The 143,634-nt window shown below is 36.1% G+C and overlaps 11 protein-coding genes, 4 long non-coding RNA genes and 1 pseudogene across 20 annotated transcripts in view; 8 read left to right on the top strand and 8 right to left on the bottom strand.

The window, feature by feature from the left end:
• The window catches only part of LOC135790784 (A disintegrin and metalloproteinase with thrombospondin motifs 7-like), a 5,744-nt gene extending 2,395 nt beyond the window's left edge, over positions 1-3,349 (top strand). The window contains exons 6-16 of the mRNA XM_065301059.1: positions 352-510; positions 567-711; positions 1,167-1,259; positions 1,350-1,559; positions 1,615-1,729; positions 1,790-1,914; positions 1,991-2,244; positions 2,306-2,420; positions 2,476-2,890; positions 2,983-3,134; positions 3,191-3,349. Coding sequence (XP_065157131.1) covers positions 352-510; positions 567-711; positions 1,167-1,259; positions 1,350-1,559; positions 1,615-1,729; positions 1,790-1,914; positions 1,991-2,244; positions 2,306-2,420; positions 2,476-2,890; positions 2,983-3,134; positions 3,191-3,349 — 1,942 coding nt within the window. The remainder of the gene's footprint in view (positions 1-351; positions 511-566; positions 712-1,166; positions 1,260-1,349; positions 1,560-1,614; positions 1,730-1,789; positions 1,915-1,990; positions 2,245-2,305; positions 2,421-2,475; positions 2,891-2,982; positions 3,135-3,190) is intronic.
• Positions 3,350-3,356: 7 nt separating this feature from the next.
• On the bottom strand, positions 3,357-10,479 carry LOC135790428 (A disintegrin and metalloproteinase with thrombospondin motifs 12-like). 2 transcript variants are annotated; one of them, XM_065300636.1, is made up of 16 exons: positions 10,342-10,479; positions 9,814-10,180; positions 9,239-9,568; positions 8,953-9,167; positions 7,853-8,002; positions 7,645-7,800; positions 7,332-7,572; positions 7,028-7,237; positions 6,819-6,924; positions 6,401-6,525; positions 6,227-6,347; positions 6,045-6,171; positions 5,773-5,893; positions 4,314-4,573; positions 3,868-4,150; positions 3,357-3,811 (listed from the first exon to the last, which is right to left on the bottom strand). In XM_065300636.1, the coding sequence occupies exons 2-16, from the start codon at positions 10,069-10,071 to the stop codon at positions 3,422-3,424; spliced, it is 3,093 nt and encodes a 1,030-aa protein (XP_065156708.1). In that variant the 5' UTR covers positions 10,072-10,180; positions 10,342-10,479; the 3' UTR covers positions 3,357-3,421. The 2 variants fall into 2 exon arrangements, with proteins under 2 accessions (XP_065156708.1, XP_065156707.1); XM_065300635.1 differs by having other exon boundaries at positions 7,645-7,791; positions 9,814-10,184; positions 10,342-10,421.
• Positions 10,480-10,545: 66 nt separating this feature from the next.
• On the top strand, positions 10,546-12,964 carry LOC135790431 (uncharacterized). The gene is made up of 2 exons (XR_010547767.1): positions 10,546-10,678; positions 12,402-12,964. It is a non-coding gene; the product is annotated as an uncharacterized lncRNA (long non-coding RNA).
• A 1,965-nt stretch (positions 12,965-14,929) lies between these two features.
• On the top strand, positions 14,930-23,366 carry LOC135790429 (A disintegrin and metalloproteinase with thrombospondin motifs 12-like; annotated as a pseudogene).
• On the bottom strand, positions 22,994-24,691 carry LOC135790430 (uncharacterized). 2 transcript variants are annotated; one of them, XR_010547766.1, is made up of 4 exons: positions 24,443-24,691; positions 23,782-23,960; positions 23,616-23,726; positions 22,994-23,486 (listed from the first exon to the last, which is right to left on the bottom strand). It is a non-coding gene; the product is annotated as an uncharacterized lncRNA (long non-coding RNA). The 2 variants fall into 2 exon arrangements; XR_010547765.1 differs by lacking the exon at positions 24,443-24,691 and having other exon boundaries at positions 23,782-24,146.
• A 994-nt stretch (positions 24,692-25,685) lies between these two features.
• LOC135790782 (uncharacterized) lies at positions 25,686-26,620 on the top strand. Its single transcript, XM_065301056.1, has 5 exons — positions 25,686-25,690; positions 25,769-25,880; positions 25,946-26,148; positions 26,202-26,315; positions 26,467-26,620. Exons 1-5 carry the CDS (start codon positions 25,686-25,688, stop codon positions 26,618-26,620), a joined length of 588 nt encoding a protein of 195 aa, XP_065157128.1.
• A 24-nt stretch (positions 26,621-26,644) lies between these two features.
• Positions 26,645-27,308, bottom strand: LOC135790779 (uncharacterized). Its single transcript, XM_065301052.1, has 2 exons — positions 27,183-27,308; positions 26,645-27,118 (listed from the first exon to the last, which is right to left on the bottom strand). The coding sequence occupies exons 1-2, from the start codon at positions 27,306-27,308 to the stop codon at positions 26,645-26,647; spliced, it is 600 nt and encodes a 199-aa protein (XP_065157124.1).
• A 5,952-nt stretch (positions 27,309-33,260) lies between these two features.
• Positions 33,261-37,624, top strand: LOC135790547 (acetylcholine receptor subunit alpha-like 1). The gene is given in 6 exon segments (XM_065300781.1): positions 33,261-33,425; positions 34,509-34,707; positions 35,563-35,717; positions 35,782-35,962; positions 36,022-37,083; positions 37,086-37,624. Coding segments are annotated over 5 exon segments (1,623 nt in total). The 5' UTR covers positions 33,261-33,425; positions 34,509-34,515; the 3' UTR covers positions 37,119-37,624.
• Positions 37,625-46,736: 9,112 nt separating this feature from the next.
• Positions 46,737-53,168, bottom strand: Crag (DENN domain-containing protein Crag). Of its 4 annotated transcripts, XM_065300568.1 has the most exons (13): positions 52,850-53,168; positions 52,426-52,779; positions 51,843-52,170; positions 51,432-51,774; positions 51,023-51,380; positions 50,665-50,966; positions 50,226-50,610; positions 49,135-50,170; positions 48,801-49,079; positions 48,629-48,727; positions 47,671-48,539; positions 47,582-47,599; positions 46,737-47,497 (listed from the first exon to the last, which is right to left on the bottom strand). In XM_065300568.1, exons 2-13 carry the CDS (start codon positions 52,724-52,726, stop codon positions 47,040-47,042), a joined length of 4,776 nt encoding a protein of 1,591 aa, XP_065156640.1. In that variant the 5' UTR covers positions 52,727-52,779; positions 52,850-53,168; the 3' UTR covers positions 46,737-47,039. The 4 variants fall into 4 exon arrangements, with proteins under 4 accessions (XP_065156640.1, XP_065156641.1, XP_065156643.1 ...); XM_065300569.1 differs by lacking the exon at positions 47,582-47,599; XM_065300571.1 differs by lacking the exon at positions 48,629-48,727.
• Positions 53,169-58,346: 5,178 nt separating this feature from the next.
• Positions 58,347-121,620, bottom strand: LOC135790326 (lachesin-like). The gene is made up of 10 exons (XM_065300519.1): positions 121,102-121,620; positions 104,909-104,968; positions 101,494-101,621; positions 90,564-90,771; positions 75,349-75,519; positions 73,537-73,665; positions 72,247-72,385; positions 67,591-67,739; positions 61,452-61,505; positions 58,347-59,702 (listed from the first exon to the last, which is right to left on the bottom strand). Exons 1-10 carry the CDS (start codon positions 121,211-121,213, stop codon positions 59,575-59,577), a joined length of 1,278 nt encoding a protein of 425 aa, XP_065156591.1. The 5' UTR covers positions 121,214-121,620; the 3' UTR covers positions 58,347-59,574.
• LOC135791165 (uncharacterized) lies at positions 63,246-65,232 on the top strand. Its single transcript, XM_065301474.1, has 2 exons — positions 63,246-63,461; positions 63,594-65,232. The coding sequence occupies exons 1-2, from the start codon at positions 63,396-63,398 to the stop codon at positions 65,169-65,171; spliced, it is 1,644 nt and encodes a 547-aa protein (XP_065157546.1). The 5' UTR covers positions 63,246-63,395; the 3' UTR covers positions 65,172-65,232.
• A 2,560-nt stretch (positions 121,621-124,180) lies between the features above and the next one.
• On the top strand, positions 124,181-124,621 carry LOC135791156 (uncharacterized). The gene is made up of 2 exons (XR_010547948.1): positions 124,181-124,233; positions 124,332-124,621. It is a non-coding gene; the product is annotated as an uncharacterized lncRNA (long non-coding RNA).
• A 1,513-nt stretch (positions 124,622-126,134) lies between these two features.
• LOC135791266 (uncharacterized) lies at positions 126,135-126,527 on the top strand. Its single transcript, XR_010547988.1, has 2 exons — positions 126,135-126,181; positions 126,237-126,527. It is a non-coding gene; the product is annotated as an uncharacterized lncRNA (long non-coding RNA).
• A 4,567-nt stretch (positions 126,528-131,094) lies between these two features.
• On the bottom strand, positions 131,095-133,062 carry LOC135790624 (uncharacterized). The gene has a single exon (XM_065300899.1). The coding sequence runs from the start codon at positions 132,927-132,929 to the stop codon at positions 131,481-131,483; it is 1,449 nt and encodes a 482-aa protein (XP_065156971.1). The 5' UTR covers positions 132,930-133,062; the 3' UTR covers positions 131,095-131,480.
• A 6,293-nt stretch (positions 133,063-139,355) lies between these two features.
• On the bottom strand, positions 139,356-141,494 carry LOC135790626 (chitotriosidase-1-like). Its single transcript, XM_065300901.1, has 8 exons — positions 141,336-141,494; positions 141,102-141,275; positions 140,935-141,035; positions 140,609-140,868; positions 140,044-140,135; positions 139,799-139,983; positions 139,626-139,745; positions 139,356-139,572 (listed from the first exon to the last, which is right to left on the bottom strand). Exons 1-8 carry the CDS (start codon positions 141,406-141,408, stop codon positions 139,420-139,422), a joined length of 1,158 nt encoding a protein of 385 aa, XP_065156973.1. The 5' UTR covers positions 141,409-141,494; the 3' UTR covers positions 139,356-139,419.
• Positions 141,495-141,539: 45 nt separating this feature from the next.
• Positions 141,540-143,121, bottom strand: LOC135790625 (phenoloxidase-activating factor 2-like). The gene is made up of 2 exons (XM_065300900.1): positions 142,743-143,121; positions 141,540-142,689 (listed from the first exon to the last, which is right to left on the bottom strand). The coding sequence occupies exons 1-2, from the start codon at positions 142,958-142,960 to the stop codon at positions 141,756-141,758; spliced, it is 1,152 nt and encodes a 383-aa protein (XP_065156972.1). The 5' UTR covers positions 142,961-143,121; the 3' UTR covers positions 141,540-141,755.
• Positions 143,122-143,634: the final 513 nt, after the last annotated feature.

Here is a 143,634-nt window from a genome sequence, read left to right as displayed (position 1 = left end):
ATGTGCGCACGGCTGCACTGTTTGTTCGTTTCAATGCGTTCTGCATTCACGTGAAATTACCCAAAATTTTCAAAAATTACAAAAAACATCTCATATAACAAAAACCACTACCTTAATTAGTAAATACAATTTTTAATTAAATTATAACAAAATTTTATCTTTAGAAAAATAATTTTTCGCAAAAATAGAAAAATTTTGTAAAAAAAAGTTTTTTGCAAAATTTTTAGCGAAAAAAAAAGTTTCAAAATTTAAATCAAAATTATTCTAAAACTTAAGAAATTCTGAATCTAGTAACCAAAAAATCATAAAAATCGGTCCAATAGGTCCTGAATTATTAATGTTTTTACTTAGTTTAAGTCTGATACATGACGAAAGCTCAGCAAAAATCGACCTTTCCGATCTGCACCACCTCGATGACGAAATGAGATCAACAGTAATGAGTCCACATATAACCGACGCCATTGTAGAATGGTCCAACTGCAGTCATGAGCGACTTAAGCACTTTATTGAGTAAGAGTATATTCTTCGAAATTGCCATCAAACTTGAGTAAACTGTTTCAGTTTAGTAATGGTCTTGGTTCGTGTTTATTCGACGCGCCCACCGAGCACAGTTTTGTCATGGCCGACGAACTTCCGGGCGTCATGTATGATGGCGACCATCAATGCCGGGAAATTTTTGGTCCTAATGCTGCTCTCTGCATGACAGGCGTTGTAAGTAATTTTATTTAAAAGATTTCCGAATGAATTCGAATCGATTTTAAATCTTTACGAAACGAGGTTTAAGAAACGGAAGTAAAAGACAGTGGGGCGATGGCGATGGCGGCGTTTCTATTTCCGGAAGAGTAATGCAATAAAATGGACGACGCCTTTATTCAGTTTTAACGATGCACATTAAACTAAATGCCACTTAAATTATCCGCGTCGCTTTGCGCGTTCCCACAAATGCAGGCCGACATGCGGCTGTGGAGGCGGCTGGGGCGGCAAATTGAAACTTTGCAGTACAAGATAAATTCAACCGAAAATTTCAACCCCTCGGATGAAATTGAAGCAAATTAGTTTATATTTTCTTGCGGATTTATGCGACTGCGGCAAAAATTTCAATTGAGACCCTTGACTGACACATCAAAAGCATTTTTACTCTAACCTCACCACTTTGTTATTCACAGGAATGCGATAACTTGATATGCTACGTAGAGGACAAAGGGTGTATCGAGACGCACACACGTCCGGCGGAAGGCACGTCATGCGGCGAGAAACGGGTACAACCACTTCATCTTACACATCCTATACCCGCTTTTGCCCTCTTTTAGCATAATCTCAAATAAACCGGTATTTTTTTTTTGCTTCAGTGGTGTTTTCACAGTGACTGCGTTGAAGTAGGCGAACGTCCTAATGCAATCCATGGTCAATGGAGCAACTGGTCCGACTGGAGTGAATGCACTCGGACCTGCGGATCGGGGGTTGCTAGTCAAATGAGGTTCTGTAACAACCCAGCACCGAAATACGGAGGGAAGTTTTGCGATGGGGATAATATCCGATATAAAATTTGCACCACAGAAGTATTTTTCTATTTTTAAATTTTTTGAAAAATTTTTGAAAAAAAAAAATTTTTAGCCCTGTGATCCTGATGCCCCAAACTTTAGAGACATCCAATGTTCGGAATTTAATTCCTGGTTATACCCAGGTGACGGAAAGGTTCATCAGTGGAAAAGTTATCCCATACACGACGGTACTGATTATTTTTTTTATTTTTTCATAAATTTTTAAAAATATTTTGTTTCCGGTTTAGAAAACCCTTGCGCCTTGTACTGCGTGAGCGAGGATGGTAATATAGCATCCCTTAGGCCTCGCGTGATTGATGGGACAACGTGTTATCGCGGAATTCGTGACATATGCATCAACGGATTATGTAAAGTATGAGTCCTGTTTCTGCAACACTCTGTATATCCTCAGCGCGTTAAGTATATTCATACATCTAATAAATGTCAAGGAAATCCCATGCGATCTTGATTTGCAATCCAACGCCGTGGAGGACAGATGCGGGGTGTGCAGGGGTGACGGCACCTCGTGCGATGTCGTACGTGGGGAGAAGGCGATGTTTTGTGTCGGGATGGTGGCGGCGGCTGAGAAGCAAATCATGACGATCCCCGCCGGCGCCGTCAACGTCAAGATCGAGGAGATGCTGCCGTCGGAAACGCGCATCCAGGTGCGCGACAACTCGGGCAGGAGTATCTACATCGACGGGTAAAAATAACAACCCCTTAAAAAAACATCCCTTAAGTTTACAGAATATATTTTTTCTTAGGGATATGTTAGGGATGTATAATGTACATGGTTCCAATGCTTGGGTAGGGATGATCCGGACCAAACAGGAAGCAATCAGTATAATGGGACCTTTGAATGAGGTCATATCAATATGGGTATAAGACTAGAACCCAAGTTTGATAGTTTTTAATTTTTTTTTCAAATTTTTAGGCAAATGTGCAACAAAATTCCACTTTAAGATACACTTATGGTCTTCCAAGTGCAAAAAACCGTTCTACCTCTTTTAGTTGGGATTATCTCGATTGGTCCTCTTGTTCCACAGAATGTGGTCCTGGGTTGCAAACAAGTGTTCCTAAATGTGTTGAAAAAATATCAGGATTGGTAGATGAAAGTTTTTGTAAAAACCAACTAAGGTTAAAGGACCAGACGAGACCTTGTGAAATAGCTCCTTGTATCCCAAGATGGTTTGTAGGCGAATTCGGGGATTGTGAACACTGTCCAACTGGTACCCGCACCCGGATAGTAAAATGCTACAGACCTGTTGGGACTGGTGAAGGGGAACTTGATATCATCGCTGACAGTTTTTGTGCTAACAACAAACCCAAAACATCTGAGAGTTGTTCTTGTAAAGGGATAAACGAGATGATAATAGTACTACTAGTACTAATGATACATCTACTTCTACCCCCACCACTACTATTACTACTAACACTCCAGTAGATGGATCTGGTAACACTGGTAATACAACTCAAAGTACAACTTGTATAACAGAAAGTAACACTACCACTATTAATCCTAACACAACCATCACCGAAGAGTATGACCCATTTGGAATGGACGTTTCCACAACCTCCACTCCAATGCCCACTGTGACCACACCCAAAATAAAACAGTTGTCGATTTTATCAATTTTAAACATGCCAAGTTAACAATACACACCGAACTGGAAAATGGGAAGTACCCGCAGGGTTTATCACATCCCAAGAACTCCAATGAGACTAGATATGAATATACCGGAAAAGATGCTTTGAAGTTCCTGAATACCATGCAGCATGACTTCTCGAACAACAAGACAAAGATTTGATCAGGGTTTACTTATAATAAGATATACAAAGTTATAAATAAATATACTAGATTAAGGGTCATCAAAGGGTCATCAGGTGCTTTCTTCATGGGTGACATTACAGTGTTCCAGATTGGTCAGGAAATTGACAGCTTCCTCTCCTTTTAGGATTTTTGCATGTTGTTCATCAAGGGTATCAGGCAATTTATCACCCATTTCCTCAAAGGCTTCATCTGTTAGGTTGATATCATTATGGGACTGTCTCAAGGGTATTTGGATGAGGTTAGCTTGTTCAGGGTCTCTGGGATCTTTAGCTATGGTTCCCACTTTGAGTTTGTCTTTGGCTTCTTGTTTCTTGTTACCGTCTTTAGTGTTTTTATCAAAGTTGGGGTCAATGCAGGTGTTTTTGTCTATTTTGGGATATTTTTTCATTTCCCGACGGAGTTTATTAGGGTTTTTGATGTTGGACAGGAAATCTGGTAACTTTAAGGGTGGGGAGTTAAGATTTAATTGTTTTTTAGAAAAAATAAGAAAAATACTTTTGGGTCAACTATCGGGGCATCCCATGACTGCAACCAAACCTGCCTCATCATTTCCGGTGTGAGATCTTGATCAATTTTGGAATTTTGACGTTTTTGACAGGGATTCGGCGCATTGCACAACTCCTTCGTCCCGGGTTTCTTCTCGCTGCATGCCGAATCCTCTTCGAGCGTATCGTCGGCCCCCGCTTTGTGCGCCTCGCTGACACATTCCACCTCCCTCGTCCGGATGCCGGAAACATTCTTGCACGCCATGCACTTGCCCCATTTACCCACTCGCCATCTGCATTAAATTTTTGTTGTGAGCACTCCAAGTAAATAAAAAGAGGAGAAAATAAAGGGAATAAAAAAGCAGCGACTTTTTCATTAAAATGTCAAGGGTTGGAGGAAATGCTCCTGCTCATGGATAATGGATACGAGTGTAAATGAATATACTTCGAGCGTACTTGGTTCGACAGGGTTGCTCGTTGCATTTGCGCGTCTTTGCCGGCGGCTTGTCAGTCGCCTGGCAGAACGACGACGCTACCAAACCAGACTTTTCCTCGATGCACTTTGCTTCCGAGGTTTCTACACCACCCGCACATCGTGCGGAACATTCACCCCAATCGACAAACTCCCAATGATAGCTTGGTTGGTAGTTGGACTTGGCGGAAGGCTCGGCGTACTTGTACCGATATCCAACGTTTTCATTCGCATAAAATGTCACCTAAAGTAAAGAAAAATATTTAGAAAAAAAAAATCTGTAAATTTTCAAAAACCCCAAAAATTTTAGAAAAAAATTTTTTTTGAATTTTTTTAATCTCCACTAATTTTTTTGAGAAAAAGTTTTTAAGTTTAAAAATTTTTTTTTGCAAATTTTCAAAAATTCCTAAAATTTTTTGTAAAAATAAAGTGTTTTAAGTTAACGCTTCAAAGACGTAAATTTAAACAACAGATTCCATTAAAAAGTCAACAATAGAAAGCCATGTGTCTTCCAGCAGAACGTTTTAAACCCAAAGTAGTTTAGATTTGTTTCGCCAACATCACGATTCAACAACTTCTACTTACACCAACTACTTTTTACCTCTTTTCTATTCTAGTTTTAAACTTGTGCTTGTGTTGCAGAATCTCGTGATAACTTGATCGCATTTGATTTTGATTTTATGTGATCGAAGCGAAAAAGAAAAAAGAATCGCGGAAATCAAATTGCCATTTGATATGCAGACCAAGTAAAAAGAGAGAGAGTGTGAGTGTGAGTGTAAGTATTCCTGCTTCCCGGATGTAGGTATTAAAGCCAAGCGCGCGCGCGATGCTCATGCACCTTCGGTTGTGCGGGTGCCGGAAAAATTTATTTTCCCCAGGCTCATCCCTTCTTTGTCTTGTTTAGTTTTTGTATATTTTGCTTACAATCGCGTATACTGTGTGTTTCAATGCTAAAATTTTGGTGTTTTATATTCATTTCCGGTTTTTTCTGTTTGTGGACATGGTGTATTGTAGTTTTTTACACACTTTTTGAACATTTCCGAGTTGTATGCAACGTCTTATTCATCGCAGCTTTGCATTTTCGGTACGAACCAAAACGTTCATACATAATTTATCCAGCGGGCGCTTTGTTGCGCTCATATTCCGACATTTTCCCGTACGCCATTGCTAAACGCATTAAATTACCGCAGATGCGTCCAGCTCCACTATTCGCCAAAAACCGGAAAACCGGAAAACCACGCGTAGTGATTAAAATCACCCAGATTCGTAAAAATATTTCAAACCGGAAGTGTCCAAGTTTTTGTGCTGATTTTGTAATTACAATTGCGATGTAGCAGTGGTTGTAACCGGAAACCAAACACACAACTGGCGCGCTGTTCCGCTGTTCGCAATGAATTCAAAGCGGCGACGCGCGTCGGAATTGTAACCGAGAGAGGAACTTACAAAGAACACAATGTTCTCCTTGAGCGGGCCGTGAATGATCAGCATCTCCTGGTTGGGCGCCGGATGTGAGTAGATGCCTTCGACGCCGCCCATTTCGCGTACGCCGTCCGGTTGTTCAGTGCTGAAACATATCGATTTGCCATCGAGACGAATCAATTATGCTTGCCGCAGAAAGCGCTTTTCGATGATGTCGTAAAATTTAAGCAAACACTACAAGCACACACAGAGGGAAAACAGAAAAAACCGGAAGCAATGAGTTTGCTGTGTCTTACAAGTCGCCATTGAGGTAATAGTGTTTCTCATCCGGTCCGGTGATGGCTATCGTGTTCGCTGAGGGTTTTAACTCTTCGATGAGGACGTTTCGTGAGCCACGAAAGATTTCAGCTACTTTTACATAACCTACAAAGGAGATAATGTAGTAAAAAATTAAAAATAGAAAAAAATTGATGGGTACCTTGTCCAGTAGTGCCTTGGAAGGTGTGTTCGGTAATTTTACACTCGGTACCATCACCTTTACAGACTCCACACTCATCTTCAACTGCATCTGAGTCTACTATAAAATCACAACCTACAACCTAAGAAGATTTAATGGAGGTTTATAAGTTTTGAGGTTATGAAGAAGGAATACCTTGCATGTACCAGAAATGCACATGTTTTTGGTTCCTGCTTTACAGGGTGTACCATCTGTGACTCTGGGAGCTAATTTTACATAAGTGTTATCATCATTTATGCAATATAAACTACAAGTGTCATCTGCAATTTAAAAAAAATGGATTTAGATTTTTTTTCTAAATTTTTGTGTTTTTTCAATTTTTTTCCAATTTTTTTTGAATTTTTTCAATTTTTTTTTCTAAATTTTACAGTTTCTAAACATTTTTTGCCAAATTTTGGTATTTTTTGAACATTTTTTTCATATTTTTATATTTTCAGAACATTTTTTAAAGTTTTTCCTATTTTATAATTTTTTTTCCAATTTTTTTGAATTTTTAAAACTTTTTTTCGCAAATTTTTAATTTTTCCAACATTTTTTGAATTATTTTTGTTACCTTCTTTTAAATATGGCTTCCAATGATACAACTTTTCCTGAAAGGGTTTGTCGTTGTAGCTTGCACACTGAACGGCCCGGAAAGGCGTTGATCCTTCGGGACATAACTACAACAGAAATTCCAAGATATGACAAAAAAAACTTTTTTTTTCTCCCGTTTTTGTTTTCTGCTGCTAAGTGGAAAAAGTATAAAAGTAGGTTATTCCATGCCTGCGTGTTGCATATTTTTGTTTTCTTTCGTTCACCGAGACAATAGCGTCCCCGATGCTGCGGCCGAGGGTTGTTGCACTCCCGCGCTGAGATCTGTACGCCCCCGCCGCAGGTGCGCGAACATTCGCTGAATTTACCCCAATCGCCCCAGCCGCCATTGACCGCTTGCGGTCGTTCCCCAATTTCGACACACTTGAGGTTATAACACCACTAAATAATTCCATATAAAATTAGATTGAGGTTATTTTAGGTTATTTTTACGCAAAAAAAAAACACCGAGGAGTATAAATGTGTGGGTGTTCACTTTGTTTTCGCCGCATTTCGTTCCGTCGACGGGTGGCTCTCCATTCGACATGCACGTGCCGGGCTCGGTGCGGCACAGCAGGCGATCGCAGAACTTTTCCGGGCTCACTTTGCAGACTGATGAGCCAGGGAATTCCATCTGACATTGATACTTCGCATCGTATATCGTCCCCGGCAGCATGTTATTGTCCTTATATAGAGATATTTCCGGCTCGTCATTGAGGCATTCACCTAAATCATTACTAACACCCACAAAAAATAGTATCCCGCAAAAAAATCGAAAACCGGAAAACCGGAAGTAAAATTAAACTTACTCAAAAAATGTCGTAATGAACGTTTTGCTACAGGTGGACCACACGTTGGTGTGCAGATGCACGTACGGCGACATCACGTAGTAGGACTGATCGTCCGCTTGCGCTTTACAACCGGAAATCTCCTCCGTATCGTGCGAACATCCCATCCTGCAATCACTACGGCAAATAAAAATACGAAAATGTATTATTAATGACACGCAGGACTAACACGTGTCCGATTTCGTGCGCGACGACAATGCCCAGAATAAGACCCGCATCCTCGTTGATCGCACAAGGTTTATCCGAAGTGCAAGCTGCAGCAACATACGCCAGTCCCATCAATCCACAGTTCGCCATGTTGTCCGCACACAGATCATACCTGTTGGAGAATTGGGTCACGTGTGAATGCAAATTAACTAATTGTTTTATCAAGGTTAGGTAAATAAGTGATTTATTACCTTTTTTGCATTTGATGCAAAGAAATGTGTGTGAGGCGTGTGCGCATGCGCGTTTCACGTTTGTTGTTATTGCTGGCAATCGGATCGGATGCCGGAGCGCTGATTATTATTAAGCTCCTTATCTCGACTGCGTTCGAGCACGTACCGCCATTCCCCAAGTCTAATGCCTCGGCGCATTACAACATTTACAACACAATAGCGTCGAGAGTACTATTGCGTTAAATTAAACTATATATGCACACACTCTCGAGACACTCGCAGAGTCATAATCATTGAGCTGAGCTACTTGTAATATAAGCTATCCGTGCACTTAGTCAAAACTTTTGTGTTTGTGTTTGCGTAATCAATACGCATGTTATCTACGTTATTTATACGTGTGCAACTATTAATGATTGTTTATTATATTGTCGGGAATGTTGGCGAGTTGTTGTTTAAGTTCACTGTTTGACTTTGTGCAGTGTATTTCATTTGTGCAAGATCAATATTTAATTGTAGGTATATGAGTAAAACTTGTTTTTGTGAAAACTGACGAAATTTTGGTTCTTGTTTTGTGGATAACTTAAAAACGGCTGGTCCGATTTTTACCATTCTTCGTAATTTAGGCTTTTCTTTCTTGTATGTATCGAAATACATTTTAAAATTTTTAAAATTTCCAAAATTCAGTTTTCAAAATTTGGAACTTTTTGGAAAAATTTGAATAACTCAAAAACTACTCATCCGATTTTTATGATTTTTAATAATTTCATGTTTTCTCTTTCGTAAATATTAGAATTGTTATTTATATCATAAAAAATCTCAAAAAAAAATTTTCAAAAATAAGAATTTTTTGCAAAAAAAATTTTTTTCTGAAAAAATAATTCGATTTGCTTACCGAGTTAAAAGCACAGCTATATCATGATGATTTGGATTCTTGACATCTTTCGGATTCACCGTCTGCTGCCACTTGCAGAAACTCTCGAGAGTTTTATCCGAGTCCTGGTTGATTATCAGATCAATTTCGTCCTCCTCTTTCTCTAAATACATTATCCGTACAACCACAACATCCATCTGATTACCAGCGCTTGCATCATGATAATAATCAGATACCTAAACGTAATCCCTGATTTAACAAACGTTTTTATCTGTGATTTATTTAAATTTTAAATGTTTACACTTACCATATTCATAATCGTGAGTATATAAGTCTCGAAATCGGAGTTTTTGTGATGTTGTAAAAACTTTTTATCAACTACGATGAGCGTCTCGAGATATCGATGCACCGAGTCGAGCGCGCGTTTCTCTTGATCATGTTCGGTTATTTCCTGCTCTCGCAGTCGTTTTTTCCACGCTTCCGTCCAATCTTCATTGGTGCCGCATCGCGGGCCGTTGAAATGCGATGGTAATCTCTCTGTGTAGATCATGTGCAAATGTTGACCGCGCTTATTCGGCGTGTGCTCACTTAATGGCTCAATGAAGTATCTTTTACCATTTATGCTAATATAACCAGCCTAAAAATTTTGCATATTTTGAATAATTTTGCTAAAATTTTAAATTTTTTGAAAAAAAATTCAAAATTTTATCGTTTTTTGAATATTTTTTAACAAAATTTTATGATTTACATATTTTTAAAAATTTTTTCCAAAATTTTGAAATTATGGACCATTTTTTAAATATTTTTTCACTTTTTGCAATTTTTTACAAATTTTTTTACTTTTTTTCAAAAAAATTTAGAAAAAAATTATTTTATACTTACTAATCCATCACAAGTAGAAATAGCAACTTTAGACTCATCAATACCTCTAATTTTACCAACAAAATGACATAAATCTCTACGAATCCTCTGAAATGTTGTTTGACGCACGTTTGCCGCTCGTTTTTCAACAATGGCCGCCGGTGAAAGGAACGCATGATTCGGCCATAAATCCATTTGGTGTTTTTTCCCATCAAAAGTAACTCCGTATGACACCAGCGGTGATTCATCAATTTGCCGCTTTTTTCTCCTCTTCAACATATTCGGCTGATGCGCATAGAAATGCACCAGCGAAAACGTCAAAAAATTCCCATCTTGAGTCAACTTCCTCGGCACAATCAATTGATAATCACTGACGTCACGTGTGTACCTGCCTTTCAAAAGACAAATAATTGAATCAGTGTATCGGAAAAGAATTCACCGCCTTCGGGCAAAGGGAATACATTAACCATCGTGCTGAGCAACACGCATGAATAATGCATCAATTTGATTCGTCGCGCATTGCATCGTGCCGGCCCTCGTCAATTTTACCTTCTAATAAAACCACCGGCGACAACGTCTCCAAGAGCACAGCCAGTAGCAGCGAGCGCGTTGCTGCGCTCATCACTAATTGAATAATTCACGACGTCGCGCACAAATGATTGAATCACCAATTACATCCGAAATCATTAAAGTACTTGGATGCGGTCGGGGCGTACGACAAGACTTCCCCGATTTCAAGACTTCGTTAGCGTGAATTTGTACAAATCTGATATAAATACGTCAAACATTACATCTGACGTGATGTGTGATGTGAGATGTGTCAAACTACCGCAAGATTGCGGTTTGCTCCCCAGGGGCGGTGGGAAATTTTGACGTACGCACGGAGGTAAACTTAATTCAAACTAATTACACCAGTTTCCAAACCCCATCGTTAGTTATGATCAAAGTTTGGAATAATAATATCATTAAATTACACACATATTAAAATACGGCCCTGGAAGATATTTTTAGGACATTTTTTGAGAAATTTTGACGATTTTGGATTTTTTTTACAAAAATTTTGTTTTTTTTTTTGATGAAATTTCCAAAAATTTCTAAATTTTTGTTTGAAATTTATATCTAAATATTATAATACGGCCCTGGAATATATTTTTAGGACTTTTTTTGCTAAACTTAGACGTTTTTGGAATTTTTTTGCAAAAATTTTGGTTTTCTTGATCAAAATTTAAAAAATTTCCAAATTTTTGTTTAAAATTTGTATCGAAATATCATAATACGGCCCTGAAAAATATTTTTATAATTTTTTTCATAATTCTGCAGTTTTAAGAGGTTTTTCCATTTTTTTTTCTAATTTTTTGTTTTTTTCCAAAAATTTTTCTTTTTTGTAAAAAAAAATTTCTAAAAATAAAAAAAAACCTATATATAGATTTGAATAAAAAATAGTAAATTCACTATTGAGCTGGATTTGTGTTTTTACACGCATATGAATAATTTTGAAAGCGGATGTTAAAAAGTAAAAAATAAACCGTTCGATCGATTTGTCCGGCTGACAGCGGCGGTGCGCTTTGATATTCTAATACGAGTTGGAATCATTTATGCGTCCATCACAACCGCGCTTAAGTTACACAAGTGGTGTATAATCTGGCGTGCACTCGGCCAAAAACGGAATTTACATCCAAAAAAATGCAAACCGAAAATATTATGACTCAAAACAACTTTTTTGCGCGAAAAGTGTGTAAATTATGTGCCGGGCCGAAGATTATTTATGTTGAGATCTTTTGTTTTGCTCTGAGTCATCGACTTTTGGTATAATTGATTGAAATCGCGTTATTTATCGCTGTGTTGTGTCACAGAAACAGTCGAAATTCGACGATTGAGTCATACACAGACTTCTTTGTCAAGAGACATTTTTTTAGATTTGTAAATTTTTAAATTATACAATTATAGTAAAGTAATGGGAGCGGTATGTCCATGACCTTCTAGAAATAATACCATGTCAATCAAATTTTTTGATAGCATTAACAACAATTGGAAACATGTTTATTTTGAGTTATATTTGCAAAATTATTTAATTTTTTGAAAAGAATTCAATTTTATAGTTTTTGCTATTTTTCCGATTGTAACCAAGAAAAATTTGTAATTTTGAAATTCATGAACAGATGGCGCTGATTATACGGCAAATGGCGCTTTATTTTAGGTTGAATTTTAAATTTTTGATTTTTTGCACAAAATTGCAATTTTACATTTTTCCCATTTTTTCAATTTAAACAAAGAAAATTTAATAATTTATTAATTCTAGGACAGATGGCGCTGAGTATAGTATAAATGGCGCGTTACTATAAAATTTATAGCATTAGAAGTACTAAATAGCTCTTATTTTGAGTAAAATTACTAAATTATTTGAGTTTTTGCAAAAATTGCAAATTTTTCCTAATTTTTAATTAAATCTAACAAAAAATAATATTTTAAAAATTCTCTAACAGATGGCGCTGATAATATGACAAATGGCGCTTTATTTCTTAATTATTTCATTTTTGCAAAAATTTTAACTTTTGCAGTTTTTCCAATTGCACCAAACAAAATGTAATAATCCAGAAATTCCCGAACAGATGGCGTTGATGATGCAACAAATGGCGCGTCCATTCCCACGTCGCAACAAATCGATCGTATGACTTCCGGCAAAAACGGAAATAGTGCACGAGTACATTACATCCACCTGCTACAGCAAAGTATTGACAGAATTCACAATCTAATAACAAAATTAAAATAAATAATAGTTGCATGTTAATGATAGAAAAAATAAATGTCGGTCGTGAATGTAAATGTAAATGTAAACGTGTAAACGACACAAACTATGTGCGATGTAGCACGGACATGAAAACGTTGTGGAAAATTGTTTAGCCACGGCAATAATGATCGCCATTTATAGAATTTACGCCGTCGTCGATGGCGGCGCGCGGCGAATGGGCGCAGTGCGCGCACGCCTGAATGGCGAATGAAGTAATACAGGAGTTTTACGAGCGCAATTAACATTTATTATATAGAATTATCATTATTGGTGTTTGCCGTGCAATAGGTAGTCAAGACTCAGTAGGAGGGCTCCAGACACGTTTGAATGTTGTTAATTATTGTGTAAATACTTTGTTTATCAATAAAATGCGATAAAATATTATAGTGATTAATATTGTAATTTTTTTTTATTTGCAGGATGATTAATCCGGATTTTTTTATGATTTTATTTCAGTCACGATTGTTAAAAGTTGAAACATTAGCATTGGCAATGCGTACGACGTGCATTACTTGCAGCCGCAAAGTTGTGTAAACTCTTTTCGACGTTTTCTGCTCCTTGCTCCTTAATATTAAAATAATGCGCTTCAAATTGAGGCCCATTTAAAGACGCGTCATGAATATGCATGAGACGTCCGGCGAAATCCAGCGCAAGTTTTTTCAACCCTAAAAATTCTAAATATACACTGCTACAATGAACGAAGAATGAAAAAATTAGTATTAACTCAGTCGATTTCCTTCGTATTTTTGGAATTTACATAGAAAAATGAGAAAATTAAAAAAACGAAAAAACATAGATTTACATTTTTTTCCAAAAAAAATTTTGTTTTTTGCAAAATTTTTATTAACTCAATAGTTTTTCGGTAAAATTTTTGTTAATTAGTATAAGAAAGTGTACATTTTAATTGCAAAAGATAAAATTTTATATAAAACGAAATTTTTTCAACTTTTTTTGGAAAAAAATTCAATTTTTTGCAAAATTTGCATTTATTCAATCATTTTTGGCTAAATTTTTGTGAATTTATGTAAAAAATTGTCAATTTAAACCAAAAAACATATAATATTACGAAAAGCAAAAAATATGTAACCTTTTTTCCAAAAAAATTGATTTTTTGCAAAATTTATATTTATTCAATCATTTTTTGGTAAAATTTTTCTAAATTTGTATAAGAAAGTGTAAATTTTAATTGCAAAAGATAAAATATTATATAAAACGAAAAATTTTCAACTTTTTGGGAAAAAAATTGAATTTTTTGCCAAATTTGCATTTATTCAATCATTTTTGGCTAAATTTTTGTGAATTTTTATAAAAAAGTTTTGCAAAACACCAATAATCATAAAATATTTTGTAAAATTAATTAAACTGTCAATTTAAACCAAAAAACATATAATATTACCAAAAACAAAAAATATGTAACCTTTTTTCCAAAAAAAAATTGATTTTTTGCAAAATTTGTATCAACTCAGTCATTTATTGCCAAATTTTTGTAAATTTTTATAAAAAAGTTTTGCAAAATCCCAAAAAGACATAAAATAAATTTGATCCACATTATTTTTTCAAACTACAACCAAAAAACAAAAATCTAATTTTTTTGTCGAAACACAATTATTTAATATTTATCTCTCCGCCTATACTTTTCAACATATCAAAGTTTCAAGGATGAGATCAGATCGAATCCCCGAAGCGTGAAATCAAACTGCATGGTTCATCAAGCGCGGCGAAATATCACATATTGGATGTGTAATTTATTCAAAAACTAAATTTGCCACAAAAAAAAAATCCCACTTCAATCCACCCAACGCACTGTATAAAATATGTGTTAATTTACGCGTAGACTAATTTGTTTCTCTTTTTTTCCGCCGTCGTCGTTGTCTACATCTCTGATTTAATTTATTTGTACAGTTGTAGTTGTTAAAACACACCTTGATGTTAAACGGGCCCGAAACAGGAAACGCTCAATTACGAGTGTGTTCGGTGCGCGTCTTTCATCTCCGCGCAGCGTTCACATTATGTCATGTCGTCGATAAATTTTAATTAATGCACACACATCGACTGCAGCACGCATATCGCGCAGACGTGTAAAATAAAATCAAATAAAACTCGCGGCGCCAAAGAAGAAGATTCTTGTCTTGTCTGCATGAGACTTTCATCTACAGGTTGTTGAAATTCAAAAAAATTAAAAACTTTTATAATAAAATTTTTAAAATTAAATTAATTAATTGTAAGATTATAATAAAATATTTACTAGTATTGATTTGTTGTAAGTGCGTAATTTACGTGAAGGAAAGCCAAGGTTTTACATTTACACTGTTATAAAATAAACACTTTTGCTGAGCGTTTCTTAGTCATCAGACAAGTCGCGGGGTCGGGTGTTGGAACTACTACAACTCGTGTGTCAGTCTGGACCCGAAACAGAACACACGCTAGACGCGTTCGCGACACCGCAAGTTCCACACGCGAAAATCACTGCAGTGCCAATCCGCATAACCAAGTTAACCGACTAGTAACGCACGCGCGTCATGTGCCACCTAGCGAGTAGAAGTGATGTTAAGTCTACGTGTGGTGCTACAGTGCGCGTATGATGACGCTATTCAACCGCTACGCATGGCCGCTATGGCTAGGAACCCTCACAATACTACTACAGATATTCACATGCGTCGCGTTTGAAAACCAACATCAATACAAAGGTAGAATAAAAACCAACATAATTGTAATTATATGTTGACGTATTAATTGATCACGAACATGAAATAATTATCTACGTGTACTTGAATCGAATGAAAATATGTTTCATGTTTGGATTTTTATTGAATAAGTTGAAGTTGTTTGTTGTTTGCCCACGATTTATGTAGAAATTGTTCTGCAATCGAAGTGAATATGTTTAATATAAACGTTTACATTTCGACAACACAAACAAGCGCTTGATGGACGCTGTTTGCAACAGCATCCGATCGAAAATCGCTGTGCATTTATAGACAAGAGATCAAATTTAACGTCGTACACATTCAAGCATTACGTCAACAGACATAATGCACAAAACCATTGATATTGCACACAATCTGTTTCAAATCATTCCGCTCACAACGCAATTTAATGTGTTACTGATTCCAAACACTCGAAACCGATCCGAATTATCAAATATTACATACAGACGATTTAATTTCGTGAAGGACACTTCATGCTTTGATTATTTTTGACCTAATAATTATGAATTTAATGCGCGATGTGAATTCTCATTCTTGGAAGTGTTTGATTAAGTGGAAAAATAAAAATGCTTTCCGACTGACAGCCCGAATGATTTGTTGCAAACCTTGAGCGATCATTTCATATAAATTTTTTTGTCTGTGTCGCGTTTTAAATTAAAACTCTCTCATTGTGCACTTGTTTTATTTATGCTGCGTTCGGCGAATGATTAATTGCATATCGACTTGAGGTATTTTAATAATTCACTTATTTCCGTTTTCGTGCGAATAACATTTTGCGAGCGCGCAAACGTCTCAAGTGGCTCGCGCTCGACATTTAACGCTTCTTATTTTTATGTGAGATAAATGTTATAGTCGGGCGCACTGGCGGCCAACTGGCATCGCATAACCATCGCATAACCCAGAACGAGAATTGCGAATGCGACTTTGTCTTGGAATTACACTGGCATTTCTTACTCGAGATATTAATAACTTAAATTTACTTTTTGCACAAAAAACACAAAAAATAAAAATACTTAACGTACGTATCCGGTTACAATAATGACAGTGTAAAGATTTATGTATCTCGTGCGTAGCTATTATTAAATATGAAGGCGTTTCCGATTTTGATCTTGATCGTGCGGCGATTACATCCCTACTAATATTATAAATGCGAAAGTCCTGATGTTTGTTACACTTTCACGCAAAAACTACTTAACCGATCATCATGAAAATTTCTACACATATTCTTAGTGGTCCCCGAATGGTTATAGGCTACTTTTTATTTAATAAAAAAAATTATTTTTTAAATAAAATAAAGAAATAGTTTAGCCAATAATACCTCTGCATCTGGCTATTTGACTACTTTAACGCCATCTAGCATTCCAGCAATGAAGCTCAAACCTAAGTACTATAGTACCATCACACTGTATTATCACACTGTATTACCGACAGCTACGTCAACATCAAATCCAATTGACTTCACTATGGAGACTGTACACTATACTTCCATAGACTATACTTTCAGCCATTTTAAACTTCCCGCCATTCTACTTCATTGTTACTTCTTCTGTGACTACAGACGCGTACGGATGCAACTTCATTATTTTAGATATTCGCAAGCGAAGCAGCGGGTTAAAGCTAGTCGTAAATACTTGACTAACACACCTATAATTACATATATTACATAAATTTGTTTATAGACAAACATTTTCCGGTTTTCCGGTTTTGTTTTGGGTTTTAAATGATCAAATTACGCATCTATTACATGATTGATTGATTGATTGATCTTTTTGTTGAAAACTGCGCTCATTTTCGCAAAATGAAACAAAAAGCCAATAGAGATAACGACGACGTGCATCATGATTGATGGATTGATTGAGTGCCGATTAATAACATACTCTTCTGATAGTTTTCGAGTGTATTATTATTTTATCAACATGTTTACATTTATACATTTTTGTTTTTGTTTTTGTTTTTTTCTGTGCTTTTAAAGCGGATATGAGCGCGCTTAATTTGCATCCGAAATTAAAAATAATTCAACTCCGGCGGGCATTATAATATTATGTTTGCGTAACTCGCGAAAGGGGTGCGAAAGCGTTTAAATTATACGGCGGAAATTCGAAGCTGCGTGGAAGCTCTTGCGCCCTCCACACAGCGATGTAAAATAAATTAGGTAATAGCTTTTTGCTAATTGTGCTTGCGGGGGAGTGCGAGTGCCATGCACTATCTCGATCGTGGAATTTCCACCTGGAAAACTCCCGAAAAGGGTTGGTAAAAGCTCGTAATTATAATATTGAGTTTTTGGCGACTTTACATTTAAATTTCACTAAAATTTATCCATGAAAAAAAAGCTCCATTGAATTTTGATTGAATTAAACTCGTCTAATAACCGGAAAACTTTAAGGCCAAGAAATCCGATCGCTAGTTAATCATCCAATTATGTTCAGCCCGAAAAAGCTCGCGAGCTGCGAGCTTAACTACACGCATAAACTTTGCAAATTGTTTTTTAATAAAGCTCGCCACTGCATTGTTTTCAACGCGGTTAGGAGATTAATGAACACTTAAAATCGCTAAAAATCTTTTTTCTTTTTCATTCACAAAGCTTTTGATCTTTTGATATTTTAACTGGGAGCTTTTGAAGTGTTTGAACCTTAGATGAATCTTGTATATAGCTCGCATGCATCTTGAATGAAGTGTTTTCGTTTGTGTTTGCACACAGGAAATGTCTCTTGAATCTTGAAGCTTACAGCTTAAAGCTTTCGCTTTGTGCCATCTTGCCGCCTAGCCCCAGCTAAATGGGCAATAGTTTTCTGTGGAGACGAAAACGAAGTCTGGAAAACTCGGCACAGACAAAAGAACTACATTTAAGATTATCGTTTTATAAAACTTTTAATTATAACAGAAATAAATTTCAACACGAAACAAAGGAAACATTTCGAGGCGAGTTTTAAGAAGATTTATTAAACGTAAACAAGTTCGACAAGTAATTTTTAATTAAGCAGATTGTTTTCTTATTCCCCCGAGAATGTTTAATTTGTATAATGTAAACGAGCGCCATCTGTGACACAAGGAAAAAAATAAAAGTGTTTTTAGGTTAAATTAGGTTAAATCGAAAACAGTCTTAATACTAAGAGAATATCCGTGTATAAACTTGTTTCGTGAGTATTTATTAGCTGCTGGTTGTGTGTAGATGTAGACCCTGAAGGCCTGATCGAATCCGAGTGCAAGATCTCGAAGAGCGGACAGGTTGGCTATAGATTTATGGCTTTTAATTAGATGGTTAAAAAGCGCGCGCGTCGGCCGGAAAGATTTGTTGCCGATTCGTTCGACTGCAATTAATTAATGCTGTTTCGATACGCGCCGCGCTAATTATAATGAACATTATATCATGGACTACATAGACGACTTCGATATCTACTCGTAAATAATATTTATCCAAACTATAATTTTGCGTAAAATATGATAAATTTTATTTTTATTCCTCTTTTTTTAGACATTAAATTTGTTCTATATTAAATTAGCGTGTTGTAATCGGTCGTTAAATTTAATAGTTGTTTACTGTTTGAGGCGGATTAAGTCATGGGAAAGTTTCAAAAATTTTTAACCGACTTAAGCCAAGGTTAAGATGATCTCAAGAATGTTGGCGCCAGAGATTTTTATTTCTTTCTTTTACTACTTAATAAAAACATTTTTTTAATTTATAATTATTTTTTAAGGACTTTATTCAAAATCTTTACATCCTGATGATTATATCCTGAATTGGACAATACCAAGACGTGTGTCTGAGTTTGGTCAACATGTCACACACAAATTGGAGACTTTTCATGATGGTCCAGTGCATTTTAATGTTACCATCGATGAACGTGAACACATGTTGGTTCTACAACCGTATAAGAGCTTTATTGCTCCGAATTTAATTATAGAACGCATGCGTGCTAAAAATTTACACACTCGTAATCGACTTAAGAGGAGTTTGGATTGTTATTATCATGGACATGTTTATAATGATGAAAAATCACGTGTTGCAGTTTCAACTTGTAATGGTTTGGTATGAAAATAATTTTTTTTAAAGTTTGGAGCTTTTTAATTTTTTTTAAATAATTTTTAGACTGGATTTATTCATACAGAAACAGGAAGATATTTTATTGAACCTGCGTTAATTTCTAGCAAAGAAAATGAACATAAACATTTGATATTTAAACGTGCAATTTCTGATGGGGGTAGAAACCGGAAGCGGAAAAAACGACGTCGGAGAGGTTCCAAAAACTGTGGGACACGTGAACCTAAACGAATGACAGAGTAAAAAATATAATTTATTTTTGGTTATTTTATGTTTTTATTTTTTTTATATGTAGATTAGAGTGGTATCAACATACCGGAAGTGGAAAAATAAACGTACAGGAAAAACGCCACAAGATGCGTGAAAAGATCCGATTTGCTTCGATGAACAACTTGAAAAAACTCAAATACAAAAGCGTGCATCACAAGCGACATCAGAGGCACAGAATTAAGCGATCCATCAGCAGCCCACGGTATGTGGAGGCCCTTTTAGTAGCTGATTCGTCCATGGTTGAGTTTCACGAAGATGGCGATGTGGAAACGTATCTTTTGACAATCATGAATATGGTCTGTGATTTTTTCCCTCTTTTTTTTTCTCTTGCCAATTTCCTTATTTTTATTTTTTAGGTTTCTTCTTTATATCTAGATCCCAGTATAGGAAACCTTATCAATATTGTAGTGGTCAAGATAATCCTCATTGATGATCCTTCCGCAGCTCCCGATTTGAATATAACTGTAAACGCGGATTTGACTTTGAAAAACTTCTGTAAATGGCAGAAGGAGTTGAATCCCAAAAATGATTCACATCCACATCATCATGATGTCGCCATTTTGATAACCCGGAAGGATATTTGTGTTAAACAGAATACTCCTTGTAATACTCTTGGTGTGGCTAATGTTGGAGGGATGTGTAAAAGTGGAAGGAGTTGTAGTGTCAATGAAGATAATGGGATATCACTAGCACATACCATTGCTCATGAAATGGGTCACAAGTAAACATAACCCTCTTTTTTTTCTTCTACTGATTTCTTAAAATTTTATAATTTTAGTTTTGGGATGTATCATGATACAGATAAAATAGGTTGTAAGGGACGTGAGGGTTCCATGCTCCACATAATGACACCTTCCTTTGAAGCGGATACTGTAGAGGTATCCTGGTCATCTTGCAGTCGTAGATATGTCACCACTTTCCTTGAGTAAGAATTTTAAATTTAAAAGTGTTTAATATAACTTCTTGTAATAAATGATTCATCAGTAAGGGATATGGTGAATGTCTCCAGGACTCACCATCTGAAGAAATCGCAGAGTATGAATACCCGCAACTCCCAGCTGGGGCTATCTACAACGCAGAGTATCAATGTCGTCTGCAGTTTGGTAATAATGCAACTGTATGCGTTCAATTGGATGAAATCTGTACCAGGTTATGGTGTGAGGTGAATGGGTCCTGTACAACTCAGCTAAGACCAGCTGCTCCGGGGACTCATTGTGGGAAACACATGGTGAGGATATTACAGGTTCCTTAAGTGTAGGTCTTAATTGATGGTGTTATTTAGTGGTGTCAAGAACAAAAATGTGTTCCTATGATGGATCCACCAATTGCCATCGATGGAGGTTGGGGAGAATGGTCCCCGTGGAGTGACTGCTCTAGAACCTGCGATGCAGGTGTTTCCATCATGGAAAGGGAGTGTGACCATCCTAGACCCAGTGGTGGGGGTAGGTTCTGTGTAGGAGAACGTCGCAGGTACAAAATTTGCAATTCAGATCCCTGTAGGCAGAAGACACCTACATTCAGGGCACAGCAGTGTAGTGCTTTTGATAATGAGACCTATGAGGGTCAACTTAATACATGGGTACCATTTTTGATAAAAGTAGGTTATGACCCACATTATTTAAGACTTCTCTAAAAGAGTATCTTACAGATGAACCTTGTAAGCTTTACTGTTCTGATGCCAATGATACAGTGATAGTTCCATGGAAAGAAAGGGCAGCTGATGGTACACCTTGTAATGTAGGGACAAGGGACCTCTGTATTGCTGGTATTTGCAGGGTTGGTACCTAAATATTAAAATAAACTAAAAATTAACTAAAATTTTATTATGGGTTAGAAAGTAGGTTGTGATTGGACAGTTGACTCCATAGCAGTTGAAGACGCCTGTGGGTATGCCAGGAGATGGTACCACATGCGACACCATCAAAGGAATCTACCACAAACAAAGTGGAGGAGCTGGATACAAAGAAATGTTTGTTGTTCCAAGTAAGCACAAAAAAATTCAATCACCTCATTATACAGAGTGTCCCAAAAACAAGAAACAAACAAAAATACTAACAATGCAAGGAATTTAACGATTTTGCGGCTTCATCACCACAATCCGGGGTGTTGTGCGCGTGTGGTTAAAATACCGCCTAACCGCCCATTCATTAATTCCACTTCCTACGCCATGCACATCCGGGCGCATCCGTTTCACACTTTAATTTTAATCCGATTTACAGTTACATAATGCGTATGATAATTACCTGTAATCTTCGTTTGCGTCACAGCGACTAGAATAAAACTGTTTTTGTAGGTGGTTCACGAAATATTCGCATTGAGGAAATTGATTATTCAGCGAATTACATTAGCATTGCGAGCGCAGTCTCACAGCGCACGTACTTGAACGGAAAAGGGTAAGTCACCCCTCAAGGCGTACACCTGTGTACTAGTACTAGTTTTCTTGAAAGACGACGTCCGCACATACTAGTCGAGTAATGAAGTACCCGTTTTCCTACAGGCACATCACCCTCCCGGGCGAGTACACCGTGGCAGGTGTGCAAGCGCTCTACGAACGGGATAATGAATTGGAAAAGATACGCATTCCAGGACCCATTCAGGAATCCATCTTGTTCTATGTACGTATGAAATAAAAATTTCTTCATTTTTTTTTTGTTTTAAATTCTGCATCATTATTTTTTTACGATTGAAAACGGCAAAAAGTTATTCTAATCGTTCACGCTCGATTCGGCACGCTTCGGCAAATCGTTAATTAAAATACGCCCATCCGCGGAGGCTGCTTTTGAGCACTCTCGTCATTAAAACGCAAGCAAGGGATGAATAAAAAACCCAACGATCCTACCTATCGAGTGTATCTTCCGGTCGATTGAAGCTCACTTCAAGCCTCACTCATTTTTTCCATTTTTATTCAAGTGTTGAAAATTAAACTTTTTTTTTTCTTCTGCCTCTGACTGAATTTAATTTTATAGATATTCTTCCATGGTAATACATACAACCCAGGAGTCAAATATGAGTTTACAATGTCCAAGAAGAAACCCCCGAAAGAAGTTAAATATGACTGGGTGCTTGACGAATGGACGCAATGTTCGGCAACATGCGGGGGTGGCACACAGACCCAACTGGCACTATGTCAAGAGTCCATAATAGGTTTCAATACACTTTTAGCTGAAGGATCTGCTACTATTGTCGATGAATCGTACTGCGAGGAGTCTGAAAGACCGCCTCCGGCGTTAAGGGTGTGTAATGAAGAAAACTGCCCTTATCATTGGTGGATAGGTCCATGGCAATCATGTCCTGTTAGTTGTATACCACAGGTAAGCAAAAAAGAAGAAATCTGTAAATTTTATAAATTAGGTTAGTGATTCACAACTATTGATTTTATTTTTTCTTCTGTGAGTAGCAAGGGGAGAAAGCTGTACGTCGCAGGAGTGTAATGTGTGTAGATGGACTAGAGATGGCGTTGCCTGATCATTTCTGCGCGGCGGATACCCGCCCCAAGGAGCGGGAACCCTGCAAAGGCGTGCCGAAGTGTGTCGAGGACAATGGGGATGAAAACGAGACCTAAATTTCGTCAGTTTGCACCAAGGCCATTGTATTTTACACCACAAACACGATAATTTATTTTATTACAATATCAGTTTAGAGTTAAGGGTTGACCCTTTTTTAATTGCACGAATACATAAATATTTAAATATTTAACAATAAATTAATGATTAACAACAATTGTATTATTTAACGTTTAACTGAAAGACTGATTAAAATTATTTTTAATTTAGGGGTGGTTTTATGTTATTCAGTTCTTATCAACCCTTCTATATAGTTTAAAAGGGGTAGGTCACAGTAGAAATTAATGTCTTCGTTGCATTTTGTTGAATATTCATGGTCGGAATCGAATCTAAAATGAAATATGTGAGTAAAACGAGTGGAAAAGTTGAATAAAAAACGCTGGAGATATTATTATAGCAAATTTGCAATTTGCAGCCGGCGGACGATGGTGAGATTCGTTATCAAAGACGACACTTACTTGAATAGAGTCATCAAAAGGTCTTTCACTAACGACGTGCCTCTCAGGGGCACATAGGCGCGAGCATCGCAAATTGCACGGGTTATACAGGCTGTTCCATTAAAACCCAAACTGAAAAATTTTATTTTTTGGCTTTTTAAAAATTTTTTTTAATAAAAAAAATTACCCTTGGAATGCTATTGATATCTGCTCAAAAACTTCTCTTTTCTGACGTCTGTGAACGTCTTTTCGCCGTTTTAACCATCGCGTATCACTGGGCAAACTAAAAGGCACATCACACTCCGCTGCCAGACGTAAACCAGTTGGTGTTTTGATCATCAACGACTTGATTAATGATAGTGTCATCTGAAACAAAAATTTTTAAATTTTTTTTAAACTTAAAATTTATGTAAGTGAATAATTTCATAAACAAATATGGATCATGTATATCCGTCCGCCTGCGGTCCATCCATCCATCCATCGCCGATTTCCGTAATTAGCTGATGTTGCCTTTCCGCAACTTTAAATGAATTTCCCGACCTCATATCCGGCGATCGGCGATAGACGCGACTGCCGTTTACCACCCGCTGACAAGCGCACACCTTACACATTGGCAGCGCATCGATTTTCAAGTGACAGCCGTTTACTCTCGTCCTGCGATTTCTATACGGCTATACAACATCGACGATACTCGTTTCAAGTGCTCGTTCACATCCGATATTCGATAGGTATGCTAAGGGGTAAGTTAACCGTTAAAGTCTACTTCAGGAAAGTGCAAAAGTGCAAAATTAATACATTATAACATAAAATTTATCAAAAAATGTGAATATAAAGATTGATTTACTTACAATAAAACTAGCTCCCTTTGGAAATGTCAAATAACGCTTCTTTCGATTGAGTAATTTATTTTCTCGCTTTGTGACTCCGTTTGCACCCCAATTCGCAACACTGTCATCGATTCTAGGTCGAATTTCTCCATTGAGACACAAAATAAATTCACAAAAAACTATCATTAAAAATATATCAACTAAAAATTTAATATTCATTTTCATTCTTTGTGATAATATAAATTTACACTTTGATGACGCCTGTGCAACGGTTTTCAAAGCACTAAAATTTATCCAAAGTGACTTAAGTCACATTGTCGTTAATTATCACGTCAATGTGCGAAGAATAAACTTCTTAAGGAAAAAAGTGTCTTAAGTATGCGCAGTGTGTACTTAAGTAGTATTGACTTAAGTCAAAACCGTTAACTTGTCTACGTTACTACCATTAATCACATTAATACACAACCAACGTAATCGTAAACATGCGCTGTTGTACTACACGTAGTATTATCATCTGTTTAGTGTTCTTATCAATGTTATCAACTGTGCAATTAATCACGAATCAAACCATTGAGTATTCTGATCATCGACGTGTGAAAAGAAAAGTGATTTTTACGAAAAACAGTAAAATATTTGTAAGAAATTATTTTATTATGAAAAAAAATTAATTGTTAATAATTTATTATTTTGTTTATAGTTTCGTGTGAATGGTAAACTAAACGTAGTGCCCTATGTACAAATTTTTGCTTATGGTTATGCCGTTCGTGTCAATTGGGACTTACCAGAGAGTTTATACAGAAGACATAAATTTTTCAAGAGAGATTTACACTCGGAATTAGAAAATATAAAATTTGATCAAAGGTAAAATTTTTTTAATCTTTAAAAACATATTTTATACTAAAAATTAAATTTTAGTGAACATTTTCAAACATACGCATGTTTATTCACATACGTGTGTAATCAAATAAGTAGAATATCAACATCGAAAGAAAATGGCCGTAAATGTGGGGTTATGTGTTCCATCGGACGGATTATCAAAGAATCCAGTGGGATGGAAGCAGATTTTTTTAAATCCATCGTTAATAAATGTAATTATTATATAGATACATGTATGAATCGAAGTAGTAATGACTTAAGCAATAAAAATGTGTTTATGTAATTTTCTGCCACACTCTGTATATTTTTTTCTACTCCCAGTGTTAATTTTTAACTGTTCACTTTCAGTGGTAATTTATGTTAAACTCTTTGTAAATATCATTGACCTATGCAGTAAAATATTACCTCAAAGTTATTCTGCGTGTAGTCAGCTAATTGTAAACATGAATATTTTGTTAATAACAATTTTAGTTATGGTAACTTTTGGGATTTTGCTGAAGCAGTGCTTGATACCAGCCGAACTGTGAAAGAACGTCAGAAAAGAGCATTTTTGGTCTATCAACCAGGTTTAAATTGGGTGCAAGTATGAATTTTTTTAAATTTTTTGCTCAAATTTTACAAAAAAAAATTTTTTTTCGAAAAAAAAAGATGGTGATGGGTATTGGTCTACCTATTGAAGTCCAAGATAACAGTATCACAATGGGAGCGGTGGTAAAGTCCTATTATGAACTCCCAAACAATGTCACGCAGTATACCAACCCTACTATTGATATAGAGCGCAAAAAGCGGAGGCGCCGGGCAACACCGTCCAGATGGGATATTTACAACACTTTACAGGATTTTATCAAAAGGTAAATTTTTAAATATTCATCTCAAACAAAAATTTATAACAAAAAACGAATAGTTTTGGGTTTTCCGATGGAAAGTCATGTTTGTTGAATTCTGTTTGTGAGTCCTCGAAACACAACTTCGATCCAAACGCCGGGGTGCTTGCCGAACTGCTCCACCTGCTTTTGACGTAAGTAAACGGACAAAATCCTCGGCTTTTCACATCTTCACATCAAAAATGTATCAGTCACTTCGCCGTGCGTTCAATCATCCCTCGAAGTTAAGCTTCGGGATGTCGAACGTTACGAAAGCATGAAATTTCAGCATGTGTCTATTTCCAGACCTTCAACTACCTCGGAAGATGTGGAAAACGCATTGGATAGAGACTTTTACGTTGCGGAAATGACCGGAAAAAGGACCACGAATATAGATTGTCAACGGCTGTATCCATGCGAAAGTAATCTCGTGCAGAAATTTACTCGCTTATTTTCATAATGCGCGCAAAACATGCTTTTGTATTTATTTTGTGACGGTGAATAAATCAACATAACTTTTGGTACAATCACGATAATATTTGGCACATTGTCCTGGCAGTGCTTTGGCACCGAGCATTTGCGCCGCATAATAATCGTTGTCGGAGTTTTCGCTGGGTGTTTCACGGGTTGTCGTTGGCCGGAAGAGGACGTGCAGAATCTCGTCCATTATGCCACGTGATTTATCGATGGGCACGTCGGCTAATTCGCATATGGTACGCAGGAGGCATTCTTTCCCGCCGAAGCCGTAAACCTGTGCATATTGTTCAAGGATTTTATAAACATCCCAACGGCTTGTGCTCAGCTCCGCGGAGCGTCTTTGGCGGTTTCTTGCGTAATAAATATTCGGATTGGTGTAATCGCTCGAGTTTCGAGGCAACAAGTATAATGCCTTTATGACTACACCTACAACTACGGATTCATCTTGCAGATCAACTGGAAAACCAGCACCCATAATAGCCTAAAATATTTTTTTTGTTTCAAAATTTTTATTTTTTTAATTTTTTGGAGAAAAAATTACTTACTTGAACTTTAGATACAGGACTAGGATAAACCAGACTCCGCTTACTCCTGAGTCTATTATCCGTGCTGGGGAATTCACAAAGGACAACGCACACAAGCGTAACGAGCGCCAGGACGAGTCTAGTCATCTTTAATCACGTCCTCGCTGCGGTGACGGCAGAGATGTCAAACGAAGAACAAAGCCGAGCAGATGCCTCGCTTCAGTTGGTGTGGAACACCGAGCAGAGACTAATCGACAACTGGCCGACAGGACTCATCAGGGATAACACCGCATACATTTTAATTAGTGCTAATTAAACTAATCCCAACTAGAAATAACTGTAAAATAATTAGAACATTGTTTCAGTAACAGTAAAGTATTTATTTTTTAATTTTAGAAATAATTATACAGTTTAGATGAATTTTAAGATGGAGGCATCACAAGATGGATACATTTCTTTGCAGTTATGAGTTTTGTTAGCTGATTGGTCATAGATGTCTTCGTTTTCATAATCATCAGTTGGTTTTACTCTAAAAAATTAAAAAATTCAAAAAAAAAATTCAAAAAAAATTTAAAAAAAATTTTTTTTACCTAAAAATAGCTTTCAATATTTCCTCCATAAAACTACCCTTCTCTGATCCCTTCTGATGAACCTCACAAATAGCCCTCAATAAACAAGCCTTCCCATCTTTACTTTGTCTAAAAATAACCACAAATAAATTATCCTTCCATTGACACTTTAGATAAACTCACGTAGATAAAAACTTTTCAATTTTTCCGTACAGATCCCTCCGAGTCCGACGATGTACTTGATGATAAATCGATGCGGGTGAACTTGGTGTTGACTTATAATACACCTCACCCCTGCTTCCCGCAGACGTAACCCGATCACCTTTCGTGAGTTGTATCGGCTGTGAGAAGCGATAATGCACCGGTTGCTGCTGGGGAAACTGCTGACGACGGCGGTTTTGATAGTTCTGATATCGATACCTGTTGTAAGCAGGCGAGTAGTTGATGGAGATCGGATTTTGATATCCGCTGTATCCGAACTGATCGTTGAACGCCCCCAGAAGGTTTATAGCCGATTGTGACACTTTGGTAGTTGCTGGAGGTGATTGTTTCTTGTTTGCAATCGGATCGAGAATTGTGTACTTCCCGGGCGGGTCTTTGCGATGTAGGAGCTCGGCTTTTTTTCGATAGGGTTGAAATGGGTCGTGGGGTAACTCCCAGGCCAAAGCTGCTGTTCCTCCAATTGTGAAAATTGTACTTTTACCAATTACAGGCATAGTTAAACAATAAACTATAAAATATTATTATTTTAGGTTAGAAAATGGTTAATTACAGAATTTTTACTAACCTAATTGTAGAGAACTTCCTTCCGGGAAAATTAAATATCTTTTACGTCTTGATAAAATCTTCATAGAATCTTCATCAGAATTTTTATTTTGAGTTGAATTTTGGGAATAGATTATGCTGATGTTGAAGCATAGAATCGCAAATATAATACGTCGCATTTTACGTCTCAGAATTCTTTTTCTTTTCGCTCGGTTTTTCTTTTCCGGTTGCTTGACTTTCTTTCGCTTGAGTCGGCTTTGTGCGCTGAAATGAACCCAATAATCACGGGAACACGAGGCGTAAATAAATCAAAAAAGAAACGCAGAAACCCAACGGTAACTCATATTTACACCGACAATTAGCAACTTCAGAATTGAATTAAATTGTTTCAGTTCTAATTCTAACTCATATAAAAACACATAACTGTAATATTTACTGTAAAACTTTATTAAGAATAATTATTATAATAAGAGTACATTCCTAGAGCCATATCAACCAAAGAAAAAGTACACTTAGAATATTTTACTGAACATTCTTGAGACTCAGAATTTTTTCCATGAAGATGTGCTTCTTGATATAATCTATGTTCTTCTGGTTCGTGATTAAGTATTTCCTGTATTGGAAATCTGTAATTTTATATTTTTTGTAGTTTTATTTGAGACTTAGAATTTATTACCTACCCAAACACGGTCATGATGCTTTTTTCTAATAGGCCTATCTCTTCATGATTCGATATAAACATAGCACCGGCTTCACATAAAGCTCTAAGCACACATTGTTTGCCGTTATAGCCCATTCTGTAACACAAAATAAGCGGTCATTTCAGAGACCCAAGTTATCAAATAATACGCCTACTCACGAGTCCATGATGAGTTCCATTTTCTGATACAAATCACGTCTGCTACGCCTTCTGCGGACAAATCCCCCGGGGGTTTTGTAGTCTTCTAAAATTGCACTGCTGTTGGGAAGGTCGTAAGAAATGCCCCAGTTAAGGCCTTCGGTGATGAATTCTGAAGGTCGTATGATTGCCTGTGACGTCATACAAATCGCAATCTGGAATACAATGATAGATATTTAAAGTAATATTTAGGTGTAGAATTTTAATTTACTTACTGATAGGGAAGCTCCTTCAGGAAATGCAATATATCTTTTATGGCGAGTTGGAGTTTTAGAAATTATAGGTGATATTATTACTAACATTAGAATTGATTGTAGAATTATTTTTGTATACATCTTTCAACGTTGTTTTTGACAGAATAAGAATGGAATTGGTTAGAATGCACAAAGGAGACTTTGTTTATTTGTGTAGTGCTAATTAAGTTAAGTTTACTTAAGGTTAATTAGAGAATTACGAATACAGTCCTAGTGCCATATCTACCAATGAAAATGTACACTTAGAATAAAGTTCTGAACACTTTTCTATATCAAATAATTGTTGTCCTTTAATATGGGCATCTCTGTAACTCCTGTGGTCATTTGGTTCATGACTTAGAATTTCCTGGGTTGGAAATCTATAAAATTTAAATTAAACAAAATCACTTTTAGAAATAGTTATTGGTTTACCCAAAAATGATTCCCAAAACTTCTTCCAGAAAACTTCTTTTTCTTTGATTGAATATAGTGGCAGTTTCACAGAGGGCTTTCAAGATGCAATCTTTACCATTGTAGCCCATTCTGTAATAAGAAGTGATTTAGAATGTAAAAAATTGAAAGAAAACAAATAGGAAATAATTACGAATCCATAATAAGTTCCATTTTTTTATATAAATCACGTCTGCTGCGTCTTTTACGAACAAATCCACCTGGTGTTCTGAAATCTTCTATAATTGAAGTGGCATTTGGTAAATCATAAGATATTCCCCAGTTTATGGCCTCTGTGAAGAATTCAGTAGGAAATAGAAAGGTCTGAGCAGTCATACAAAGAGCAATCTACAAATAAATTATTTTAAGTAAAAAATGTAAAATATTCAGATACAGAATTTAGCTTACTGATAAAGTTGCACCTTCGGGAAAAGCTAAATATCTTTTTTGTCGTTTTAGGTTAGATCCCACAGTCTTAGAATTTATTTTATATATAAACAACTCCAATATTAACAAATAAAAACAAAAATTGGCAAAACGCATATCGACAAAATTATTTACGAGTTATATAAACCGTAACTGTAAGAAAACTGAACAGTACGCAGAATTCAAGCAGTAATCTTGAGCTTGGTGCTAATTAAGGGACACATAAGCAGTTTACTTTAAATCTTAACACTATACAAACAAAAATTAATATAAGTTGACACTTTAAAATGTAAACTATAACAAGTGATACAAAAATCTTATTTTTAAACTGGAATATTTTGAATATCAGAATAAAGATGGGATATTCTGAGTGTAGAATCCAAGTGCCAGGTCGATCAATGAAAATGTACATTTGGAGTACCTATCGGAACACTCATCCGGATCAGATAATCCTCTCCCTAAAAGATGAGCATCTTGATAGTGGCAATGTTCCTCTGGTTCCAGATTCAGAATTGGTCTTATAGGAATTCTGTAGAATACAAAAATATAATGTAGATTTTATTTTATATGATGTTATTAAAAATATTTAAAATACAATACCGAAATATTATTCTGATGATTTTTTCTACAAAACTTTCACATTTTTGATTAAACAAAACTCCTGTTTCACATAAAGCTTTTAGAATACATTCTTTTCCATGGTAGCCCATTCTGAAACATTCATATTTTAATTTATTATGTTTTTTAAAGGAAAAGATTTTTCTTTTGTTTACGAATCCATAATAAGTTCCATTTTTTGATATATGTCTCTTCTGTTGCGATTTCTACGTCTAAATCCTCCTAGAGTTTTGTAGTTTTTGAGAACTACTGTATTGTTTGGTAAATCAAAAGCCATGCCCCAGTTTATGCCTTGTGAGAATATTTCATGAGGGTTTATAATGGCTTGTTCTGTCATACAAAACGCTACCTAAATAAAATTATTCAAACTTTTTATTTATTATGCATTAATTCTAAAGTTGAATCTCACCGAGAACGTGGCACCGGCTGGAAATGCTACATATCTTTTACGACGACTACGAATCAATTCTGAATTAATTTCTAAGACTAATAAAACCAAAAACAATAATGAAAGTCTTAGACTCATTTCTAAGACAACTGAATGCAACTCTAAGGCTGTAAAGATAAACTTAGAATGACAAGAAATATATTATGACATGTCACATAATTAGTTGGCTTTAGCAATTAACACTTTTGCAAAAACAAGAAGAGGATAATTTACAAATGCTCCAGATTCTAACATAACGTAACAAAATTATGCAGTTTTGTTATTTGCAAATTTTATAGTTTCCCGAAATTAAACAATTTATGAAAACAATTATAATAATAGATCTAATTAAATTAACGATGGAATATTCTGAGTGTAGAGTCCAAGTGCCATGTCAATTAAAGAAAACGTACATTCTGAGTATCTAACGGCACATTCATCGAGGTCAGAGACATTTTGTCCAGAAATCCTGGCATCTCTATAGTCTTTATGGTCATTTGGTTCATGTTTCATAATTTCTTCTATTGGAAAGCTATAAAGTTCAATAAATACAAATAAAATTCTACATCTAAATAAATTTGTTTACCCAAATACAATTCTTAGGATTTTCTGCACAAGACCATTACTTCCTTGATTAAACAACCCGCCAGCTTCACATAGGGCTTTCAGAATACAATCCCTACCATTATAACCCATTCTGTAATTACCCAAAGTTACAGAATTTTATTTAATCTTAGAATTTATAACTGTAACTTACGAATCCATCATAACTTCCATCTTTTGATACAAATCACGCCTACGTCTTCTCCTGGCAACAAACCCAGGTGATTTAAAATCATCTAAAATCGCAGTGTTGTTAGGAAGGTCAAACGATAAACCCCAATTGAGACCTTCGCTGAAAATCTGCATGGGATGCGCGATTGTGTTTGTCGTCATACAAACCGCGACCTGTTTGTGTGATCCAAGCGGAATATTTTATTTATACGGTCAGATTTTGTGAAGTGGAAAAGACGAAAAATAAAATTTGTAAAATTGCTTACAGACATCGTGGCACCCTCGGGGAAAGCAACGTATCTCTTGCGGCGCAGCGAATTTATTTGCGACATTAACAAAGCGAGCAGCAGCAATAAAACCACAAAACGCATATTGGGAATCACAAACAAACACAAAAAGAAACTAACTTAGACTATGAGTAAACGAAAAGAAAAAAAAAAAGTTAAGACGACTTAACTTAAGTCAAGTAAAGTGTTAATTAATTTACTTATGATATTAACACCGGTTAAAACTGTGAAAAAATAACTGAAACAAATGATTAGTTGGTGTAATTTGTGTAATTCAATTTCGCAAGTATGGTTAATGATAAAATTGATAAAAACCATGGTCGGGATGACACTGGAGTGATATGAATTAATGAGGATGCCATCAAAAAAGGCGAGTCAGCCGCAGCGGAACGATTTGGTGTAACCAACGGGAAATATTAGTTTCATTCATCTGGCTGCTGTCGCATAGCCGCCGCCGTTGCTTCTGGGAGATGTGAAACCCACTGCCCCCGGCCTCCACCCCCAAACACACACAAAGTGTGGCAGAGTGCGTTCTCGTTGCTCGTCGGCGTTATTGACTCGCTGCGTTCGTCCGCCCTCGGCGGGCATCGGGCGGCGGCACGAGTGGCGGCGTCGGCGGGCGCCGCGGATGCTGCACCCCAGTAGTAGCCAGGGATGCTGAAGCGTCCCCGGCCCGTCCGCCCCAGCCAGCCCGCTCGCGTCCGTTGTTTCTAAACTTTTCGCACACGCACCACTTTTACCAAGATTATGGTGTCGATAGTGGAGTTATGTGAAGACCTAGACCATGGTTCTACCAGCTTAATAAGCATGTAAAAAGGTAACACATATTTATCTTTAATTCTGATTTTCCGGTCGCGCTGGTATCAGTTGCGGAAAAGTGGGCGTTCACTGCGTTAGGCCTTCTACTCGTACATAAAAGACATTATAATACAAACAGGATTATATTTTTTCTAAAACGCGTTTTATTCTCATTTTAAACTAAAAAGGATGAAAAAAAAATCATCAAAAGCTTGGAAAAAATTAGCCTTTTAAAAATATGCTAATTTTTCGCGACTAAAACTCACATCAAAAGACTTTTTGCACTCAGAAAAAAATCCTGAAAAGAGACAAAGGAGGAGTGGTGAAACTGATGAATCCTGGTGAGTGTTTCAAGGACCTGCCCCCTTTTTACAGCGCGCGGCCGCAAGCAACAAAAACGAATAAATATTGAACGAGTATTGAATGTTTCGCCCTCCGTCAGCCGAATTCAAGTGGATTAGCTACATACTATCTGCATATTTATTTCGGAAACTTTTAAGTGCTCACTTTTAAGATGTAACAACCAAAAAAAAATATCCATCTGAAATGTGACAAACGTTTCGGGACAAAAACCATTTAGAAGTTTTAATTAATTTATCGAGGCGCGCTTAATAAACGAAGACAAAGTTTCCGAGGTCCTGAAAGGCACACAACACAAACTTTTCAACAAACTTTTTGTCCTTTTGCCTTTTCTTCTCTAGATACAACCGAAAATAGATTATGACTTGTTATTATTAATGTTTATGTACTTGTGAAGTAGTGAAGTAGTAAAATTGAAATCGGAAAACGTTTTACCTCTAGCGACGGTGATGGCGGAAGCATCAATCAAAACCCGATTGCCGGTTCGTGTATTAATCACTTCCGCTGTTGATAAAACGGCGTTGCACCCCTGTGGGGGGAAACTATAACATCCCCTATTTCCAAATAACTAAAAGATGCTCTTTTGGTGTCTCTTGAGATTCGTGAATTAATTAAATCACACCTCGAATGCGGAGTGGCTTGTATTGTTTGCTAAGGCATTTCATAAATCATTCAATGAACAAGCGCGTCATTTGTCATCTAATGCTTTTGTGTGATCCATGTGATTTGCATATATTCGCAGGACATAAATGATGGAGCTACTGCTCACGTGGTTCATACTCGGTTTGGGGAGCATCCCATCGATCAACTGCAATCCGGACGCGAAGCGGCTCTACGATGATCTCCTGTCGAACTACAATCGTCTCATCCGGCCCGTGGGCAACAACTCTGACCGGCTCACGGTCAAGATGGGTCTTAAGTTGTCGCAACTCATCGATGTGGTAAGGAAAGCATTTTTAAACATTTTGTTAAAATATAACGCGCCCTATTGATTTCTTAACGGTTCAATGGACCAGTCGGTGAGATGTGAGTTGACAAGGTCGTTTATCGGCTTCTCGCCTCGAATTAAAATTTATAAATTTGTCGTTCGCTGTCGAAGCTCACAGAGTAACGTTGTGAAAGTCATGATGACGGCGTGTTATTAAATTAAGTTGTCATTCTTTCACCTTTGTGTATTTTTTTTGTTTTTTTGTATTTTGTTGGTTTGTCAATTATGAATTATTGAATGCAGAGCAAGTCAAGTCAATTTCGATTAGGTACGCACCCAAGCGGAATCATTTCATCATCTGGTTGCTGTGCTCTGGTTGCTTTGTGTCGAATGTGAGGCAGACGACGAAATTAGACTTCCTCCTTTGGCGATGTTAATCTGGAAGTCGCCGATTCGCCAGCATAATGAGTTGTCTTTGAGGCGAAGCCAAATTACGCAAAATGCCTCACCCTAATTATGGCGGCGTCGCTCAAAACCGCTTATACCTGTTGTATTCAGACCTTTGACTGCGACCCAGTTCAAATATTGCATCAACCTCAAATTCAAACCTTAAATATTTTCGCTTCTGATTTTACGAAATTAATGAATACACAACTTTGCCACGACTTGAAGGAATTCCATTAGTAGGACAAAGTTTAAATTGAAATTCGGAAAGTTGGCGAGTTTGTTTTATCGATTCGGGTTCTGGTTTTGTTTGATTGCTATGAAGGGCATGAATGAATGATGAACAATTGAAAATTTCCAGAATCACCAGAATCTGAGTCAAAGGTCAGTTATTCTAAAATACATGCTGCGTTTGGCTTTTCAGAATTTAAAGAATCAAATCATGACGACGAATGTCTGGGTGGAGCAGGAATGGAACGACTACAAACTCAAATGGAATCCCGAAGATTACGGCGGGGTTGAAACCCTGCATGTGCCATCCGAACACATTTGGCTTCCGGATATTGTCCTTTACAATAAGTAAACATCTTTGCTTGTTTTCTAAGTCATCTTGATCTGATTCTGTAACTTTTTCTGTGTTTAGCGCTGATGGTAATTACGAAGTCACAATAATGACCAAAGCAATACTACATCATACCGGAAAAGTGATGTGGAAACCTCCGGCCATCTACAAGTCTTTCTGCGAAATTGACGTAGAATATTTCCCGTTTGATGAGCAAACGTGTTTCATGAAGTTCGGGTCCTGGACCTATGATGGTTACATGGTAAGTATTTTCCTCCTCAAATTTTGAGGTTAAAAGGTAACCAATTTGTTGTTTTAAAGGTTGATCTGCGACATCTATCACAAACAAAAGATTCAAACGACATAGACGTAGGCATAGACTTACAGGACTACTACATATCAGTAGAATGGGACATCATGCGGGTACCAGCAGTACGCAACGAGAAGTTCTACAGTTGCTGTGAGGAACCCTATCCGGACATCATCTTCAACATAACCCTACGAAGAAAGACACTCTTCTACACGGTGAATCTAATAATTCCTTGTGTGGGTATCTCCTTTCTTTCTATTCTGGTATTCTACCTACCCTCTGACTCCGGCGAGAAGGTGTCACTCTCCATTTCCATTCTTCTTTCACTAACCGTGTTCTTCTTGCTTCTCGTTGAGATTATCCCACCTACTTCAATCACTGTACCATTATTAGGGAAGTACCTTCTCTTCACCATGCTGCTGTGCACCCTCTCAGTAGTAATCACCATTGCTGTGCTCAACGTCAACTTCCGGTCACCAGTCACCCATAAACTAGCACCTTGGGTAAAGGTAATCTTCATTGGTTTTCTACCAAAGTTTCTCTTCATTGAAAGACCTGAAAAGGATGAAGAAGAAGACAAACAAACAGAAAGCGTGCTCACTGATGTTATCCATGTGCCGTCAATGTTGGATAAATGTAAATCCTTTGATGCGTTTGATCTTGGCCTGCCTCCACCTGGAGATGTAATGAGGCCTTGTTTTGGTGAGGCACCATTCCCACCGCTGCCATTGTCCGGCGCCGATGAAGATCTCTACAGTCCTGCCACCTGCCGCACCAATACAATGGAAGGCATCAGTGATGTGAGCCCAACCTTCGATAAATTTGGGCTGCAGGATATGGAGAAGACCCTTGCGGACGCCAAGTTCATTGCTCAACACGTCAAGAACAAAGACAAGTTCGAGAATGTCGAGGAAGACTGGAAGTACGTCGCGATGGTGCTGGATCGACTCTTCTTGTGGATATTCGCGCTTGCATGCGTTATCGGAACGGGGATGATTATCTTCAAAGCGCCCTCGCTCTACGACACGGCAAAACCAATCGATATTCAAATCTCAAAAGTGGCCAAGAAAAATTGGCATTGCTCAGAATGGTACCGGAAGAATTGTAAGAATTAATAAACTGAATGGATAATAAGCGTATTGAAACGTACACGACGGATAATTGAGTACTTCCAAAATGTTAATAATAAATGTTAATTGTTAACGAAGATGTTGCTGGCGTAATTGATGATTAAACACGAATGGTACGAACAAAGTTCGCGGCGAGGCGCAGATGGACATTATAAAGGAACAATACTCCATATTGTAATGCGATAACGATGATAATCATTATTACATAGAACTTGTTTTTGTTATGGATAAACTATTGGAAAAATAACGAAATGGACAAAATGGACACTATTGATTATAACTATAATTGTGAGTTGTGTTTACTCTCAAATATTATTATTATGATTATTACTGTGAGGATGATGATGATAAGCTGTTTTCATTTGATCGAAATATTAATTGAATAATAAGTACTGACTGTAGAATTGTTGCTATTAGTAACGTACTTTTATCGAACGAACGAACGAAATAAATTTTTTGCATTTAACATTAATTTTATCGCTAACTTGGTGTTTTTATTTCATATCCAAGCCTCATACTGTTAATTTATCATTAAAATAATAACATTGTTAAAGTATACTATACTTTTATTTGTTTTTAATTGATTCACGTGACATTTCCAACGTGAAATGAGATACAATGGACGTGAGTTGATAACATTCGCTGCTGCGATAGCTAATGTTTACAAAACATTGCAACAATGATATGAGAAACTTGCGGGAATATTTTTAGTTGAAACGGACATTTTAGCGACATCTCAGAATGATTTTAAGAGTTCCGTTTGAATCTTGTTATTGAATCGTGTATTTGATAAGTGAGCATATAAAGAATTGAATGGCGATTCTGCCGTCTACCTGTAATCGCTCGCAAGGACACGGATTTCATTGAACAACATTATTAAATTGAACATCTATAAATTAATTAAAAAAAACTAGATGATTTATTTAAATATTTAGTACAAGCGTAAAATAAGATAAAATCAATGTAAATTGATAAAAGCTACTATTGGGATAGTGACAGAGCGCAAATCACATATAATGAATTAATTTATGATATAATAGTAGATTCGTTTACATATTCTTTACTTTTATTATTTAGAATTGATTCACGTGACATCTCAAGCGTGAGTTGATAAAATCCGCTGTTGCGATAGCCAGTGTTTACAAAACATTGCCACAACAATATGATAAAGATTTTAAGACTTCTGTTTGAAATCGTCTGCTTATGTTATTGAATCGGGTCTACCTGTAATTGCTCGCAAGGACACGGATTTCAATGAGCAGCATTATTAAATTGAACTCGATATATCAAGCGTGGATAGTTATAGATTATATTATTTACATTATATATTTTATAAAGTCAATATAAATTGATAAAATTGCTATTTGGTTAGTGACACAGCGCAAATCACATATAATGAGTTTAATTATGATATAATAGTAGATTCGTTTACATATTCTTTACTTTTATTATTTAGAATTGATTCACGTGACATCTCAAGCGTGAGTTGATAAAATCCGCTGTTGCGATAGCCAGTGTTTACAAAACATTGCAACAACAATATGATAAACTCGCACGAATATTTTTGTTGAAATGAACATTCTAGCGACATCTCGGAAAGATTTAAAGACTTCAGTTTAAAGTCGTCTGCTTATGTTATTGAATCGGGTATTTGATAAGCGAGTGTACCTAGAATTGAATGGTAAGGCAGCCGTCTACCTGTAATCGCTCCCAATGACAGGGATTTCAGTAAACTGCATTATTAAATTGAACTCGAGAAATCAAACATACATACTACATAGTAATGAATTATATATTACATTATATTTGTTAATTTATCATAAGATTAAACAAATTATTTAAATATTTTCTACTTTTATGATTTAATTTCAGGCGTAAAATAAGATAAAGTGAATATAAATTGATAAAAACTGCTCTTTGGTTAGTGACAAAGCGCAAATCACATATAATGTGTTTAATTATAATAAAATAGTAGATTCATTCACATACTCTTTACTTTTATAAGTTTAAACAGATTTGCATGAAATTTCAAGCGTGAAATGAGATACAGTGGACGTGAGTTGATAAAATCCGCTGCTGCGATAGCCAATGCTTACAAAACATTACAACAACGATATGAGAAACCCGCGGGAATATTTTTAGTTAAAACGGACATTCTAGCGACATCTCGGAATGGCCTTAAAAGTACTATTTAAATTCTACCATTTGTTTATTCAATCGTGCATGTTTGTGATGTGTGAGTGAACGTACTGAATGAGAGATACTATAATTCTGTTATTATGTTAATAGATCAATAACTACTTACTTAATTTGAAATTTTTATTCCCATATTATAGTTTATTATTATGATACTTTATTTAGACGATTTTTGATAATTAATATCTCTTAAACTAACAGAGATAGCAACCAACGAATCGCTGATTCTGAAAGATTGGAAAATTCTCTATCAGATAAAAATATAAAATAATTATATTTCCTACAGTACAAGGTCGAAAAACGCGACTAAAAGTGCTAAAAGTGACATTTATCAATTTTTGCCCATTTTATTCAATCGCGAATATCTCGTAAACTAAAAGAGATAATTAAGATCCGATCGCAGCGTCTTAATCTACATACTCTTCTCTATAAGATAGGCTATTTAAAACGGAAATCTGAGAGATGAAATTTTCATTCTTAAGAAAAAATTGCCAAGGGGGGGGTGCTTGATACTTTTTTTCGACCATTTTTGATAATTAATATCTCTTAAACTAACAGAGATAGCAACCAACGAATCGCTGATTCTGAAAGATTGGAAAATTCTCTATCAGATAAAAATATAAAATAATTATATCTCCTACAGTACAAGGTCGAAAAACGCGACTAAAAGTGCTAAAAACTGACATTTATCAATTTTTTCCCATTTTATTCAATCGCGAATATCTCGTAAACTAAAAGAGATAATTAAGATCCGATCGCAGCATCTTAATCTACGGACTCTTCTCTATAAGATAGGCTATTTAAAACGGAAATCTGAGAGATGAAATTTTAATTTTTAAGAAAAAAATTGCCAAGGGGGGGTGCTTGATACTTTTTTTTGACGATTTTTGATAATTAATATCTTTTAAACTAAAAGAGATAGCAACCAACGAACTGCTGATTCTGAAAGATTTGAAAATTCTCTATCAGATAAAGGTATAAAATAATTATATTTCCTACAGTAAAAGGTCGAAAAACGCGACTAAAAGTGCTAAAAAGTGACATTTATCAATTTTTTCCCATTTTATTCAATCGCGAATATCTCGTAAACTAAAAGAGATAATTAAGATCCGATCGCAGCATCTTAATCTACGGACTCTTCTCTATAAGATAGGCTAGTTTAAACGGAAATCTGAGAGATAAAATTTTAATTCTTAAGAAAAAAATTGCCAAGGGGGGGTGCTTGATACTTTTTTTTTGACGATTTTTGATAATTAAGATCTCTTAAACTAAAAGCGATAGCTACCAACGAATCGTTGATTATGAAAGATTGGAAGATTCTCTTTCAGATAAAAATATAAAATAATTATATTACCTACAGTAAAGGTCGAAAAACGCGACTAAAAGTGCTAAAAAGTGACATTTATCAATTTTTGCCCATTTTGTTCAATCGCGAATATCTCGTAAACTAAAAGAGATAATTAAGATCCGATCGCAGCGTCTTAATCTACGGACTCTTCTCTATAAGATGGGATAGTTAAAATGAAAATCTGAGAGATAAAATTGTGCTTGATAATTTTTTTCAACGATTTGAAAGTGATAGGAACTAGAAAAACGTTAGTATAGTATATTTAAAAGATATTCAGAATCAAATGGCTTGTGGCAAGCTACGAAGCATCGCACAAGGAGAAGACGAAGATAATAGGAAACACTCTATATTTGTGTCCTGTTATTCTCTCGCAGGTTAAACCATATAAACGAATACGTTTGTTTCTTTTTAGTGTTGTTTCATTAATTTTGAAATCACAACGATTCGAAAGAAGTTTTCACTTCAATAATAGATGTTAATTGTTAACGAAGATGTGGCTGGCGTAATTGATGATTAAACACGAATGGTACGAACAAAGTTCGACCTTATAAAGGAACAATACTCCATGTAGTAATGCGATAGCGATGATACTCATTATTAAATAGAACTTGTTTTTGTTATGGATAAACTATTGGAAAAATAACGAAATGGACAAAATGGACACTATTGATTATAACTATAATTGTGAGTTGAGTTTACTCTCAAATATTATAAATATTATAAATATTATTATTATTAATGTGAGGATGAGGATGATAAGCTGTTTTCATTTGATTGAAATATTAATTGAATAATAAGTACTGACTGTAGAATTGTTGCTATTAGTAACGTACTTTTATCGAACGAACGAACGAAATAAATTTTTTGCATTTAACATTAATTTTATCGCTAACTTGGTGTTTTTATTTATTATCCAAGCCACATACTGTTAATTTATTAATAAAATAATAACAGTGTTAAAGTATACTATTCTTTTATTTGTTTTTAATTGATTCACGTGACATTTCAAGCGTGAAATGAGATAAAGTGGACGTGAGTTGATAAAATTCGCCGCTGCGATAGCCAATGCTTACAAAACATTACAACAACGATATGAGAAACCCGCGGGAATATTTTTAGTTAAAACGGACATTCTAGCGACATCTCGGAATGGCCTTAAAAGTACTATTTAAATTCTACTATTTGTTTATTCAGTCGTGCATGTTTGTGATGTGTGAGTGAAAGAACTGAATAGCAGAACCTATAAAAATTCTGTTATTCTGTTTATAGATTGATTAAACCCTCAAAACCCCTTGGAAGTGCCCTAAAATGACTTTTAAAAGTTGACATTTCTTAAATAATTTAAAAGCATGCTGTACCATTCTGCCATCCTGTATCACTCCAAAATAATTCGACTGTCTTTGATTTAAAATGTATTTTTGAATTAGAAATTTTTTATTTGTATAAAAACAATGATTTGTCTAGTACAATTGCAATAATAGTTTGTCAATAAGCCAAAATAGCTCAGTTGGTTCAATCCCTGGTTTCGGCAGGTTACTTTTGCCAGAAATTTATCGTACTATGGAAAAATGTCGTTTTGTTTATGGTTTGCAAAATAACACCCGGTATCTTGCGAACTAATTGACTTTTTAAGTTTTCTACCTCTATGTTAGAGTTAGAGAGCTTCCCTACACGATGCATACATTTGCAACCCCTTGCCATTCTAAAAATGCTCTAAAATGATTTTTAGAAAGTAACATTTTCACAAAATTTGTAAATATGGCGTGGAAAACACCCTGTATCTCGTGAACTAATTAAGTTTTTGGATTTTATATTGCAATGTGAATGTAAAATGCTTTCTACACAAAGCCTATTTTTCAACCATCTAGCACTTCTGTAAATTTTCAGAAAAATTAAAAACAAAGTGTAGAAAACACCCTGCATCTCGTGAACTATTTGACTTTTTAGAGTTTCTTACCGCCATTTTAAGTTCGAGAGTTCCTCTACACGATGCATATCTTTCCAATATCCTAACCCTTCCAGAAGTGCTCTAAACTATACTTCAAAAGTTGGCAATTCTATGAAAATTTAAAAACACGGTGTGGAAACACCCTGTATCTTCTAATCTAATATACTTTTCCAGGTTTTTAAAGCCATTTTATGACCCAGGAGACGCTCTTTGCGACGAATTTTATTTCAATCCTCTAAGTCTTTTAGAAGTGCCCTAAAATACCCTTTAAAAGTTGACAATTCTATGAAAATTTAAAAACATGGCGTGGAAAACACCCTGTATCTACTAAACTAATATACTTTTTCCAGGTTTTTAACGCCATATTATAGTCCAAGAGACGCTCTTTACGATGCATTTTATTTTAATCCTCTAAACTTATTAGAAGTGCCCTAAAGGCCCTTCAAAAGTTGGCAATTCTATGAAAATTTAAAAACATGGTGTGTAAAACACCCTGTATCTCCTAAACTACTATACTTTCTCCAGGTTTCTTGACGCCAAATTATAGCTCAAGAAACACTCTTTACGATGCACTTTATTTCAATCCTCTAAACCTATCAGAAGTGCAATAAAATGCCCTTCAAAAGTTGGCAATTCTATGAAAATGTAAAAACATGGTGTGCAAAACACCCTGTATCTCTTAAACTAATACACTTTTTCCAGGTTTTTGACGCCATTTTATAGTTCAAGAGACGCTCTTTACGATGTATTTTATTTCAATCCTCTAAACCCTTTAGAAGTGCCTAAAATGTCCTTCAAAAGTTGGCAATTTTGTGAAAATTAAAAAACATGGTGTGGAAAACACCCTGTATCTCCTAAACTAATATACTTTCTCCAGGTTTTTGACGCCATTTTATAGTTCAAGAGACGCTCTTTACGATGTATTTTATTTCAATCCTCTAAACCCTTTAGAAGTGCCCTAAAATGTCCTTCAAAAGTTGGCAATTTTTTCATAAAATCTGAAAATTTTCGTCGTAATTCATAGAATTGGAATAAAATTAACCGAAAAATTCGGCCCTGTTTTTAACCAAAAATATTTTAGCGCAAAAGTTTGACCCTGCTCTTCAAGCAAAAATTATTTTTGTACATTATTTCAACTTTGAATTTTTGTTGAAAAAATTTGTAAAAAAGTTTGGCCCTGTATTTCAACAAAAAATAAAGTTAAAATACAATTTGCAGTTCCAATTCAGAATTTAATCTACTTTCAGAATCTGAAAACAAAATTTAAAAATTTCAATTACACTCGCAAAGAAACTCGGGAAGCAATTATCTCGGGAACTAGAAGAGATAAATAAAAACCAAAAACATTATTAGGCTCAGTATGAAATCCTAGGTAAGATAACATTCTAATAATTTGAAATATAACATGTGCCTAAAAAGTTTTCCGCCGCAATTTTCTCGGAAAGTAATAAAGTTAGAAAAGAACTTTCTTCATTTTGTTCATGCCGTAGTAAGGATCTATAAAATGGCAGATTTAGTTTTTCCATTTTCCAAAGTTGACCAAAGGCCACTCAAAAACATCAAGAGGTTACACTTGACTCTTTTTGGAGTCAAAATTTTTTTTTAAAGCTAGAAGAAAATGGAAAACGCTAATCGATTGAGTTTTCCAAGGGGATGAAAGGTATCAAGTCTGTTTTCCGATAACATCATTATTTCGGAAAATTAGTGGTAAATTAAAAACTGATCAAATAAAACCACCTCCCCAATATTTCCCAAACTTTCCAAACTGATGAAAAACAATGCACGGAATCTACTAATCCAGGTTTGGTTGCCCTATCTTAATTAGTTTACAAGTTACAGACCATTTTTAATTATTACATAAGTGTTGCTAACTGTAAATTTTAACATGCAATATAATGTAAAATTTAATTCTACATACGAATATGAAAACCGTTTTTCATTATCTCTAATGGTTTTCAAGATAAGTATGAAAAACTGGTTTATTCGTTTTCTCCATCATTCCCCAAGCAAAAAATAAAAATTGAAAATTTGACTTGTTTATTACAGAATATTGAAGAACATGGGTAGAATCACACTTTATCTTAATAAAATTTTGTTCTAAAGCAAAGCGTTTTGATATCTTGAAATCCATTATAGATTGAGAAAAACGGTTTTCATATTCGTATGTAAAATTGCATTTTACATTATATAGCATGTTAAAATTTACAGTTAGCAACACTTATGTAATAATTAAAAATGGTCTGTAACTTGAAAACTAATTAAGATAGCGCAACCAAACCTGGATTAGGGGATTCCTAGCATTGTTTTTCATCAGCTTGGAAAGTTTGGGGAAAATTGGAGAGGTGGTTTTATTTGATCAGTTTTTAATTTACCACTAATTTTCCGAAATAATGATGTTATCGGAAAACTGACTTGATATCTTTCATCCCCTTGGAAAACTCAATCGATTAGAGTTTTCCATTTTCTTCTAGCTTTAAAAAAAATTTTTGACTCCAAAAAGAGTCAAGTGTAACCTCTTGATGTTTTTGAGTGGCCTTTGGTCAACTTTGGAAAATGGAAAAACTAAATCTGCCATTTTATAGATCCTTACCACGGCATGAACAAAATGAAGAAAGTTTTTTTCTAACTTTATTACTTTTCGAGAAAATCGCGGCGGAAAACTTTTTAGACACATGTTATATTTGAAATTATTAGAATGTTATCTTACCTAGGATTTCATACTGAGCATAATAATGTTTTTGGTTTTTATTTATCTCTTCTAGTTCCTGAGGTAATTGATTCTTAAGTTTCTATGCGAGTGTAATTGAAATTTTTAAATTTTGTTTTCAGATTCTGAAAGTAGATTAAATTCTGAATTGGAAATGCAAATTGTATTTTAACATTATTTTTTGTTGAAATACAGGGCCAAACTTTTTACAAATTTTTTTCAACCAAAATTCAAAGTTGAAATAATGTATTAAAATAATTTTTGCTTGAAGAGCAGGGTCAAACTTTTTGCGTTAAAATATTTTTGGTTGAAAAACAGGGCCGAATTTTTCGGTTAATTTTTATTCCAATTTTATGAATTGCGACGAAAATTTTCAGATTTTAATGAAAAAATTGCCAACTTTTGAAGGACATTTTGTGGCACTTCTGAAGGGTTTAGAGGATTGAAATAAAAAACATCGGAAAGAGCGTCTCTTGAACTATAAAATGGCGTCAAAAAACCTGGAGAAAGTATATTAGTTTAGGAGATACAGGGTGTTTTCCACACCATGTTTTGAAATTTTCATAGAATTACCAACTTTTGAAGGGCATTTTAGGGCACTTCTGGTAGGTTTAGAGAATTGAAATAAAGTACACCGTAAAGAGCGTTTCTCGAACTATAAAATGTCGTCAAAACACCTGGAAAAAGTGTATTAGTTTAGGAGATACATGGTGTTTTCCACACCTTGTTTTTAAATTTTCATAGAATTGCCAACTTTTGAAGGGCATTTTAGGGCACTTCTAAAGGGTTTAGAGGATTGAAATAAAGTACACCGTAAAGAGCGTTTCTCGAACTATAACTTAGCGTCAAAAAAACCTAGAGAAAGTATATTAGTTTAGGAGATACAGGGTATTTTCCACACCATGTTTTTAAATTTTCATAGAATTGCCAACTTTTGAAGGGCATTTTAGGGCACTTCTTATAGGTTTAGAAGATTGAAATAAAGGACATCAGAAAGAGCGTCTCTTGTACTATAAAATGGCGTCAAAAAACCTTGAAAAAGCATATTAGTTTAGAAGATACAGGGTGTTTTAAACACCATATTTTTAAATTTCCACAAAATTATCAACTTTTGGAGGACATTTTAGGGCACTTTTAAAAGGTTTAGAGGATTGAAATAAAATTCATCGTAAAGAGCGTCTCTTGAGCTATAATATGGCGCCAAAACACCTGAAGAAAGTATATTAGTTTAGGAGATACAGGGTGTTTTCCGCACCATGTTTTCAATTTTTTATAAAGTTTGTAATAACGCTAATTTTGATAGGCACTTTAGGGCACTGCTAGTAGTGATTTGGAGAGTGAGGAAATTACTCAAGTTGTAAAGGTAATCATTCCGTTAATAACAAACAACCATAATCTTATCCATTAAACCAACGTTGTCAAATTTATTTCTTTATAATCATAATCCAACTAAATAAAAACATTAACATAAACTTAAGTAGAAACGCAGAGCAAGAAATCTCTCAAGAAATAGTTTCGTGCCGGTGTCTTTTAAATCTAAAATCGTCAATTAAACATGATAAAATCTTTAAACGACGTGAGCGTCCCACGATATCGAAAGGCCACAAAATCACTTCGTAAATCATCACCACGAATGAATAAACAACAAACGTAATATTAATCGATGTTTCTCTCACAAATTTTAGTGCGGTGTGTTTTGTCTAAGGTAACATGAGTGGTTTGAAGTACTGACGGCAATACAACGACTTGGCATTGATCGGACAATCCTGTGGGCCGAACATCTTCAAGTTGCCATCGGGCATACGGGAAAACGCAACCGAATATTCCCTATCGAACGCATTGATATTAATATGCGTCCTGCCGAGAGCTTGGCACGAAAGGAACAGAATCTCGCGATAAATGGACCGATTGCCTGGCATCGAAATGTTGCGCTCCTTTTGCTCCTGCGTCTTCTGACGTTCCGACGCCAGTTTCTTCATTGGATCCATCAATTCAGTACAGTGCACTGAACTTATGACGCCCTGCATGAATCGAGTCGAGTTGTTTTGTTCGAATGCAGTATCCCGTTGCTGATAGAGCAGGTACAACGGGAGTTTATCGCCGTGTAGACGTGGATCATCCCACATACAATACACTTTGACTGAGGCAGCTAAATGTTCTAAACGTACAAAAATCGAATCAGTAAACAAGTTGAACTCATTAATTAGAGGGATAAAAGGATTACGAATCAGGAAACACTTACGTGGCTCATCCTTGACAGCTTAAAAGGATGAAATCATTGGTACAGGATAATAAGATGGCGGTGAATCTAATAATCAATTCATCACTTACCAAGTATAGCTAGTTCCTGTGTGAGCGGATCAGTTCCTTCCTCGACTGGTTGCATGTTCCCAGAGTCTTCCGCTAATGCGCTTGCTGAAATCTCATCCCTCTTATCAACATTAACGCTCGTTTTGCTCTCGCTGCGACTCTTCAAACACAAATTCGGCAGGTGTGTCTGCACGTTAATACGCTCAAACACCCAAACCAAATTCCAGTAGATAATCGGATGCTCTTCGACAAACTTTGCCTCGGATAGACTTAAGTCACCCTCACGCGCAAACAAATTCTCCAGTTCTTTGCGCAACACCAGCGGGTTAAGATAAGGAATACTAAACGTTTCCAATGCATCCGCATCTTTCGGTTTGATTCTAATCGATAGGAAAGGAACCGTAGAGCCACGACATACTTGACATATTGAATTCAAATTTGAATCATCCGAAGTCCAATTCGCCATTATTTCTTCATCATAGAGTAGTGATGAACAATTGTGGCAGGTTGAGCATGATGCAATTACAATATCCATTTCGCTATCATTTGATGATGTTGATTCGGTGGGTATTGGAAATAGTGACTCTGGCATATCTTCAAAGTCGCGAAGATTTGCGTAACTTCCTCGATAGCTACCAAACTCAGCGGATATTTTCCTCTGACGGTCCCCACCTTCACTACCATCTGTGGATTCACCTTCCGGTTCGATAACATCACCGGCTGCTAAACGATCGGTGGAATGCACCTTGATGGGCGTGGATGTCGTCGACGTTGAAATCGCTTCTTTAATCTCGTCGAGTTTCTTCGCCATTGTATTCGCAGCGGATTTCAGCGAGCTTAAACCACCTTGGATGAGCTCATTGGACTTTTTTCCAGTTATACTACTTGGACTATATTGTGTAAAACATGCAGCAAACAAAATAAAACATTAATAAATAAAAATAAGCGTTTGTTATAATCATGTGCTAATAGTGCTTACCTAAAATTATTCGAAACATAATCCATGATATTTTGCGGCACATATTTTGAAGCGTTCAGTTCGGATTTGCGCAAAGAAATTCTAGCTGGTGAATAACGACTAAAATAAAAACAAAAGACGTGCAAAACAAGCGCCATGCAAACTATGTTATTAAAAACAAAATGTTAAGTACCCGAAACTCATTTTGATGCTGGATCCCAAACTTGCCAAACTAGAAGCGACTGTTGCAGCAGGTACAGTTTCAGAGCGATGCAGTTTGTTCTGCGCTGGTGGACTTCCTTCAAAAGTCGCAGATCTGTGCACAGAACTCCGGAATAGAATTGGCTCATCCGTCAATGGATTACTCTGTGCTAAATTGATGGTTTCAGGGGGTGGTGTAATGGGTGGAGGTGTTGGTGGATCGTCAAATGCACCCAAAGGATCGTTTTCCGTGATTAACATTCGAGAAATCCTAAAAAAACAAAAGTTAATCATAAAAATATGAAATATCATTGGCTTTTGCTTACTTTGTAATTGAAATCTTATCGTTTTCTTCATCTTGATTCTCCCCATCATCTTCTTCTTCAAATTGTAGCAAGCGTGAACACTTCTTGTTACTTTGTTGTAATTTATCAAGGATCAACGCATCTCCTGCACTTTCACTCCTCGATAATACCCGCACGTATTCCGCGGGACTTTCTGGCGGAGTGAAAGTTATATGGATATCTTCAATGGGTTCCTGAAAATCTCCTTCATCTCCTTCGGTGTCTCTTGAACTAACACCCGAATCTGTTTGTTCGGAACCATTACTAGCACTACCTTTAACAATGCTCACAACTCGCGTGCAGATTTTATCAAACACACCATCAGTGACAGGTACTGCTTCATGTGAATCCAAAGAAGATCTCGAAGCAACCCGATCGCCTGGATCTAACAAATTTAAAGTGCTATCCATTGTGACAGATTGCCGTTTTGCCTGTCGACGTTTCGCAGCTCTACGAAACCTCGCCGCACCCAAAACAACATAACGCAATTTGTTCCACAGCAAAAGACTTGAACTACTCTGTGCGGGCCATTCGGCTTCCAAAACACAACGATTATATAACCCGTATGTAAGCGCATTCGGTTGAAGCCCATTCCGCTTCATCAAGAGCAATAATTTAACAGCAAGCAGCGGTTTTGAATATTCACCGCAAAGTTGCATCATTAATCGATAACAGACTTCATCACACGCCAGTTTTTGTTGTGTGGCTCTCACTAACAATTCGTACGCCTGTTGTAACACAGCACGTTCCCTGCCGACATTCAATGATAACAAACTGGGCAGCGCCATGAAGTATAAAGTATGACAGGTGCCGCTTAAACATCTCGCCCATAACGCTGGTTGATTCACGTACTTCTGCGCGAGTTTCTGTGCAGATTTTATCTCGTGCTTTGTTCGGCGAGCCATTGGTGAACCAGGGATTGAGTTTTGATACAGTGAAGATAAATGATCACGTTTTTTACCCGTGGTTTTCAGTAGGAGCGGATTCAAAGTGAATTCGGTGTAAATTTGTGAATTTTCTACAATAAAACAATTTATATTTATAAAATGTAAATATAAAAATGTAATAAATACCTTTTGTGGGTTCAGGAGGTAATAAAAATACAGTCCTCTCACTTTTATGCACCATATCAGGTTCAAGAAAACGAATATCTTCATCATCCTGAGCTAATCTCTCAGTGCATTCATCAAAGAACGCTAGGCCTTGATCACCATCAGCTACGAAACTTCTCTCTTCAATAAACCTAATAAACATCTGTGTGTGCATCAATAAAGTGAAAAACTTATGATAGTTTTTATCCCGGGATTTTAAAAAGTCCGTGAGTTGAAACAGCGCCTGCGGGTCGGTTGTGCCCACTGTGGGCGCTCTGGTAATAGGCAACAGGAAATTTCTGTACCCTTTCAACGTCAGCGCCATAAACTTGAGGAAAGCTTCCTGAATTTCCAACTCTTGAGCTTGCTACAAATAAAAATACAATAAATCATTTGCATTGTAACAAAATAGTTGTTATACTTCTCGTCGTCGTCTTTGGAATTCTATTTCCAAGTCCAATTCCGGGTCAGGAGGAGGGTCTACAATCTTTTTACTTTGACACAAACTCTCATAGAGTCGTTCAAGGGTAGTTTTGAGGATCTTCGCTGGTTTTTTCGGTAATAATCGCACGTTTAAAATATGCCGCTGTGTTTCGCTGACTGTAATAATATTGGTATCCAAATCCACACAGCTTACATCCGGAGGCGGGTCATACAGATCGAAAAAACGTGAATCCACACCAATCATAAACGGTAAAGGTGCGTGAAGTACTTCTACTAAACCTACAATTCAAAAATAAAATTATTTATAGGTTAGAATAGGTTATGTTGAATATAACCTAGTGGACAAAGTGGAATGTATGGACACTGCCATTTGAAAGGAAATAATAACGATGACAGAGCTTCAGCGACGGCGGTGAGCGTGTCCGGACGCAGTGAATGAATCAAAATCTTTTGTTCGGTGAGTGCCAGTAATAAAATGAGCAAACAATTGTCCGCGCCGAGATTGAAGAGTAAATCCTTGAAACCAGCCGCACTGCGCGGCAGAGGCAAATCTTCAGGTTGTGTCATAATCACACGTTCTGCACTTGATAGTTGCAGTAATGTCCTTGGAGCAGGGAAAGGTACTTCATCAAGAAGTTGAACAATATATCTCTCGATAGATATTTCTTGTTCTTCACCTTTTGCAACCATATTCTACAACATAAAGAAATAAATTTTGTTCTGGGATTAATTTTAGTTACTTACATAAAGAAAATATAACCACTGTCTGAATGTGTCTGCAAATGGCCAGTGGGAAAGCACACAAATACTTTTCGACGCATGTAAGTTAAATCCTTTTCCTTTTTCATAGTTAAGTTTGGTGGTTTGTTCATCACTCAACTCATCATCGGCGAATTTCTCGTAGAAAGTCACAGCTGACCCGTAGACTTTGTGTTTCGCATCGGAAACTGTAAGCACAAACGTGCTGAAAATAGGCTTGGGTTGTGTTGCTTCTTCAGGCCACACTTCTAATGTAGCACCCATTGGCAAACAGAATAATGGAACGGAGTCTGGGAATGGGAAATGTTCCAAATTACCCATTGGATACCTAAAACAAACACCAAGTAATCAGATTAATCGGTTTTATTTGTTTGAATTAAAGGTGATATCACTTACCTGGAAATAACGGATGGATTGTATGTGATTAATCGCGAACGATTCATGGACTTTTTGTAGCAGAGGAACACGTCACTGCCGACGATTCCCTTGTTGAGGTTTTTGTTAATGCAGCAGAACGCATGCGGCGGGGATTCGCCTTTGCTGGCGATGACGACGCAAATGTCCGTCACGACAAGTGCGTTGCATGGCATCGTTGGTGAACCTCTTCGATATGTGATGAATGTCAATGCAGCCGAATTATTTACATTGGCTACTCTACCACCGACACTTTCTTCAACTTTTCCAGCATCTTTCATTAGGAACTCTTTTCCCTCGTACATAACACCTAAAAAAGCGCAGAAACTAGGTTATGTTCATGTTTTTTAAGGTTATTACATGAAATAATTGTGTAAAACTACTTAAAACTAATAAATATACATAAATATACACGGAATAAAACACTATAGCAATAAAATATGATTATTTGTTAATTTTACATCAAATAAAACCAAATTTGAGTAAAATTTAACTTAAAATGGTTATAAATCATTTATTTTTATCCATTTTTTAATTTTTTGAATAAAAATGCTTCAATACTTACCAATATCAACTAAAGGTGGTTTATCCCTGCCTCTCCGAAAGCACAAATAACACTCAATGCTTCGTAGACTTCCATGATTCAAATCAGCACTCAACCCACTTGGTGTCCTCTCAATCACCTCATACCCTTGTGGCACAACCTCATTCAAAGATGGAAAAACAATCCCAATATCTGTAATTGGGTCCTGATCATACCCGCTCTTAAAATGTGCTGAATCTGACAATGATGTGTCATCGAGAATGTCTGGTTCTTCTGATAGACCAACTACCACAAAGTAGTCGGCCACACGACGCTCATCCATGCTTAAGTACTGAATTACTTCTGTTTAAGGCACATCTTGTACATAATAGTAATCTGCAACACAATTATTCCCATCTGTTCGCTGAACAAGTTTGTATACATTTGCTGTTTGATTATGACTTACCTGAGCAAAGATATTGAAGTAGTTGATAGCAAATGATAGAAGTAGATGAGTCATCAGCCGAACAGAAAGTTTATCCGAGTGTTTTTCGTATTCTCTTTCTTAGAACCGTGTGTTTTGTTTTTTTATATAATACATTTGCAGCGGTTGATGTGATCCAAGGTGCTTTCGAGCGCTCGCTTTCTACGTAATTACGCATCGGGCGGACGGCATATTCGGTTTGTTGTGTTTTTACGCTGCAGGTGTAATGTTCACTTGGTGTAATTATAATTCAACATGTAACATTAACTATACAAATGCCAGTGAGTTATTTATTGTTTGTGTGTGGTAGTGACAGTAATGACAATTGTTGACATTTTGAGCGCTTAGATGCGAAATTGCGCCGGTAGATGGCGCTAGCAGTTTCAAAATCGAAATAAATTTTTGTTATCCGGTTCTTGGTTATCAGAAGGCCGAGAAATCTTATCTCTGGTCGCTGTGTTTGCGATTGCACACGCTGGTTTGTTTATTTTTGTGTATTGTATCGAAATACGTTTGGATTTTATGAATAAATGTAAATAAAAATCGGTTTTCTTCTTAATTTTGATTCTTTGGATGTGTAAATCAAAATAATTGAGTTTAATATTAGTTTTTTTTTAATTAAATCAACCCTAAATAATTAAAAATAACATCAATTAGTGTTTTTCATTTATAAAAACAACATTTTCCAGTTGTATTTTAATTAATTATGTGTTTTTCTAGTAAAAATATAAAACTGCGCATTTCTTGTTTGTTTTTTTAGTTTATTGCGAAACCTACATGTTTATTGCGAAACCTACATGTTTAAATCGCGTAATTAATATTGTTTTACAGGCGAAAATAATAAATAGTTAATTTAGTTGAAGCTTGAGCCTTTTTTCACGTCACACACCAACAATTGCGTTATCCTACTTAGTTGCATTACCATCAAAGGAAATTTCCAACTGACGGCGCTGTAAATGCACGCCGAGGTCGAATCCTGCTGAAGGAAACAGCGCATTAGGATAAAGCAACTTAAAACAAAGAAAAAAAACCTCGACAGCAGCGTACGTAGCTGCAGGAAAAGCATACTCGCAGCGTTAATGCAACGTAATGCAATGTAATACAACGAGGAACGTCACCGGTCCTGGTCGTAATCATATATTTTTTTATTTCCGCTGAAAAATTTTGCTCAGAATGGCAGGATGGCAGGATTTTCGCCCGCGCGTGTATGGAAATGTGAAATGAACTGCGCTCATGAATTTTAAAGCGCAGCCGCTTGTAAAGTTTGTGGGACTTGTGGGGAAAAATGAACAGATTCTTAAAATTGAAAGCGCATAACCGCCACATAACGGGGGGCGGCAAGCCCATAAAGAAAATGATGTATGGCGTTTACTTATGCACTGCCGGAATTTTAAGCTGTGGCAAACTTTCCAGGATGCGTAATAGTTCCCCGAAGGACCAAGATTTCAACTAGGAACCATAAAACCGCAAGCAAAACAAATTGAAACCCCCAAAGCTCATAACCTTAACCTCACAAACTTTCAAACAATACAAAATGGCGTATTGCTAAAAATATACACACAAAAACGATTCGTATCATATAGAAATTTAATTAATTCACTTCAGGAGCTTTAAAAGCTTTCAATTTGTTTTTATTTTTTTATCCACGTGAATTATGATGACATAAATAAATAAAAACAAAACTTTCAGGGTCAGCAATTACCTGCGCGCGTTTTTTTTCTCTCTGTGTGTTTGTGTTTCACGAAAAGCTCAGACATGTTTTTCTGGTTAGAAAGATCTCTCATACGTTTCAGGCATTTCAGTGTTTCAGGCACAATAAGCCGTCCGCTTTTGAGGCCATAAATTTTAATCTAAAATACTGATTAATGCCCGAGGGTGAAAGATTTCGTCGACAAATTTTTACGTGAACGCGCGCGCCAGCTTAAAAACTTCACTTTGGCCCGCCCCCGGAGTGAAAGCTTTGCGTGTGAAGCTTTCGCTCAACACAAGCTTTATCTTTTCACTCGGTAATCCTATTTCCACTGTTGACACGCTGAATTAACACCGACAAATTATTTAGATGTGAATTTAGTATTTTGTTGATATTTTAGTGTAAATTGGAGAGATAGAAGTGTGAAACACAGAGGGCGTTGGTAATAATTAACGCTCAACGCCAATGCGGATAATTTATTTCGTAAAGCACGTCAATGGCGTCAATGGCGCATTCCGAAGCAACGATTTTGCGATTTTCATGAACCTGCTGATCATTCCAGCACACACCCTCTCCGCATTCAGTATGTATGTGATGACATTTGTCTTTCCCGTCGAGCACGAATTCAGAGTAAGCTCATTCATCAATTTGGTGAGCCCGAAACAGCACTCGATAATTTACGAGAGAAATGCAAATTAATTGATATCTCATTTCGTGAACTAAGCGTGTTCTGTTTGTTTGGCCAGCGCGGACGTGTGATTCAATCCGAATCTGGAATTTCGCTTACATGTGATAAATCGCTTAAATTGTGTAAAAATACAAAAAAAGTGTTTCAGTGTTGTACATTTTTGTATTCCAGCACGTCTCGTGTTTATTTTAGCAGATTATTATTGTAATGAGGTGGTGCGCGCCTTGCGAATTCTTCGTGCCGCAAAACCCGAGAGATGCTGCGGCAGCGGAGGCGGCGAGATGAAACTCGTAATGAAAAATCTTATTCATAAACCAGCGCACTAAATATGTTCGCCTTTTTTTCTCGCTCATTGTCCCGGCGCCTGCACCAAATATACATTCGAAAATTCTCATTTCACTCCTGTCTTTTTCCTCTTGAAAAAAGCGCATAATAAGAGTGGTCATGAATATAATTAAACCAACCGGAATATTCTTTTGAAAAAATTATATTTAAACACAAAATAAATAAAAATTCTCCAGTGAAAGGTTATGTCCAGTAACATAACCTCAATTGAAGATGTATGCAACCCAAATAACACATGTGTATGGTGTAATTCGCACTCAATTATAAAAGCTGGGGAAAAAAAGGAAATGAGATTGAACTGGAAAGCTGCGAACAGTAAATCACATTTATTGGTTAGGTATTGTTCGCGTTTTTCGATTGGTTTGCTTGTTGTGCGTTGTTTAAGCCGCGTGTTTGATTTTTGTTGTGTGTCGGCGTTGTTTTTGCGCGCGGCGTACACTCATCGGGTGTAGTAGTGATTTATGCGATGGTGTTTTGAATCGAGCCGGGAGGTGGCTGAGGACGAGATTCCGATGGCGGTTTATCACGGATAACGCAATTAGAACGTCAGTGCGCGCATGATGAATGTGTGCACGCAGAAGGCGGACGCCGTTTTGGCATTAATTTCTGAATTTGTACTGAATTATGTTCACATTCGCCCCTCGAATACGATTCGGGAATTCGCACATGTCGCACAGACAGCATATGTGCGCCAAAACAAGCGCGAAAGTATGATAACAAGCACCAAATCATCATTTTCCCTCCCGCCACGAATCGGTGACATCTTCATTTGGTAAATTTATCTAATTAAGTTGACAAAATTATAATTCCTACTAATATTATAAATGCGAAAGTCCTAATGTTTGTTACACTTTCACGCAAAAACTACTTAACCGATCATCATGAAAATTTCTACACATATTCTTAGTGGTCCCCGAATGGTTATAGGCTACTTTTTATTTAATAAAAAAAATTATTTTTTAAATAAAATAAAGAAATTGTTTAGCCAATAATACCTCTGCATCTGGCTATTTGACTACTTTAACGCCATCTAGCATTCCAGCAATGAAGCTCAAACCTAAGTACTATAGTAAAATCACAATGTTTTATCACACTGTATTACCGACACCTACGTCAACATCAAATCCAATTGACTACACTATGGAGACTGTACACTATACTTCCATAGACTATACTTTCAGCCATTTTAAACTTCCCGCCATTCTACTTCATTGTTACTTCTTCTGTGACTACAGACGCGTACGGCAGCAACTTCATTATTTTAGATATTCGCGAGCGAAGACGCGGGTTAAAGCTAGTTTTACTATAAACTAGTGAATTAAAGTGAAGTGGAACATTTTATATTTTGATTGTTTTTTTTTTGTTTTGATGAAATGTTATAGCGAATAGACCGTGCGTGTTATTTGAGAACATGGCGGCTCATAAAAACATAACGGTTGGTTTCGGACAGGGGAAAAAAAGTTCGTTAGTTACGCAGTATTCCGTTCGGTTCGTTTTGATTCGTTTTGTTGTTGCTGCGTGTGTTTCTCTGATTTTTTCCACCGCCGCTCGCTGGCTCGGGGGCAAACTGCCGGAAAATATTTAAAACGAGCAGCCAGGAATGACGCGCGTCGCTGCACACAATAAACAAACCGAATGGGGCACGCGCCTAGCGCCTGAAACGCGAAAACGGTCAACGTAAATGCGAAATGGAAATCTCTTATATAAAATATGGCACTTAAAACAAAAAATCACACAAAAAACGAATGAAAAACACCATTTTTTCTGTCGGAATAGTGCGTAAAATGACATTTTTACTCTTGAAGGTGTAAAAAAAGTTTTAAACTCTTGCAGTAAAACGCAATATGAAAAAAAAGAAGTGTTAATATACGTCATAAAAAGGAATTTGTTTTAAATAAATATCAATTTAATATAATTTTATAGAAATTAAATATATGTATATATTATGTTAAAATATAACCACCTATCATACATTTTCTGGGGTAAAAGTTTAGAAATCGATAAAAGTACAAATTTGAGTTTTTTAATTTTTTGTCAGTTTTTCAATTGCAAATATCTCGTAAACTAAACGCGATAGAGAGGAACGAATTTCAGATCCTTAATCTATGGATAATTTTCTATAAGATGAGAATATGAAATAATTATATTTCCTTGAGTAAAAGGTCCAAAAACGCAACTAAAAATTCTGAAAAATGAAAATTTTCGATTATTTTACATTTTTTCAATTGCGAATATCTTGTAAACTAAAAGCGATAGAGAGAAACGGATTTCAAATTCTTAATCTACGGAAAATTTTCTATAAGATGAGACTGAGAAATACTTATATTTCCTGGTGAAAAATGTCCTAAAATGCAAGTAAAAGTTCTAAAAAATGAAAATTTTTAATTTTTTCACATTTTTTTAAATTGCTAATATCTCGAAAATTAAAAGCGATAGAGGGAAACGGATTTCATATCCTTAGTCTACGACAAGTTTTCTATAAGATGAGAATGAGAAATAGTAATATTTCCTGGTGTAAAATGTCCAAAATCGCAACTATAAATTCATAAAAATAAATTTTTTAAATTTTTCACATTTTTTTCAATTGCGAATATCTCCTAAACTAAAAAAGATAAAAAGGAACAGATTGAAGATTCTTAATCTACATCAAATTCTCTATCAAGTAAGCTTGTTAAATTAAAAAATTTAAAGTTAAAAAATGAAATAATTAAAAACAAAAAAGGAATTTGTTCAGTAGAGGTAAATAGAAACACAGATTACACTTTAATATTATCTTATATTGCATACATTGAAATAATAACATACCCATTAATCAGTATCGTTATAATTGTAGATTATTTCGTTTACAATTGTAATATTTGTTGTTATTTTACTCTGCTATGTGATTAGTTAATGCTTAATCTTTGGCACCAATTGAGATTTTGAGAATAAAGATATGACAGTTTTTGATATCTTTTACTTTCAACTAGGTCATCGCTCATTCATCGCTCTCAATCCACACAATAATTTAATTATCTCATAGATTAATTAATTATTGTAAATTTTACATAGTTACATGTTTTTCCTTTCGCTAAATTTTAACCTCTAATCAGCGTTTTAGTAAGTTCTATGTACAAGTGTAGTGTTGAAATCGACAAATCGACATTTAATTGATTTGTTCAATGATTATGTACAAAAATGGCGTACAAAACGTTCAATTTCGTGGAAATGTACACGTGCAAATGTTCAATTTCATTACTCGGTTAATTATAGGTCAATTACATTGATAGTTTTGGTAATTTAATAATAATAAACTATGCATTTAGTTATTTTAGAGTTTTACCAACCAAATCAACACTTTTATTAAAACTCGTTGTCTTGTCACGGAATTTCGTGCGCGTCGTCATGAGCAGCGTTTATTAAAGAGAATTCCGGACGCGAAATTTTACGCGGACGTGCTCGTAATATAGGAGAAATCTCGCGTTATTCTCGCGCAATAATAACAATAATAACGCGCCGGCAATATTGTCGGAGACGGCGGCGGCGGCGGCGGTGGCGGCACGGAGCTTTCCTCAGAAGCACGTCGTGTACACTGCTGCTGGGACGTGGATATAAGAATTAGCATTTTATTAGAACTATGCGCGCTATGCTCTCCAAACTAAGAGAGCTACATACAAATGTGCGCCCGGCGCCTTCACCATGAATTTACCGCTAAAACTAGAATTATTTTTCGCGTGGTTTTCCTTTTGGGTTGAGCTTGTATCAGTCGCACAAATCATTAGTATTTACACATATTTTTTAATATTTTATTTATGTTAGAGAGTTTACTGAATACGAATGGGAATGTGAATGTGAATGTGAATCTGATAGTGATTTTTTGTTTTCTTGTTGCTGTTTGTGATGGATGGATGAGTTCTTATATTTGCGATCGATATTTCGGTGCGACTTGTTTTTATGTTTTTTTCGTGGGTCGTAATCAATCTTGTCGCGCGTTTATGCAATGCGTCACCGATGCGTGAGGACGAGGCAGGCGGCCAGAAACAGCTGCAGGAGATTTGAGCTGGATAAAGATGGCGACGATGAGAATACTTCGCTTTCTCTTGAGCGGTGACCTCGTGCGGGTTCTGCCAAGCCTAGAAAATCAAAAAAATATATTTTTATGTCAAAAATGTTAAAATAAAAAATAATTTCAAGTTTTTTTGAATTTTTTTTCTGAAGTTAAAGTTTGTTCGAGTAAAGCACACAGGCTTCGCATACGAAAAGGAAATTTATTCAATCCGAAGAACAAATAAAGCTCGCGCCAAGCCAGGAACTGCTAGTTTCCAAAACGGGCTTCGAACGTTTTACACCGTATTTTATTCGTGTAATACCCGTCTGCTTTTGCGAACATATTAAACTTAGCAGATTTACGATATCGTGCTCGGCGAATTTCAATACAAAAAGCTCGAATTATGATTATTGCAGTGTAAACATTACTTATTATGTACAGAAAAAAAAGAAAAAAATATTTTTACTTCTCTGAAGCTGTAAAAATAAAATAAATTACAATTTTTAATTTTTTAACACAAAAAAATAGAAAAAAATTGATTTAAAACAGAAAATACTTAAATATTCTACATTTCTTGGCTTGTAGACATAGAAGTAAGAAAGAATCGTTGTATTTTTTAAGTTTTATTTGTTTTAGTCGACACGCCATCGCAGACCTATTTTTTCCATCGTATTTTTTGTTTGTTTTTTCTGCTTTTCTGCTTCCAGCGCTCGAATACAGACCGAGAAAACCGATACATTCCTCGCAGTATTCAATTACATCATTTGTTGCTGTATTTACGATTATTACGCTTGGGAATCCACAAATGCTCCCCGGCAAATATCCGCCGACGCAAACAAAGTCACAATAACTATACTCCAATTATTATAATTTTTTCCTCGTTAGACTATCTCTTAAAGTATCATCAATATTCTAAGCCAAGTAAAATTTGCCGATTTAACAGCATATGTAATCTGCATGGATTAATCACATACGTATGCGTATGTGAGGAAAATTAAAGATGAAAAAAAGGATAAACGTCGAAAACGTGTAATGCATAATGGGCGAATATGTTACGCTCGTTATGCGCACCCCCGCGTTCGATAATTATCCTTATAATGCTGATGGATTGTAATGCAAACACGTTTTTGCATTTTGCACATTTTTCTACTCCGAGGTTAATTACCAGCAATTATTCATTTCGATAAAATATTTTTTTTTATTTTTTTTGTAAAATTTTCATGAAAAATCAAAAATTTTGTTTTGAACAATTCAGAAACATTTTTAAAAAATTACTGTTGGTTTCGTTTGAGTGAATTTTACAATTTTGGGTTACGTTTCGCATCATTACAACAGAAGCGCACAATTTACAATAAAAAAACGCGTTGAAAAATCCGCTTTTTGTAGCAAAAGAAGAGAATTAGGCTGGGCGAGAGCAAAACCTGTTGATTTAAAAAAGTTTTGCATTCATAGCGTGTTCGGCGTGGCATTTTTGATGCCCAGCACCAAAAAGTGCTCTCTCGACAATAACTCCGAACGCATATTAATTTTTTTCTTCTGGTATTTTGGGTAAAAACGACAATTTTGCAATATTTTATCAGATGGAACAAGCTGAAAGTTTTATATTGCGCCATTTCTGTTTATTCAATTACTGACATAAAAGCGCGTTTTAGTGGTGAAGTAATGGTCGACGCGAACGCGTCATTAGGTATATGCCAGCAATAATTATGATTTAAATTTGCAGCAAATGCAAGCGCAAATGGAACGCACGCGAACGCAATTTGCACTTTCAAAGCTTTCAAGTAAAAATAATTACGTAAATAAATAAATGTGTTTGCGCTACTTATAGAATTACCTCCAACTATACTGATATGATTATCCTGTGGTCCACCGGGTCCAACTTTGATTTCTGCAACAAGAGAGGAAACATTTTATATATTTTCAGTAAAAAAATCCAAAATTTAGGTAAAATTGTGTTTATAACACAAAATGTCTCCAAAAATGTAAAAATTATCAAATTCTTTTCGATTTTTCTTATAATCAAACAAAAGTCAATTTTTGACGATTTTATTCAATCGCGAATATCTCGTAAACTAAAAGAGATAATTAAGATCCGATCACAGCGTTTTAATCTACGGACTCTTCTCTATAAGATAGGATAGTTAAAACGGAAATCTGAGAAATGAAATTTCAAGTCTTCAGAAAAAATTGCCAAGGGGGGGTGCTTGATACTTTTTTTCGACGATTTTTGAAAATTCATATCTCTTAAACTAACAGCGATAGCAACCAACAAATTATTGATTATGATAGATTGGAAAATTCTCAATCAGATAAAAATATAAAATAATTATATTTCCAATAGTAAAAGGTCGAAAAACGCGACTAAAAGTGCTAAAAAGTGACATTTTTCAATTTTTGACAATTTTATTCAATCGCGAATATCTCGTAAACTAAAAGAGATAATTAAGATCCGATCGCAGCGTCTTAATCTACGGACTCTTCTCTATAAGATAGGCTAGTTAAAGCGGAAATATGAGAGATGAAATTTTACTTCTTAAGAAAAAATTGCCAAGGGGGGGTGCTTGATACTTTTTTTCGACGATTTTTGAAAATTCATATCTCTTAAACTAACAGCGATAGCAACCAACGAATTGCTGATTATGAAAGATTGGAAAATTCTCTATCAGATAAAAATATAAAATAATTATATTTCCTATAGTAAACGGTCGAAAAACGCGACTAAAAGTGCTAAAAAGTGACATTTTTCAATTTTTGACGATTTTATTCAATCGCGAATATCTCGTAAACTAAAAGAGATAATTAAGATCCGATCGCAGCGTCTTAATCTACGGACTTTTCTCTATAAGATAGGCTAGTTAAATCGGGAATCTGGGAGATGAAATTTTAATTCTTAAGAAAAAATTGCCAAGGGGGGGTGCTTGATACTTTTTTTCGACGATTTTTGAAAATTCATATCTCTTAAACTAACAGCGATATCAACCATCGAATTGCTGATTATGAAAGATTGGAAGATTCTCTATCAGATAAAAATATAAAATAATTATTTTTCCGAAAGTAAAAGGTCGAAAAACGCGACTAAAAGTGCTAAAAAGTGACATTTTTCAATTTTTGACGATTTTATTCAATCGCGAATATCTCGTAAACTAAAAGAGATAATTAAGATCCGATCGCAGCGTTTTAATCTACGGACTCTTCTATATAAGATAGGCCTGTTAAAACCGGAATCTGGGAGATGAAATTTAAATTTTTAAGGGGGGGTGCTTAATTACTCTTTTCGACGATTTTCGATACCGAATATCTTCTAAACTTAAGTAGGTAGAGGCCAGCGGATTATTGATTATGAAAGATTGGATCATTCTCTATTAGATAAGAATTTATAAGTACTTAATTTCAAAGAGTAAAAGGTTGAAAAATACGACTAGAAGTGCTAAAAAGTGAAAATTATCCCACACCTGATACTACTTTCGTCTCATTTTATCGCAGTGCAGTGTTCCGAAGGTTTCACTTCTACTGCGTGTGAACTGCATACATGATTTTTATTTTGCTAAGATCAAGCAAAATTATACTAACATTTACCAAAAAACAGAAAGAAATGTCAAAAAGTTTTATAAAACTTCAACAGGTTTGCAAAAAAAAAACATCAAAATGACAATTTATTGACGTTTTTCGCAATTTTTAAACCCCTACACTTTGAAAATTCACCGAAAACAAATTATTGTAAAATATGTAATTATTATGATAATTCTACAATAACTATCGCCATAATAATTAATTTATTATGTGCGAGAATCAATCTTGGTGCTACTACGATGAAGAATTCGAAATTCGTCATTTTACCGAAAAGGTTTGTACATTTTAATCCAAAACGATATTTATTGACACTGACAGTCAATTTATTCCTATACTGTCAATAGTTTTTTTATTTCCACACACACGTAACACATTTACTGATTTTTATAAAATGTATAATCACAAGATAAGAGGACGTCCAGATGATCCCAAAAACAAAGCTATCGCCGCGGCGAAGTCATCCTTAGCGAAAACCATCACCGTAAACCCGCTGAGTCCATTCGCGCAAATCCCAGAACCATCGGAATTGGAAGCCGCCAAAAGCCGTCAGCATTATAATGAATTCAAGAAATCTTATCAGCTGAGACACAGTGCGTTATCACTACGCACACCATCGACTAAATTCCGCATGCCAATTATACGAGAATCACAGCATTGTGAAATGTATAAATTATCCACACCAACACCAAGTCTGAAATTGGTCGAAAAGAAATCATTTTCGCAGAGGCCAAACACCCAGGATAAACTTGTCAATGTCCCATCTTGGACACAAGACTCCGAGGCTGAATATAATCGGTATACTGATGATACACAAGCGATGATGTTGTTGGAGAAATTGAAACAATTAGAGATTAATTATACAAAATCTCAGAATTCAAAAATTTCACAATTTTCACAACACTCGCAAGAATCTCAAAATGCAGGCACGCAGAGTGTTTTAGAACAAGCTGAGAAGGAAGCCGAAGTAGGCCAAGAACAACTCGACACTATCCGGAAATTATTACAAGTGGATAAATCTACATCTAAACCAGGCGTAAGTTTACCATTTATAGAAGAAGAAGAAGAAGAAGAAAAAGAAGAAGATCATCCAAAGTTAAAACAAAAGAAATTAGTCGAAAATGTCAAAGAAAAAATATCGAAATGCAAGAAAAAGAATATGGTAATCACTTTAAACACACTCAACCAACGGATACAGAAAATGCATGAGAAATATTTTAATGAACCAAGAGTACAGTATAAATCACTGAAAGATATCGAAAAACGTTTGAAATTAGAAAAAAGCATCGAAGTTTTATACGCCAATGAAGGATTCGATCCGGATAAAGAAATCAGTCAGATTTTATTAGAAAACACCCCTGAAAAACAAGATTCTAATACATCCCTTAACTCAGACTTAGAATCTAAGACTAAATCTGTGAATATCATCCGGAAAGCAATGAGTATTCCTCTGGAAAGACATGAATTCACCACAGATGTCAGCTCGGATAATTATCTCCTGAATAAAAAGATAAAAAACGTTCATTTTCATGGTGATGAAATAATCGAACCAGAATCTGATTCAGACTTAGATATTTTAACATCTAGGACTGAGACTGAGAATACAGTAAAATCTAATGATACAAATTGTACGACTAAATATCAATCAGCAAAGGTTGATGTATTGCTTTCACCGCAACCCTCCGCTGAATCTACCTCATCGAAATCAGCGAGTACTCTGCATTCGATTCAAGATTCTATTCTGAAGTCGGAATATCTCATGAAAGAGTTTGATCTGTCCTCGAGCGACCTCACGACTGGTTTGTCTAACTATGCGACTAGTATGTCAACGTCGAAGAAAAGTTCTGATTCACTCGCTGGTTTGCCGAGTTTGCAAAGATTTTTCTCGGCGACTAGTCGGGGTAATTCCAGGAATAACATGCAGGATGCTTTTATGGAGGACTCAATACGTACGCAATTGAAAAATTCGCTATATGATATTTTCTAATATTTTGTCTGTGCTGTGATTGTTGTTTTTTTGCGAAATGAATAAAGTTTTTGGAGTTTTTTGATGAAATTAAATTAAAGTGATAAATGGATTTTCATTTATCCGTATTAAAGTGACCAGTATTAAAGAGTTGAGTGTTTGGGTGAGGTGGACCGGAATGAGCGATACATTTGTTGCTGTATAGGGCAGAGGGTGTGGAAAAGGGGATGATGGAGGGATGTGCACGTGTGAAGGAAAAAAAGAAAAATATGCTGGTCATTTTGACGGTGCAAAATTAAAGGGTTTTACTATTTTAGGAAAAAAGTTTAATTTTTGCTAAAATGTGTTTTTTGCAACAAAAAAATTGTAATGTTTATAATTTTTATTGTTGTTTATTAAATTTAATATACTGTAGTTAACAATTAAGTAAAATTCGAGAATATGTTGGATTTTAGCAATTTTTTCTCAAAATTTTATGTTTTTTGCAAAAAAATGCGAAAAAACTGAAAATTTTTGTAAAAAGTCTCAAAAAATCATATTTCTTGTAAGAATATGTACCAAATTTATAATACACTAGCTTTAACCCGCGGCTTCGCTCGCGAATATCTAAAATAATGAAGTTGCTTTCGTTCGCGTCTGTAGTCACAGAAGAAGTAACAATGAAGTAGAATGGCGGGAAGTTTAAAATGGCTGAAAGTATAGTCTATGGAAGTATAGTGTACAGTCTCCATAGTGTAGTCAATTGGATTTGATGTTGACGTAGCTGTCGGTAATACAGTGTGATAATACAGTGTGATGGTACCATAGTACTTAGGTTTGAGCTTCATTGCTGGAATGCTAGATGGCGTTAAAGTAGTCAAATAGCCAGATGCAGAGGTATTATTGGCTAAACTATTTCTTTATTTTATTTAAAAAATATTTTTTTTATTAAATGAAAAGTAGCCTATAACCATTCGGGGACCACTAAGAATATGTGTACAAATTTTCATGATGATCGGTTAAGTAGTTTTTGCGTGAAAGTGTAACAAACATCAGGACTTTCGCATTTATAATATTAGCAGGGATTTTAGGAACCACGAAAAAAGTCATTGATTCACGCAGAAAGTAGCAAAAAAATATTGAATTTTGTCAAAAAAAAGCAAAATTTTGCTAAATTTTTGCAAAAAAACGCAAAAAAACGTTTTTTTCTTCAAATCTAACCCAAAACTTCCATAAAACTAAAAAACCCTTCCAAGATATTATACCCTAAATGTCTTAAACGTGTTGTGGCAGCGGAAATTGCCCCCGTTCACAAATTTTTAATCGACATTTGAGTTTCACAACTGCGCAAACAGCAAAAGACGGCGACGTGATTCGAATGTTTTAACATTTCCGCAATGCAAATACAAAATGCATTACCCGATTCAGATTTACATGAACAATGCAGTTATTGCGCGCGCAAGCAACACACATAAAAGTAAAACTTTAAAAACTTCATTAATTCTTATCGCGATGGTTTTCTCGCGCTTGCAGTATACCCACTTTTATTGCGCTTTTTTGCATCGTCGATTGCTTTTTTAAATATATTTTCCTTTTTTGCCAATTGTATGTATTCAGGACACTCGTAACGGTAAGTTTAGTCATGGTTCAATATTGAATCGGCTTGCTCGACTGATTCGCTTTCTTTATATTGGCTTCCAGTGTGTTTGCCAGCCGGAAAAATAAAAATAAAGCAAGAGGACAAAACAAGTCGTTTGGTATCGCGCTCACGAATAGCAAATAACGCAAGCGCAAGACGAGACCTTCTTAATCGTTCTAATTCCTGAGTCCGGAGCTAAAGAAAACCACAGAAGCACAGGAGTTTTGCTGACGTGCGTTTGTTTATGTGTATGTACTGGTTGGAAAGGGTGGAAACAATCAATGTGCGGTCGAGAGCTTAAAATTCCGGACGGCGTTTCGTTGATTTTCGCCTAAATGGATCTTAATTAAAATCGCTGATGGCAACGTGACGTGACTCAACTCACATAAATCACTAGTGATTTATTTTCGCGCGGAAAAAAATTAAATTTATTTGATTTCATTATGTTTGCAAATATAATTTACAAAGTGTAACTTTTGCGGCTTGATTTGAAAGTTGGTAAAACGTCGAAAATCGTAAGCAAATGGAAAATAAGGTAGCCCAAAATTTAATTACAGAAACCGACGTGAATTTCTGTTTAACTTTGCGGAACTTAATTTTGCGGGAAGCCATTAATACTTTAATAACTTATAAATGCCTAAAACGTATGTCAAACAAAAGATTTTTTATATTAATAATTATATGCCACAAAGTTTCATACAAAAAAATATATTTCTAGTAATTTCCCGGCGCTTCCACATAATGTTCTCTATGTTATTTTTATAAAAAAGTAATTTCACTACTTTCCGAGTTATTATAATAAATAAAACTATTTCTACTTACCATATAGTCTTAATGTGCCTTCTGCTTTCCCCAGAGAATTAGTAGAGACACAATTGTACGTTCCGATGTCCTGCGTAGCAAATGATCGAATAATGAGCCACATCAGCACTTTATATCCACTTCGCTCCTCTCTAATAGTATATTTACTTCTGAAACACATAAAAATATCCAAAATATAATATTATTATATGTATAGAAAGTTTTTATTAGTTTAATACATTTATACGTGTCAAAATCCCGGCGCCTCCACCGTATTAAACGCTTTAAAACGTTCGGCGTGTTTAGTTTAAACTTTTTATTAAATTATATTTATTTTACTATTCCCAGACGGGCAACCTGCGCCGAAATTTGTTTCTATGCGCGCGGCCATTTTGGTTGCACGTAATCCGTAAATTAATTTTTAAACTAACTTTGAAAAACATAATAAAAGAAGATTAAATTTCGTTTTAACTCACATACCATTAAACGAACACCAGGCCCCCAATGGAGGGAAGAAAAAGTTTCGCACGCCAAGTTGTGATGAGCGCCGACGGAAAAGTTTCGCGATGAAAACGAAAATGTGAAATTCCAATATAATAAACGACAATTAATAATTTCGACTGGGTTATTATGCGCGTGGCAAAAGTTATAAATCATCAGCGCGCGGATTTGAGCGACGCTGGATCTGATGCTGTCGTCGCCTTTTCAGTCGGGATGTTTTCTGCGAGGGGAAAAAGCTTACAGCTCGTTGTGCGTAACGAAGCGCGCCGACGACTCATAAATTATTTATTCGATAATGATCAGTCGCACGCTCATCTCGCTCAACTCATCAACACTAATTAACTCTACACTTGTTTAAATTTAGAATAAATAATAAAATACAAAAAATATATTGATTTGCTAAAAACGTGAATAAATTGATAATTAGATGATTTTTTTGCAAAAATTTTGCTTTTTTTGAAATTTTTGTAATTTTTTTTTCGGGTTTTTGATAAAATTAATTAAAATTTTGCTTGTTTTGGTCAAAAATAAATTTTTGTGTGTATATTTTGGTTAAAATTTATAACATTTTAAAATATTTTTATGTTTTGTAATAAATTTTAATTGATTTTGCAAAAAAAGCAATTTTTGCCAAAAAACCATTTTTTTTCTGTATTTTCTGCCAAAATCCATATTTTAAAAAAATATCATTAAGTTTATCACTAAATATAACAATAATTTGCAAAACATGTAATATTAATGTTTGTTTTGAAAAATTATTTGCAATTTTGCTAAATTTGAGCAAAAATCTAAAATTTTTTCGCAAAAATTTGCCAAAACTCACAATTTTTTCATTTATATGTTTCTATATATTCTATAATATATAATTCTATACAATATTCTTTAATATACACTTTTTATTCTTTATGTGCTAAATTTAAGCACATTATTTAATTAATTATTGAATTAAAATTGGCATTCGGGGTGCGAAGCCGCAAATAATCAAATAATGTAACCGCTTTCGGTGATTTATCAAATTACGTGTGCATAAAATATGAAAATAGCAATATATCTATATATTATGTGTTACGTTTGAGTTCACATTTACAATCGGCGGCGGCTGATCGTGATTGCAAAATATAAAACATTCGATTTACGATTAGAGGGCTGAAAAGCGGGTGGAACATGCCGGGCGCCGGCTGTAAAACCATAAAACGCGCGAGAATGATTAATGCCAGTCGATATTTTCCTACTTGCATTAGCGGCGCACGGGCGTTATGCGATTTATTCATTGGCACGCAAAATATCATAATTAATTGACACTAATTAGTCAGTTTTAGTGCCAACGCAATTTGCCGAGCGAAATTTGCGAAAACCAATGGCTTTTCCTACTTACATTCGTAATTATCTGTAATTTAATTATAATGCGTTATTTTTGTCGCGCATGCGCGTTAAAAAGAACCACAATGCATTCTGCTGGATGACTCAATTTTTTTTTCGATTTTGAATTGTGTCGATATCGAGTACGTGTTGCTTTTAAGTTGGATGTATTGTCAACGCGCAGAATAAATGTCTCGGCACACGCCGGCGTATAAAAACATAATCCGGAAGTTGATTGATGTGTACACTTGTATTTAGAAACAGCCCGGTGCCGACTCCATCAATCAATCGGCAATAAAACAAAAAAGTCGGACGTGTAGAAAACGTAAAACGTAAAATGTAAAACGCAAAACGTGAAACGTAAAACTCGATGACAAATCCATTTGCACTTCGGACACACTGTATTTTAATCGTCGAGTTTAAAATTTGTCGATTCATCGAATTTTATTGTGTTTTTAAGCTTTGAATTTATACATGTAATTTTTTCGATGACAAGTAGTTTTTTTTGTTGCGCATGCGCGAGAAAAATATCACCCGCTGTGTTTTTTTGAATACATTGTCACATTATACACTACAATTGTTCGTAATGCATGCACATTTCTCTAGTTTTTGCGCGTGTGTACCTTTCGTTTAGGAAACAGTCGTGCAGAAAGCAATTTCGTTGGGGGATGCTCCTGGCATAATATTAGAAACACCCACATATATATACGCAGAGTCTCTCGGCAGGCAGTGCGCGTTGTTGTTTAGGGCTCGTTGATGGTGTCTATAAATTTCGGGCGCGCAACAATAGACTGACACGTTTGTGCGCGCAAGGAACAACACAAACTCTAAGGGTTGCTTTCTGTTTTGCACGACAGCGACACGCAGACTTGTCTCGCGTCGCCCTCCAAAGATGTATAACCCTGCGACGTTTAATTCTCCGTCTTCCTTTTAGCAGGATTTTTTTCCAGCGCGAGGGTTGCGGCGTCTTTAAGGGTGAGTCTGGTGCGTAATCAACCGCGGAGACACATTATTTACAGACTAATGTCCGAGAATGACCTCAATGTGTTTAACCGCTATTTGTTCACAAATAAAACGTTTTACAAAAAAAATGCCCGGCGCATCCACACTATAAAAACCTATGTTAATTTTTGAAAAATTCATATAAATTATTTTAAACATCACAATTGTGGTTAGAAATATTCTAGTTAAAGTTAAGTATGCAAACAATGTCTTGTTTCAACTTAAACTATTACCCCGGTCGTTTCAACCCTTGTAAAGTGCATCGTGTGCAAGGTTAAACTGCACTCGGAAGAAAATTTGACTTCGCGCGGACGCGTCACGAGCTTTCCCTTAAAATAACACACATAAACACTGAAGCACTACGTCGCATGCTTGATGAGTAAACATCCCTTGGTGGAGTCGAGTAGAGGACAGTAAGAACAACGAGCATCACGGTGATGCACACGGAAAGCTCGCAAAGCTCGCCGGGCTGAGAAAGCACGGAATCTTGGCCGAAGTTGCCTTAACCGAGATTGCATTTTGCCATGCACCACTATTTTCCAGGAGGAGCGTTGCAAGAAAGACCGGATGTGGTTTTGCTACGAAACGATACGAGGTCGAGCCGTGTCTTTATTTTACATTCATCCAGGGTGCTGCATGTTTAGCCTGGTGGTGCAAGCATCAAAAAAAGCTTCTAATGTACACATACAATGTGTCTAAAATTAGAAACTTGTATTTTTTATCGTTTAAAATTAACTACTCAATAATGACGTCACCAACATAACCTAGTTTTTAAATTTAGTGCATAAAAAATTTAAAAAAATGTTTTTTTAGCAAATTAACAAGAAATATTAGCAAAAAAATGTTTTACTTTTTTTTTTTATTGTATAAGGTGTTCTACTCAACAATGACGTCATTAACATAACCATGTTTCTATGCTTTGAGTGCAAAAATTTAAAAAAAGTTTTTTTTCCAACCTAACACACAATTTTAGCCAAAAAATATGTTATTCTATAAAAAAAATAATTCCTACTGTCAACATACAATGTGTTTAAAGAGCTACTCAATAATGACGTCACTAACATAACCAAGTTTTTATGTTTTAAGTGTAAAATTTGCAAAAAATCGTGTTTTTTCCAACTTAACGAATAATTTGAGCAAAAAATATGTTATTATATGTAATAAAAGTTTTCTAATTTATTCAAGCAGTGTCATATGTCAAAGTCATAAATATGTAGTGGTGGTAATGGCAGTGGTAGTGGTTGTGTTCAATTACCTGCCTGAATAAACATAAATGCAAGCTCGCCGGCTCTCGGCGCGGCACATCATGAAAGTTCTTCATTTACTCGCATATTCATGCTTTTAGTGAACGCACAGGCAGCCCACCGCACAGCATCGCAATGGCCGCCGATGATGAACGAGCGCACATAAATTTTTACGATTTTATTATGCTCTCGGCGGCGCATTTAGCCTCCGCGCGAGATTTTTCATCCGCACAACTTCATTCCGTAATTAAATACTCCATCCGTTCGCTAATCCAATGAATAATTATCTATCACAATATTTTTTTAGATACGCAGCGTGGGCGCGCAATTTAGGTTATGTGAGGTTATTTTTACGCGGCAAAGTTTTCAAATTAATTTGCGCAGCAATTTGAATTGTTGTTCTTGAACAAACACTTCCGGCTTGCCGGTTTAAATAATAAATGAATTGCTTTCCCATCGAGTGTTTGCTGAATAAGCAGCGTCGGGGTACAGGTGGAGCAACAACAAACAAACAAAATGAATATGTTTGCAGTTTCAGTGGGAAAATAAGAATCAAACAACATAGACTTACCCGTTGAGCAACATCTCGCCACGGTTCTTCACCCAGTAGTTGATAGTGTTCGGGAAGGCTTCCACGTAACACTCCAGCATGACATCCGTGTTCAAAGGAGCGCCCAGTAACTGATTGGGCACTTTAATTACAGGAGCAACTAAAACAGAAAAAACACAATTTACAAACAGTAATGTTTTTATTTTATGTTTGTAACATGATCCTTGACCCACTTCCGGTTTTATGTTCGCTGGGAATTAACACATGGCGATAAACTAATTAGAAACTTATCTGGAACAGAAGTTGGTCGTGTACTTAATTCCGCATTCAAAAGGCCTAACCCGGAAAACCGGAAAAAACTCCAATATAAGTCCGGTTGAGTCACAAAACAAAACAAAGACTAGTCACTGCGCGCAGTACTAGTTTGACGTTGCAAACAAAAGACCTAACCTCCAAAATGGAAGAGTTCCACTCACGCGACCGATAACGAGTTCCTGGAAACTTGCCCGGCTGCAGATTGCGAACTCCGATACACAACAAGTAGTAGGACGGCAAACGTCTGCACTCCATAGTCCTTTAAGGGAGTGGAATGGGGGCGGTTTGAAGGGTTTAGCAATGGGTGCCTCGAGCGGAACCAAATCGAACCGAACCAAATCTTGGACGTTTATCGAGAAACTTGCGAATTTTACTTATCTAACCACCACCCCTGCGAGAAACTACCCTTAAACCCCAACCACTCCTAAATACCAACACACCAACATCAACTTATTGTATTATCTTCTTCTATGTAGTGTTAGTTAGCTATTATTTGAGAACCGTCGACACTTATAACCGGAAGTATAGAATAACCGGAAGTACGGTGCGGAATACAACGAATACAAAACCGAAAGTTTCAGTTGGAGTTAAGTTGGATGTAATTAGATAGTGAATTAAACTTTGTGGAGTAAAATAATCCTCATTATACACACGAGTGTATAAAGTATAGTATTTTGTGTTATATGTTATAAATTGCAGTTTGATCACTCTATGAACTTTCTGCAGTGTGTATGTGTATGGAGAGTAGCGTAATTAGAAACCCTCGGAAGACGTTGTGTGTTGGCTGCGAGCTTCCGCAATTTGCATAAAATATCGGCGCGCAAATGTAGCCAGCTGCGTTTGGTGGCGTTGCACCCCGCGTGTATTTATTTACACGCGTAACAAGCCGGCTGTCTTAATGCGCAAACAGGCGCGTATATCATCGACAAAGGAGGCAGTTACAACTCACAACTCATCCCCTGCTGTGTGGGAGCATGGCTAAGGGTGTGTACTTACAATTCACGTTCAATAAGATGCGCTTGCTGACGGCGGGCGGCACGTCGTTGCTGGCGATGCACAAGTACGCGCCCATCTGCTTGCGATCCAATCTCCAAAAGTACAAATTGCTGCCGTTGTACGTATCAACTGCAACAGACACACATACATGAGGGGAGTATTAGTCTAAAGTCGGGCGGCGTTTGTTGCAGCCTGTTGAAATACGTGTTTTGGTACGTTTTGAGTTTAATTGTGTCGCAAAACGGCACGATGGCTAAATATCACAATGGAATAATAGAGGAATTGTGAAGCGGACAAACGGAATGTTTGTTTTGCTTGTTATTGAACGTTAAATTTTACTAAAATAATATTTACTAAAAAAATTTGTTTTGAAAAAGTTTTTTTTAACTTAGAATTTTTTTGGGTAAATATTTTTGAAATTTTAAAAGATATTTTGATTCATGAGATAAAAAGGAGTCTAATAAATTAAGAATCATAAAAATCGGACATGGCGTTCTTGAATTCTAAATATAAATTTAATTGCAGATTTTTTTTTCAGTATTTTGCGTATAACTTTTTTCTTTGAATATTATTTAATTTTTTAAAGTTATTCTGATAGTTAAGACCAAGGCGCACCTAGTAATTAAAAAAATCATGAAAATCGGTCAAGGCGTTCTCGAATTCTAAATATAAATTTAATTGCAGAATTTTCTTATTTGAGTATTTTGCTCATAACTTTTTTTTCTTTGAATATTTTTAAAATTTTTAAAGTTATTCTGATATTTATGACCAAAATAAACCTAATTATTCAAAAATCATGAAAATCGGACAAGGCGTTCTTGAATTCGGAATATAAATTTAATTGCAGAATTTTTATTTGAGTATTTTGCTTATAACTTTTTCTTCTTTGAATATTATTTAATTTTTTAAAGTTATTCTAATAGCTAAGACCAAGGCGCACGTAGTAATTGAAAAATCTTGAAATTCGGACAAACCGTTCTTGAATTCTAAATATAAATTTAGACTTAGAAAAATTTTTTTGCAAAAAAATGATTTTTTGCAAAACTCAATTAAAAAGAATATAAAATGTGGTTTAATAAATAAAAAATCATTAAAATCAAACTCATGCTTCTCCAATTCTAAAAATAAATTTAATTGTAGAAAAAATTATTTGAAAAAATCTATTAAAAACATTAAAAATTATCCTTTATTTTGACATTTTCATTGATACTAATAATTTTCCCCATTCTCACATCCTGTTTCCAAGCTTTTTGCAAAACAACCTCACGACAGGATGAGAATGTAGATTGTCGCATTCAAAAAACGTAAAAATGTGTACGATGGCAAAGTGTGTGTATAAAAATATGGTTGGCCCCGGTGTGACGTGATGGTAAATGCATAAGGAACCGGGGACAATTTTTAAAAACGTGCCGCCCGCCACGACAGACAGACACGTGATATGTTACTTTAGGTGCAGGCCATGCGGAATACTCAATGACAGAATTGCCTGCCGACGGTGAAAAATATTCTACACTCTTTCCCCTATTCTACATTCATCCTTCGCGTACCTTTTATACACAATATACAGTGTATTACATCGATATAATTTATATCCAACACATGCACTAAACAAAAACGTATTTTTAGTTTCTCCTGTATGCAAATATGAAATTTTATATAAATGACAACCTGTGACAATGGAAATGTCGCAGATATTGCATAGGTATTATTATCATCATCAAAAAGACAAGAATGAATTTTTATATTAATGTTTTTACTAAAAATAAAATGTGTGGGTTTGTATTGTGTGGAGGCGCCGGGCAAAAATGTTACCTTTAACAGCATCGCGATTTCCACGACGTAGAATAATCGGATGGCCATCTTCACGCCTCCAAGTGATTCTAGGGGTTGGATGACCAGTTGCCCGACACCATAGGGTGGCATTTTCACCCTCTGAGACTGAAAGATCACCACTTGTATCGTCGTAGATAATATCCGGCGGTACTGCAATAGAAAAAAAGACACTAATAAGACAAAATTACGAAATGATTGCATATTATTTATTCGCTTTGTGTATTTTATGCTCTTTGAGTACGTTTTGGTGGAGGCGCCTGGCAATGACCGCCACAAACGCGGAAATAAAAGAATTTTGCACTGCGTGTTCAAAGGACCCGAGAATATGCTACAACATAATTAAACAAATGAATTATTTGTTTGACTTGCTTTGTGAATACTTGCACAAGGGGTGAATTAACAAATATGTCAAATATGTAATTCAAAATGTAAATATTCATCCACACACTGAAAAAAATTCACTTTTCATGTATTTGAGTTAAAATGATAAATATTCATTTATCACATCCGGAATCCGGTTAGTTGGTAATGGTAACGTACCACCGTGAGTCCAGTGCTTGGGATGAAGGGGTTAGAAAGGGTGGAGGGCGTAATTTGCACATTATTTATTAATGGCGCAATTCAGGACGTTTAAATACTTAGCGCTTGCCGGTATTAAATTTAACAACTTTGCAGGTGCTCGCAGGACGCGTGCGGAATGTTAACAATACTCAAATGAGGGTGGTTTATCTAAGGACACAAAATGTCTGCGTAAATTACCTATAAACCACTAAACAACATCAGGAAACATAAAAATAACTTAGATATAAATACAACATAATATTTCTAATTTTATAGTGAAGACGAGTTGAATTTTGAGGTTATATTATTTATTTCTGTATTTTAAGGGCGGTTTTAGGTCAGATTTGTGCGGATCGAACACGGGATGCAGAGATAGCGTATTTTAAATCTGCATCGGTACACGATAATGCACTCAGAAGCAAGTGCGGCGTCAAGTCAGCGATAAAATAAACCAAGCGCCATGTTTGTTTGCGAATACACGAGCCGATTATTGTACCCACCTAGCACTAGCACTTAACAGATGGCGTTTTATTGCAGTGGGGAATTTATAGCGTCACATGTTTAAAAATTCATTATATTAATACATTGTCCGGGAAAACAATAAGATACACAATAATTTCGAAGAGTGCAGGTGCATAAAAGTTTCATAAAAGTTTTACGAGTTGCGTGGACCAAATGTTAATTACTAGATGAGCCGTACTAAAATTGTACATTGTTTGTGTAGAGCTTTCGCATCAGTTAAGATATTATTTTACGTGCGTCGTAAAAGTCGCGTTTACTGCGGGTGGGAAATGGGACAAACATCGGGAGAAACGGGTGATATATACGAGGACCTTTTGGAATGTCCTCAACAAGGGTGAGAATTTAGTAAAGGGTTTAAAAGGATCAAGAGGAACACTATAGTTGTTAAACTATTATACAAATTTTGAATATTTTGGGAAATTTGTGAAAATTTAGACATTTTTTGACTTTCAACCCTTATTTTCACCCCTTTAGAATTTTTTTTGTACACTCAAAAGTATCCTATGTTATTTACCATACTTTAAACTATATTTATACAAAATTTTATAAATTTTACTTAATTGGTTTAGAAGTGAAAAGGGCACAAACATATTTTTTGCGTATTTTCACTCTAAATCCACAATTTTCACGTTTTTTGCACACAATTTTTTAATTAAATATTTTTTAAAAGTTTTATATTTATTTAGTAAAACATTTTCGCTGTTTGTTTACCAATTAGTTGTGATTCTCTAACAAATGCAGCAAAAACAGTTGTATTTGCACGTGTTTTACTCCAGCGTCAAACAGTAATTCGTGTCTGAATTAAAATTAAACTTTTGCGTTTATCAAAGCGCTGCGTTCTAGTCGAGACTAATTGAAATGAACAAATCTCGAATAACGTGATTTTGTCCTGTTTTGTGTCCAGGCGCGTGGGCTGGTTTTATTTGAGTATTGTCCAAGTTAGCGCTCGATGAAAAGCTCCGGTTTTATTACTTTCCACGCTCGGATGTTTTCAGCGTTAATGAGCGTACGGAGACGATGCGTAATTAAGCACGAACTACGTGCGCATCGCACAAAGCTGATAGAAAAGTGCAGGGATTAAAAGTTTAGAAATTTTATTTTTTACAAAAAAAATGTTTTTTTTTTGCTAATATTTTCAATATTCTCTCGGTCTAAGTACACCCGCACGAGACAAAAACTCGAGGTCCCTTTTTTTTGTGAAGAGAAATGGTTGTTGAAAAGAACGTCGTCTCCTATTGCATAGGGAAGATGTCGATCGAGGGAAAAAATTGGCGCACGCATCGACGCACAGGCCTCGCTTCGACGATATCGCGTTTCGATTTATATGATAATGGCAAAAACGAAGCATCAATTATGCTAATTCGGTGCGTCGGCGGCGGGCGCGCGTTTAAACTAATTTCGTATTATATAGATAAAGAAAGAAACCAAACATAATTACGCGGCCAATGAAAATATTTGCCAAATCCACAAAATGCTAATTTTACGGAATCGAATGCGGACCATATTCGAAAGTTTTATCAAGTGGCTTGAATAAAAATACAAATTTCATTAAAATTTATTATGTTTTATAATGTTTAGGTATAAATTCAGTAAAAATAAATTAGATAAAAGTGTTTTTGGGATTTTTTTAGGAATTTTAAAGTTTTTTGGCAAAAAGTTTTGGAAAAAACTTGTTTTGTGCATTATCTGAGCTTTTTCTTGATAAATTCGAAAATAATCAAAGCCAAAATAAAACTATAACTTGTTTGCATATATTTTTGCAAAAATAAATTAAAAAAAAAGTTTTTGCGCAATTTTAAAGTTTTTTTGCTAAAAGTTTTGGAAAAAAATTTGTTTTGGGCTTTTTCTGAGCTTTTTCTTGATAAATTCGAAAATATAATCAAGGCAAAAATAAAAGCAAAGTGTGTTTGGGTATAATTTTGCAAAAATAAATTAGAAAAAAAAAACTTTTTCAGCAATTTTAATTTTTTTTTGCAAAAAAATGGAAAAAAATGTGTTTTGTCAACTTTTTGACTTTTTTTTTGATAAATTAGAACACAATCTTTGCCAAAATAACACCCAAACCTGTTTTAGTATAATTTTCTTAAAATAAATGAAAAAACATTTTTTTCTGGAATTTTTTCGTTTTTGTGATTTTTTGCAAAAAAATCGAAAAATAAAATTTAAAGCTATTTTTGTCATTTTGAAACTTTTTTATAACCTATTAAATCCTTATTTCTAAAAACAAACCCAAAACCCAAAATTTCCCTTTTAGCCAACCCTGACGTCAGAGTTTATAGAACAGAGGTTTCTCCTGTTCCAAATCCACTTTAGCGTTGCCAGAACCAATCTATTCACATAAATATGATGAGTGTCGGCAAAAAGAACAAATGTCGCGCAAAGAAAATTTCGACGACTATGGGAAAACTAAGGTTGGCGGGCCGGGGCGGTTGGAATAGAACGGATAGGCGCGTGTGGCCTAATCCTCGATGATTTACTATGGCGGCAAGTATAATTCCGTGGACACGTATGAATGTATGGAAATGCGCGTGCACACGTGTGCACACGTGGCGGGCACATCTCGCACCCAGCGCGATGTACACGCCTGGAAATCTTGAAATATCTTTCGGGCGCGCTTTTTTTATCGCATGAAATATGTGCCTCTATACGGGCAGCTGAACATTTTTATCATATCGCATGCGAGCTCGCGTTCCACCTCTGTACCCACACCCCCCGTGTGCGCCGTATCTATGAATATTTAATTTCACACTCGTGGGGTGTAAGAGCCGGCGGGGTAATTTGTGACTTGAAAAAATGAATAGGTATCTACCAAGAAATTAAAAAAAAACAATTTTTACGTCGATTTTAGGAAAAAAAAAAATTTTTTTGTGAAAGTTTAGACATTTTTTGACTTTCAACCCTTATTTTCACCCCTTTAGAATTTTTTTCTGCAATCAAAAAATATCCTATGTTATTTATTATGGTCCAAGCTCTATTTATAATAAATTTTATAAATTTTACTTTAATGGTTTTGGCGTGATAAAGGCATAAACATATTTTTTGCGTATTTTTACTGTAAATCCACAATTTTCAAGTTTTTTGCACACAATTTTTTAATTAAATATTTTTTTTAAATGAATAGGTATCTACCAAGAAGTTAAGAAAAAACAATTTTACGTCGATTTTAGAAAAAAAAAACAATTTTTTTTAAACTGATAACTTTAAGGGTAGTTTTTCACCCGTTACCCCTCAAACAGCTTCCTTTCACCAATCTACGATCTACACCGTCTTCTTATCTCGGGTTTATGTTTGCGCAGCTTTTGTGCTTAGAAAAAATTACATTTCTAAACAACCCTTAGGAAAATTGATTTTTTCCCTCACGAAGTGAACAAACATGTTGAATTTAATTAATCCACCCTTAAGAAAACACTGTAATTATGAAAATTACACACGTTTACATTACAACACATCAAAATACAAACGCTGGCATGTTAATGAGTGTAATTTACACGATAAAAACGAGAAAAATTAAAAACTACCCCTAATTATTCAATTACGGTGGAAAAATAATGTTTTGTTGACAGCTTCCCCAATTGCAATTGAATGCAAAACTGACGTAATTGGAAAATGCAATTAGGCGTGCAATCGTAATTGGCAATTTTCCATTCGTACGCACGCGTGTAATACCGGCGCCTCCACCATGGGAAAATAGAAAAATTCCGTAATCGATTACTGCATATTGCATTTTTTGTGCGGTTGAAGTTTTATACGTTTTTATAACAAAATCATTAGCGTTGTGGGATGTTTCTGTTGTTTACCTGTCGCCCCGGTAATTTCTGCGTTCGGTGCGTGGGTTTAACGCTAGTACATCACGATGACAAATTGCCGTCAGTCGTTGTTTTTCTTTCTTATTTTTTTCCGGCTGTGTGCGCGCAAACAGTGCCATTTGTAGCGTGTCCGTCATGCGCAATTATTAACAATACAGCTTTGCCCGCGCCGCCCCCGCCGAGACATGACGTGTCTGCGTGCGCGTGCAATTTGTAAATGTTTGCGAAAGGTTCTCAAACATTCACGAATGCTCCGCCGGCGGGAGCGTTTACCTCAGCGGTGAATTTGTAAACGTTGAGGTCTGCAATTGTTTCCTTTGCGGAGAATTTCCGGTTACGGGTGCGTGTGTGTGCGTATCCTGACGTTTTGCAGTGGACGGACGCCCGCCGGACGACGAGCGACATAGATTTGCCTTGCGGAGAGCGTTTTGATTAAAACGAACAACGCCGCCGCCGCCGGCTTGGCTGTCTTGTCGTCGTCGTCGTCTCAGCGTATGAATAACTTGAAAAGGCGAAGATCTGCGCCAGATAAGATTTACGAAACGCAATGCGGAACACTAATACTTGTGAAAATGTGGAAAAAAGCACAATTTGACTTAAAATCAAACACTAATTTGTTGATAACTTTTAAATTATTAACAAAATAATATTTATTCAAACTACGTTACATTCCTTTTATTTATATTTATAAGTATACAAAATTTTATTTTAATATATTAAGTAGTTTTTGTTTTATTATCAAAAAATGATGTGAAAATTAAGCAAAAATCACAAAATACGTAAAATTTACCAAAAATAAAACATTAATTTGTCGATAACTTTTAAACTATTAATAAATTTAATTTTATTTAAACGGCAAAATATTTAATTACTTAAATTTATAAGTGTACTGAATTTCATTAATGTTTATGAATTAGTTTTTGTTTTATTTACAAAAAACGATGCAAAAATTAAGCAAAAATCACAAAATACACAAAATTGACCAAAAATAAAACATTAATTTATTTATAACTCCTGAACGGTTCATAAATTTTTAATGGTATAAACATTATTGTATTCTCTACAACAATAACAATAATTGTACCAAATTGTGTATAAATAAATTAATTTGTTATTGTTTTATTAGCAATAAATGCAAAAAATATTACGACAAAAAATGGCAATATTTTCTTCCAGTTGAAAATTTAAAACCCTAATGTCAAACGCAGGTTCCGGGTTAAAACAAAACCTTTTCCTACCCTTATTTTCGCCATTCGCCGAGTACTCGCGGCGCATTCTCTCCGGAGTCGAGACAAACAAGAAATTATTTGGGAAATGGAGTGACGGCTGACTTAATGAACTTGTAAATCTTCGTCGCAAAGTTTTGCAACACCCGACGCGCGTCGCTACAATTGGGTTAGAACTTTTGCATTATTACGAGTTTGAATTAAAAATTATTTCCGCTTTACCTGTCTATGCGAGAAACTGCAACGCGCCGGAAATCTACTGAATTTGTTTGAGTTATCAAAGGAGCGCTTCTTCAACATTCCATGACAGTCTGCTTTGTTTCCAGTTTCAATTTAATACGTTGCAAAATACCGTTTTTCCGGTTTTCCGGTATAAAAGAATCCTATGAAATTTGTCAGAGATAATTGGATTAAAGTTTGCGCGCGTGTCGTGTAGCTAGCGTAAAAGAAATCAAAGAAAATGTCAAAGTATGCAAATGCACCCCTTGTGGTCCTCGGAGGCGGCAGCAGCGGTAGAAGAGCACAACCCCCGCGGCTGTGTTTTAATAACATTATATACTTGCAATGGAATTGGATAGAACGAAAAATAAATTTAATTATTACACAAATGTCATACAGTCGGTTTGAAGGCGATATTAATAACCGCAAGCCGGGGGTGGCACTGATGGCAGGGTTGCGGGTTGAGTGGCTTTCGGGTAGTCAAATCGAGGCTCCATAATTAAACGCACGGGCCGCCGTCGTCGACATCGGGAGTCATATCAACTTCAAAGTGCTGCCGCCGCCCCCGCCGCCCCCGCCGCCCCCGCCTATGCCTGTGCACGTTGTACGATTTTAATATTTAAATCCATAAAAGAAGGGCATTGTTCTATTCATTCGCGGTACGGCAATCTCGGCGGCGGTCTTTTAACCACCCCCGACGCTGGAAACCAAAGGGTTGCACGAAATTTGGCGTTTCTTGTGTTCCGGCGTCTTTAGCGTTTGTTGCCGATGGTAAAGTGGCGTCGTCATGCCGTCGTACACCTAACATCCCTTCACTACTACCCCTATTCTCATAACCCTTAAACACCGCTTAATGAAAACATCCGCGAGCTCTTCACGTTCTAGCATTCTCTATTCCACACAACACCCCCACCCGCCCCCACCAACAGTTTGAAACAACCCTTCTTTCTCTGCTTTATTACATTGGTTTCATTATGCGCGGAGGAAAACTCCCTCGACGTTCATTAAGAATTTTTAATTATTCAGTAATATTACGCGCCACCTTGCGCCTGCTTGCGGCTGCCGCCCCCGGCTATCCACTTGTAGTTGTGCACTCGCCGCGCCGATGCAGCACGGAATTTCATTAAGTTTGCAAGCGTCGAGTTAATATCTAATTGTGGGGGCGGATGATGCTGCCTGCTGCTGCTACGAATATGACGACTTTCTTCCTGCGTGCGGTCATTAACCACGTATTAATTTAATTACGATTAATGAAAGCAGCCAGACGAAACTAAAAGCGGAATGACGCGTGCAATTAAAATTCGAAATTACGTATTTTGCAAATTTGATATTTCGAGCGTCATAACTCAGCTAATTTTCATCTGAGGAATTTGATCAAAGGGTCATTAGGAAGGTAATTTAACAAAGTATAAATCTGCCTCAACAAATTTATTTTAAAGTTATTAATTTTTCTTTAATTTAACAAAAACAATTTTTTTGACAAATTTTTGTGTTTTTTTGCAAAAAATGTCAAAAAATGCTAAAAAATAGAGTTTTTTATTTTGAAAAATTTAAAATAACAATAAATATTAACAAATAGATGTTGTAATTTTAAATTTTTAATATAGTTGAGCCAAATATTTACGTTTTTCTTTTAATTTATGAAAATAAATTTTTTTCGGAAAATTTTTGTATTTTTTGCAAAAAAATTTGCAAAAAAATAAAAAAACATATTGTTTTTTGTTAATATTATTAATATCATTAAAAATATTAACAAATAAAGATTATAATTATTTAAATTTTTATTAATTTGTTGTTTTTTGATGATTTTTTGTTTTGGCATAGAAATTCCCGTGTTTAATTTGTGTTTCTCGCTGTTTCGCTGGCCATTTAATCCGGAAAATTTCGCAAACACGTAAAACAACAACTAAGAAACATCCGCCGGCATGTAATCATTTCGTGAAACAACCCCTCGTCCAAAGTTGGCGGCGTTTGCGTCTCGACACGCACGCAAAATGCTACACCTTGCCGACGAGCACGTCTTGACAGAAGCAAGACACGCCGTGAACGTCTTGCCGAAATTCCACTACACTTTATAAAAGGCAATAACATATAAAACCCTTTTCCACTTCAATTTCCCGAGTTCCCTTTTCAGGCCGCGCGCGATGTTGCCGAGGCTACTGACATCAGCAATTTCGAAATTTTCTTTCATTTACATAACACTCCGGGAACCAGTTACACACAAAGAAAAGTAGCTCCTACTAAAGCATACATAAAATACAAGATGGTATTAATTATTAAAATAAGATCAAAAGGTTGAAAATGTAAAATATAAAAGTTTTGCGTATTTTTCTGACAATTTCCGTCAAAATATGCGTAATTAGCCTTTATCTGCGCGTGAAAAAAATAACATCAGAGTTTCATCAGCCTCCAGTGTTTAACACGCGAGAAAAACAGGAAAAAAGTTCACTCCAGCCCGCACACACAATTAAAACGCTAAATGTTTGCCGCAAATTGGTTCTCTCGGGTGTAATTGCAGGCTAGATAACTTAATTTTAATGCTTTTATGATAAACATTTTTCCATTCGCGTAGACATAACGAAATTATTTCCTCGATGCGAGTGCATCCGAGTGCCACTTGCGTAGCGAGATTTTTTATTTTTCCTTATGTTATTTCGCAAAATATGAACATTTTTTTGTCGCAGAAATGCGCCGAAACTCGTTTGGAAAGTTTTAATTGCCTGTTCTTCTCCTCTTTTTGCAATTGAACGTAAAGTCCAATCGCGTTTTGTCCACTGCCACGAAATAAAGCGGTAAACAAGCGAAGGACAAAAACCGGAAAACCGGAAAAAATCCCGTCGACGACCCCGGGAGAAAGAAAGAAAAGGACCTCAAAAAATCTGCCAAGCGACGACTGTCATTTGATTAATTAAAAGCGCCGACGGGCTAAGGAACCGAAACGAGCAGCGCCGCAGATAAATGCAACGCCATTTTGTGCGAAGAGAGAAAAACCGGTCGCAATTAGCGCACGGGACTGGCAAATGCAGATCGCGCGTATCACGCGCCCTTTTTTTTTCTGTTTCCAGTGTTTGCTATGCCGGTAGATGAACACACATACGTTAAAAATAAAAATACTCGTGAACAAACGCGGTTGAGCACGAGAGGCAATTTTTTGCGAATGATTCCTCGACATCAAACACGCATTCGAATGAAATCCAAGGGATTTCAATAACCGGGAAATACGTGCCGGTGTTTACTTTGTGCGCATCTTTGAACGGGTGTCACAGGGGTGGCGTTCAGGTACAATGACGGGAAAACGCCAAAAAGGGCTTGTTACAAATGAGCAAAAGCGTAAAAAACGTATTCAAAGAGGAGGTTTTTTTTGCATTTATCACTCGACCAAAACTGTCATCATGGAAATAAGTTGTATGTGGAGCGTTTGTGTTTTTGTAATCAACATAAGTAAAGTAGCTTTTAGCAAAAACAGGGAAATTTTTGCAAAAAAAAATTTAAAAATTTGAATTTTGGAAATTTTGCCACAACAATGTTTATTTTATATAATAAAATGTTTGTTTTTAATAATAAATTTTACTTTTTTTAAAAATTCCTATTTTTTTGCAAAATTTTTAGAAAAAAATCGAAAATTTTGAAAAATTTTTGAGAAAAAATGAAAAATTTTAATTTTCAAACATAGTAAATTTCTAAAAAAATGTATACTTTATACAAAACAATGTTTTTTTTTTATAAATTGCATCTTACATCTTCACTATTTTTCTAAAATTCCTATTTTTTGCAAAATTTTTGGAAAAAAATAGAAAATTACGCAAAATTTTTATGAAAAAATGAAAAAATTTAATTTTTATACATGAAAAATTTAAAAAAAAGTATATTTTATACCAAAACAATGTTTTTTTTGTATATTGCATCTTACATCTTCACTTTTTTCTAAAATTCCTAATTTTTTTGCGAAATTTATGGAAAAAAAAACGAAAATTTCGCGAAATTTTTGTGAAAAAATTGAAAATTTCAATTTTCAAACATAAAAAATTTCAGAAAAATGTTTATTTTATACAAAACAATGTTTTTTTTTCGAAATTGCATATTACATCTTCACTATTTTTCAAAAATTCTTATTTTTTTCTAAATTTTAAAAATTTTGCAAAAATTTTTTGCAAACAAAACAAAATTGATTGATTCCGTAAATCCTGTCCCAAGACATCCATGTTTCAACGTTTCAATGTTTCAAACTGAAAGCTTGAAAGCTCGTACAAGTTGTAAAATACCCATTTGGGTCCACAACCCCCTTTGGTCCTTCGATACGAACACAAAATGTCATCTCCGGTCATTTTTCAACCCAAAACAATTCATTTTTCCTTGAGAAAAAAATAACCTGGATGCTTTTAAAATTAGCACACGCGAAACTAATTACTCACTTGAATTCCACTTCCTCAAGAAAGCGCAATTATCCTCCTTTCTCAGTACGCGCGCATTGTTCACTCGCATTTTTGTTCGTGTTGTTGTAATGTCAAGATATCTGCTTTTATGTTCGCCTGCTTTATACAGAAAATAAAATAAAATATGCGACGAGATTTTAATTACTGCGATTGTGCGCATAGCTAATTAGATTATGCGCGTCGAAGTAAAAATTTGCGCATTTTTAATATTTTGTTGAAATTTTTTTTCTCCGCGCACCACTGATGAATGTTCATTATTGTGACGCGAAACGCTATTCGAGCGAGCAGTCAACTTCAACTCAGAGCAGGAAGTTGCAAAAATAAAATGTGCCTCACAGAAATAAATGGCACTTGAAAAGTACCACACTAATATACAGAGTGTAATCAACGCATTAAAAAAATGTTTGCGTTTAGCAGCGAGAATATGACGAAATTATTGTACAGTGTGGATACTTTGTATAGTAGTGAGTGAGTGAAATCCGGGACATTTTTTGCGTGTGCTCGCTGCCTCCGGAGTAAAACTCATGCATCCGTTATTATACGCTCGCTTCCGCAATCCGTCGGCGGTGTGCACGTGCGCTGCCGCCTGTCGGGAAATTAAAATTTGATATACGTACGCGCAAAAGAACTAAATGTGCACGCTTGCTGCACTGGAGGCGGCGCGGTGGTTGGGACTATCGTAAAGTTTACGCCGGAATTGAACTGCAAACACGTTTTTCGGCCGGCGCGTCAATTCGACAATTTCCTTGCGTCAGAGAGGAAAAAACGTGCAATTTTGCGACACCTGCTGGACGCGGCGTTAACGTAGGAAAAAAATTAGGAAATTATCACCGGAAATTAAGATATCCAAGTGTGCCAGACGTAAAAGTTTTAAAAATGTTTATTTTTGGCAGAAAACTGTTTTTTTCAAAATTGAACCTACTTTTTAGAAAAAATTGTTATTTTTTGCAAAACGAGGAAAATAAAAAACCGGAAAATTAGAGATTTTCCTAGGAATAAGTATAAGTTTAAATAAATGGTAATTTTGGGCATCAAACAAATTTTTAAATTAATTTTTTTAATTTTTTTACCAAATTTTTGTGAGGCGTGATTTTTTCCGAATTGAAAACAACTTTTTCGAAAAAAATCTTATTTTTTGCAAATGCAGGAAAAGCAAAAACCGGAAAATTAACGATTTTTCTGTGATTAAAGTATAAGTTTAAATATATGGTAAATTTGCGCATAAAACAAATAAAAAATTTTTTTTTCTAAATTTTCACAAAATTTTTGTTTTTTGCGAATTTTTTGCAAAAAAAAACGGAAATTCAGATATTTATTAGTATCTAATTTAAAAATTCCCCAAAATTGTTTGTATTATGTACTCACAACTTTTCTTACTTAATTTTTTGCCGTTTTTGGCAAATTTTTTGAAAAACTTCTTATTTTTAGCGTATTCTTGGTTCAATTAGAAGTAAAGTTGGACAAAATTATTATGTCCCCTTTTGGTCGTTTCCGCCTTATCGCAATTCGATTATAGGGGTGAGTACACACCTGAACCCGGCCCGGGGAGTGGACGAGCAAGGACGAAACAACGGTAATTGCAATTTATCGATTCGCTTCGCCCATGTAATAACAAAACGCGCGCGCGTCCGCCGCCCCCGCCGACGATTTCAATTACTTTATTACACGCACACACCACATCCCAAACGACATTCAATCAAGTCCCCTCAGATGCCTCAAGATACAATAATAACGTAAATAATCAACTATTAAACATCCAAAAAAATTTTCAAAAAAAAAAATTAATTTTAAATTAAAAAAAAAAATATGCGAATGACAATCATCATAACAATTATGCACACTAGAACGCTCCATTTAGAAAAGATTAGCATTGCAAATGCATGCGGGTGTGTTAAGAAAACGTCACGAAAGCGTCACCAGTGTGAGGCCGCGAGGCGCGCGACTGTGGCGCGCGCGTATAAATAATACATGCTCGCAGCCACTACGGCCGGAGGCGGCGTTTCGTTTAGCGTGAATTATCAGCGCCGCACACGATATTTCACTGTTGACGTTTCGCCACCGCCGTCGGCGTAGAGTGTAAGCTAATTTCAAAACGCCCTCGCCCGAAACGCAAATCAACCAAGAAGGAGCACACATACAGCGCATGCGAATGTGCAAACATTAGGCAAGTCGTCAAAGGGTTAAATTAAGGGACCATGTGCGTATAGTTTCTATTTATGTCTGTTTGCTGCATAAATTTACACATTTCTGTTTGCTATTATCACACCGTTATATAAAAACATAAAAAAATAGAAAAAATTTAGAAGAAAAAATTGGTTGTTTGAGAAGAAATCTACAGATAATATTATAGAAACCCAAGAAAGCAAAGTTGTGCTTACCTACTTCAACCACTATCAGCATTTGAGTGTTTACCTTTATCATTAATTGAATGTAGCGCCCCGGAGTGTTATTATTGATTTCGGACCTTCAAAAGGGTCTCAACCCGTTGAATGTTCGGTTTGTAAGGACCTAAATTAAGAGGTATCGATCTTGCAACCCTAAAGCACTCAACAACTCTACTTGTATCCAATAATTCTTTATTTTAAGACGTCTATTCCTTCTTAAAAAAAAAAAAAACAAAAAAAATAATTTTTTTCAAATTTTTGAAATTATGTCAAGTTTTCTGCTTATTTTAAAATAGTTAGGGCACAACTGCATTGTGTATTGTGTAAATATTATTTAATCAATTCGGCGTTGCACACACTGCATTGGCGGCACGTGCACGTGCTCATTTTGCGCAAATGAAATTGGATGGTGGAGGCGCGGGGCGCGCGCTATTTTCCTACTACTACTTCTTCGGAATAGTTCGATACTAAAACTGATACTCATGTGGCGACACTCTCAAATATTATTTTTGAACGTTTTCAATTTATTTTACACCTTTTCAACGCCATAATTTTAATAAATTTCTATTTTTAAGAAAAATTCTTTAAATTTTGCATTATTGATTAGTTAAACTAGTTTTACTAGTTGTTCAACTAGTCTGTTTAATTCTGAATGCAGAATGTGTACAATGTACAAATATGCATGTTGAAAGTAGGCTACTGGTAGCGATATGTTATTAAATCCATCGATACAATCACCATGCAACTCGATGCGTCAGTCTGCGTGACTGAAAGTAATTAGGTTCCGAACGCTGTCAAAGAATTGGAATTTAATTATTTTACTTATTAGATAGACTAAATTAACGCACTTTTTTTATTGGTTATATGAAGCTAGAGTTTACTTAGCCTATGATCTTATTTTTTAGCAAAAAATATATTTTTTTAATTTTTTAAAAGTTTTTTTGGAAAAATTAAGAAAAAAATTTAATTTTTTCAAGAAAAATTAAAAATAAATATAACAAATAATTGTTTATAAAACAAAATAGTTTTATAAATAAAATTAAAGGTATATTAATTTATCTATGACGTCATACTTGAGTAAATAATTTTTTTTCCTAATTTTTCGTCAAATTTACAAAAAAATCTAAAGTTTTCCAAAAAAAAAGTAAAAAATTATTATAAAAATAAATTATTTATGTATTTAAAAAGTCGTGTGAATAAAATTGAGGCTATATAAACTAAATGCAAGCGTTGAACTACACGCTCATAAATTTTGTTTACTTTTGATCGATCTGGGTGTAATTGATGAGCTGCACTAAAAGCACTAATAGTACTCGTACTAGTACTCGCACTCATAACTTCCAATGAATATTTTATGCATATAATAGACGTACTCATAAGTAGTTAGTTATTATTGAAGCCAATATTGAGCGCAAGAAACTTCAGAAAACACTTTAGAAAAACACAAAACACAAAAAAACACAAGAAAATTGAAATATTCATCAATGAATAATTATAAATATTAAGTTGATCGTAAATAACGCGATGGAAAAACACGACTGATGTAAAATTTAGTTTAATATGTAGAACACATCAGCTGACACGCTATTATTGATTATTTAAGTATCTACACGGGTAGATAAGCACTCGTTGTTTGTTAATTGCAGGCAAAACATAGGTAATAATTTTTTTCTGTGGATAAATGAACAAATGAACAAATAGGAAGGACAAAATAGCATGTTGACATGATTGCTATATTTTTAATATAGTGTCAGACTAAATTTAGCAATACAGAATAAATTTGTTCCCGGCGCCTCCACGTAATAAAACCTATGTTATTTTTTGAACAGTTTTAAATTACATTTTGTTTTATTTGAATATAAAAAACAAATTGATCTAAAATTTTTACTCAACTGCCAAATAATGAAGTGTGGAGTGTTGTCAAATATTACAAACAATATAAAAAATATCATAAAATCACTTTTTTTTGCATTTTTTTATTTTTTTGTTTTTATCTGTTTTGTTTGCAAAAAATAAAAAATATATTGTAATAAATTAGCTTACCATGCACGTCGAGACACCCCTGCTGCATTTTCATGATGTTCGTGTTAACTTGACACATGTAGCAGCCGCGGTCGGACTCTTTCAGCTGTCGGATACGCAAATGCCACGTCTGCAGGTTGTCGTGCGTGACGGTGATGCGCGAATTGTGCGTCACCACTTTCGTATGCAGACTGAGAATAGTCTGATCCTCAGCCCTCACCCACGCCACCTAAAACCAACAATAAACAACATCATCACTATCAAAAACCAAAACACAGCATCATAAAAATTTAAGGTCAGTTTAACGTATCAAATATTAATCACAAGCCTCATTTAACAAGATTTTATATCTCAAGCAGAAAGGGGAATATGGTGAAGGCGCCGGGTTATTGTGACCATTACGTTTTGTACATTTAATATTTAAGAAGGGGGCTCGTAGCGTGCTAAGAGGCACAACATATATCAGAATGAATATCATTACGGCGCGTAATGGGTCGTTTTGTATTCAGGCGGCGGTGTGGCGAACGGCGAGCTTTCGGGGAAAACGTCGCGCACCAACGCACATTGTACTGCTAGCATAACCAAGCATGACCTGAACTAAAACTAAAACTTAAGCTGAGAAGATGCAAGGACAGGTTCTTCCTTCCTTCCTTTATCTTCCCAAGGGTTGTGAAAACCAATTAACCAACGTTCTCAGTATGAAAATAATTTCCCATCTCATGACTTATTAATTGTGACAAATTTTTCATGTTGGATTTTTGTGGAGGCGCCGGGTACTCAACAGGTTGGCATGTAAATTATTAAATTTTCAACACGTGAATAAAATATAGTATTTCACAAGAATTTGTTAATAATTAATGTTATAATGTAATACTGCGGTCAGAAAACAAGAATTTCCCAATAACATTCCCGGAATGTGCGATGTGCGACAAATCAAAAAGTTAATTACAAATCCTTTATCTGCGAAATTCTATCTACACGCTCCTTTGTGCACAAACACATTTCCGGTTTCCAATCATTGAATTCATTGACTTTGTCACTTAAATTTTTCAATTTTTGAGTGTTCTTCAACCCACGATCAAAATCAATATGACGCCGCGTGCGTTTAATCCATTGCGGATGATGAATTAAGAAAATAATTGCTTTTATTGTTCTCTTAATTGGACGCACCAAGTGTACCACCCTTGGTTGTGTCGATCTCGCACCGCTGAAAGTTGAAACTATCCCGTAATTGATGATTTATGACGGCGGGGGAATGAAAAACATTCGATACAATGAAAAACGAAAAACTTGCTTTTTCACACGATTCACATGCGTCCGATTAAATTATCCACTTTTCCTAGTCTCTCACATACACATCATGGATGAATGTTCAATATGTGTTTCATCCCTTCATCCCTTCATCCCTTCCAACTGAATGTTTTGTAATAAGCTTACGCATATCCTGTTAGGTTTAGTGGGAAATTATTCGGAAATATTACCAATACTATTTAATTTATATTTAACACTAGCTGTTGCCCGCGACTTCATTCCGGCAGTGTTTAATAAAAATGTAATTCGTTTTTTCGCTCTTGTTCTAGACATACTCCTAGTAAGTGTCAATTCTATCAATAAGATTAGCAATTTTAATTTAAAGAAATTAATTATATAAAGTTTTGTCAATAATGCACTTCAGCGCGCCATCTCGAATTCAACTATTTAACTATACCTATGATTGAATCTCAATGTCAAATTTTATTCAATAGAAAAGAGCTGTTTTGAGGATTTTCCCGGCAATTATTCGAATTTTTCTCACCCTTTAAACCTTCCCTAGACCTCCACGAATAATTCAAGACCAAGATAAGATAAATCCGTTCAGCCGTTCTCGAGTTTTAGCGAGACTAACAAACAGCAATTTATTTATATATATATATATATATATAGATAACCTCGATTTATTTATTTTTGAGGTTAAATTTTTTTATTTTGAATTTGTTCTTGATACACTCTGAATGTGTGATCGCTGGACAAAGAGATCGAACGGCATTCAGTTTCAGAAGTTCTTTGAGTTTTCGAGAATGAGAATGGGTTGTGTTCACCACAAAAGGAACGCTCACGGAAATTCCACGAAACGCTCTGCTGACCGACATTTGGCGCGCCGAATTTTTGCAAGACTTGAAACTTTCTGGGGTTTACTTGCGGGGGTGTTCATGTTTCTTAAGCTTTTTTGTGCCTTTATTGCCCAGACGACACGCGATTGGTAATTAAAGTGAGCGCATTTCGATTTTGTGAAAATGCGATTCAATCACCGTCTGCGAGTGAAAACGGGCAAAACAAGCGATTTGAGACGAGTGGCGTTCTTTCAGCCATGTTTGACTTCGACTACCACTACTACTACCATCACCCGGATGTGAGGGTGAAGAGAGGAGGAAAGTGCGAGGTTGCACAAGCGTTCTGCCGGCGTAAATTCAAATTCTGGAGCTTCGGCAACACGTAGGTGCTATTTGCTCGCGTTGGAAAAGGAATTTCATCACATTAAGGCTTGGGAATTGATTCAATTCTATTCCGACAATCTGTGTTCGTCGTCGAGAAAGACGCCAAGGGTGTGAAACAACCCCTTCAACACTTTCTACTAATTCCAACCAAATTTCGACTTTTTCAGGTTTAAATTTTATTTTTTGTAATTTTTGAAAAAAACAAATTTTGTGGTTATGATTGTGTTGGCAGTTATCACGATAAACGCCTGGAGCTTTTGCAATAAGATTATCTTAATAGAACAACGCTATAAAGGACGCTGCTTCTCGTCCCTAATGATCACCGACTCTATATCCGCAATAACCGTTCGAGCAAACGTCTAAACCTCTAAACGAAGCTCGTCTCGGGCTTTCCGTTTGCTTCCGCTGCGCCTTGGCTAGCACCAACGTCGTTAGACATAAATCCGAAGCGAATTTCCATTGTCTACTGTCGCATTCGCTACAATTATGCAGCGACCAGCCCGAAAATAGAAACAAATCCGAGCGCAATCGCGGCTTATAAGCGAAATAGTTTCCGAGTAAAAACGGCGGTAAAGAGCCAGTGCAGCAAAGCAGCGGGATGGCGCATTAAAACATGAAGAATTTGCATATTTTAAGAGGCGTGCGGCGCGCACCGGAGGAGACTACGACAACATTTTCCATAAAACGTCCACTTTCACCCACTTTGAGCGGCGCGGTGCTTGTGCGGCATTGCTTATTTGCCACTTAATGTGTTATTAATTACAGTCAGACGACATGACTCTACAAACTTTAATTAATACTAATTCACAACGAGTGTACGACACTTTAAAACATCTTTAAATGCAAAAAAACGTGAAAATGCATTGGAATTATAGTGTGGAGGCGCCGGGAATAGAAATACCTTAACTTTAATTCAAAATTACACAGTTTCTAATTACAGTAAACTTAAAAATTAAACATATTCTTAAAATATAAGTATGTATTTATGATTTGGTTTAAAAATTTATTAAAAATATAAATAAACAACAAAATAATTGAAATTTTGGTAAAAAATATTTATTTTTGCCTAAAAACTCAATTTTTTCATGTTTATTAAACAACAAAAAATATTTTCCATATAAATATTTAATTTTTATTAATAATAAAACAATGTCAAAACACATTCTGCGTTTTTCCCACTGAAAAACTAAATTAAAACACTTTATGAAACAAAAACTCGTTTTCCTAACCAGACGGCAATAAATCAAACCTTGATGATGCCTCCTTTCTATAAAGCGTAGACTGAGTGTGTGCCTGGAAGGGTGTGCGTACATATTTAATTATGGTTTGACAGATTACAACAATATAACAACGCTGGTGTGCGCTGCATGTGAACATCATTAACCATACTTAATGGCCGCTTGTTCATTACTCATTGGCCCGCTCGTACGCCCGCACCATCGAAACCTATACCAGAGGAAGTTTGTCGGCGGTGGCATGAGGGGCGGCAAGAGAGGGTGAGGTTCCGCACAAGCCTCATATATACCTCATTGGCCTACTCACGACAATATAACAATGCGCGTTTCATTGCGCGCAACTCTCGACGCGGAGAATGACTGTGGCCACAACTACCACCATAGTTTATCATGTATGATAACTCTACGTGTGTATTTGTGTGTGTTTAATAGAAATTATTTATGTGTGCATGTGAGTGTGTCGGTTCGAGTTTAATCAATCATTACACACATTGTGCAAAGTATGCAAATTAATTCGGAATTACGCATCAAAGCTCCGATGCTCGTCCTGCGTCCTTATAGTGCCGTCGTTTACCGTACGTTGTTCACTGCGTGGAGGTAAAGTGTTTGGGGTTGAAAGCTCGGGATGTGGGATGAAGGATGGAATATGCTTTTGTATTTATGCGTGCGGCAAATAGACACACGTTGACAGGATATATCAAGGACCAAAACTGAAACGAAAACCAAAACAGGAAATGGTAAGTTTTTATGTTCATTTTTTAGTTGATGAATAAAATTTTTCTTTTTGAATTTTAAGGTACAAGGATAAAGAATTGTAATATTTGTTTGTGTGAGCTTTTAGCTTTTGAGCTTCCAGAGCTTCTGTTTTCAATGGCGTGGCGAAAACGACGACGAATGGAATTAACGTTTATCCACACGGGACTAACGCCTCGGTCGAGAGCACGGACATACACCCTCATCCCTCCTGTATTCGGCAAAGGGATGAGAAGCTTCCCTCTAACATACGAACGTTTGTTGGTTTGCTTTTGCGACGCAAATTGTTGGAATGTTGGACTTGTAGATAGTTAACGCAGATACAAATAGAATTTCAAAGCGGGAAATCGGACACAGATTTATGCCAATTTTACTGAAGGGGTTGTTAAAAGAGGGTTAAATTTCATCTCTCTCTATATATAAATAAATTGAATATGTATATATTTATTTATATATTGTTTAAAATAAGAAGAAATGTAAAATTTGCATTTTTTGCTGAGAAAATTTGATTTTTTGTGTTTAAACCTCCGCCATTTTGTATTTTTTAAAGAAATTTATATTATTTTCTTATAGGATTATACACAGTTAAATTATCTTTCCAAATCACGTTATGTTATTGAAATTAAATAAACCAGATATTTATAATCATAAAAAACAAAAAAACATTGCAAAAATTGTTTTTATATAGATTTTTTGTATTAAAACCCCCGCCATTTTGTATTTTTAACAGATATTTTTATTATTTTTTTATTGAAATATGCGCAATTAAAAAATCTTTAAAAATCACTTTATTTAATTAAAATTAAATTAACCAATTATTTATAATCATAAAAACAAAAAACATTGCAAAAATAATTTTTATATTGATTTTTTGTATTAAAACCCCCGCCATTTTGTATTTTTAACAGATATTTTTATTATTTTTTTATAGAAATATACGCAATTAAACAATCTTTAAAAATCACTTTATTTAATTAAAATTAAACCAACCAATTATTTATAATCATAAAAAACAAAAAACGTTGCAAAAATAATTTTTATATTGATTTTTTGTATTAAAACCCCCGCCATTTTGTATTTTTAACAGATATTTTTATTATTTTTTTATAGAAATATGCGCAATTAAATAATCTTTAAAAATCACTTTATTTAATTAAAATTAAACCCACCAATTATTTATAATCACAAAAAACAAAAAACATTGCAAAAATATTTTTTAATTTGATTTGATGTATTTAAACCCGCGCCATTTTGTTGTTGATTAAAATATTTAAATTATCTCTTTATAGAAATTTGCGCAATTAAATTGTCTATCTAAATCTATTTATTTCATCAAAATTAAACAAATAGATTGCTCATAATAATGCGGCGGAATTTGTGAAATAATTAAAAGTGCATTTTATTTGCTTTTCACTTCTGGTGTGTGCAACGTACTCATTTGCAAGTTTAAATTATCTCTCCCAAGTTGTAAAGTTTTGTAAATGATTAGTTTGCTAGCCCAGGGTGTGCAAAGAAACGAAAAGTAAGAAAATTGCTGCCAGCCACGTCGGCCATCCATCTCTTGGGCTCAGAGCGCGCGCGCCCGGCACACAATGCAACACCACACACGCAAGTAGTGTCTGAAGTGAAACACAGGAAAAGGAAGCTAGCCGCGAGCCGCGGCTGGTGACTGATATAATATGTGCGAGTTTGTTGTTTGCGCTTTGCGCGCAATATAAACTAAAGCAATTAATCATTGCGAGCGTAATAAACCAGCCGAAACGCGAATGGTGCACGGATAGTTCTTCACAAAGGTGTAATACAACTGATGGAGCGTTTCTATCCACTCAGATAACGAAAATATTAATTTAAAAAAATTTATCTAAAAATAAATCCTGGATTTTGTTTTTAGTTGTGTGTGTATAGATTTGATAAGTATTTTTGTTTATTGCGGAAGCGAAGTAAAATTTTGCACGTACATTGCATGTGTGCGGTAATAAAACGTCGAGTCGATTTGAATTTAGTGGGATTGCGAGCACGCGCCTCAAACGTACACGACAGTTTGCAATAAACTTGTTTTAATAGGATACGTTTTTATTGCGCGAATGGAGTTTACCGCCCCGGCGATTGCATCTAAATTCGCAATGAAATTGTTTTTCGCGTTTCGGATTTAAATAACCGACGCGTGTAAACGCGCACGACACGTTCGAGCCTGGTCAGCTACGCTCCATTTAATATTGATAAATTTTCAAAATTGGTTTTCCCGCAAACGCGCACTGACACATTTTCCTAGATTCGATTAAGTGCTTTTATTTATTTTGCCCACCAACAAAAAATTAATTTGATTTTTCTTAGTTTTTACTGGTTTTTATAAACCGGAAAACCGGAAATTCATGTTCTTAAGTAAATGATTTTATGATGCATCTATTTCTGGAAAAAAATAATTAAAATTTTGATAGATTTTTTCAGTTTTTGGATATTTTTAACTAGTTTTGCACAAAAATCGGTAAAAAATACAAAAACTACTAAAAAATTATTTTGTTTGTCTAGGTTTTGAACAAACTATAAAACCGGAAAACCGGAAAACCAATAGCAATCTACAAAATTACTTTATTCTGCATGTATTCCCGGAAAAAAATTAATCAAAATTTGTTTCGATTGGTTGATTTTTTTAGCTCTAAAATATTTTTTAACTAGTTTTTTGCAAAATTCGGTAAAAACTACAAAAACCACCAAAAATAATTTTCAGCAAACTATGAAACCGGAAAACCGGAAAACTAATATCTATCTACAAAATCATTTAATTCTGCATCTATTTCCGGAAAACAATTAATTAAAACTAGTTTCAATAGGTTTTTATTCTAGACTTAGAATAAAGTATTCTGTTAAAATTAATTTACCGATTTTCTTCTATTTTTAACTGCTTTGGCAAAAAAATCAGCGCAACAAATAAGATTCCGTAAGTTGTAAGTCGTAAGTGTAAGCAATTCGGTAAGCAGTTACTTCCATTCGTCGAGTCGTAGATCTTTCGAGGTTGACTCCACAGTTGTTGTAATTCAGCCGGGGCCAAGGCGCAGTATCACTGCAGTTTGCCATAAATCGAGTCGCGCTTTTACACCCCCAATTCGTTCGGCGCGCAACACACTTAAACTCTCTCAGCCTTATAGAGAAATAGCGAAAACGTAATTCTAGCTCCTTAACTATTCGATATCCTCTTTGCGCGCACGCCGCCAAACTTCCACCAGCAAGTGGCTAGTAATAGGGGCTGGCGAAAAAGTTTGAGTATTTACTGTTTCCCCTTTTTATATTTATGTACGCGACGATACTAGCGACTATATAGAAACAGAGACTTAGAAAAGACTCGCCGTTTGTATTTCCAAAGGGAGGAACTCCGGTTTATCGGTTTTAAAAGAACACTAAAATGTATAAAAGACGATTCGCAAACGGCAAATGTAAACGATATGGCAAAACGATACAACCAGGCCCTTAAAAGCTGCGCGCGGGAGTAAGGAATTAGAAAAACAAAAAGAAAAAGAAAAGTTGCGTCGGGAATAGCGGCGAGCAAAGGCAATGAAAAGGAAAAAAAACGAGTTTTTATGGCCCCGACCAACGCAAGCCACCCTCACCCACTACCACCCTCAGTACCCTTAGATTTTTTCGCGCAAAAAAGCTCCAAAGCTCCCGGAGAAGAAAAATATTGGCTGTCGAATCAAAGTGAAGAGATTCTTATGAAATGCATAGTCCCACCCTATGTTGCCTGGCGCCTCCACCAACAAACCATAACCCACACACATTCATAAAAAGCTCTGGAGTATGAGGTGTGTAGGTGTGGCGTGTGAGGGTCGTAATGATAAATGAACACGTTTAATAGTTCTCGCATTACATTCGATCTTTGGAGCGGCGGGGCGCCGGAGCTTTCACGGAGGGCAAAAAATGCGCTAAGTGGCTAGGCTGACTGGGAGTCAAGCCTTCGGGGGAATCAGGGATCAACCCCAAACACATTCTAAGCTTCATCGTCTTTAACGCTTTACAATTCAAGCTCCACCGAAAATAAAAAAAAATCCAGGACATCATTAAAGGACAATTTTTTTTTCCAGGGTTTTTCCGTTGGGGAAAATTATTCAATTTGTAGTGTTAAATTTCATGATGTGTTGCAAAATGTGATATACTTGAAATGATGATACGGCAGGACGAAGTGCATTTGGTGTGTCAACCGAAGCCGCCGCCGACGTTGGGAGTTTAGTGAGGACTCGTTACGCCGTCACGTCCTTTAGACGAAGGAAGAATGGAGAGCACTCGAGGAAAACGAGTGTGTGCACTGAACGCTCGTGTCTCGTGCGATTTATTACACGAAGGGGTGGAAAACAATTCAACATAACAACATATCCACAACCCCTCTGCGATTTTATCGAATCCCTAAATAATGGTTATCAATTTTCTTCCTTCATTCTTTCAAAATACACAAACACAAACACAAAATAAAATAAAAATAAAACATCTTGAAGTTTTCAAGTTTTCAGTTTGCTGCAATCTGATAAGCCGATTTGGAAACTCGTCCTGCATGCGTCCACTGTGTCCACTGCCTAAGAAGCTGATTATTAACACTACGCGCCAGCATCTCTGGACGTGTCCCTCGTTTAACTCGAAACACTTGCGCTGATGCAAGCGGCCCACGACTGTTTCCCAATAATCCCCGAGGCGGAGGCGCCGGGCAGCGTCCACTCTACTTTCCGCACACGCCGAAATCCCTTGCAGCAGCGCAGCCTACTTACCAACTTTCCAACACACAGTAGCTGTACACCTCTACTGTTAGAAAAGGAGCGCAATTTCATTTGTGCCCTGCTGGGGCGGCGCCGGAGGTGGGGGTTTTCCATCGCCGGCGCTCAAACCTAACTCAACTCCCACGAGCGGTAATCTCACATAATCTTTCCTATTATCAGCCGCCCCCATGCGAGCTCATCTTTTATTTAATGTTTTTCGCCTTCGAGATCATTACGCCCGATATATCCAACCTTTTTCCGGCTCATAATAAACAATATAAATATTTTTTTCACTAGGCAACACTTTCTTTACCGAGTATATAAATTTATGATAATTTTCTACAAACCGGAAAACCGGAAAATTTATTAAAAATTATTTAAAAACATAAAATTAAATTATTTATTTTTTAATATGACAATATGTACACTTTGATGAGTAAATTTGTGTATTGACAAAGTGTTAATTGAAATCGAAGCTTTTCGATGATGTGTTAATGCCGGAGTGCGTTTCGATGATTCGCGCGCGTTGAGCACTTGACGTTATGGTAATTGATTTATTGAAGGATTTGACCAATTTTCGAACGTGTTAATGCGCCGCCCCCGCTTGCTTCTAATCGAATCCGACGAGCGGCAGCAAGCCAAATTGCATCGCATTGTGTTTCGTCCGCGAGGAAATTCTCGTTGACCAAACTTTAATTAATTTCATATTGTTTCAGCGGCGGGGGTGGAAAACGCGCCACCCACCCCCAAACGCCAAACAATTTACGCCACGCGAAGAATTTAAATTAATTAATTTGTTACCTCATAATAATTAACGTGCACAACTAATAATCAACTGAATATTTATATTTTTTTTTGGCGGAAAAATTTTCGGGAAAAACAAAAGTTTTTTTGTTTTGGAAAACTAATTCGCAACACAATATGGCCGCATTAACTTTCGAATTAAACTTTTTCAAATGTTTTAATTGCTTGCGTGAGCCGCCTCCGCCGCCCCCACCAACATTACCCTATTTATTTTTATTTCTTGTTTTGCACAATAAAAATAATGATTAATTAAACTCGTGTTTAAAATACAATAAATTTTCTTATAATTCACTAGTTGAATAAAGTATAGTATTATATATCTAAGCTGCTGTCACAATGTAAATTTATTTACTGCATTTGTCTGTTTCTATTTATCACGATGAGTCGACGCCGCCCCAAAGACAGGGTGGTAACTGTCGTGCGGAATTTACCGTTTTACCATCGTGGAGGCGGCACTCGACTTGACTCGATGCGCGTGTCTTACACGAAAATCGCGCCGAATTGAGATAGCAGGATCAGATATCGCAATAAATTACTCGGACAGTTAGTTATTTAGGCCCGAAGACAAATCGCGCGCGCACAAACAAAATGTTTTCACAAAGGAAGCAATCAAACAGTATTCAACTACTTACCGCCCCCACAGCTAGTTGTAAATTGACGGAATAATTCTCGTTCGTGTTCGCATCGTCTTAATCACGCACGCCGGGGGGCGGCAGACGTTCGCTCGTCAAAAGTACGCGCCGTAAAAAATAAATATACACAAAAAACCCACGCCTTCCGGTAAATTATTCTTTCGTTTGACGTTTGAGAGAAGCGAAAGGGTGAGGTTTAGTTAAAATGAGCTTTCATGGAAACTTGCGCGAGTGGAGTAAATTAGCGTTTGCATACAAATCGCATTATTTTTGGCGCGCATGCGCGTCAAAAATATCATATTACCAAGACTTACCTTGTATTTTCCTAGATTACTGACCGAACAGGTCAGGATGGCTTCGCGACCCACCGGCATGGTTAAATTATGCATTGGCGCGAGAAAGTCGGGCTCATCCCACGCGTACTTGGTGGTGGCAGAGTCTTCTGCAACAAAAATACAGAAATATACACATCAGAGATCACAAAAAGCTCCAACCCTCATCAGAAACAGAAACACCAACATTTTATCATCGTTTTTTTTTAAACTGTGGGTGTGTGTGTGCAAAGGGATGTTTTTAATTTAATATGCATTAGTTGCGAGTTTCACCTCGCGAGATGGCAGCAGACGCATGATTTATTCATAAAAGAAACTACGTTTCCGAGCTTTGCATATTAAAAGCATTAAAACTGTGTGTTAAACTTTCGACAATGACACCGACGAATGTATAATGCATTGTTCATCGCATTCTGCAACCCAATGCACACTACTAGTGTTCATTAGCGCGTCGCGCATGCGTATTACACCAGTGGGCGGAGCAAGCTGTAACATTTTCGTCTTTATTTAAACGATTCGCAAAACTTTTCGAAAATATAAAACCGGAAACTAATATATAACTTATAATAAGGTTTAAACAAAGTTCCGGAATCGAAATATATCCGTATAGAGTAAAAGCTCTCCCGGCTGCGAATAGTTGAGACATTGTGCCACCGCTTGCCGCCAACTGCCGCACACAGAAATAACTTCCGGAAAGCCGGAGCGAAATCAAATGGCTTGTATTATTGGCCATAACATTTCGTCCGGAGAATAGAGGTGTGTGAGCGCCAAGTGCCAGTTTGGAAGTGCCAACTTTTTTTCTCCACGCCGAGCTTTCACTTCTTATAGAACCGAGACGATGTCAAACCGGAAACTCTTAGGGATATGTTTCGCAGCTCGTGCTCGCGTCTATTATGCGGACGTGTGTATGCAACGGCGATCGTAAAATCGAGGGTGTGCAAACTTGTTCGCCATCCTTTCATCCCTGAAATAAGGGTTGGGGCGGTAGAAAAATACTTTACGGTTCATAAACTTCCGGTTTGGTAATATTGACACTGATTCACGTGTTAAATATTGACGGATCGCACTGTCATTATATAGTTTATGCACGAGCTGTCAAACAAACTCGTCGTAAAAGCTCAAAAGCTCCAGAGCTTTATTTATGTTGAGATTTACTTAAGAACATGCTTACATAAACTTTATATTTCAATAACTTACTAGATATCTAAAAATTTACAAAACCGGAAAACCGGAAATGTGCAAAATTCAACCGGGAAAAGGGCGTTAATCGCAATTAACGATATATCACGCGCGATTGACATGTCAATTTAGCATTTTGCGCGTTGCGCGTTGCACAAATCAAATTTATGCAATTTAATTACGACACTTTTCTATTTCTACAGCTGCCAGTTCAATTGGCAATTTTGCGCACGCGGATTCAATTGTTAATTTCAATTATATTATTAATTATGCACTGAGTGATCGAATTAGTTGTCAGGACAACATTTAACGTTTAGAATAATATTGCGCACTTACCAGCGGTAACAAGGTAGGCAAATCAATATGGTGTGTAATTCGCGTGTAAATTACGCGCATGCGCGTCAAAAATATAGACAATAGACGAAGAAATACTCGCAATAAAACGTCGTGCCGAACGCATCGGACCGCATTGTAGAGTAATTAGTAAATGTGCACCCCCCTGCCGCCCCCTGGTATACACAGGGGCTGGTAGCGTCGGGGCGCACTCGGCGTCGCTCAATAATTAAGCGCGGTTGTCTGATTGTTTGCTATTTCGAAGTGATTCTGAGCGATTTCAAACCAAAGCGGAAACACGGAAACACGGAAGTACGCAAATACGGAAATCGCATTATGTAAATTGCTAATATGTATTTTACGACCACAAAACAACTTAAACAGGGTAAATGTGTAATGAGTAATTAGAAAAAATGAGTAATTAGTATTTCATCCCTTAAAATGTGCATTTTGAAGCAAATTTGAGTTTGTAAGGGGTATATTTGTTAGTTGAGGTTGGTTAGGGGTTGTTTAGGGGTTGTTTACGTGTACGCCATTAGCATATGCACACAATTGTCGGCAAGGCGGAAAATCGACGCGTCGGTAATGAACAAGGTGTCTACGACACATTTTCCACCCCTATTTTATTTCTCAAAAGGGTAAAAATGTAAATTTCCGCTAACGCTGCACTCTAACAACTCAACAACAAATTTTTTCATCAATTTATCGCTTTCAATTAATAATGTCATTGTAAAAGTTGAAAGAAGCTTCCCGGAAGCCCGGAAGTTAAGGCGGGTCATAAATATAAACCAAAGTTCAATGGTCCGATGAGATTTTTTTATTTTCATCGGAAACGGATTGCATTACGAGGTGCGAGCGGGTAGAAAAAGCCGGCTTGCCCGGCGCCTCCACAATTTTTATCGCTTCGGATGGGATAAAGTAAATATAAATTTGTCGCGCACGCGTGAGCGTATAATCCCCCAAAGGGTATGTACGATTAAGCGCTTTTAGGACTCGTGTGCCCGCCCCCGGCATCGCAATAATAGTTTACATGCAAATTTTTATATCTACGATATTCATGCGAGCGCGCTCGGAGCTTTTTCGGTACGAGGCATATGTCTACGATTCGGAAAAGGCGTAATTGCCGCTTCCGATTTGCCTTGGAGTCAGTGCGCTGTGGGGGCGGCAATGTATCGCTGCATTTGCATAAAAAGTTGTCCCTTGTTTCCGGACCAATCTCAAGTTTTATTTTATTTTTTTGTTAATAAATACAGATTGTTGTAAAAAAGCTTTAAATTTTTGTAAAAATGAATAATTATTATATAAAGGATTAAATTTAAGTATAAGTGTCGTTATCCTTATGTCCTGTATTCTGAAAAGAGTGGTATTGCCGCCACCGCTGCCGCCACCGTTGTTAACGCTATTATGACAGTCATTGCCCCACTCACCCTCGCGTCCTGAGGTTTTGCGTCGAAAGATGAGAAGAATATCACATACAACTTGTCTACTTGCCGGCGCCGCCGCCCCCGTTGACAATATTTCGAGTGTTACACTGTTGTGTTGCGGCTTGCCGGAGGCGGGCGCGGCCCCGACTCGTTATGGCCGCTCGGACGCGGGCAGTTAAAATAACGACGCCGACGTTGGTTACTTATGTCCTCGAGGGTAACATGTACAGATAACGTATGCTCAGATGCAACTAAATATCAAAACAAAGAAGCAACCAAAATTGCAAACTTCAGTTGCAAATTTTAATCATATGTATTTAATTTTGTATTTTGGGGCTATTTAAATATAAATATTAATTATTACTAATTTAATTTATGTGAATATTTAATATGTAATAATTAAAATTGCCTTCTGGCGCAATAAACAATTAAATTAAACAATTAATAATTAATATGCTTACCAATCACTTGTGATCGATCATAAAACTCCATGCTGCGTCCGAATCCGTCCTTCTGCTCACCTAGAAGCAAGAAGAAAAGTTGGTTAAAACATAAATTAACGTCACTTCCGGTTTGTGTTATATTTAACTTGATACACTTGCGTTATAATCTTCGCAAAGTACTTTTACGCAAAAAACAACTTTCTAAGTAGTTTATTATTTTTTATTCGTACATGAAAAACTTTCATCTGTCGATGACTTTCTTCCGGGTGGAAATCAAAAATAACTATTTTGTTTTACTTTTTAACGTTTTTTTGCATAGTCACATAGTTGCAGTCGAAACTAAAGTTGCAAACTAATGTTTTAGTTGTAGTTGTAGTTGAAGTAAAAGTTTTTGTGTGCTTTTTTTTAGTTGGGGATTAATTTGTAGTAGTGTGTGGCAACTTTTCCGGTGAGTGGCTGTGCACTCCTTGAAACTTGCTTGACTTTCGCAACTTTTCGCGAGGACGCTTCATATTTTGCGACTTTGTTGATTCTTCTCTTCTCGGATTAGACGGGAAGCATGAAAGTCGAGGGGTTTTCAAATATCCGGAACCGGAAACTTTCAATTTCAGAATTTCTGAATGTCAGATTAAAATAGAGTTTTGGGTAAAAATAATATATATTTAGGCAAGAAAAACTAATTTTTGAAAAAAAATTGCAAAAATTTAAATTTTTGCAAAAACCAGAAAAATAAAATTTAAAAATAAAATTTATTGAACTTATTTATAAACTATGACATATTAACTTCTTGGCAAAATTTTACAAAAATCTTAATTTTTTGGCAAAAACAAATTTTTCGTAAGAAATTTAGCAAAATTTTAATTTTTTGCAAGAAAAACTTAAAATTTTTAAATTTCCAACAACAGTAATGTTTTATATTAATTAATTAAACATATTTACATAAGTAAAACCAATATTTAAATAAATTTTGTAATTTTTCAATTTTTTTTTGCAAAAAAAATTTTTCCTTTTCCCAGAATAATAATTATATGCTAAATTTTGTGTTAACGTCTTTTCATGCACATGCAGAAAGTTTAATGCAGTCATTACGAGCACGAGCTAAAATCCTCCGCATGCGCACGCAAATGGCGCCTGTATATTCATAAAATATTATTACAAGATAATGCCGCTTCGTTTAACACACAAACCGATAATTTAACGCCGTCGCCACGACCCTCACATGCTGCGCATTTCGCGCGCGTGATTTCCACGCCGAAAACAAAACGAAATAAAACGCGCGTATAAAACACGCGTCACTACCCCACTGTATATATACACGTACGCGTAAAACAAACGCGAAACTTCGCGAAACCAAACGCGTAAATGTAAATAGATGTTGCGATGTGATGCGCACCAAAGATATGTCAATTTCGTACGTTATACTCCGTGGAAAAAACTCACACCGCCTTTTTATTAGCACGCATAAAATCGAAATTTATGCGATACGCAGTAAAAACAAAGCGGTGAAAGAAATCGATATTTTTTGCCCGGCGCCTCCACAATATTTATCCAACGTTTAGTAAAACTTAAACTAAAACTTGAAATTTAGTTGCGTACAGATATAAAAATGCAATTTAGTTGTGGTGTCATTAAAAAGTTGCCCGTTTAATATCTCTAAGTAAACCTTTCGCAGAGTGTCACCGTGCGGTTGTGCTGGAAATATAAACCAACCTTAGTCGTGCGAGTAGTGGGGGTTTACGAGCATCGTTTTAGTGCTTTCTGCGTTGTCGGTAATCACGCTTCGGATCGTTTCGCTCTGACCAACCGCACTTTCATCTTGTTACCTAGGTAATAGACTTGGAAAACAAAAACGAAAAAAAATTTTTTTTTCAGAAAAAAAAAAAGACGCAATATTTTTTTGCTGGATATTTACATTTTTATCATTATCAACTTTATCTGCATTGCAAATTGTGACATGTTTTTTTCTTTGCGTGTTTAGCTTGAGAAATAGCAGAAAAAAGTAACATTTTCAGCGCGTATGGAAGTTGATTGATAGGTGAATGAAATAAGGCGCTCGAAGTGGTTTGTCAGCGGCAGCTGTTGCGGAATTTTTGATTCGTGAAAATAAAACGCCGAGAATAAAGTGAAACACGACTGGTTGCAGAAATACACACAACGCTAGAACGCAACCAAATATACACACACTGCTGCAATTGTGTAGTAACATCCATTGCCGATGTGATTAACAACCACAAACGCAGTGTAACGATGGCGCACGTTAATGAAGCCTTTCCGTTCGATAAAAATGGTTATATCTCACTGTGCAGCGCGTTTGTTTCGTGTTTATGGCCGGCGCGCGCGCGTTTTGCTTGTTCTGCCCTCTCTGTTTGTATTGCGGTGGAATTTTTACGATTATGGCGCCTTCGCAAACCACGCGCGCGCATGCAGCGCATAATACGTCTCATGGCAATTTCCAGTTATTGAAAATATTAAAGAAGCGCTTTTTATGTGCGTCGATACACTTATTTATTTATGACTTTTTGACGCAAAAAACGATTTCGATTTTTTTTTATCTGAGTGTGTGAAGGGGAGAATTGAGTATCGGTTTTTTATTAAATAGTTTTATTTTTTGAACAAAGAGTAGTGCCACATCAACGTTGACAATAAAAACACAAAACAATAAATTCGCGCGCCGTAATAAAATTACGCCGAGCGGAATGGACGCGCGTTCATTAACATCGCAATTTCGAGTGAATTTACATCGCGCCGCATATTTACCCAACGACTGCACAAGAGTGCGTCTGTCCACGAAATTTATTTCGCTAAAACGACACCGTGTGATTCATGATAACAACAGAGGAAAAAATTACAAACTAAAATTTAATTAATTTTTTTGTAAAACAAAACGAAAATTTGCAATAAAACGATTTTTTTGCTTAAAAATTGTAATTGGACACAACTAGCAAATGTTTTTTACTGAAAATTAATTAGGTTTTAAAGTCGACAACATGTGATTTAATATAAAAACAACAAAACATAAATTTTAGCATTTAATTAACTTTTTTTCGCAAAAAACTGAAATTTTTTGAAAAAAACTTTATTTGTAGAAAAAAATATTAATTGCACATAATTAACAAATATTTTTTTTACTAAAAATTAATTAAGTTTAACACTAGACACTATGCAATTTATTATAATAACAAAAAAATACAAATTTTGAGTTTTAATAAACTTTTTTAGCAAAAAACTGAAATTTTTTGAAAAAAAACTTTATTTTTAGAAAAAAAATATCAAAAGCACTTAATTAACAAAAATTTTTTTACTAAAAATTATGTAAGCTTAATACTAGACACTATGCCATTTATTATAACAACAGAAAAGTACAAATTTTGAGTTTTAATTAATTTTTTTAGCAAAAAAATAAAATTTTTTTGCAAAAACTTTATTTTTCGACAAAAATCTCAATTGTATTCAAATAAAAATTAATTTCCTATATTCTACAATTAATTACACAACTTTTCCACCAAAAAAATCAAAAAAACTTGTAATAATTCAAAAGTTACGATCAAAAAATAATTGTTTTTCAAGTGTCGCTCTTGTAATTTTTCCAAAATAGCATTTTTTCCATCTCATTTTATAATAAATGATGTGTTTGTTCTGCCGGTTGAAGAGCGCTGCTCTTTGAACCCTCGCAGACAATTACAAAGCTCGTCGTCCTTTCGTCCTTGTAGACTCCTTGAACAGTCTTTGCCTTCGCACTTGGCGCGCTCGTTAAATTCTTTTCTTTTCGCAACGCTGCTTCTAATCCAGCGCCATTGGATTATAAAATACAATGATGATTGATGTTCCTCGATAATTAATGATCCTTGTAATCGTCGGCAATTATCAGCCGAAAAAAACACATTTTAAATCAAACCGGTTACCAAACACATCAAAAAAATAAAATTAACGGGTTGAATGGGTGGCAGGTTAATAGGCCCACTTAGAAATTCATCAAAAGCAACATTTCGTTTCTACGCAAATGAGCGGAATATGCTACATTCTGAAAGGTTGTAGCAAGGACGAACATTTGAACATTTGAGAGCGCCTTTTGTGCACCTTTGCGTTCCGCAGCATCCCACGAAAGCTTATTACGCTATTCATCGAGCGAAAACGATTTATAAACACACAAAACAGCTTTGCAAACATCGCGCAAGGGTTGTAAATCAACAAAATAATTCCATTTCCATCTTCGAAAAACAAAACAAATGTTTTCTTCTGTGCGCGTAATTGTTTAGTCAATAAGTTTATGTTATGTCGGAAAATCACAGTCCAAAGGGTTGCAAACCGCACTTTACTCAATTTGATTTGCGGCCTCAACTGGCCCAACTTGTGGGTCAGAGTTGAGTGTTGTCCATTCACTAATTAGTGCACTTTACGTTTCAACTACTTCCGGTTACCAGCCATTTGTTATTCGGAGTGGTGTATGAATGATTGTAGCGTGTACACTTTGTACTCGCCGAAAATCACAAATCAATGAGAAGAATTAAGGGGTTGGTTTCCATAGGGGCGGGAAATATTGCCGAGCGGATTACGCCTATATGTTTGCCCAATGAATTGTGTAATTGCCGGCTGTGCTGACCGACATCCAACATCCCTTATAGATGTGAGCGTGTTGTATCTCTCAACTGTTTCCGGTTGCGGATAGGGGATGGCTTAATTAGTGTCCTGTCCTCATCCGTGCGCACAGGGGTGTTAAGGTCAACATACACGATATTGTCCGTACAAATATGACACTTGGATTATACCAACGCTCGTAAATAATATCGCTTTAGATTTATTTGCTCCGCCCATTTGTGTTATGCGCATGCGTGTCGGGGTTATGTCACACGCGTGCGCGCCACATGTCGGCATGGATGCAATCTGTAATTCTGACGTTTACGCCTCGTAAAATAAAATTATTTACTCGCTGCGCGGCTTACAGCATTGCAGCGTGATTTATTGATGACACGAATGTTAACTCTAACAATTGCACAACGTCGTTTGTTTTTCGCCGTTGTGATAATCGTGCTTTATGGCCGGCGAGACAAAATTACGTTTGTAATCGCTCTAACCCCATAAATCGTCCACGAATATTTTATGGAAATCGGATTCCTATTAAGCGTATAAATTATTGATAACGTCATTTAATCAATGCGTTCGCGTGAAATTGAATTAGTTCGACCTTCTTTCCTTGGATTACCCCCGAGAGAGTGAAAAAATTTACATTTTTGAATCATCCACCAATTTCACCGCGTTGCGTCAACCTGTTCGAGATAGACTCACACCTTGCCCGGCGCCTCCACGCCACCAATTCGGAAGCGCTTTGAATATATTCATGGAATATCCCCACGGCGTATAAATTATAAATTTCATGTCTAATTCGGTTTAGAGGTTAAGTCTAGCTGAGTTATTTTGTTTATCGCCTGGTTAATTGCCACTTTATTTGAGTGTTTTTTCGTTTTTTATGCGATTTTTTATTACTCCCTAAAAAAACCTAGCAAATCGTAAAAAAAATTGCCAACATTATAAAATCGACAGTTTGATGAAAATTTAATATATGCGAGAGGTGGAAATTATCTCGTCCCTACTTCAATTCGCAATTAAATGACCGATTCGTGAGCGAATAGTTAAAAAAACGATTTTCAACTTCATCCGCATTAGTTGGGTAGCAATTAACGCAGTTAAATGCGCTGGCAAAACTAACCCCTTTTTGGATGCTCAGCGAGGACGCGTTTTGTCCTCGAGCCTTTCAACTAATTGGACAAAATAACTGAGCACAAATGCGAGAGATGGCGAATTGGAAACGATTTCGGACCAGGCACGAAATTACTTTTTGCCCCACGTGGATTACTCGTACTAAAATTTAACTCGGAACGGACACACGGGTTCAAACATAACCTCGGACTAGATTTAGATCAGGGATCATATTATATTATCATATTACAATCACTTAACACACAGTTATTTACTTGACCAAACTTCTACAACCAAAAACATTTTTGTTATTTATTGTCAAATAACTCAAAAACTATCAAAGGTTTTTAAAAATTTTAAAACTCAAATATACCTGAATAAATACTCTTCAACCCTGAAAATTTTTAATACAGGGTGTTGCATATTTTAAAAGATATTTAATTTTTTCTAAAAAAATTGCTTAAAAATTTTAACATTGTGCAAATGCAATTAAATTTATTATTATGTGCATAATTGCATATTAGATGTGCCAATTTGGTATTTGCGTACGTGCGATGCATACGTTTCGCACCAATATGCACTGTGGTCGTGGGGGGCGGCCGCGATAATAACGGTTCTCATTCGCATGGATCGCGGCGCGTGTGCATCGTGCACAACCCTATCATATTCACCCACTCCACCAATGCACCTGAGGGTGGTGTAGGAGTAAAACACCGGTGCTGGTCGGTGTTTAGCGTGCCGGCCGATCGTATATTCAATTGTAACTTAATACGTTCGTGATAAATGATAAATTTCATACTAGCGTTATTCAAATATTCCAACACGAAGCCCGAGGAAACTTAATTCCCACTTGCTACAAAAATATTTCGAGTATGCGCCGGCATGCTATGACAGAATAAATATTTGCTAGAGAATATAACCTATTTTTTGTTGCGCATGCGCATTAAAAAAATAGGCGGAGCTTAAATACACATAAATTTAATTTTAACAAAAATATGATTAAAATTCGTTTTGGATTATAACTTTTTGAGTTTTAGTTTAACCCGTTCACGTCGTGAACTTGAAAGTTTATTTAAGGTCCTAACCTCCGCTACCCTTATGCTTGTCAGAGGGTGTCGTGTGAGCGGCGCTTCCACTTTGGCGCTTGATTGATGGCCTGTTTTACTTCGACCGACATAATCACGATGACACCCGACAATGCTAAGGACACAAATTAATGGAGGTACTATGTTAAAGACTTTATCGGGGTGGTTCGCTGCACCCTGCGCACCCTCTTCACGTCACCCTTGCCGAAACAGTCGAAAAACAGATTAAACTCGACTTATGTGCTTTGCCCAGCTCACGAATCACACAATTTGCTCTTAAATTAAAGAAAAAATCACTCACACCACAAATATCCAGCAAAATTCATTCGGAAATGACATTTTACATTCGCAATATTCGCGATATAGGGGTGTAAATTATGTTTTGGTCTCTTTTACACCCTTTTTCCATTTCGAAACGCAAACTTTCCACTTTTCCGGAAAACGCTGGCGATTTATAATCCATTCTAGCTGTTAATGCGTATTGTTTTGCGGATTAACTCAAAAAGCATGGGGTGTTTTCCGTAAATTGCACCCCTGTGGACTAAATCACTCGTATGCGTTTTGCAATTTGTGTTATTATTCGAAAAAACACATGTAGCAATAATAATACTATCGAAATATTCAAAATATTCAAATATATAATACCCACCCCCATTTTGCACCCCTTTGAGGATGCTATAAAGCATCGTTTTAAATCTTTCCATATACCAGCGTTGTTTAGCGAGCAGAAACGCATGAAAAACGAACGTAAATATACGCGCCAATGTAATTGTACCAAATATACACCCCTAAACCCATTCCACCCCTATTCGCGCATTCGCATACTCGCATATATGAATTTATGAGGAATTTTAATGCGGTTTGATGTTATTTCATAAATTCCATTCTGTATATTTGGTGCGTACATTACTCACCACTAATATTACCACCCGCTACCCGCTACCCTTACTCTAAGGGCAGAAATTTCAAAATTGACTTTCGTTGAAATTAACTTCGGAGACAAAAAGTTTGTTGTAAAATATAATTATGTAAATTAATGTCTAAATAAAACCATGACCAGCCCCTGGGTGTATTTATGCAGAATGGTAATTACAACCGCGTTCGGGGGCGGCACGCGACGTTTCTATTAATTGCGTCTCGTTGAAATACGACGCGGTAATATACATATGCGCATTTATTTACGGTTAGCAACCGCTCGAAGAGCGCACAAAAAGCTGCAAGCAGTGTGAGATAGTGTGGAGGCGCCGGGCTTGCTGCTGTTGGAAATGTATGCACGTACGTAATGATTGCCGCCTGCGGTTTGCCAGGTATGCAAATAACGCGCAGACTCCGCACACAACAAGAATGCTTGCCCTGCACAATCATTGACACACGATGCGATTCACACTTCAGTTGGAAACAAAGATGGCGTTGAGTTTGCGTTGCCGGCCTGTTATTACGCCGCCGTAAATGACTAATGGCCGTCCCCATCTCGGACATAAATTAGCATTAAACCGCCCCCGGACCTAAATATGTGTAAATTAACCGCGGAACTTTGTTGTCTACAACCGCCGCCATCTTGAAATTAAACTTTTGATAAAATTTTAATTGTTTTTGTGTGATTGTTAATTTTGTTGTGTTTATTGGTGGTGGATGTAACCACAACAAAGAGTATTGATTGTTGTGGCCATTGGGGGCGGCGAGGGCGGCGTAATTTAAGGTGCGGGCTTCCTATGTAAACAAACCACGATTAAGATTTGCTCTCGGTCAACACTCGACACTAAAAGCACTCAAGACTTAACAAATGAAATTATGCATCGTCTGTGCATATAAAATACATTGGCACAACTGACGCATGCGCAGTATTCAAAGGGCGGAGCAAAATAATACGATTTTGATAAAAAGCAAGTTTCTTGTTGAGTGATAGACGGAAAATAAATGGTATATGCACAAACGTACATTCGAACAACTATTTGCAAAGTACGTGCTTATTTTGCTTTCCGGTTTTCCTGTTTCTTCACTGCACTCGTATTGACTTGCAACTGGTAAAACTACTTTTTTTTCTGAACCATTATTCACAACTCTAAGGTTTTGCAGCGTTTTACATTATTTTCAGCTGTAATTCACCTTCGACGTATATCAATCTATCTGTACTGTTTACGATACGATTGTCTTGGAAAATATATACGCAAAAAGCCTCTTTTCATGTTGCTTTGATTCCCTTCCGTCTGCTGGTGCTTGAAATAGAAAATTGTTTACACGTCGCGTGAGTAGGACGCGTTTTCTTCGGCAAAAGAAAAAATACCTCCCGACGGCGTGCATTATGTTTTTTTTTCTGTTAAGGAAAGCTTGCTGGGTGACGTTATCGTGCGCTCAAGTCGCGCTAGTTTACATAAATCTTTAATGGATTTATTATAGGCTTCGCTTTCGTGTCGAACAACGCTTTCTGTCGATTAAAAACGAAACAAACATCATTTTCACAACGGAAACACGGAAAACAAAACACTGGGCAAGTTTTATGTTGTAAATACATTCAGGATGATGTTTGTATCAGCTAGATATTGTCAGTTTAATTATTTAGTAAGGAAAAGTTAGAAAAAGTAGCAAATTTTGCAAAAAAAATTTTTTTTTTCGAAAAAATTTAAAAAATCAAATTTTGGAATACTTTTTGGAATTAGTAATAAATTAGTAACAAAAACATAATAATTAAAAATTGGAATTTTTATAGTTTTATGTAGCAAATTTGCAAAAATCCAAAATTTTTGCAAAAAAAATTAAATTTTTTTCAAAATTTTTAGTTTTTGCAATTTGTCTTGTAATTAGTAATCAATTAGCAGCAAAAATATCGCAACCAAAGTTTTAATCAAAAATTGGAATTTTCATAATTTTATTTGAAAAATTTACGAAAAATTTCCAAATTTTTTTCAAAAAAAATTCAATTTTTTCAAATTTTTTACTTTGAAACTATTTCTGGTAGCTACTCTGAAGCAATATTTAACTTTGCACGTGGGTCGTAATTCGGGAATCTCAAAGGAAATCCCAAAATGTCCGCCTGTTCAGCCATAGCCGGAAATGGCGGAACTTGAGCGAATGCTTACGGAAACGAAGAAATTGCAGACGCTCGGTACGTGCGAGAGCGACGACGATTATGAGCGACGATAATACAGCCGCTCGCCGCCTGTCGGGAAATCAATGTCGCGCGTCAATATTTAATGCAATAACCGGCCTCCGGAAAAGGGCATATTTTGAGGCCTGCGAGCGCGCTCAAAACACGGAATCTCATTATCAGGCATTATGAAATTGAAATGCGAGCTGAGGTATGTGCGGCGTGTGAGCGAAACACGAATGCGAATGACTCGATTAACCTTCAGCCTTCCTTTCTGCATTCTGTGCGTGCCGCAAGGAATTTATCATGCAGCCAACGTCGAATAGTTTCAACCGGAAAGATTGATTGTTTGCCTCAGATTTAGATCAAAACGCCAACATTTACAGATTTTAAACAATGATGAATGCGGAAAACTTAAATCCCAATAGAGAAGTAATCATTTTCCGGTTTTCCGGTTTTCCGGTTTTATACAATTTTATAAAATACATTCTTCAGAGTATAATTTAAAATTTTCACAAGTAATATGGGGATAATTTGTATACACTTCCGGTTTTGCGTTGGCGTATTATCTGTGTCGTATTTTTCAGCGCCCGGCCGCATTGTGTTGTTTACTTTGCGGAGTTAAAACTTTTATCGCGCAATTAGTCATGAAATGGACTTTTACGGCGGCACGTATTCGGGGCGCGCCGGACGCGAATGATCGCCCTAACAGCGCATTTAGAATTCGCCCGAGTAATGGCACTCGTTATCCGTCCACGTTTTCAGACGGGCAACAAAACGTGTGTGCGCGTCCGTTTGCCGGATGAAAACTTCAGCACGAGATTCTCCTAGCGACCGAGACCAATTATCCTCATCAGAGTGTGGAGTAAAGGTGAATCAACTTTAAGTAAACTCAAAAGAATTAACTTAACTGCTTTACTTCAATGTAGAATTCATGATTTTGCAGGGTAAATAGAAAAATGTTGAGTTTCTGGGTAAATATTAGGAGAAATGCGCTTTTTACGTCAAAAATTCAACGTAATTTGATAGTTTTACTAGTTTAATTATAATCTTTTAACAAAAATTTATAGGTACTCGAAAGGTATTAGAAATGCCTACGATTTGACGGTAGATTTTAGTTTTTGATGAATGGTTAAAAGTTATGGCCAAAAATGTTGGAAAAATTGGCAAAAACGTGAAATTTTACGTTTTTACAATTTCTGCAAATTTTCAGTATTTTTTTTTACAAAAACTTTAACTCCTTTAAAAGATACCATAAATATCTATCTTTTAAACCTAATATTATAGCTTTCTGTTAAATAATTGCAAAATTATTGTCAAAAAATGCCAAAAAAATGTGCAAAACCGCAAATTTCCTAATTTTTTGCTCGTTTTTTGCATTTTTTATGATTTTACACTAACTTTTTTTACAAAATCTTATACTCACTTTAAAGATACAACAAATATCTTAATTTGAAACAAATTTCATAGATTTTTGATAAAGGGTTGCAAAATTAAAGCAAAAAAACTCTTCTAAAATGGAACAAAATTACGCATTTGCTACAAAATGAAGCAGAAAACTGGGAGTACATTTGCCGTGCTCATTTGTAGATAATCAACAGACCATTGCAAACATCTGGCGCTTGCAAAAGCTCTGCCTATCTGGGTCACCCTCTTCCACCCCCTCCCCACTGAAAACAATACTGAAATAATTCCAAAACGGACTACCAAACTCCTCCAGTTATCTTCACCAGTAGAAAACCGGTTGATTCCGCTTCGCACGCCGCTAATATTTAGTTTCTCATATTCCTAATTAAATTCCGCCAACTTTCCCCCAAATATTGTATAAATATTTGGTCGCGCGTACACGCTGAGAATGCGCAAGTGTGTGGCTGTAACGACGTCGTAAGTAACTGAAGCCGCGCTCAAGAGACACACGCAAAGCATAAACATAAGTATACGGAGACACAAAGGGCGTCTGCGTCGGCATTGTGTGAAAACAACTTGAACATTACTCCAACGAGCAAATGATATTAACACAAAGATAATGCTAAGTTGCAGAGTGTATATATTCAGCGGAATAAAACAAGAAATATATTTGCGATGCAAATAAACGATTAGAAATAGTTTTAATTAAGCGCCGCTGGCACTGAACACGCTTGTGAGATAATTCAACGTTGTTAATATTTGCGCCGGCGATAAAAATGTTTACGCGACTCGACCGATGCATAAAGTAATTTTATTAGACGTCATAACGCATTTTAATAGCGTCGATGCGTCCCCAAAGGCAGTAAACTATTCCGATCTATTGTGTCAATTGATTTTACGACGCATTGCGTTGAGATGAAACAATGCGCTATTAATATACGGGGTTTAGGATGTAATAAAATTATTAAAATAAGCGAAACAAATAGTAATATGATGTTGATTCTTGAATCTGTCGATGTAGAAAACTGTAATGTCGATAATGTTTGTATATAAAGAAGAAAACTGTAATTATAAGGTTTAAGGTAATGATGTGAGTTTTATAGCCACTTTATACAGAAAACTGTAATGTCGGTAAAAAGAGAAAACTGTAATAAAAACACCATTACTTTAATGACAAATGCATAATTCTGTGTGTGCGTCGTAAGTAATCACTGTAATTGGTTCTTACATGTCGTAGGCATATATTAAATTACCCTACTTAGACGTCAGGTCAAGTTAGGGTAAATTGCTTATGCCGCTAAGTGAATTATAACGCGCAGCGCGACTTTGCTAGATACTTACAATCTTACTACCGATGGAAAAGGGTCGGGGGCGGCCGGAGTGAAAAGTACAAGAGGGTGGTTATCGCGTTCGGTAATCGAATTGCTTTAGAGCTTTGAATCTCGACTCTGTTACCGCGTTACCGGAAACCGTCAACTTGGCCTCACTAATTGTGAAGCCCTTTGACTTAATGAACGACCACACACACCCCATTAGAACAAAAATACTTATTTCGAAGCATATCAGATTTATACTCAGGACTAATTGGATTTGGGTGCTGGGGTTTTTATATGTGAGGTGTTTAATGTAAGGTTTCTCGTTTTATTTTGATTTAAAGCAAAAAAATATGAGAAAATGTTTCTTATTACAGTTTTCTGCTTTTTTTACCGACATTACAGTTTTCTATACAAAATGCTTTAAAACTAAGGTTGTAATAGTTGTAATTTACGTGTTTAATTACAGTTTTCTTCTTTTATACCGACATAACTTACATTACCGACATTACAGTTTTCTTTACCCGCGGAATCTAAAACCTGCATCATATTACTATTTGTAAAATGGTTTATTTTATAAAACAAATGTAAAACCAAAGAAAAATAGTTTTAGTAGAATTAGTGATGTGGTGTTTAATTAGTCATTAAGAAAGGAATCATTGTAAGCCGAGCAAATCGTGCCTGCACTATCACAGCACACAAAGACGGCTTATCGTCCTGCGCCAGCCATGATAAGGCCGCATCGCCCTCACTAATATCCACTAATACAATAAGACGGCTCATATTGATCCAACAAACTAACTCCACGCCAAAATGAAATTTACATGTAATAATTTTAAAAAACAAACAAAATCTAAAATTTTAATCCCCTTTGTATTCGCCGAAATTAAATGAATAATTTATTAATACGCGCGGCAAATCCCTACGAATCCACGCTAAGTTACAGCCCATAACTGGCTTCCGGCGCGTTTTGTCAGGAAGCGCGATTAGTTCGCCGGTTAAGATAAGGATTAAGATCTTGCCCGGCGCCTTCGCTTTCATTTACTGCGCGCCTGCACCATTTTCGTTTGCATTACAATTGCCTCAATCCGGACGGTAAATGCTACTCCTAACGCTTTCCTAACGTCACTAACGTCTGTTATCTGGAATATATAAATTCTCGGATTGCAAATGGCGGCGGACTTTTGCGACACGCGAAACGCGCACGTAAATTAATTAAACTTTTCGTGACGTTTGCCAATCATAATAATCCTGTGACCTGATGTTTAATAAGACTGATTACACATCACACATACACGTGTAATTGCTTTGGTTGGATAACATTCCCAGAACGTAATTAAATTAATTAATTGAACTAAGATTCTCAAACTGAGACAGACAAAGTTTAATAATAATAAAAGCCGAGTCAAAACGTAGAAATATTTTTACGTTTATTAATTATTGATGTCGCACGTGCGCTTTATCTGTTGTAATAAGGTGGCGCACCTTTCAGCGCGCAGGCGGCGGAGCGTGCCAAATCTGAGGGTTTTACGAGCGCGAATAATGAACGCAATGCCAAGAAACACAAACACGTTGATATTAATCCAACACCACTATTCGCAAATTCACAAATGGTAAATTCTTAAACAGATAATAATAATAAAATATTTTTTTGGATTTTTTTTTGTGTGAATTTATTCCTAAAGAGAAGAAAGAAACGTTTACTTTTATTTTGTACGTGTGAGAATATTGTGGAGGCGCCGGGCACGCATTCCGACAGTAAATTTCATCCGGATGCATGTTTATTTTTACGTTGTGCCCTTACAGTCGTAAATCCGAGACAGCGCTCGCGCTATAATAAATCCAGTTTTTTTCGGCGGCTCGACCCGAAATTATAAACGGATTTTTTTGTATTTTGGGGTGTTTTTTGGGGAGAATATGGTGTGAATATTGGGAAATTTTGTAAAATAAACATATTGTTATTTTTTTGTAAACAAATCAATAAGATTTTCTTGGTTTTTTACTAATTTTCACAACATTAGCCCGGCGCCTCCACATAATGAAAAAAATATATTCTAATTTATAGTTTAATTAAACTCTTTAGAAATGTAATTAAATTTAATCGATTTACATAAATAAAAGTTTTATTTTTATTTATTTTTGTTTTTGATGATAATTACACTGAATCCAACATGTTTTTCATGTTTTTTTTTAAAGTGAAACAAAAAGCGATTAAAATTAAATATTCCTATTGGAATTTCGCTGCCTTTTTGCGCATTTCATCCTTTCCTAAGTCCTAATGAAATTTATTTAGTTTGCGATCGCGTTGTAAAAGAAGATCCTTCATAGACTTTATCCACAGCAGAGTGCAACCCCGAAAGTCTTTATCCTCGAAATTCAATAGATCCCGAGCACTAAGTATTCCCGAGCGTTACCTTGCGCCGCACACGTTTCGTGTCCGAGATGATAACTTGGCCGAAACTAACTTTGTTTCCCTTATTCTTATCTCCGACCCATCCGGCGCGTGCGCGCGCGAAACTTCAAACAATACACACTCCAAGTTGAGCGTGTTTGAGCAGGTGGCTGTAGCGCAAACTATGCGCACTTTACGTCCACTGGGGGTGGCTGCCAGAGGGTGGCAACTACCCGCACTACTATTTATTTTAGCCTCGGGGCTGGTTTATCAAGGGGATATTCTGATTAGTTTGATTTGTAAACATGACGCACAAAGGGTGCGATCATTTTTTAATTAAGGGTAGTTATTTCAACCCTTGAGAAGAAAAATTTATCGGGATGTACTCGTAAACAGATTTAATAAATAATACGTGTTCATTTATTATTCATTTTTATATATGAAATTTTAAAATGTTATTAATATATTTCAACCCTTGTAATTAAAAAATTATTTATTCAGTAGTAATAAAATTTATAAAATGTTAAATAAAGTCACTTGTTGTGCGCAATTTATAAAAATATTTTTATTTATTTTTAGAACTATTTTATGAGGTTATTTAAATTTTTTCTTGAATTAACATAGAGATTATTATGTGGAGGCGCCGGGAATTTATATTTTCTGTTATAACTTAATAACTACTTGACCGATTTTTATGATTTTTAATTTTTTTAATTTAACTTAATTTATATTAACAGAAAATGAATAAATTTCTGGAAATTTTCCGGTTTTCCGGGAATTATTTGATTTTAAATTTTAATTATATTTTTTCCGTGCAGATATTTCCAGTCCAATGAACCCGACATAAAACAAAGCGCCCTTAAAGAACGTGGAATATCATCCCCTAGCAAGTAAATCACACGGGCGTCGATGGCTTATCCGGGCGAGTCGCGCGTCTGTGAAATTTTAATAATATTAGTCGTTTTTATGCGCGCACAAAAAGTCACCCTTAAATTCACCGTCGTCGTCGCCGTCAGCAGCCGAAAGAAAAATAAACCGAATCAATTTCACGATCCGCATCACGTCGAATTTAATATTATACCAACTACTCTCAAATTACATTCCTTTTACACCACTAGTTGTACAATGGTATTTCGGTATTTAGAAAATAAAATTCTCGACATTTTCTCGCCGCGCGACGAGAACTAATAAAATAGCAGCTGATAAATAAATTGTGCAGGAATGAAAATACTTACCTTGGAAGGCAAGCGCTGCAAGGACGAAAGACGACAGGAAGCAAAACAACAACGCCATCCGACCGCATCCGGCGCATATTTTTATCATACTCATCTCTAACATCTTGATCATTTAATTTTCCCTCATCACTAAATAAGTTTTTAGTCGGAATTCACAATTTTCTTGCATTTTTTCAGCGGTTTGAGTCACTTAATATCCTTTTTACAACGCAGTCCTATTGATCTTTATTTAAACACGCTTCGTGCACTTGCATTAAACATTTTTCTATAAAAATCCACAACGCAAACACTTTTGTCTCGGGAAACCAACATTTCACTTCCGGTTGCACTTCCGGTTTAAATAAAAACACAAATTTTACGTTTTTCAATAAAAAAACTTTAAATATTTTATAAATTAAATAATTTTAAATTATTTTTTGTTATGTTAATAATTTGACACTATAGCAACAATTTGCTGACGTGTTACACTCTTACACATGTGTTTGACACACAAGAACAATCCGTAAACCTTGCGACGTGACGCTCGTGACGAAACTAAACTCCCGCTAGCGTCGTCCGTGGGTTTTATGCGCGGCGTCGCGCATGCCCGCAACTGTAATGCCCGGCGCCTCCACCGTCTCAAAACGCACCTTTGGCGAATAAAATCCTACAAAGTATTTTATTCGAAAATGACATCAAATATTTTCAAAGATAATATTTACGTCTGAATAACAGAAAAATTGCGCGGTTTTAATTAGCTCCCGTGGGAGAATACAACGAATGTGATTAATTTGTTGCGTGACACAATCTTTAGAATACATATGCATTGAAAATATTTCCATTCAGTTTATTCCATTACATTCAGCTTGTTTCCTATTCATTTAGACGTTTATAATTGGCTATGGCAGTTTTTCTTGAATTAAATTAATTAATACGCTAATTAATTTTTTCTTCAGAAAAACACTCATTAAAATTTATAAAATTACAACACGATGATAATAAATTTATTACAGTTGTAGAATTAATTTTTTCTATATGATGTTATGGTGAAGGCGCCGGGATGCATGAAAATAAAATAAATTGCAGGAAAAAGACAGTGTTTCAATGTAAGAGGATTGAGTTGACGATGAGGGCGTTAAAAAGACGTTCATTAGACATCTTTAATAAAAGCGTAATTTACGCTTTCCGGCCTCTGCCTTCGCCGCCCCTTTAACATCGTTTTTTTTCTTTTTGTTTTTTTGCAGCTCACATCAATGAAATGGATCTTTCTAATGTGGACGTAAAGTAAAAAGTAGTTGTCCGACTGAAGCATAACTACATAAATTAGGCCCCGGCGCACGTCTCGGATAATGAAACCCAACACGGTTCGCTTCTCGCGCCGTGCCCGAAAACCAAGCACACACTCGAAAACTCCCAACAGGATCGCTTCATAGTTGTGGAGCTCATGTTGCACGTTGTTGAGCTTTTCGTCAAGTCCTTTCGTCATTATATTTTGGACTTAATCTTCTTAGCTTTCAGGTTAAGTTTTTGTTTTGTTTGTTTCGGTGCCGGGTTGTAGCGAAGGTGCAAACTGGAAAGAATGGCGGAGTGAAAATGGCAGGGGTAGTAATTCACTGCATTGCATTGCATGTTGTTTATTTCCGGTGTGAATGCAGTGTACTCGTATTCATTGACAGGTGAGCTTTTCGGCGATGAAACATTGCCGGATTAGTTATCGTATTTTCTATTATACACACATCGTAAATTATTGCTTGTGATTATTGCAAATTATGACAGTGACGAGGACTGGGTGATGTTAGGTTAGGTTAGGTTAAATTTTGGTAATGTATGTTACAATGTTAATAACTGAAGAACAACTTGGTTGATTTTAAAACTTTTCAAGTGTTAGATTTGTATTTATTGTAAGTTTGAGAATAATAAATAAAATAAAAAAAATAGTAGTGTTTAGATTAGGTTATGTTATGTTTTGGCACCTGATTTAATAGTTAGGTATTATGTCGTAATTAAAATATTTTTTATTAAAAATGTTTATTTTAACTAAAATAAAACAAATTGATTGCAAATAATAAAGGTATTGCGTATAATAAAATTATTATATTTCTACATTATGAGTATTTACGTTTTACAAATTTAGAATCCAAATATCTCGTAAACTAAAAATGATAAATAGGTACAAATCGCAGAGACTATTCTACGGACTAATCCCTTTTAGATAGGCTAGTTAAAGTGGAAATCTGAGAAATGAAATTTTAATTCTTAAGAAAAAATTACCAAAATTATCTCTTAAACTAAAAGCGATAGCAACTAACGAATTGTTGATACTGAAAGATTGGAAAATTCTCAATCAGATAAAAATATATAATAATTATATTTGCTACAGTAAAAGGTTGTAAAACGCGCCTAAAAGTGCTAAAAGTAACATTTTTCAATTTTTGCCCATTTTATTCAATCGCGAATATCTCGTAAACTAAAAGAAATAAATAGGATCTGATCGCAGTGTCTTAATCTACGGACTATTCTCTATAAGATAGGCTAGTTAAAACGGAAATCTGAGAGATGAAATTTTAATTCTTAAGAAAAAATTGCCAAGAGGGGTGCTTGATACTTTTTATTCAAAATGTTTATTTTAAACTAAAATAAAACAAATTGATTGCAAATAATAAAGGTATTGCGTAATCCGTGAAATAATTTATGTGAACTAAAATAAATCAGTCAATAAATATTTAAACATAGTTTAGATAAATTATACTTGCTTGAGTTTAATATATTCAAATGTATTATCATATTCAAGGTTAAAAATCACACGATCCTAACTATAGAACTAAAATTTCTATTTTATAATTGTAATTTTTATGTCTTTATATCAATTAAAATTATTTAAATTAAATTATTAATATTTTTAAAAATATTTGATTATTTTGAATTTTTATATTAATTTCAAAATTATTACATCAGTTTTTCATGCATGGAAATATTTGCTATTGAAATTTTGAAATTATCATTTCCTGATTTAAATATTTTGCGAATAATAATTTACATAATATATAAGATTATGCTTTGCAAAATTCGTATAAATACTCGCAAGTTTTCGTTGGAAAAGTATCAGTTTGTTCGATTACACAAACAGCAACAAATCAAATCAACATGAAATTTGTAAGTACAAAAATATTTTTTAATTTATTTGTTTATTAATTTGTTTATTTATTTATATAAATTATATTAATATAAATGTGCTTTTTAAATTATTTTAGATCCTTGTCTTGTGCGCTTTGGTCGTTGTGGCCTCCGCTACTCCCTTCTACATTGGCTCCGATGAAGAAATCCCAGCTGATATGCACTCAATGGAAGATCACAGCATCCCAACACCCAAGCCCGCTGTTGATATCGCACCCGCCAATATCGCTGTCGATGCCGTTGCTGATGCACCTGCGGGCCATAAATGTGGATAAATTCATCAATTATCCAAAAATAATGGATCGCATGTTATGATTATGATTGTTCCTATATTATAATAATAAAATATTATATATTTCTGCATAAATTTGGTGTTTTTGTTTTTATACTTGTTTTGGAAAAATTTGGTGCGAATATCTTGAGAAATAAAAGTGATAAAAGGGAACGGATGGAAGAATTTTAATCTTCAGAAAATTCTGTATTTAATAAAATATAAAAAATTAAATTGAAAAATTAATTGAAGTTGAAATTAATTTATAAATTAAAACGAGAATATAATGTTTGCAATTTTTATAAGGCGTTTGATGGCGATTTTCCCGAAAATTGAAAGCTATAGAGAAGAACCGACTAAAAATTCTGAATCTTTAAGAAATTTACTATGAGATAAGATATCGACAAAATTAAGAAAATTAGACGAATTGAAAAATAATTTATAAGCTAAAATGCAAATTATAAAATTACTATCTTTATCCTGCGGCTTCGCTCGCGTTGAATCCATCAAATAAATATTAGAAATCAATGAAGTTGCTTACGTACGCGTCTGTAGTCACAGAAGAAGTAACAATGAAGTAGAATGGCGTGAAGTTTAAAATGGCTGAAAGTATAGTCTATGGAAGTATAGTGTACAGTCTCCATAGTGTAGTCAATTGGATTTGATGTTGGCGTAGCTGTCGGTACAGTGTGATGGTACTATAGTACTTAGGTTTGAGCTTCATTGCTGGAATGCTAGATGGCGTTAATGTAGTCAAATAGCCAGATGCAGAGGTATTATTGGCTAAGCTATTTTTTATTTTATTTAAAAAATAATTTTTTATTTTATTTAAAAAATAATTTTTTATTAAACAAAAAGTAGCCTATAACCATTCAGGGACCACTAAGAATATGTGTACAAATTTTCATGATGATCGGTTAAGTAGTTTTGCGTGAAAGTGTAACAAACATCAGGACTTTCGCATTTATAATATTAGTAGGGATAATAGAGATATTTGATGATATTATTAAGTGAATTACGAATAAAAAAAAAGATTTAGACATAAAGAAAAACCAATTAATGATTCCTAATCTACAGAATATTTTCTATAAGATACTTTAATTTGAAATAATATATGACAAAATAAAATAGATCAAAAAATCAGCATGAATTGCATTTGTTTTTGAATTTTTTTTTGTGAAAATTTTGACCTCAATTATCTGCACAACCAACATTGTTAGATTCTAATTATGATTCTATGATTTGCTATAAAATAAATTATTTAAATTATGAAAACTCATGGTCTAGGAATCAAAAATTTAAAATAAAAAATGCAAAAAGGGGTTTTATTTATTCTTGATATTTCAACTGTGGATATCTCCTAAACTAAAAACGATAGAAACGAACGGTTTGAAGAGTGCTTTCTGAATGCTCTACAAGATAAGACAATTTATGAATTATTATTAACACAGCTTGACATACATTAAACTATTTGTTATCGAGACTCCTCAACACCTGTTCAAAATATTTCCAGAGTTATTTACATAATATTGCTATTTATAATCGTATGATTGCACTTCACAAGTATACATAAATAGACAAGAAATCCGTTTCAATGGTACCAGTGTGTGTGATTATTCAAACAGCAACATGAATAAAAACAACATGACTACATCAGTAAGTACCTAAAAATACCTATAACTCATAAAAAATAAAACAATTGTACTTTTAGCTTTTTGCTTTGCTTGCTTTGGTAGTTGGAGTCTATGCTGCCCCATTCTACAGTAGTGCCAATAACGTTATCCCGGAAAGCATGCCTTCAATAGCAGATCACAGCTTTTCGATTGAAGACCTGCCAATCTTTGATGTAGAAACTGCTGATACCGCTGTTGATCCCTTTGTTGATGTACCTGTTTTCAACAAAGGTGGATAAAGTAATCAATTTTTCAAAAATAATTGCTGGTTTGTTATGATTATGGTCAATCCGCTAATGGTATAATAAAATTCTTATTTTTCTGCATAACTTTCGTTTTACAAATGTAGATTGCGAATATCTCGTAAACTAAAAGAGATAAATAGGTATAAATCGTAGAGACTATTCTATGACCTATTTTTATAACATAAGATAGTTAAAGCGGAAATCTGAGAGGTAAAATTTTACCCTTAAGAAAAATTGCCAAGGGGGTGCTTGATACTTTTTTCGACGATTTTCAAAAATTCATATCTCTTAAACTAAAAGCGATAGTTACCAACGAATTGTTGATTCGGAAAGATTGGAAAATTCTCTATCAGATTAAAGTATAAAATGATTATATTTCTTAGAGTAAAAGGTCGAAAAACGCGACTAAAAGTGCTAAAAGTGAAATTTTTTATTTTAGCCAATTTTCTTCAATTGCGAATATCTCGTAAACTAAAAGAGATAATTAAGATCCGATCGCAGCTTCTTAATCTATGGACTCTTCTCTATAAGATAGGATAGTTAAAATGGAAATTGAGAGGTAAAATTTTCATCCTTAAGAAAAAATTGCCAAGGGGGTGCTTGATACTTTTTTCGACGATTTTAATAATTAATATCTCTTAAACTAAGGGCGATAGCAACCAACAAATTGCTGATTCAGAAAGATTGGAAAATTCTCTATCAGATTAAAGTATAAAATGGTTATATTTCTTAGAGTAAAAGGTCGAAAACGCGACTAAAAGTGCTAAAAGTGAAATTTTTAATTTTAGCCAATTTCCTTCAATTGCGAATATCTCGTAAACTAAAAGAGATAATTAAGATCCGATCGCGGCGTCTTAATCTATGGACTTTTTCTATAAGATAGGATAGTTAAAATGGAAATTTGAGAGGTAAAATTTTCATCCTTAAGAAAAAATTGCCAAGGGGGTGCTTGATACTTTATTTCGACGATTTTAATAATTAATATCTCTTAAACTAAGAGCGATAGCAACCAACGAATTGTTGATTCTGAAAGATTGGAAAATTCTCTATCAGATTAAAATATAAAATGATTATATTTCTTAGAGTAAAAGGACGAAAAACGCAACTAAAAGTACTAAAAGTGACATTTTTCAATTTTTGCCAATTTTCTTCAATTGCGAATATCTCGTAAACTAAAAGAGATAATTAAGATCCGATCGCAGCGTCTTAATCTATGGACTTTTCTCTATAAGATAGGATAGTTAAAATGGCAATTTGAGAGTTAAAATTTTCATCCTTAAGAAAAAAATTGTCAAGGGGGGGTGCTTGATACTTTTATTCGACGATTTTCAAAAATTCATATCTCTTAAACTAAAAGAGATAGTTACCAACGAATTGCTGATTCAGAAAGATTGGAAAATTCTCTATCAGATTAAAGTATAAAATGATTATATTTGTTAGAGTAAAAGGTCGAAAAACGCGACTAAAAGTGCTAAAAAGTGAAATTTTTAATTTTAGCCAATTTTCTTCAATTGCGAATATCTCGTAAACTAAAAGAGATAATTAAGATCCGATCGCAGCTCTTAATCTATGGACTCTTCTCTATAAGATAGGATAGTTAAAATGGAAATTTGAGAAATAAAATTTTCATCCTTAAGAAAAAAATTGTCAAGGGGGGGTGCTTGATACTTTTATTCGACGATTTTCAAAAATTCATATCTCTTAAACTAAAAGAGATAGTTACCAACAAATTGTTGATTCTGGAAGATAGGAAAATTCTCTATCAGATTAAAATATAAAATGATTATATTTCCTACAGTAAAAGGTCGAAAAACGCGACTAAAAGTGCTAAAAAGTGACAATTTGCATTTTTTGCCCATTTTAATTAATCGCGAATATCTCGTAAACTAAAAGAGATAATTAAGATCCGATCGCAGCGTCTTAATCTATGGACTTTTCTCTATAAGATAGGATAGTTAAAATGGAAATTTGAGAGATAAAATTTTCATCCTTAAGAAAAAAATTGCCTAGGGGGGGTGCTTGATACTTTTTTTCGACGATTTTTAATATTTAATATCTCTTAAACTAAGAGCGATAGCAACCAACAAATTGCAGATTCTGAAAGATTGGAAAATTCTCTATCAGATTAAAGTATAAAATAATTATATTTCATAAACTAAAAGGTCGAAAAATGCGACTAAAAGTACTAAAAAGTGACATTTTTCAATTTTTGCCAATTTTCTTCAATCGCGAATATCTCGTAAATTAAAAGAGATAATTAAGATCCGATTGCAGCGTCTTAATTTACGGACTATTCTCTATACGATAGGCTAGTTAAAACGGAAATTTGGGAGATAAAATTTTCATCCTTAAGAAAAAATTGCCAAGGGGGTGTTTGATACTTTTTTCCACGATTTTTGAAAATTCATATCTCTTAAACTAAAAGCGATTGTTACCAACGAATTGTTGATTCTGAAAGATTGGAAAATTCTCTATCAGATAAAAATATAAAATAATTATATTTCCTACAGCACAAGGTCGAAAACCGCAACTAAAAGTGCTAAAAGTGACATTTATCAAATTTTGCCCCTTTTATTCAATCGCGAATATCTAGTAAACTAAAAGAGATAATTAAGATCCGATCACAGCGTCTTAATCTACGAACTCTTCTCTATTAGAGAGGCTAGTTAAAACGGAAATCTGAGAGATGAAATTTTAATTCTTAAGAAAAATTGCCAAGGGGTGCTGGATACTTTTTTCGACGATTTTTGAAAATTCATATCTCTTAAACTAAAAGCGATTGTTACCAACGAATTGTTGATTCTGAAAGATTGGAAAATTCTCTATCAGATTAAAATATAAAATGATTATATTTCTTAGAGTAAAAGGTCGAAAAATGCGACTAAAAGTGCTTAAAAGTGACATTTTTCAATTTTTGCCCATTTTATTTAATCGCGAACATCACGTAAACTAAAGAAGATAGACAAGAACGGATGGAAGTTTCGAAATCTACATTAAATTCTCTATAAAACAACCTAATAACATATCTAAAATCTGAACTGAAAATAATAAAAAAAAATTATTTTAATCAAAAATTTAGATGCGATTAGATTTTTTAATAATCCTGACTATGAAAAACCTTAAAATTCGACAATTTTCTCTACATTCCAATGCATTTATACTATTTCGATAAAACACCCTTGTGCAGTCATCCACCTCTGAGTGGTTTACTGACAGGGTGGCAAAATCTGCACCTGCTCTTCCCCCACACGCGCATCGCAAGATAAATGCTACAAACCTGCAGACGCCATCATTCCTTTCACAATTTCTCCCTTCATCCCTGTGCATGTATGCACTTTCACCCCAAACGCATCGAACCATCAAATTTCACGCACCAACTTCTCCTCAAAAGACTTCCATGATTTATAATAATGTTCACTGATTGCTCTTTACTCTCCACCCAAAACCAGGCGAGGAAAAAGTTTGCGCCATTGTTTGTTGCACAAATCCTGCTAAGCCAACACTGCTCCACGAGATTCGAGGGGTTAGAATCCGTGTTGCCTAAGCCGGATACCCGGATGCATAAACAGGAAGCGAAAAGGACGCGGGCAAGAAAACAAAGAGGGCGAGAATACGTCGCAGCGAGGCGGTAATGCATGAGTGTCATAAAGTTCATACGTTTAGTTGTTTTAAAGGCTGCTCTGCTCACCATCGTAAATAAACCCAGACGTTTCATACGCAAACATATGTTTACCATCTATTCCCATCCACAATAGAATAAAATACAGTATTTTAGTTTCGGTACGAATTCAATTAGATGCAGTTGTTGCTTTTACAATTTGACACTTCACTGACGGCGAAACCAATTAAAACCCCAACCAGTGCTCTTAAATTGATTGTTTTTCCGGTTTCCGTTAACGAATTTTATTCGCATCATTTATTTGCGTCAAAATTTGAATTTTGTGCGCGCATCGCGCCTGTTTGGTTTGTTATTGCACGAAGCTGCTTAAATATGTAATACTGGCTCTGTGTGCGCTTCCTCTCGCGCGCGCCGTGTGCTCAATATTTAATGAGAACTAAAAGTTTGCTCATAAACACACACGACACGTGCACGCGTGGCGGCGTAAGCTACTTATTTTAAATAGCTTGACTGCCGTTCGAAATGGATTTTGGCATCACTCCTATAGCTGGTGGGGAACCTCTTTAATTTTCATAACTTTAATGCGCGCCGAGCGTAAAACCGTAAAACACCTTAGTAAATTAGAATATCAGTAATTAATACCCACAATGTAATTTATTCATGGAATTATATACTTCCCACCATACACTCATCAGATATTGTGACGTCATGATTTATTGAAGCAGCGCGCCCTCGGTGGTGGTTTTGTAAGCTGTGACAAGTGTTGACTACGCGTGGGTTGATGTAAATTCGTTGTTTTAAGAGTAAAAAGTGAGAATTACACCGTAATAAAAGATGTATTCACAACCAGATGACGAATTGGGCTTTCTGTAAGTATAATAATAAGTTGTAATAGCAATAAACATTGCAATACATCAAAATTCGTACAAAAACTAATATAACCTCACTTTTTAGCACTGAATAATCATCCTATATTAAGACAAATCTTAGTATCAGCTGTTGTTTGGTGAGTAAAATAAAGATAATCATGGATTTTTAATGTAAATAAAGTGTATTTGTATCATTTTAGCACCATAATAATATAAAGTTTATCTTTTTTCAGTGACCTTCAATGTTTCATAAAACAGCGCCCTCCTTAGCAGTTTCTGTAAGTACCGAAATAGAGGGCGCTGCTGTAGTAACTTCACCCGCTAAAATTATTTGGTTATGAGAAACGTGCGTGTGTTGCTGTGAATTGTCCGTTTCTGCACAAAAAACTGATAATACAGGTGTTTCAAAGAGTTATAATTATCACCAGGTGATAAATTTACATCCATGTAAGTATTGCAACAACGCATTACACTAATTTTACACACAAAACATTTCTGTCTTGACTCATGTCTATTTTTATCATTTTAGAACAACGTGTGTTATGATTTTCAACCTGTTTCAATCGGCAGCAGAGTTAAATCAGTATTCGTGGAGAGTATGACTGCACGTAGCAGATCCATATCGTCCGGCGTGATGTCCCAGCCGTTGAGCTGCCCGAGGACGCGCAGTCTAGGACAATGCCCCATCAGCAGCTCGACGCTGGTGAGCGTCAGCCCGCGGGCATTCGAAAGCCAAAGCTCCTCCAGCGAGGCGAACTCACAGTCGGCGCACAGCCGGAAAACGTCGCCGTCCGTCATGCGGACGACGTCGCCGACGAGCAGTCGCCGCAGGAATGGCGTGTTCATCAGGAAGTATCTCACCAACGCATCGCCCACCGAACAGTACAACATCTCCAGACTCTCCAGCGCCAGAAAATAATTATCGGGCTGCAGGCACGCCAGCCGGTTGCATTTGTACAACTCGAGCGTTCGTAGCTCCGGGCATGCAATACACAATTGACTAACATCAAAAACACTTGTATCCCGCAGGAGATTCACTTTGAGGAATTGCAGTTTATCACCGTGCCGGTTGAGATAGTCTTGGAGTTCATCAGCGCGGCATGCGGACACCTTCAATGAATTCAGACGTTTCAGGCAGCCGAGTTTACTGATGACGCCATCTTGCGGCGAGTTGAAATGGACACTCTCCAGATTTGGACAAAGGTAAGCAATGGCGTCCAGAGATTCTAAACTTGTGCGGGTATCGTGGATATATTTAAGTTTAGTCCTAAAAGTTGGATCGGATTGTTGAATACTCTTCAAGGCGCCCCCAATGAACGAAAAAGTCTTCAACACGTTCAGATTCGGGAAGTTTTTGATTAAAGACACTATCACCTTTTCTTCTTCGGCATCATCACGATCCACATAGGAAATATCACATACATTCGCTTTCCCGAACATACCAATACTTAAAACTTTCAAAGTATCACTTTTCAAGGTCATTAGACCTTCCCGCGTGAAATTACACTCTCCCGAAATGTCCAACACAGTCAACTGGTCACATTTGATCGCGGTTTGTAGCACTAGATCATCCGCCATGTGCGGAATGATCAACACCTTCAAATTCTTCAGTTTTTCTATAACACTGATCAAAAGCGTCGGGTATTCTCTCAACCACACTCCATGCAGGTTCAAATGTTGTAAACCTGGCGCCTTGGTTCGGATAACCTCCAAAATGGCTTCGTAGTAAAATTGTGGGAACATCCCAGTGTCCAATCTGCGGACATCTTCACGCAGGGATACCCGCAGACAACTGAAGCGTGTGGAAGCGTCCAAGTTCTCCGAACTCAGTACACGTTTAATGATGTCCTGTAGGACTTCCCCGGTGGCTTCGGAGAGGTAATTTGTGAGGGTCTGATCGTCGCAGGGCTCCTCGCTGCCCAGGCAGTGGACGAGTAGATTGGAGACACATTTTAGACAGAGGTAGCTTAATGGTAGGACTTCTAGCTTTGGCGACATGCTCGACACTGACCTTAAAATTGCAAATAATTCCGCGTCGCTTTGTGGGTTATTTTCGTTTGAATGCGTGGTTTATAATTAGCGTGACTTTGGCATCACTTTGAACCCCGCACGCATATTGCGATTGTTCACTTTTGAATTATTTTGTTGAAAGAAACATTTGATGATTTATTTATTCAATTATTAAATGTTGCACAATTAATTCGACACGAAATTTATTGTCGTGGTGTAATAATAAGAAGCCGGTCTTGGGAAATAAACCACAAAAAAAAACAAAGGATGTTTGATACGCTCGGAGTTTTTCACTGCGTCGCGGTCGGTGGTTTGGTTTGGATTTAAGGAAACGTTTAGAAATCGATAAATCTCACGAAGACGCGCATCGTTGTGATACAATGCGGATAGCAATACCGCGTGGCGAAAAAGGACGAAACAAAAAGGATGCGAAGCATGTGCGGATGTTTGCAGACGGCATTGTTGCTCTCCACAATGGACTTTTCGTTTCGCGCTCGCCTTATAAAAACAATCATATCGACTGTGCTACGGCTACAATGTGTGAGCAGGCGAAGTGCTTCGGAAAAATAAAAACAAAAACACGCTATTTCTCGATGTTGCGTTTGTGCAATTTGTTTTCGGAATTTTACTTTTAAATGCTGTGGAAATATTATTCCGGAAGTCGGACATGTTTGATGAGTATCATAAAATATTTGCTTTGAAATTAATACTGAAGTATATATCAAGTCGCGTGTATATGATCTATAACGTCTTCTATAATGTTCAATAATGTTTCACGTCGCGTGGTGCTTATTTATATTTTTCACCCATCTCAAAAAGACATTTATTTCGCTCTGGAGATGAATGTGTGAAAATGCGTCTCGCCGAAGTGCGCGGAGATTCATGGCCAATTTCCGGTCATTTTTCATTCGGAAATGTATAAATTTTGGCGGGCGCGCGCGCGCAGTCACCGATTCGATGACGTTCGATTTATAAATCGTCTTCATCTTCTCGTCGCCGTCGTTGTCGAAGAGACGTGGTCGCAATATAAAACACACTCGCGCGCGGCGGACGTCAGAAACAAGCATCATTTTGATTAATAAAATTTGTTCGTGAATTGAGTTTCGCTTCCTACTTACGTATTACTTGCCGCTGGATGTAAGGCGTAAGTGTAGCAGGAAACTGAAATGCATTTCCGATTACGTTTTCTTACGGCGCTCGGCATTATGCCGATCTTGTTATAACTTATCCACTATTCATGAGCGCGATCCGCGCCATTGTATTGTATATTTGCACAATGCGCGCGTGCGAGCGCGGCCGCCCGAGCGAATTTATCGAACGTGCAGATTTCCCGACGAGAGAGTCTTAATATTTTATGTCTGCCTGGGCGAATTGCTTATTTGGCGAGCGCGGGGGCGAGCAGGCGGGGGCAGGAGGACGGCAGCAAGAAAGTGTAGCCGGAAACGCGATGCTATTTGCATTCGCGCGCGCGCTGCTGCGAAAATAGTGAGCGAAAATTGTAGATGATGAATGTTTGTTATTCAATTTTCTTCGGGGCCAAAGGCAGCTCCCGGGGAGTTAAACTGGACAGGTGGAATCGTCTGCAGAAAAATTGGGTACACACGACATGAGATACATGTCATTTTACGCTGTTTTGAATTTGTCAACAGCTCAACCCACGTGCAACACTTAATTTTGATTCAAATCAACAAAAATACATCTCAGACACCCTGTATAATTATGGGAATTATTTCAAGCTAAAATTTAGCAAGAAACATTTAATCTGGGAATCAATTTTGACTAAATTCAACAAATCTACATTAAGAACACCCTGTATAATTATTTTTCTATATAATGTCATTATAGCTACGTTGTTATGAATTTATCAACCGTCCAATTTGATCAAAACTCGATCAGTTACTTAACTTAGGCAAAATTCAACAAAACTACCCCGTATACACCCTGTATAATTACGGGAATCACCTGAACCTTAAATTTAGACAAAAACATTCAATCGGTAAATTATTTCCGACTATTTTTTGCAAAACATCCCTTTGAACACCCTGTATAACTATGGGAATCATTTAGGACTTAAATTTAGCAAGAAATATTCTATCTGCAAATCAATTTTGAGTGAAGGCAACGAAACTACATTTCCAACACCCTGTATATTTATTTTTCTATATAATGTCATTATAGCGACGTTGTTTTGATTTTATCAATTTATCAACCGTCCAATTTGATCAAAACGCAATCGGTAAATTAATTTCGACTGAATTCAACAAAATTACTCTGTATACACCCTGTATAATTATGAGAATCACTTTAAACTTAAATTTAGCAAGAAACTTTCGATCGGTAAATGAGTTTCAACTGAATTTTACAAAACAACCCCATGAACACCCTGTATAATTATCTGAATTACTTGAATTGAATTTTTTTAAATAATATCATTATACCTAAACAAGTTGTTTATTAGTAGGCGTTGAAAGTGTAACAAGATGCTCATTAATTAAGGATATAATTGCGCGCTTAGTCAACGCATACCGGCACTTAATCGTTGAATAATTTCAAAGTAGCTCGTGCTCGTCGTCAACTTGAGATTAACTACGCCGTCAACGTAGTAAACAAGAACACAACAAGACGACGACAGCATCGCCGGCGTTATCTTATCTCATTTTCTAAGACAGGAATCCAAACTAGAATTTATTAAAATTTGTTTTGCTTGAATTTGTATTCGGTGTCCCGCGAGTGCAGCTAAGGAAAAAGGGCAACCAGGGATTGAAATGAATTTGTAGTTTATGCGTCCGAAGGATTGTATCCTGCGGCGTACGCAAACCCCATACATGTTGAATTATATTGAGGCAGGTTGCTGGTTTCGGCATAATTTTCCAAAGCCTAGTCGGACGCGAGTCGCCGAGCGGAACTTATTCGGATGCAAATTTCAAGCGCAACGACATGGAAAAAATAAAAGCAAAGTGAATTTTTTCCTCTTGTATTTTTCAAAAGAGGAAAAAATACAATTACAAATTTTATTTTTGGGTGGATTTAGATTATAATTATTTATTTATGTAAAAGTTTTGTACTTTAAGTCGTTAAGGTATGGGATTTGCAATAATGGATTGTCACTTGAAATGATTTATTCGCGCAATGATGAAAATCTTGTCGCGGCTCGTTATGCAAACTTTTCCGGTTTGCCTCGGCAAGAAAAAAAGTTTCCGCTCGCCCGTTTAATGCGCAAATACACAAGTCGGCTGGGGGCGTAAATGAATCCGTGTTCGCCAGTTTCGGAAACTTGGCTGGCGTTGGATTCGTAAAAATATTCCGGCGCAGAGCAACGCGCTCAACACCTGATTAAGAAAGTTTTGCGGCTTTCCGGCGTGTGCAACTACTTTCGCCACATGCGCTCACCTGAGGCTCACCATGTTGCCGATTATCGACGAATAGAATTAAAAACTCTCGACACCGACACCGATTTCGACTCTGCTTTCCGGCAACTTTTTAATGACGTTCAAGTTTTACCCGCGCGCGCGCATTCTATATTGAAACGAAAATAAAATTAATGTTCGGAGCGCGATTTTTTTGCGTTCTGGTGGCGGGTGTAATTAGGGATGCCGGTAATTTGTTTTCAAAGTTTACACACGCGTATTAGGCGCCGAATTACGGGGCTTTCCCAAGCCGAACCAATAACAAAGTTCGACAAGTTAAGAATATATGAGTTGACCTAAGCAATACCGCAGCCGGACGCCCATTCATCATGAGCCACTTCATTTCACTTGTGTGTTGCGCAGCTTGTAGCTTTTCTATTTGTTGTAGTGGGTTCGATTCGATTACAAAGTTTTGAATTTTTTGAGGTGTTGATTTACATCCCAACGCGGCAATCAGCGAAACTTTTTTTTGCGAAAATAAAATCATATTCAATGCGTGTTTCTGCATTTGAAAGTTTCATCACGTGTTTGCAACTTTACCCTTTCCCCGTTTTGCATTGCGGGGGAGTTTTGTAAAGTTATGCCACTATCTAATTACACGATATTATAAATTATCGAAAAGCCGGTAACGAAATATCAGCCGCGCGCGGTCGCGAGAAACTCCCGAAAGTGACCTTTTCGCTCGGACAACTTCAAACCGGAAATCCAGCGGAATCCGCAGGACCTCAATAAGGTGTACACGACAGTTTTCGGCGCTGGATCGCAACGGTAAATTATCGGCGCGGAAGTTGCGGCCCAATAAACTACAAGCGGGTGAAAGGGTGCGTGGTTGGTCATAAAGCGCATACGTCATGTTTGCGTGCGTCATAAATGTTTTTGGCATTTTGTGTTTGGCTTGTCATCGCAAGTATTGATTTTATCGGCGAAAATATTAACGCCTCTTTATTAAAATGTGTATAAATTTTAAGACGACAGCAGAAAGCTCCTATAAAAGCTCAATCCTTGTTTTGTTTGGTTTTGTTTTTGATGAAAAAAGCTTTTCAAAAGTAAAATCTTGATGGTTAAAAGTAGAAAATATTTTATTTATAAGATTTTTTTTGCGTGTTTTTATTCGGTGTACATCAATCGTATATTTTGCGTGTTTTTGCGGGTTGTGGAAAATGTTTAAACTTCAAAGTAATTTCTTGCGAATTATTGCTTCCAGTCGATGCGAAGTTTTCGCAAGGAAAAGCGCATTTTAAGAGTACAGAAAAGGCAAGGATGCGAAAAGAACACAGCGGCGTTCTTCGTGCATTCGCTACACGGCTACAGGTTTGCGCACGTGCGCGGAATAATGCGCACTAATACAATCCGCAATTGATTAAACGAAATCGAAATAACTACCCCTCAGGGCTGGTTTGTTTGTTTGTCGCATTGTCATTTTTTTCTTTACAAAAAAAAACAGAAAAAATGTTTTTTATAATTTTTAATCGAAATTTTTTCAAATTATAAGTTTTTTTCTGTTCAAACAATTTTGAAGATACTAAGCGTAACCGGAAGCAGTAAAGGAGGCTTTTTATGACTAACATTTTTCGGCATAATAAAAATCAAAAGCCCATAAGCCACCACCAACTTTTCGACGATTATGTAAATCATAAAATTATGAAAGAAAGCCTCGAAGACTACCATCAGTTGTGCACGTTTCCGGTTTGCGTAAATTTATTACTTAGTATTACTTTTTATGACGCAGGCGAATAGATTTAATGAAAGGGAAATATTTGAACACTTGTAAAAGTGTAAACTTTATTTCAATTCGAATAATTGCCGCGCGTAAAATCGACTGTCGCCCGGCAAACGATTAGCAGCGCACAACGCGTTGTGTTCAATGTCGATGTGCGCCGCACGTCGCGAATTCAATTCGGCACGCCGCTTGTAATCAAAGTAATGTTTTCGCCGACGCGTTTTCAGATTTGCATTTGCAGCCGCCGCCGCCGCCGCCCGCTCGATTTGCCGCCGGCATTCGTAATCGTCCACCACTACCACATCCCGCGCGCGAATTCCTCGCGTTGTGAGCAAAAGAGTTTTTCTTCTCTTCGGGCGTTCTTTTTTATTATTTTTGCTCAAAGGAGCAGGCGTTAAAAGTGGAAACTAATGATGCGGAAAATGGAATCACCTTCGGATCCATTTGTTCACCGGGAGCGATATGTGCGCTAGTATATTTTCGTTTCCTCGCTTCAATATCCCATCCCTTTACATTTACACCCCGACCGTCTGGAGTCGTCGAACGATTTGACTTCTCACCATTCCGCATTCTCGCATTCCCCTCCCTCCCTCCCGGCACGGTTATCGCGGCGCGTATCTTTAATGTGAGCACCTTTTTTTCTCTTCGCCGCCGCCAAAAACCCGGACGTTAGCATTAAAACGCGTTAAAAGAACGCCGACGCTGGCCACTCGTTAACTGCGCTGTTAATCAGATGTATGCAACCCCCGCCGGCTTGCTGGCTGTAATCTGCGAATGGCTTATAAAGTCGCCGTTAACAAACTTGAATTAAAAAAGTTTCCCACCCGGCGTGTAATCTGCGTACAATCTGATTATATTGTTTTATAGAAGTGTGTACAAGCGACCCCAAAGTGCGCGCCAGCGAGCTTTCGTCTCTTCCATTTAATGCGATTAGAGAACAACTTTTCAACTTAACGTCCTGCAACGCAGTCACTCACAAAAGCATCCAATCGATAGCACCTTTAGGAAACTTGCCGAAAAAAATCATATTCTTATTGAGGCGTTATTATTTTTTTTTGTTTCAATCGCGTTGAAAATCGGGATAAAGTGCTTTTTAAAATCGGCGAGTTAATCAAGCCGAGGCTTAAGACGAACTCCGGTCGGACGCTGCAGAGCCTGCTCTTTATCACTTTATTACGCCGAAAGCCAGCGCAAATAAAAGCCGGAAAAAAGAAAACGCCGGAGCGCATAAAGTGAAAAACCTGGTGCGGGAAAATTAAGGCAGGAATTTACTCGAAACTCAAAGAATGCGCGGATTAACTTTTTTACTTTTCCACCACTCGGAGAGTGTTAAAATATTAAAATTATAGATTTAAACAGAGTGCTTAAGACGGTAAGCAGTCTCCAGCTTGTCTTTGATAGAGTTCAGAAGAGGGTATTTTTTGCCGTATATGCCGCCAAAGTCATCCGTGTCCAAAGTCCACAGCATAATTCCTCCCAGACCTTTGTTTACCGCGTAATCAATCTAAAAAAATATTTTTTTTAACAAATTTTTTAAATAACATAGGAAATATTTACCTTGGCGTTGTAGGTATCTGTGTCATCATAACTAAACCAGTCGTTTTTGTAATAAGCGTAACAGTTACCATCATTTGAGCAGTCGGTTTCATATGATCCAGTTTGGAGATATCTTTGGAGCTAAAAATTATTTTTTACGAAAATATTTAAAAATTTAGTGTTGTTTGCAATACCTCGTAGTAACTTAAGAATCCTTGCTCCCCAGTATAAAGACCAGCTTTACCCATACCGTCAGTCAATGCTCCGATGTCATGTTCTTCAGGATCCTTCAAATTGTAGCTTCTGGCATAGCTGGGAAGGCCTAGAATTAATTTTTCTTGGGAAAAACCTTTTCCTAACCATAGGTCAACACTTTTTCCTATTAAAATCATGATTATTTATATTTCTTGGGTAAAATTTTATTTTTTTAAATCTTGACTTACAATTTCGCTAATTGGAGCCATCAATCCCACTGTTTCTGAAGTAGTAGCGGTGTAATCATAGGCCATTAGGGACACATGATTAACATATCTAAAAATATCAAATTAAGTTATAGAAAATAATTTTATTCTTAACTAGCTGTTGCCCGCGACTTCGTTCCGGCAGTGTTTAATAAAAATGTAATTCGTTTTTACTCTCTTGTTCTAGACATACTCGTAGTATGAGTCAATTCTATCAATAAGATTAGCAATTTTAAATTAAAGAAATTAATTATATAAAGTTTTGTCAATAATGCACTTCAGCGCGCCATCTCGAATTCAACTATTTAACTATAACTATGATTGAATCTCAATGTCAAATTTTATTCTATAGAAAAGAGCTGTTTTGAGGATTTTCCCGGCAATTATTCGAATTTTTCTCACCTTTTAAACCTTCCCTAGACCTCCACGAATAATTCAAGACCAAGATAAGATAAATCCGTTCAGCCGTTCTCGAGTTTTAGCGAGACTAACGAACAGCAATTCATTTTTATATATATTGATAGATAGATATAGTTTGTTTACTTGCTAATTTCTGGCACATCATATCCTTCTTCCAAAAGTGAAGATACGATTGGAGCAGCGATGGAGATTTCCAAGTCCCATTTGCTAAATCGTGAATGCATTTGCTTCAATAGCAAAACAAAATTCTGCTTGTCTTCGGCTATACCTCCGCGCTGACCTGGATATTCCCAATCTACGTCCAATCCGTCAAAGTTAAAAGCGACAAGGAAACGCAACGCGCTTTCGACGAAATCCTCGCGCGACTTATCGGTAGATGCCATCTGGAAATATTCGCGCGTATTAAATATTCATATTCAAAACACGGAATAAAATATTCTAAGACTTGCCACTGAATACTTTCGTGAGCCTTCGTTCCAACCGCCAATCGCGAGGATGGTCTTCAGACATGGGTTCTGCACTTTGAGGTCTGTAAAGTTTCTCAGGCCGCCTTATTTTTCAGAAGGAAGTTTAATATTAATAACGAATTTGTTTTTGGGTTTTAATTTTTTTTTACCATGAGAAACGTCTACGTTCTGATCAATGTAATCAACTGCTAGGTTTAGATTCATTCCGACGAAGGAGTAGACAACGTGGGTGCATAATGAAGTGTCTATGTTGGTAGTGTCAAAAAAGCCGATATCTTGACGGTAATAAGCCCAGCTTGAGTAGTAACACACGATTTTTGGTCCTGATGTAAAATTTGTTTAGTTTTTTATGATTTTTTGATTTTTAAAAGGTTAAAACTTACCTGTTGGGCATTCCTCGGCAGAAATTAAATTAACCGAAAGGAAACTTAATGAAATTACCCAAAATAAAATCATTTTGAATCGTTTTCTATAAGAAATAAATCAAAACTAATTCACTTTCTATCGTTTGATGAGTATTTCTATATTTTTAAAGGTAAATGATAAGATAACAAATATTTGCCATGTACTTATACAATTTATTCTTGACTGATAAACACACTATTAGCACTGATTTAAAATCAATTAGTTTCGCTAGTTTTCGTTATGAAATTTTATCTCTAAGTGATAGTTTCCGTTTGCCTTCGGTTTTTCCCCATGCAAGTTGTGCAAGCAAGAGGTTTAAAGTTTTAACCACGGAATTTGCGCGTCTAAGAAAGATTTACTGCAGTTTGCTGAGAGTTGCTGAACCCTTCGGCAAATATTTATTCGTACTTATATACAGCGACGTCCAGACCGCGCGCTTCCAACTGCTTATCCACCCAATCCCGGTAGAGCGCCACGTTGGCGTAAACACCTGGCGTGTTGCTCTCGCCGCAGCCGATGCCCCACGAAACGATGCCCACCTGCACCCACTTGCCCGGATGCCCCGGGAGCGGGCATACTAACGGGCTGCCGCCGTCGCCTTTGCACGTATCCTTGTTGGCTTCGCCGCCGGCGCAGATAAAGCTCTTGTCTAAGTGATAGAACTTTCCTAGTCGCGTTGACCGTAATGCTTCCAGGCAACTGCTTCTTGACACGATGGGCAGCTCGACTTTTTTTAATATTGATGAATGTTTGCCTTTTTTGAATGCGTCTTTACCCCATCCGCTAGCGACGCAGAGGGTATCATCAGCGCGGTAACCCATTGGAGGTAGACAAATGAAGTTGATATTTTTTGCTAGTGTGATGGTTTCTTCAAGAAAAAGTAGAGCTATGTCATTTTTAAGTGACCCGGTTTGAAATTGTGGATGTATGAGGATTTCTTTCACGCGGTGGTCTTGATGTGGTAAAGGTTCGTCTTGACTGCGGGTATTCCACTCCCCAACGCGGATTGTCCATTCTTCATCCAACATTCCAGCCACACAATGGGCTGCTGTCAATACCACTTGATAACTTATCAAGGATCCTCCACATTTATACATGGATTTGTCATTTGCTTGTAAAAGTAGGACCACTGTCCATGGAGCCTCACCAAATTGGGCCTTTACACCATTACCTGTGATTCTAAATGATAACCCTAAAGGTTGTTCTAATCCACATCCTTTTAAAACATCTTCTGATGGTCCAATTGAGTTTGCAGTATCAGGTTGTTGATGATCCACAGGGGTCTCACAACATATTTCAAAGTAGTTTTTGCAGTCATGACCAGGATCAAACCTTCAAAGTCAAAAATAAAGCAAAATGTAGATTCCCTCGTGTGACCTTCTTACCTAATATCTAAAAACCCTTCCCCATTGGAAGTTTTGTCATGATCCACGCACATATGAGGCGGTACACAAACACATGACTTTGCTTGTATCTCCTGAACACTGGGATGATCCGGTAGCTGCTTGTACTCGCCATTGTAATGCAAATTCAGTACGTCACCTCCTCGCAAAGTGGCTGGAAGTAAAACCGACAGTAAAAATAAAACCACGTGCCGGCTCATGATGTGGTTGGTGTCAAACTGCGCGCGAATAACAACAAGATACGATTTGAATTCTACGCCCAATTTGCGTGTGTGCGTCCTCGAAAAACAAAACTAGTAACAAATTTCGCTGTCAGATGTCTTGAGATTCGGCGCGCGCGTGTTTGTGTTTGATTTGCAAAGTGTTTACCGGCGCGGAATCTACAAGTGCGCCGCGAGTCGAAATTAAAAATAAATAAATTAAAATCGAAAAGTTTCGGCACGCACTTGTTGATTTAGCCATCGCTCAGCTCAGCCCTCGTATAATGCGAATCGATTTCGCGTGAAATTAAATTTGAATGCAGATGCGAATCGGCATTGTGTACACATTCCTCTCTTGCGCCCGCTGATGAAATACACTTTTCACCACGCGCGTTCGGCAGACGACGCCGAATAATGAAAGCCAGGCAGGCGGCGGCGGCGGCTTATCTTAGACGTGACAGACGACGGTGATTCCTTCGCATCGCCGTCGATGGAAAACGCTCGAGAGGCAGAAAGAGGGTTGTCTGCGTTTTTTTTGTTTTTCCGTTATCGGCAGGCGCACGATTTTACGTCTAGGTGCCTAGGAATAAAAATCAAACAGCGCAAAAATCGCCCGACTATTATATCTTCAAAATCCAACAGATTTACGAGCCCCGGATGCAATTTTCACCATT

The sequence above is a fragment of the Atheta coriaria genome, unplaced genomic scaffold (assembly GCF_025399875.1).
Source record: "Atheta coriaria isolate IRGN ID8LTWV9N9 unplaced genomic scaffold, Caltech_Dcor_3.1 hic_scaffold_4_pilon, whole genome shotgun sequence".
Taxonomy (NCBI): Eukaryota; Metazoa; Arthropoda; class Insecta; order Coleoptera; family Staphylinidae; genus Dalotia; species Dalotia coriaria.
Note: the sequence above shows the minus strand (reverse complement) of the source record. Positions and strands in the feature narration are given on the sequence as shown.

Excerpts from the sequence above, each read along its gene's own strand:
- LOC135790626 (XM_065300901.1), bottom strand. The coding sequence starts at position 141,408 with ATGATTTTATTTTGGGTAATTTCATTAAGTTTCCTTTCGGTTAATTTA. Across the intron at positions 141,276-141,335 it reads TGCCGAGGAATGCCCAACAG|GACCAAAAATCGTGTGTTAC; the intron begins GTAAGTTTTAAC and ends ATTTTACATCAG. Across the intron at positions 139,984-140,043 it reads TCCAATTAGCGAAATTGTAA|GAAAAAGTGTTGACCTATGG; the intron begins GTCAAGATTTAA and ends TGATTTTAATAG.
- LOC135790625 (XM_065300900.1), bottom strand. The coding sequence starts at position 142,960 with ATGAGCCGGCACGTGGTTTTATTTTTACTGTCGGTTTTACTTCCAGCC. Across the intron at positions 142,690-142,742 it reads GAAGGGTTTTTAGATATTAG|GTTTGATCCTGGTCATGACT; the intron begins GTAAGAAGGTCA and ends TTGACTTTGAAG.
- LOC135790779 (XM_065301052.1), bottom strand. The coding sequence starts at position 27,308 with ATGACTAGACTCGTCCTGGCGCTCGTTACGCTTGTGTGCGTTGTCCTT. Across the intron at positions 27,119-27,182 it reads GTCCTGTATCTAAAGTTCAA|GCTATTATGGGTGCTGGTTT; the intron begins GTAAGTAATTTT and ends AAAATATTTTAG.
- LOC135790428 (XM_065300635.1), bottom strand. The coding sequence starts at position 10,414 with ATGAGCGCAGCAACGCGCTCGCTGCTACTGGCTGTGCTCTTGGAGACG. Across the intron at positions 4,574-5,772 it reads AGGAGAACATTGTGTTCTTT|GTGACATTTTATGCGAATGA; the intron begins GTAAGTTCCTCT and ends TCTTTACTTTAG. Across the intron at positions 4,151-4,313 it reads GAGCAACCCTGTCGAACCAA|ATGGCGAGTGGGTAAATGGG; the intron begins GTACGCTCGAAG and ends AATTTAATGCAG.
- Crag (XM_065300568.1), bottom strand. The coding sequence starts at position 52,726 with ATGGATGAGCGTCGTGTGGCCGACTACTTTGTGGTAGTTGGTCTATCA. Across the intron at positions 51,775-51,842 it reads AATCCATCCGTTATTTCCAG|GTATCCAATGGGTAATTTGG; the intron begins GTAAGTGATATC and ends TGTTTGTTTTAG. Across the intron at positions 50,171-50,225 it reads ACCTCCTGAACCCACAAAAG|AAAATTCACAAATTTACACC; the intron begins GTATTTATTACA and ends GTTTTATTGTAG.
- LOC135791165 (XM_065301474.1), top strand. The coding sequence starts at position 63,396 with ATGTGCGAGAATCAATCTTGGTGCTACTACGATGAAGAATTCGAAATT. Across the intron at positions 63,462-63,593 it reads TTCGTCATTTTACCGAAAAG|ATAAGAGGACGTCCAGATGA; the intron begins GTTTGTACATTT and ends TATAATCACAAG.
- LOC135790624 (XM_065300899.1), bottom strand. The coding sequence starts at position 132,929 with ATGTCGCCAAAGCTAGAAGTCCTACCATTAAGCTACCTCTGTCTAAAA.
- LOC135790326 (XM_065300519.1), bottom strand. The coding sequence starts at position 121,213 with ATGATCAAGATGTTAGAGATGAGTATGATAAAAATATGCGCCGGATGC. Across the intron at positions 101,622-104,908 it reads TGATCGATCACAAGTGATTG|AAGACTCTGCCACCACCAAG; the intron begins GTAAGCATATTA and ends TTTTTGTTGCAG. Across the intron at positions 72,386-73,536 it reads CATCTTATTGAACGTGAATT|TTGCTCCTGTAATTAAAGTG; the intron begins GTAAGTACACAC and ends TTTCTGTTTTAG.
- LOC135790782 (XM_065301056.1), top strand. Across the intron at positions 26,149-26,201 it reads TTACAGGATTTTATCAAAAG|TTTTGGGTTTTCCGATGGAA; the intron begins GTAAATTTTTAA and ends AAAAACGAATAG. Across the intron at positions 26,316-26,466 it reads CTGCTCCACCTGCTTTTGAC|ACCTTCAACTACCTCGGAAG; the intron begins GTAAGTAAACGG and ends GTCTATTTCCAG.